Source organism: Lutjanus erythropterus, chromosome 18, assembly GCF_056507025.1.
Source record: "Lutjanus erythropterus isolate fLutEry1 chromosome 18, fLutEry1.hap2, whole genome shotgun sequence".
NCBI lineage: Eukaryota > Metazoa > Chordata > Actinopteri > Lutjaniformes > Lutjanidae > Lutjanus > Lutjanus erythropterus.
Window position 1 is genome coordinate 17,962,271 of NC_139334.1, and position 144,179 is coordinate 18,106,449.

The 144,179-nt window shown below is 39.7% G+C and overlaps 4 protein-coding genes across 5 annotated transcripts; all 4 read left to right on the forward strand.

The window, feature by feature from the left end:
• The first annotated feature begins 4,211 nt into the window (after positions 1–4,211).
• On the forward strand, positions 4,212–10,791 carry LOC146310893 (uncharacterized). Its single transcript, XM_084742439.1, has 2 exons — positions 4,212–4,352; positions 5,742–10,791. Exon 2 carries the CDS (start codon positions 5,791–5,793, stop codon positions 10,747–10,749), a length of 4,959 nt encoding a protein of 1,652 aa, XP_084598565.1. The 5' UTR covers positions 4,212–4,352; positions 5,742–5,790; the 3' UTR covers positions 10,750–10,791.
• A 796-nt stretch (positions 10,792–11,587) lies between these two features.
• aqr (aquarius intron-binding spliceosomal factor) lies at positions 11,588–80,747 on the forward strand. Of its 2 annotated transcripts, none has more exons than XM_084742435.1 (37): positions 11,588–11,681; positions 12,160–12,264; positions 12,657–12,713; positions 12,993–13,033; positions 13,144–13,179; positions 13,284–13,404; positions 13,567–13,707; positions 14,947–15,015; positions 15,180–15,280; positions 15,401–15,477; positions 16,443–16,507; positions 19,809–19,925; positions 20,380–20,493; positions 20,641–20,744; positions 24,752–24,854; positions 28,158–28,278; positions 29,554–29,695; positions 30,466–30,644; positions 31,920–32,087; positions 34,963–35,132; positions 36,995–37,236; positions 37,685–37,831; positions 38,540–38,609; positions 40,965–41,075; positions 41,670–41,779; positions 45,735–45,870; positions 48,687–48,896; positions 51,735–51,872; positions 51,975–52,046; positions 52,953–53,140; positions 53,597–53,768; positions 58,623–58,793; positions 66,343–66,428; positions 71,604–71,778; positions 73,753–73,863; positions 74,488–76,364; positions 80,128–80,747. In XM_084742435.1, the coding sequence occupies exons 2-36, from the start codon at positions 12,181–12,183 to the stop codon at positions 74,743–74,745; spliced, it is 4,407 nt and encodes a 1,468-aa protein (XP_084598561.1). In that variant the 5' UTR covers positions 11,588–11,681; positions 12,160–12,180; the 3' UTR covers positions 74,746–76,364; positions 80,128–80,747. The 2 variants fall into 2 exon arrangements, with proteins under 2 accessions (XP_084598561.1, XP_084598562.1); XM_084742436.1 differs by having other exon boundaries at positions 80,133–80,747.
• Positions 80,748–93,423: 12,676 nt separating this feature from the next.
• LOC146310895 (actin, alpha cardiac muscle 1) lies at positions 93,424–98,070 on the forward strand. The gene is made up of 7 exons (XM_084743196.1): positions 93,424–93,539; positions 94,227–94,365; positions 94,546–94,870; positions 94,953–95,114; positions 95,362–95,553; positions 96,935–97,116; positions 97,765–98,070. Exons 2-7 carry the CDS (start codon positions 94,237–94,239, stop codon positions 97,906–97,908), a joined length of 1,134 nt encoding a protein of 377 aa, XP_084599322.1. The 5' UTR covers positions 93,424–93,539; positions 94,227–94,236; the 3' UTR covers positions 97,909–98,070.
• Positions 98,071–100,138: 2,068 nt separating this feature from the next.
• LOC146310896 (gap junction delta-2 protein) lies at positions 100,139–103,513 on the forward strand. Its single transcript, XM_084742901.1, has 2 exons — positions 100,139–100,743; positions 101,467–103,513. The coding sequence occupies exons 1-2, from the start codon at positions 100,673–100,675 to the stop codon at positions 102,308–102,310; spliced, it is 915 nt and encodes a 304-aa protein (XP_084599027.1). The 5' UTR covers positions 100,139–100,672; the 3' UTR covers positions 102,311–103,513.
• The last annotated feature ends 40,666 nt before the right edge of the window (positions 103,514–144,179 follow it).

The window sequence follows — 144,179 nt, forward strand, 5'->3', positions numbered from 1 at the left end:
CAATTAGCCATGCCGTGGTAGGAGATGGATTTGAACTTTTCCACTGTAACAGAATGCATCTGCAGGCTATGAGTGAGGCAAACACAACAACATCAGAATCTTGGAGTTAACTTTATTTTTAAAATTCCACAATTGCAAGACATTTCTTTGTTGAGCTGTGATGTTTCCCTTTGTGGAACAACAGTTAAATCACAAGGAATTGATAAGTAACAAAACATTCAAACACAAGAGTCAGCATTTCAGTTAACAGAGAGGAGCCCTGCAAAAACTCAGTGCACGGCAAACACTTGTCGATCACCACTGTAAACATAACATTGTGTCTTTCAGCTGACATGTTTTCATACAGACACAGGCAAAGCCACGAGTATATCATCACACCCTCATCACCGCCGATGTGATGGCCTATGGCAGACACATTTCTTTGTGTCTTTACCGCTGCGTTTCCTCACAAAATGAATAAAGACAGGGTGACATTTAGTTTTCTCATGTGTTTTGTCAAATGTACATTTTCTACCGAGCTGACCTGCAACCACTCTGAAAACAAACTGTCTGCTGTGGCTAACATTGTCCTTTGTGCGCAGTCTACCAGCCCGCGGCCCTTGTCATTGTGGCCTTGCACATGGACTTTAACTGTGTGTTTCTTCCTCCAGGCTAACCAGGCTGATGTGTGTGTGCCTCTCTTTCCCCATAGCAGAGGGCTACAGTAGGGGAGCCCGGCTCAGGAGCGGCCTCGCTTGCACGAGACGCATCCTGACATTGTGGTGTGCTTGCCTCAGTGAATGACTGCGGTTTTGTTTGTTTTCATGTTTGAATCCTTTTTGTTTCATAATGTATTGTTTTCTTCCCCTGACGTATTGTGAAAGCATGTCTTTATGGTCACAGCACTGACTTAATGGAACTTGTTCTATTTGCTGAACTGGCAAACTATCTCATGCTATTGAGTGGTGTCTGCTGCCCTCTTGTGGTCAATGTAAACAATGCAATTTAAAAACAAGAAGAGCTTTCAGTTCAATTTGTACGGTTATTATTTCCACTAAAATACTGAGTGCTATGTTTATAAATTGAGCCAAGAAACACTGGATCTAGAAATGTTGTACATTTAACTCTTTCCTATAATAAATCACTGAAATATTTCTATCAGAGCTTAATGGTCTGACAGACACTAAAAAAAGTGTGTTATTTTCCAAACATTTCTTAATATTGACATTTTCATCATTTTAATTTTTTTCTGTATTTTTAATGAATGGATTCTTTTGCAATTTATTTTAATTTATTTATTTTTTTTTTATCTTTGTTTAACAAGAAGTAAAAGACTTGCAACATTATGATAATAATAATAATCATAATAACTTTATTTATATGCACCTTTCAAAACATAGTTGCAAAGTACTTTACAACAGGGCAAATGTTTAAAAACGTTAAAAGAAGACAGAGTTACAGTGCATTTATATAGCAATATAATAACTGTTAAAAGCAAAGACTCATGGAACAGTGCAATAAGATAAAAATTACAAATAGAAACAGTGAAATAAATCAAACTATAGGACTATTTAAAATAGTTTTCAGATAAGATTTAAAACATTGAAGTTTCGAGCCTGATATCCTCTAGAAGGAAATTCCATAAAACATAAAACAATCTACTTTAAAATTAAAACGAACAAATTACAGAATTCTAAAATATCAAAACATTCTTCAAGATTCAAAACGTCTATATCCAGATGTACCGTTTTCCAAATCATTCAGAATCAGCTGTTCCAATGAGAACAGCTCCCAAAGATTTGGGGGATGTTGCAACTGATTCCAAGTCGAGGGAGCAGCATACTTAAACATCCCTTTTCCCAGTTCAGTGTGGACATTTGGGAGGGGTAATAGAGATGGATGTGGAGCTATAGATAAGAAGAACCATCCAACCCATCCACACAGCTTATGTCAGTTTTTTTTTTTTACATTTGCTTCTGATGGTCAAACAATTCAGCTTATTCCTACCCTAGTGTAACAAATCTTTAATTTTGAAGAAACTGGGGAAACCCATAAACATGATTTGAAATTTTGTAATGCACATTACATCTTTCCTCCACTTTCTGTGTAATGCAATGACTTGTTTATAGTACACTGACAGAGGTCCTCTCCACAGAAAACGTTTTGACATGACACAATATAAGAAAAACTATGTAATGTAATGATGACTTTGGCGTACTGTCACACTAGCTTAATGGGACAAAGTAAAAGAACACAGCCAGTGTATTGTTAATGTTATTGGTTGAAAAGTAAGCAGATTATATGAATCAGTTTTTGATGCTCCAGCTCAGTCTGATTTTCAGGTGAGACTAAAATGTTTTGACTTGTCACGGCAGGAAAAGCAGAGGTGTATCTAATAGCATTACGAGTGGCTATGTTTCATGTACGTGATTCAGATTAAATTACATTTTTTAATATTCAAAAGGATTATGTTACTATTTACAAAAATGCGGTGCAATTTATATTCAGTAACTGACTATATTTTAAATTATCTGACTCAACCATTAATGTAATTAAGTTACTTGTAACTATTAATGTTAAATGCTACTCTGTTTGACAGGGTTATCTTGGATTGCATGTGCCTTGAAAGAAGGGGGCAGCCAAAGTAAAAAGCCCACCCACACATATTGATACCTTTGATTCCACATTCCCAGAAAATATATATCAACAAACACTGAGGCTGAAACCATAGAAAAAGAAGTACATCCAACATGGTTTGAAAATCTGTGGTTACCCTGCCTGGGTCTCGCTAGACTAAACTAAGTTCACAGACCAAACATGAGATGAAAAATGTAAATCTAGACACAACATAAAATGGAATTACATTGCCATCTCTCTGTAATTCGTGAAAAGCACTGAAGAAAACATAACATTATATTTTTTAAACCTGAGGCAGTGTTTCAGAGGCAAAGATGTGTACATTGGCAAACCAAAAGAACACAAAGACTTGGCGCAACATGGAAGAGCAATCCCCTCTGCCTCAGATCCTTTTAATCCATTTACAGAATAAGAAATGAAGTTTTGGGGGCAGAAATGAACACATCGGAGTGAACAGATGGTTTACAGTAAATGATGAGTGAACAGGGCCATACATGTCAAACTAGAGAAGCCTTCAGTTAACAAGGGAAGGGGCCTGTTAACCCGTCTGTCTGCTGCTTACAACACTTGGAGATTTTACATTCACAAGGCATATTACATTTCTCAACAGGTAAGTGTTATATGTATAATTAGTCTGCATTTTGTATGCATGAAGGTGATAATAGACTTGATGTTGTTTACTCATTAATAAAAGGGATTGGGTTGGGAATATCAACATCAACACTGAAGTCTTATATGATTTAATTATATTGTTATGTAATGAATACTATCTTATCACTGTGGCTGTGTGAGAGGCACAACTTGTTCAGTGTTTAAGTATGTAGTTGGTCCCTTGTATGATTACAATAAAGGTGAGCAGGTGGAGCTTGGTTTGATTTATGTGACTCTTGTGTGAGAACAAGTTTTGACAAAGCTCCGTTGCAAAATATTTTGGACACCATGATGCACATACAGTAAAAAGAAAACAAGCTTTTCTTTTGTTTAAGTCTTCAACTTTTAAGTTGAGTCTATTATGACCAACAAACAGTGGTGGAATGAAACTTAGTGCATTTAGTCAAGCACTGTACTTGAGTAAAAACTTGAGGTACTTTCCTAAGTCTTTTCATGCCAATTTCTACTTTTACACCACTACAGCTTAGAGGGAAATATTGTAGTTTTATTTCATTCATTCATTACATTAATGCATGAGTAATAGTAATCTAATGTTCTAATGAAAGTCGCAGGGGACATTTTTTTTTTTTTGCATTGAGTACTTTTAATACTATGTACATTTTGCTGATAATATATATGTTTACTTACGTAACATTTTTAATGCAGGACTTTTATTGGCAAACAAAGTATTTTCACCGTGTGGTATTAGTGGTCTACTTTTACTTATCTCAATACTTCCTCCACCACTGCCAGCAAATGATAATGAAAATAGCTGTTTTAGTTTAGTTTAGTTTAGTTGATTAGTCGCAAATGTATTCATAGTGTGGGTAGGCTGACATTATAGTGGTTTAATTGTGAATCATGAAAATAACGTCGGTGGTTTTAAGCCTCCTCATTTGCTGGTCTGCCACGGTCATATCGGAACCGAACATCTTTGTTTCCCCCGGTACATATTAAGCGACGCACATGCTTGTTGCCAGGGGGACATTAGATAATGTTGCATTGTTAGCAAGAAAGCTAACAACAAGGCACAGATATAAACAACTTATAATGAAGACAAGAGTTGTAATACGATTTAAAGCGCAGTAAGTACTTTTGACTCATATTACAGCAAAGTGACGGTTGTTAGTAAGGTCCGACGTTTTTTGCTAATTTGACGATGTTGTAAACGCCCTTATCAAACTCCTGTGTTCTTCGCGTCTAATGTCACTTAAGTTATATGTGTGGAAATGCTTACTGTATTTGCATTAACGTGTTTATGTTGTATACATTATACATATTATACGCTAGCAAACATAATAACACATTATGCACTGTTTGAATGTTGATTATATTGAATACTGTACATAAGTACAATAATGACAATGACTGCACTATTAAAGTGCACCGACTGCAATATAAACATTCACTCAGGTTTAATTTCGCCTTATGTTTTGCAATATCAATATTTTCCCTTGTGCATTGATGTAAATTTGTTGAGTTTGCTCATTGTTTACATTGTGTATATTGTTCTTTAATGTTTTTATATTTTATGTTTACATTGTTCTTATTTTTTATATCTCCTATTGATATTTATTGGTTACTTATTACTGTTGTTTTTCTTGTTGATGCTTATTCTAATCTTGCTATCTGCTTGATGCTGTTACACAGCAAATTTACTCGTGGGACTGATAAAGGAATATCTTATTTTGTCTTATCTTTACCTTATAAATATAAATGCAAGGTACTTGTGCTTTATTAAAGTATCTCCACTGTATGCCTCTTTAAATGTCTACTCCACTATATCTCAGAGGCAAATATTTTACTTTTTACTTAACTGCACTTGTCTGATAGCTTTAGTTACTTTTCAAATTACAATTTCCCATACCCTTCTTGCCAAGTGAAAACCATGTATCTCTCCAGATTAGAGCTGAATGCTTGTGATAAAATCTAGGATTAAGTGTTCCTTAAGGCATTGAGAAAATTATCTGTCCTCTTAAACTAAATAAACTGTTTATCATTGATAAGCTGGAAAATGCAGTTTCACAAAACAGAAAATAGGCTGTTTTTCTGAGCTCATGAAACGTTGACTTCTTAGATATATCTGGTCCTCACAGTACAGTGACACTTCAAACATATGGTGATCTTATCAAAAAAGATACATTGCTGTAGATAAAACTACCTAACAGTATATAAAGTTGTTAAAATTAACTCACCCTTAAACATGTACAGCAATAAAATGCAAAATAAAAATTAATGCAGCAGCAATATGTATCCAAAAATATGATATATAATAGTAAACCACTGACAGGAACCATTTTACAGTATATATTACTCTCTCTGTTTTGAATACTTCTTGCACCACTAATTTCAGCGAGGTTAGTTGCATTAACGTTATGGTAGCTAATGAAATCTCTTGTTACCTGTTGTCACTTACAATGATTGGAATTCCTCCATGCTTGCTCTAAGTTTTAATGTTATGTGCTTTGCCCTAGGAGGACCACCAACTGAGGAGAAAAAAATCATCAAGGTGGCAAACTGAAAATGTATCAGTGCCCTGTTTGTCCAAAATCTTTCCCTTCGCCATCTAAACTCAAGAGACATTATGTCACCCATACTGGCCAGAGGCCCTTCAACTGCAACATCTGTGGAAAAGCCTTCACACAGGCTGAGCATTTAAAGATACACTCGGAGAAAGTACACCATCCAAGGCCTGCAACAGATCATCAACAGGGTGGCATTTTAACTCATAACCAACAACCACGTTTTGATAAACCAGCTGCAGGGGTTAACAGACACTGCAGTAATAATTACACATCCCTGGCACTGATTGGGTCATCCTCTGTGGTCTCGCAGCCAGAGAGGAAATGGGATATAATGACTCTCAGAAATGTTCTTCCTTCCTGTAACAATGAAAATCCTCCAGAAAATAATCCACTTGTAAATCATGGCTCAGTGACTATATCAAATGTTATAGAGCCATTACCTCAGGAGCGAGTTGATTCTGCAAATGTAGGCACATCTGCTCAGAATGGATACACCTGCAAAGTCTGCTTGAAGTCATTTACTTCATCCCTTCAGCTTCAGATTCACTCACCAACTCATAACAAACCAAAACAACTTCAGAGGGGCAGAGAGTCAGGTCAGACATCCCCTGAAACGGCCAATTTGAAGATGCACCTGCAGTCACAAGAAGTGAGCTCCAGCACAAGCAAAATGACTTCGCAACATCAGTGTCTTAAATGTCTCAAAACTTTTGTTTCACCGTCCAAATTACAACGGCATTTTCTAATTCACACAGGGCAGAAACCCTACTCGTGTACAATCTGCTGCAGAACCTTCAGACAAAAGATACACTTGAAAAACCACTTAAGATCTGCAAAGAAATGTTCAATTTCTGCAGGCACTCAAAGTAAAAAACAAAGGTGTTTTGACGGCAGACAAACCTCTGGTCTGAAGCCGCAGTTGTCACTTCAGCATTGCACCAGCCATCACCTTTCTGTGAATTCATCAGTGGAACTGGAGCTTGAGTGTAAAATAAGTGTAAATGCTGTGCAGGACCTGAGCCAGACAGAAATCAAGTCGGATGAAGTGGTAAAACCAGAGCAACCATTAAATACATGCAGTCATAAATCAGATGAACAAGAGCAGCAAAACTTAACAAATATAGACTTGAAACCCTTCCAATGTACGATCTGCAACAGATCATTTCGGTTGGAGGTTAATCTAATACGTCATCAGGAAATTCATAGGAAAAAAAAAGAATGGGAAAGTCTTACCACAATGCAACACAATGAAAATGTGGAAATGTCTGATTCTGAAGCAATAAAACATTCACCTGAACCCAGTCAGGCAGATAGCATTAACCTGAACATCATTGTTAAACCGGAAACATGGAGTGAAAAGTGCAGTGATCACAGTGACTCTCTTCCTCAGGATCCTGAGTTAATTACACCAGCAGAACAGAAGAGGGAAACCTGCCATGCCACCAGCAAGCAGCAGAAAATTAACATTCTGCATGATTGCCACACATGTTCAAAAGGTTTTCCTTCGCTATCAAAACTTCAGCGGCACATGATGACTCACACTGGACAAAGGCCCTTTGGCTGTGAGGTGTGTGGAAAGAGATTTCGTCAGAAAACACACCTGAGGGTGCATTATCGCACTCACCTGTGGTCCAAATATCACAAACAGCGATCACTGTACATCAATCGGCCGCCTTCTCGCACAGGTGTCTCCAACACAAGGACTGCAGCAGACGTCCCAGTGCAGGAAATGTTAATACATCAGAAGAGCCACAGTGATAGTGATGTAGTCTCTGTGAAACACCTGGATCGGACCTCTTCTGTTAGGAATGACAACAGAGAATCAAATAGAAAATTGTTGCCACATATCTCCAAGAAAAATGAGGTTGTCCACTGGAGAAAGCTCTCTAAAGTGACTGTGAAAAGGACACAGACTGCTAAATCAAAGCGAAATCCAGGCAAGATACAACACAAGTGCTTCCAGTGTTCAAAGTGTTTTCCGAGTGCCTCTAAATTACGAAGGCATGAGATGGTACACACGGGCCTGAAACCATTTCAGTGTCTTGTGTGTGGGAAAGCATTCAGGCAAGCTATACACCTGAAAAACCATGAAAGGACTCACCGTGAGAAGAAACAATTCAAGCCAGTCGATCAACAAGGCAACATCAGAAAACTGAAAGCAAAGAGTCAACAACAGCTTCGCCCAAGGACTAGTGTTTGTATCCCATCACAGAGAAGATCTGTGACTGTAGACACACCTGAAAGCAATGCCCACAATGACTACAGTTGCAAAGTCTGCTTGAAGTCATTTACTTCATTTCTTCACCTTTTGATTCACTCACCAATTCATAGCAAAACCAAACAGGTTGACAGGTGCAGAGACTCAGACCAGACTTCGTCTAAAGAGGAGCACCTGCAGTCACAAGAATTGAGCTCCAGCACAAGCAAAGTGACTTTGCACCACCAATGTCCTAAATGTCCCAAAACCTTCTGTTCGCCTTCCAAATTACAACGGCATTTTCTCATTCATACAGGGCAGAAACCCTACTCATGTAAGATCTGCTGCAAAACCTTCAGACAAAAGGTACACCTGAAAAACCACTTAAGTTCTGCAAAGAAATGTTCACCTTCTGCGGGCACTGAAAAGAAAAAACAGAGGTTTTGTGACAGCCGACAAACCTCAGGTCTGCAGCCTCGGTCGCCACTTCAACGACCCACCACCCATCACACTCCTGTGAATTCCTCAGAGGAATTGGAACTTGAGTGTAAAAGAAGTGTAAATACTGTGCAGGACCTCAACCAGACAGAAAACAAGTCAGATGAAGTTGTAAAACCAGTCCAACCATTAAATACTTGCAGTCATAGGTCAGATACACAAGATCAGAAAAACTTAACACATAAAGACCTGAAACCATTCCAGTGTACGATCTGCCACAGATCGTATCGGTTGGAAGTTAGTTTGATACGGCATCAGGAAATTCATAAGATCCAAACAGAATTGGGAAGTCCTACCACAGTGAAAATGTCTGATTCTGAAGCACACAGTCAGTGTCAGAGTATTTGTCATGACTCAAATGAACAAAAGCATCTTAAAGGCTTGAAACCATTCCAGTGTGTGATCTGCAACAGATCGTTTTGTCTGGAGGTGAATTTAGTACGTCATCAGGAAATTCATAGGAACCAAACAGAACTGGGACGTCCTACCACTGTACAACACAGTGAAAATGTGGAAATGTTTGATTCTGAACCAATAAAACATTCACCTGAACCCAGTTATGCAGATCCCATTGATTTGAACATTGTTGTTAAACCAGAAACACCGATTGAAAACGTCAGTGATCACAGTGACTCTCTTCCTCAGGATCCTAAGTTAATTGCACCAGCAGAACAGCAGAGGGAACCCTGCCATTCTGCTGGCAACCAGAAGAGAATTAACATTTTGCATGATTGCCACACATGTTCAAAAGGTTTTCCATCGCTATCAAAACTTCAGCGGCACATGATGACTCACACTGGACAAAGGCCCTTCAGCTGTGAGGTGTGTGGAAAGAGATTTCGTCAGAAAACACATCTGAGGGTCCATTTTCGCACTCACCTGTGGTCCAAATATCACAAACAGCGATCACTGTATATTAATCGGCCGCCTTCTCGCACAGGTGTCTCCAACACAAGGACTGCAGCAGATGTCCCAGTGCAGGAAATGTCAGTAAATAAGAAAAACACTGGCAGTCATGTAGTCTCTGTGAAACACCTGGATCAGACCTCTTCTATGGTAGTGATTCAGAATGACACCAGAGAATCAGGGAATAGATCATTGCAGCATATCTCTAAGAGGAACTTAAGAAAGGTTTCTAAAGTCACTGTGAAAAGGACACAGACTGCTAAATCAAAGCAAAATGCAGGCAAGGTACAACACAAGTGCTTCCAGTGTTCAAAGTGTTTTCCGAGTGCTTCTAAATTACAAAGGCATGAGATGGTACACACGGGCCTGAAACCATTTCAGTGTCTTGTGTGTGGGAAAGCATTCAGGCAAGCTATACACCTGAAAAACCACGAAAGAACTCACTGTGAGCGGAAACAATCCAAGACAGTCCATCAACAACCGAACATCAGAAAAGTGAAAGCGAAGGAGGGTGAAGGAATGCGTTTTCACCTAAAAGTTCATGAGCAGAGATGGAGAGAGAGTAACAGGATCTCACAGAATATTCAAGGTGAAATGAGAAATACCAACCCTCTCCAGGATAAATGCACTGAAAACCTTATTGATGGTACAGATTTTACTATGGATGCAACAGGAGAGCAGCCCGAGTCACATTATACCAGTGTTGGTCATTACTCTTTTACTGATGCAGATTTATCTTACTGCTCAGAGCCAATAGACACTGAATGGCTGGCACTGCCAGAAGTAATAAGTTTACAAGAAGAGAATGATGAATCAGAGAACAAGGAGAGAGAAAATTGTAATCAGGCTTCAGACAATTATAGTTCTTCATTTCCCTCTGAGCTTGCCTTTGAAATAAATAAGCTTGTCCAGAGTCAAAACATGGCAGCACCACCTTTGTCACATGAGTTTGAGGACAATGCGCGTTATGTAGAAGTACCATGTCAGTCTACGGCTATTTCAGATAGCGATGACCTGCTCTGTGATGAACTTGTGAGTTCTGTGGTTGAGAATCAAACGCATCCAGATAATTACTTGTGTGAACCACTAACTGTGTTTCAATGTGACAAATGTACTGCAAGTTTCAAGAGTGAAAACGATCTTAAGCAACACATTTGTTCAAGTAACGTTCAACCTGTAATGACAGCATCAGCCCAGAAGAACTGTTGTGACATTTGTTTCAAATGTTTTGTGTCTCCCTCTAAACTTCAAAGGCATTATGTTGTCCACACAGGTCAGAGGCCGTACAGGTGTGATATTTGTGGCAAAACGTTCACACAGGCAGGACATGTAAGAACACACCGACTGACTCACTAATAATTTAAATGTTAGTGTATTGTTTTTTTTGTGTGTGTGTGTTAAATTGTGTCTATAATGATCATGATTTGACATTAATATGATCTTTGCTGTATGCTTGTAAAGCATGTAATAGATGTCTGTTTTATTATGTTATATGAATTGTGCATTTTTAAAAACATTTTCAGTATTTCTTAAATTAAAAGTGCTTCATTTGGAATTTCAAAGTGCCCTGTGCTGAGTTTGTTCAGGCTGCTGTACATTTAATTAATATGAACATTTCTCAAATATATGATATGATTTTCTTACTTTGGATAAGACTTAGTTTAGTTGGTACATTTTAAGTGTTATTTCATTCTTTATAGCAGAATAAAAAAAATAATAAAAAATAAATATAAATATAAAATATAAATCTATATGTATGCACACATATATATAATTATTGAAAGCTACAACTGGTGAATTTCCATATAGAAATACGGATTTCCAAGGTGTAATTGATTTAAATTAATTAAATAAATAGATCTTTCAGGAATGTGGTGAGATGCGGGTGGTTTATGAAAATGTATGTTTGCATCGAAAATCTTTATTAGTATTATCAAATTATAAAAAAAAAATAAATAAATAAATTTTCGATGAAGCCAAATCAAATACTTACAATAAGTCACAGTTGACAAAATCTAAGTATTATTTAATACTCAATTGTCAAAGTCCTCCAAGAATGAATTAGTTACATCACAAGATAACATCAGGCGTCTATATTTGTGTTTTACAAAATACACATTTGTCAGAAATACAAAGACTTTTTTTTCAGTAGGAACGGAAAACATGCGTTTGTGCTTGGGGACGATTTTAGGGACGTACCCATACAGGAAGTCAGTCGCATACAGCGCGTTTTGGTTGTGTACATGCCGTCCAACGGCAGTAACACTCATACTGAAATAAATCTTAAGGTTAGTCAGCCTACTTTATCATATATTGCCGTGCGCCAAGATACTAAAAGCAGCGCCATAATGAAAACATTATTTCTGAATCGTTTTCTAACCGCTAAGTGCTACCTAACAGTTTAGCTCATCACCTGATACTGAGAAACAGCTAACGTTTGTTTGATGTTAACGTCGTATTTTACGGCGCCCTGTCAACAATATCATGTTGTAGGAACTTGTAAGACTGATGTGGCATGTATTTAAGTATCGGACAGGTTGTTAAAGTTATAATATTTGCTCACACTTCACATTTTAACGAATAATTTAACCTGCTGAAGTTTTTCACTTAGCTAGCTAACTTTCTCACCACAGTCTTTGCGTATAGTGTCCGCATGATTTTCAGGCACGAGCTCACTAGAAATAGATAAATTCAAACCCTGTTTGTTTTAATGAGTAGCTGTGGTTTGTTTCATAAAGACTCTTATTTTCATTGTTTTTCTGATAGTCGTCACTGTAGCTGTTCGAGATGGCCACCACGGAGAAAGAAACCCCCGCGAAAAAGGCTGCAGCGCCTTCTGTGTCTCAGATTAATGCAGAATATGTCACACAGGTAATCATTGTACACGTGCGCATGTTGAAATAAGTTGTCCCACGATGTCTTTGGCGAATACAGAGAGATGGTCTCCTTCTTCATATGATATGTCTGTTAAGTGAACAGGAATTGTACCTGCATAAATTATGAATTTGCTGCATCCTGTGTCATCCTACTTCGTATAAATGTGTAATGTGTGTGGTGGGGAGACCGAGGCAAATGGTAGGAGTGTACCTGTAACAGGGGACTTTAGTATTTGTGCTGTTGATCACATAATGTTCTTTATGATTCTTTATTCACACACTACCTTAAAATGCATAATTTATACCAATTTATGTGTTCTTTAATGAATAATTGTACCGTATGTGCATTCTGCCATCTTTATTAATGTTATTATTTTCTTGTTTCAGTTGGCTAATAAATATTGGGCTCCTCATGCAAAGAATAAACTACCCTTTGACCCTAAGGTGAGTTATATACATGGCTGCGTCTTAGAGGTGTCAATATATATAATTTATGTAGTTGAACTGTTTTTACAAGAATGTTGACAAGACACATTCGTAACTGTATTTATCATAGTATTAGTCACGTGTATTGGTTCTAACCAAAATGTCTTTTTAATTATGTAGTTTGATGTAATGAAATAGTAAAGAGGTGTTCAAAGCTGCATTTACCAATCAATGAACTCTAAACACTGTCTAAACACTGTTTGCCTTAAAGTCTAACATTCTTTGCTGTTTGTTTAGGTGATGGAAGATGTTTACGAAAAAGAGATTCTCAAGTCCAAGTAAGTAAATATATGTTATCTTATAATTAAAGTGACATATTTAATCCAATGAACATGTTGCAAACTATTTTTTATCTCACTTTGTTGCCTTCTTTCCTGTATGTTTTCAGATTTGCCATCAGAAAAATTATGCTGCTTGAGTTCAGGTGTGATATTTCACTTCTTCTTGTTCCCTCTTATTATTAAGCATTAATGAATATTAACACAACTTGATTAGTTGAGGTTAACACATTATTTTCTCATCTTTCAGCCAGTATCTTGAGAACTACCTGTGGGTCAATTACACTCCCGAAGTGTCCAGCAATGCCTACCTCATGTCCATTTGTTGCATTGTCAATGAGAAGTTCAGAGAGAATGTCCCTGCTTGGGAGGTAAGAAATGCAGAAACTCTTCGAATTTCAGACTAAATGTCATCACATGGTGACCCCAGCTTCTGAAGAGACCATAAGAGACTGTATATTCCCCATTTCTGCAGCAGACACTGAAATTGATGGTCTTCTACAACACTATTTTATCTTTTTGACTTGTATCAGGTGTTCAAGAAGGAGCCCAGCCATTTCCCATTCTTCTTTAAATGTGTGATGGAAGCTGTATTGGCAGGTGAGGAAGCTAGCCTCACTCTGAAGGAACAAACCGTCCTGCTCGTCTTCCTGGACCACTGTTTCAACAGTCTGGTATGTACCACTACACTGCTATCCATATGTCACCTTGGGAATGTTATGAGTATTGTGCTGCGGCTTGTAGGGTTAGTGATGATTTTTATTTTGTCTATGTCTAGTTTACTGGGCATAATCAGCTTACATGGTATACAATAAGAGTAAAATCAACTTGGTTCACACAGATCTATTTTATTGTTTATTGCAGCACCATGAAAGCAAAGCAATCTTGCTAGCATTACATTAGCTTTCTGGCTGTTAGCTGAGGCAAAGTGTTCTGTGAGCTGAGAGGGCTAGAAATATTTCCTGTTGCCAAATGATATTTAAGCATCGTTCTATTAACGGGACTAGTGAACAGTGTTTACATTGCAGAAGAACCTTATAGGATGGAAATGACCGTTCCAGGCATTAGTCAAAACCTCGAGTGTTACCCAGGCAACAGTCATAGTTTGTGAAAAACTTAAAATTTTGATTGCAGAACACATTTAAGTATAAATTATGGTCTTTTTTTGGTGACCGACCATGGTACAAGCAGGAAGGATTATTGTATACTTACAGTATATCATAAAATCAGGTTTTTTAGACTTGGCAAAAGAGTTCATTAGTGTATGTCTGGGTAACAAGATAATTAAGATGCCAAGCCTGAGATAACAAGTACATACATTTTGAGAACATTGAAATTACTCACTCACTTTCGCTCATGTGCTGTAGTGTATAATATATGTGTTTGCTGTGTCCAAGGACAGATAACCACAATTAGTTGAATATACTCAAAGACAGAAGACAAATTAAGGCGTTGATCATTCTATCTGTATTTGAAATATGATGTAGAGGGAATTTGCATGAGAATTTGAATAATCAGATTTTTGCCATGAGCAGGTTTAAATCACCTTCTCACTCATTAAATGTAAGCAATGCAAAAATGCCTTGCTGCCCAAGAAGTGTGTAGGCATTGAAGCATTTATTTGTGATGTCCACTAGGTGGCAGTAGTAGACCAGGCAGTAGAACTTGGGCCAGCTCCCACCCATCTGTATCCTCTGCAGCCGCATTAAACCACAGGGAAGCACTGCAGATGTCTCACTTTAAAAATCTGCTGTGATGGCCTGCTGCACTTTGATTGTATCCTATAAAGGCCTCTAAATATTTTAGTTGCAGACTTTTATTATGGGCTGATATGTAATAAAATTCTGTCATAGACAGTACATTCTGACAACTCTTTCTCTCTCTTCCTCTCTGTCTGTTCACTGCCCTCCCAGGAGGTAGATCTGATCAGAGAGCAGGTGCAGCAGCTCATCTCTCTGCCTATGTGGATGTGCCTCCTACCAGTAAGATGTCTATTACTCTAATTCAATTTTCCTGCTGGTTATTGGTGCACACAAGTAATGACTCTGTTTGATAATTTTGTAGGCAAAATTGACCTCCTTGCCATGACACTGATACTCAGGTAAAACTGGCTGTTTGCTAATTTTTTTTTCTGTCGTGTTTGCAGTCCAGACTCCAACAGGAGCTGAAGAAAGTTCCAAAGATGCAGAAGTTCTGGAATCTAATCAAGAAGAAATTTGATAAGATGGATGCTGACGCAGCTGAGCAGTAATATTATTTTCCTCACTTGCTTGCGTGTTCAGATCTATACAGACTATGAAATTATGTTTTGTATCCTATGAGTTTCTGAACCTTTCTCTGATTTGCTCTCTTTTTTGTCGTCCTCAGGGCAAAAAAAGAGAGAACCTTCCTCTCAGCTCTTATTAAAAAGTTTCTTGGAGTTCTCATGTCAATTCCAGCATCAGGTAAACAGGAAAAAATACACTTATTTCCCTTGGGATTTCATCGTGTTTGTTTTGTACAAGTTTTGTAAAACATTGCGTTCCATCAGCAAGAAGAATGACCATAAGGTCTTTGTCCTGTATTAACAAAAAAAATAATGTTGCATCCCTAGTGTAGATTTCTACCTCCAAATATTGAGTAAAATTAATGATCCGGATGATTCTCGCTGTGACTTTAGTCCCAAAGCATGTGCACTTTCTACCTTTTTCAGCATGATTAATGTGCTTAAGCTTTTCTAGAGCTTGCACAGTGTCTGAGAGCACATATCCTCAGTCCTGGGCCATAATTCCAGTATGAAACAAAACACTATCCCGTTCTCATGCCTATTTCAGTTGCATTCCTCCCTCCTTCCTTTCTGTGTTGTGCAGCCGCCGAAGGAACATGTGCTCCAGCTGCCATACAGCCACCGGCGCTGACTCCTATGTTGTAATGCAGGCCGACACAGAGGCCCCCCACCTGAATGCTAAAAACAGAACATGTGTATTTGTGTGTTTAGGTAGAATTCAAACCTGACAGAGTAGATTACAATCTAAAGCTCAGCAGGATCCACATCACTCTAATCCTTGCTGCATGCCTCAACTTTAAGTGTACACACACTTACTTAAACACACACACACACACCAACATGCTTAATGAGGGCTGAGGACCCAGCATGCTGCTGTGCTGGCAATGCAGTATCTCATAGCGAGGCTCACACACTCAGCATGGCACCTCAGAGTTGTCCACATGCGTTTGCTGTCCTCATATCCTTGGTGATAACTATATGACGTCCTTTCCACTCCTACATCTTAGCGTCCCCCTTCTTTTATTTTGGTCTTGTATGTTCATATCGTCATGTCTGTCAGATTGAGTTTGTCTTTGACAACTAGAATCCCCTGATCTAAAGTGACATGCTAACCTCTTTGATTGCTTCCTTCTTTTTCCATAGGACCCATATCCATGGACAGAGTACATTACTGCGAGAGATTCATTGAACTCATGATTGATTTGGAGGTAAGAATCCTCCAATTCAAGAGCCTTATTCATTATATATTATAATCTTTTGCCATTTTTACCCTCTGTCTAGAATGCTTTATTTGAAATTTACGGTGCAAGATGATGCCCTCAGTCCTAACGCAGACACTCATTTCCACTGTATATATACACTAGAGGAATGTAGGGCTACAGTATATTTGCTTAATCATGATATCCTGTTGAAGGAAGCAGTGTAGACATCCGTTTCTGCAGGGCTCACTTACCTCTTGTCCTTCACATTTATAGCTAACTCAGGTCAACGGACAGTGGATGAATGTTGTGTCTCAGCTTCACCCAATATGTCTCTGTCGTTGCTGCCTGCAATGCATTGCAATATTTGTAACAGTAGTCTTTGAATGGCGTATGAGAAAGATTGTTTTCAGCCTGATGGCTTTTGACATCTGTTGTAAGGTGTAGAGTGATGTGCAGTGTCTGCTGGACGTAAGGGTTGTGACCTATTTGTGACCAGTTCTCTTCTGGAATAATCCCAGTGGTTGAAAGAACAAATGCAAAAACATGTTTCATTTGTATAATTATCCATTCGGTTTTGAAATTATTTTCAAATGTCTCACCTTCTATGCTTCATTTATCTGCTGTGTACTGTTTGCTGCAAATGTGACCTAAATGTCTTGTTGGTGAAATACACAGTAGCAGAGGGCATATCACAGTGGCTAAAAACGCTAACCAATAATCCAACAATCCAAATGAAAATCAGACTCTATTTGTCTTGTTTACATGTTTTTTACTTCTTGAGATGTGAGAGATGGGTAATGTGCGACTCTTAGAGCTCTTAGCCACTAAGAGGGCAATCCTCTCATGCACTTAGATCAGAAATGCTGGTTAAAGCTGTGTTACTAGCAGGGTTTACTTTAGCTAGTGTATCTGACAGATGAAACAATCATTGGCTCATATGTCTGGTGGAAATCTGCCAAATAGGCAGTATAAAATATGTAAAATCAAATGGCATATTTAAAAAAATCAAAGTGAATTACTTGCAGTTATTTTCTTTTCAACATTGAAATTTGCTACATGCTGCACATAGAGCTGAATTAACCAATATCTTGTAAGAATGACGGTAATTGGCACATCTGGCAAAGTGGTGCTATCATTAGTACTGAAAGAAGCTTTGGGAGAGTTGATTTCCATTTAACCATTTGTTTTGCTCTATATGATCACACACCCTATGGGTCCAGATGAGGGAAGAACAAAGAAATTAACATGTTATTATAGATGTAGTGCTGCCAGAGTGCTCTGGAATGATGCTCCACCACTTTTTTATCTTCAAGTGAGGAAATGCAATATTCACAGTTCGCATAATCAGTTTTTTTAAGCTCTTAAAAATCAAATCACCACTAAAGTGTATGGCCCCGATCAGACAGAGTGCAGTTTTTGCGATGAAAGATGTCTTCTTCCAGTTGATGAGAAAAGTGTAATGCAGAGTTGGTGTCCAAGCAAAGACAGAGATGTCACGTGATGTTCTCTATATAATGAAATAAGATCTTTAAAAAGTTTGTCTAAAATTTGGTTGTGTGCTCAGTTATAGTTGACTAATGTATAATAATAAGAATAAGAATAATGTAACAGTGGTTAAAGGACCTGAAACGAGTGGAGTCTACATTCTATGTGTTTTCAGTCGCCTCGGTTTTAAAGTAAGACTTGGCATTTTTCAGGGTGATAAAATAGCTCATAAAGATGAGGAACCTTTATGAACTATCATCATATAGGTTCATTCAAAATATTTCATTAAGGAAAAAAGCAGTTGGCAGAGTATTTTAGGGAGGAAACCTTACTAATGAGGTTGTCTATGTGGAGTGAAGAAACAATGTCATATAAGACTGTTGCTCCTGCTGCTTGTGCAGATCTCCTGTTACTTACAAGGGAGCTCAATAGATTTCATCTGGCTGCCTGCTGACAGGCCGGCCTTGCTGTTCCTGGCACCGGCTAGTGGCCGGCCAGCTGACGGTCTCTAGAGACATCTTCTGTCCTTCAGTGCTATCCTTTTACAAAGCCTCAGTTGCTTGAAATCCATACTTCCCCTCTCTGATGACGACCTGAAAATTAATGCAGGGGAAAAGATCTCTGTTTTCATGCTCGTTTCATGCTGGCTGTCAGGACTGTGTTGTGATCAAAGATGGCTGTTGTCGGATATGAAGGTATCTGTTCTCCCAATTGTTTGGGTATTACTTCCTGCACCTGCTGCTTTTGAAAAGCAGTTTTCGATAAATAAAATAATACATATTTCGTTTTGTCAGTGTTTTGCAATTCAGTATGCCATTTTATATTTTACTTATTTTACAATGCAAGGGTTTTTTTGGTTTGGTTTTTTTCTTCTGGGCATTTTTCTCTTTCAGCCTTTATAATGTGATAGATTGAGCCCCTTTTTTGTTCTGGGTGTACCAGTCATTCTGTCACTGATCAACATGTTTAGTATTTCTTTGTATTTTCCTACCAGAGCAGCTCTGTTACCTCATTTGACAGGTTTTCTCTGTACTTGCCTTCATGTCATGTTCGTGTGCAACAACAAGCAGATAAATAATGGCTATGGAAGTAGCTGAGCCAGTTATTTCCCCTGTCTTTTCACATCTCACTGTCAGTTGGTGTATTGTTTGCCTCTCTGTCATATATTTCAAAACAAGCTCAAGACAAGAAAAGATCATGGATCAATAAGATGTATGGATAATCACGGTCCAGATGCTGGGAAATGTGGTTGTTGTTGAGTCAATTGATTCTTTTGACCCCTGAGAGATGTCCGTTCATACAATACCTAATTCGTTTTTTCTGTGATGGAGAAGCACCGGACTGTGTATGTAGCATTTTCTTTCCTGCAAATCTAACACATAGAAGAACATGCATATTTTTCTTGAGTTATTATGGTCCTGTCCACTAAAATAGAAATCCTCCCTAAATGTTCATACAGATACAAACAGTTGTTTTAAGAACTTAGAGGGATAGTTGTTGTTGTTGTTTGAGGTACATATTCATAGTTAGTGTATTACCTACAGTAGATAGCGGCTGCAGTGGTATAACAGTGATTGTCTGTTGGAAAGGGCTGTCTGATGGCAAGGAAAATTGGCTAAAATATTCTAAATATAGTGTACACTTAAACTGGTTTTGATTTTTCATTTTCTTTTTACATGGCTGAAATACATTTTCCTCTCCACAGCAATAGGTACACTGACTATGAAAATGTACATGAAGTACCCCTTTAAAGATCAGGTACATTAGCTACAGCTGTAAGCATGGATTCCAGTGCTGTAAACATGGTGTCCTGTGTGTTTAGGCCCTGCTGCCCACCAGGCGTTGGTTCAATACCGTGCTGGATGACTCTCACTTGGTGGTCAGCTGCCACCTGTCCAGCCTCACCAAGAGGGAGAAGGAGGGACACCTCTTCTGTCAGGTACAACACACAACACAGCAATTATAAGGACATTCAGTATATGCATGTAAACTTATGATAAGACAATCCATTATTTATCCCACAACATCGAAATTTGCATTGCTATAACTGTAAGGGAGGATGGCATAAAACTAGAAGCATCAATAAAAAGCAGGATATTTAGTAAACTGAAAATGGTAAGATATTATAAATAAGTAAGCAAGTAAGATATAAACAAGATAAAAAAACAATATAAACAAAAAGCACACTCAGCAGTTGAGTTAACACTATTGCATATAATTTTGAAATGTAGATATTGCAGTTTGTTATGACATAATATTGTACCTAAGTGTAAATATTGCACAGCATGGTATACATATTCCCCTGAGTGGAATATTGATGAACTTGAAATGTTTGCCTGCATGCACACTGATATACAAGCTAACTACTTTGTATTATTGTCTCATCTCTGTAGTTGCTGGATATGCTGAAGTTCTACACAGGTTTTGAGATCAATGACCAGACAGGAAATGCCCTGACAGAGAAAGAGATGACCACTCTGCACTATGACAGAATCACCTCTCTGCAGGTAAATACTATACATGAAGAATGACATACAGGCATGCATATCCCAGCTACGTTCTTTGTCTTGCCTGACTGTTTCGATGACAGTGCAGTTACAGAGTGTATTTGAACATCCGTCTGACTGTTTTGCTCTCTGTTTTCTGTCTTGCAGAGGGCAGCTTTTGCTCATTTCCCAGAGTTGCAAGACTTTGCTCTGTCCAGTGTTGCATCTGTAGACACTCGAGACTCCTTGACCAAACACTTTGGGCATCTCAGGTAAATCATAACATCCAGAATGAATCATGAACAGTGAACAGGTGTGCTTGCAGCTTGTCGGTGCACAGATGGTGGGATGTGCTGGGAGGACATGCATGAATTGACTGAGTACAATTACAGTGAACTGTTAATTCTAAAGTGCAGAAGCACCATATTGTTATTTTAGCTACCAGGACTATTTCTTGATGTGCATCTACCTAGAGGTGGTTCACTCTGTTTGCTTTTTACTATTCTGTCTCATGTATAAGTACTCACTGTACAGGATTTCAGTGGGTCCTTAAGAAGTCTAAGATCCAGTAATCCTAACTTTAGGTCTTAAAGTGTCTGAAATATGATTTTGATGGGTCTTACAAATTGTTTGGATGATTAAGTAAATGTTACATTGTACTTCAGTCTCCATTTAAAAATGTATTGATCATGCTGTAACAACTACAAAACAAAAGCAACATGGAACCAAGAACCACCAAGGCAGACTGCAGCCAAGTGAGAATATATTGGAGCGCATCTAGCTAGTTTGTGTATTCATGTGGTGTGTGAGCTAATGTGGCATCGCTTCTCATCAAAAAATAGCTTGTAGAAATAATAAGTTACTTTCATCTAGTATGGGTGAATGCAAGTTCAGCAAGATCTGCTTGGGTGAAGCCTGTTAAAATAATGCCTGCTGCCTGCTGTACCTTGTTCAAGGAAATGCTCAGGTTAGGAACTTTGGGTATAAGGCATAAGAGGAAGTCAGAAAAACATAATGCTGCCAAAAAAGGCCACCAGCAAACCCTTCCAGCCCCTGCGTGACCTGCTCTGCTCTAACAATGTTGGAGTCCTGCAACTTTAGTCCTGCAAGTCTCACAAACATTCTCCGGACATCGGTTGAATCTACGTTGACATAAATTCATTTACTTTGAACATAATTCTGGACTTAGATTATCCTTCATATCCTTTATGCTTTTTTTCCAGCATTAATTCATTCATATCTGAAGCATAACTAGTTGAAACCTGCAGGAACACTGACTGTATTTACTTTATGTCCTAAGAGAACATCTAAAAAAGTGCTGTCAGTGGCAAAGAGTTGCACAAAAACAAACCCTCCAGCAGATATACAAATCTGACCTTTTAATTGAGGTCCTTTAATGTACAAGTCTCACTTAAAGTACATGCAGCCTACCTATCCTGCTCCTGTGCTGCACTACAGCATCAGCACCACCGTTGCTGCCTGACTTCCCTGCTAAATGGCAGCTAGTGAGCCCTTGAACAGGCAGCTGGTACCAGCCAGAGAGCGCGGCACGCCTCATTAATTTAATCGATTTGCAGTGGCTTGAGAATAAACTCTTTGAACAGCTGTGTTTGTCAGATCATATTAGCTTGCCAAAGAGCCAAAAAGCAGCCTTGCTTTGATGAACTGGTCTGCGTGTGTGTTTTTTAACTTGTACACATGCGTGAAGGGGAGTGAAAAGACATTGATTTATTGGTAATTTGTAATTACTTTATGGTTTCTAACCTTTCTTGGCATTTGATAGCTTAATGAAATTTTTAAATGACCAACTCATGCATTTTGAAGGTCTTTAAATTATGTTTTGACTCCACAACACACTCCCAATGAGTGACTGATTACTTATGTCTTTACTTGTCATTATTGCTCTGAGGTGCCGTGTTGGAGCAACACGAATTTCCTCTTTGCAGTCGGTGTTTGTATATCCATCACCTCTCTTTAACTTCTGTAGTGGATTATAGATGCTTAAAACCCGTACTAAGTTTCTTTGAGTCAGGCAGGGGGTTATGAGCCAGGCTGAGCTGAATCAGGTAAAGACTTAGCTGAACCATTTCATGTATTTCTAGAAGCTCTGCTCCTTTCCCCAGAATTAGGGTTTTGAATATAGCAGGAGCTGCATTGTTCCCTGCTCCACAACTGTCACCAAAGCAGCTCCTGGGTAACTGCAAATATGCCGATCAGATTTAACGAGGCACTTTTCATCCAAACAACTCACGCTAATGCCAGTTTATTCCAGCTGCACTACCCACGGGCTAAGCTCCCAGTCACCCGCCGCTCTGAATTTATCCGCTAAGTCCCCCGAACACACAAACGCAGCATTATTGCATAGCCTGCCCACACATGTACACACCCATTCTCTCATACATACACACACTCACACACACACACACACACACACACAGACTTCTTTCAGTTACATAAAACGTGTTGGGTGTCATTTCAGGCCAAAAATGAATTGCCTAGAAGATCAAAGAGTAATGTATCACTTTGAAATGCAAGCAAAAATTGAAGAGAGTCATCACTACTGGAAATGTCAAAATAATTGGTGTAATTAGTTCTGTGGATTAGTTTTTCACAGTGGGGGCCTGTCACTGGAAAGAGTATTTAGATTTTATCGATTCTCATTGAATCCTGGTTGAATCCATAAAAACAGTTTGTCAGTTTTTGGTTTTTCTTGTTATTTAAGTTTAAAAAAGAGGAAAAAGGAGAGGCTTGTCAGCTTGTGATGTCTCATGTTGTGGTTGTGTGTACACAAGCGTTTAGCAACCTGACTCAAAGTGTCCTCAGCTGGCCAGGTAATCTCTTTGGTAATTTTCTCTTTGCTTAAGTGTTGAAATGTCACATCAGCTCAGTAAAATTGCTGTGTAATGGCTTACCCGAAACCTTAATAAGGGTCAAAACAGCCTTCACGCTATAGGGCAGAGGTATTCAAATTGGGAGGCAGGTCACTCAAAGGGGTGTGGGGGGCTCCAAATGGTTTCAAGAGAAGCTCAGTGAATGGAAGTGAAAAAATATGTTATATCAGTTGTTATATTAGTTTAAAGAAAAAAGTCAGCTTCTTAAATGTGAATATTTTCCTTTGTTGATTCTTAATGACAGTAAACTGAATATCTTTGAGTTGTGGACAAAATAAGACATTTGAGGATAACATCTTCAGCTTTGAGATCAACATTTTTACGATTTTCTGACATTTTATAGAAACTTCTGAAGTTGGGGGGGGGGGGGGGTGTCCATCTTTTTCAATGCCTCATCTGAGAGGAGGCCCACAGTCTTAGACTTTGTAAATCCCTGTGTATAGAGTAAACTTACTGTAGACCAGTTTTTGTTAAGTCCCCATCCTTACCTTTACCCTGCCAGTAACACTGCTGTCAGTCATGACCTGGTCCAGTCATCTCCATTACTCAGAGTGACTTGTTTTGCTGCTGTTATCTTGTTGCTAAGGGAAGGAATGTCCACATGACCTATGCCAGGTCATCCACTGGGCCACCAGACTGCAAACATTGGCAGAATTGCCACCCCGCTGCCCAAGCGCGGCATCACAAGTAGCAGAATGCATGCACATACACGGATACAGTCGCTCAGTGCCACGTGTAGCTGTCAAGAGCTGTCACAATGTGTCCAGGCCCTGTCCTTCGTTGTGTACCAGACCCTGCCTTTGTCACAGTGTGTCAGCCTGATTAAAACAGGTCTGTATGCAGAGAGCCATGCCTCAGCTTTTCGAGATGGAGATGGGCTTTGATTTTCATAATCCTGTCGCATCAGTGTGCCCCGGCCCCTTAACACACACATGCTGACAGGGCAGGAGTGCAGTGTCAAAGCAAACAGAAGTATTGCTTTGTGCTGCAGTGCTAACAAGCAAAGGATTTGATAAGGTTGTGTATCTTCACACATAAAGTGGTGTCACGGTCACAGTTTGAGAAATCTCCCTCTCAGAGGGGATGTGGTGTCCCAAAAAAGGCTGGATCCACATATTATTTCTCTTTATAAATATGATGCACCAAAGTAATATTGTCAGAATGTGTTTTTAAATCATCAAAATATAAACAGACATCAGATTCATCAGATGTTCCTGTCCTAATCTTAATCTTTGCCAAATTACCAAAGCATTGTCTTTGCACAGCAATTATTTATTATCTGATTATTGTCATCCTTGTTCTGGATAAGACTGTCAGCTAAATGTGTCATTTGCAAATGTAAATTTTCTAGCTGACTAACCACTTGTTTATCTCATCTTTCTCCATAGTCCCAACACGCTCCACCAGGTGGCATCGTATCTGTGTCTGCTGCCAGAGCTGCATGAAGGGCATGACACCATCTATGAGAAGGAGGTTCTCCTTGAGCTGCTGGTAAGAGCAGTCTTGGCTTCTATGACACTGTCCATGCAGGCATTTGAGTTTTTAAGTCTCTTTGGCAGAAATCAGATTGTTTTTGAGGGCTGGCATCAGCAATTCAGAACTGTCAGATTATTACCCTGATAAGTGTCTTTTATACCATGCAAGACTGAGGCTTGACAGTTGAAGGTTATACATGATCAAGACGGAACTGTTATATCTGGTACAGAGCAATTTTGGATGGAAATGCGGACAAGTATCAGTGACATATGGCTTGTGAACTTGTAGGAATCCAAATTTGTCGGTTAAAAATTATAAGCGGTAGTGTTTCTACCATAATAACCACAAAATATATAATCAAAAATAAAAGTATCTTAAAAATTCATCCTTTTTACTGGCTAATGCACTACTCACTCTAATTATGCCTGGAAAAATGTAAGCACAGGCCAGTTCATCTGAATTCAAGGAGAGTCCGACCTGGTGGCAGACATGATGAATAACTAGCCGATCTTCTTGCTGATAGTGTTGTTTGCTCATGTAAAACTGGGCTCACACTACAGGAGTTTTGAAATCCTAACCGATTTTGAAATCTGGTTAGATCACACACATCAGGAGACATTCACAGATTCTCTTCTCTCTAAGCTGAACATACACACTACAAGATTTGAAAATAATGGCATGTCACACACTACAGGATATTATCAAGATTGTTGTGCCAGAGGAAAAAGAGCACAACCTCACATGATCTTGTTGGTCAGATGATCTTGCAAAATTTCATGTGGAACATGATCGTGTGTGATTCAATGGTGGAGCAGATGTGGACAATGGAGACAAATGTAGCAGAACAACTTGTAGTAAAGTTAATGCTTTGCAGTGAGAAAAAACAAAAGCGGAAGTTAAACAAGTCTGGCTGAGAAAATGTTTGCAGCGACGCAGTCGGCTTGGGTTAACGGTCAGTTTTATTATCTTTCAACATCATGTTAGTCACTGTAAGCCACAAGGGCTAGAAAGTTTACCGATGCTTGGAAACACCTCTGTTTCACTTTTGTATTGACGTAATCATCCAGATTTTTAACTCGTTTGAAAATTATCGGGGCAGCCACAAGCAGTTCAGGTGGGTTGCGATTGGATCTGAAAAACCCTCACATTGCCAGATTACCTGACCCAAGGTCCAGCCCAATGTTCTCTTTTGATTCTCAGGAGGGATGAAACTGAAGAAAATCGGCCCAAAACTCCTGCAGTGTGAACCCAGCTGTAGTCATATATAACCATCAGTAATAAAATGAGTTTCATAACCAGTTCAAAACTCCTTGTAGCTGTAAAGTATTCATCCTAGAAAATATTTAATGCCTCAGACATTTGAATTTATTAGATGGAAATTGTTTAGTTGTATAAGAGAGCGAAGCAATACCTCAGGCACTATGTGCTTGTCAACTGGCAGCATAACTTGTATTGGTGTGCCTCTACAAACAATGTTGGTGAACAGTTATTTTGCAGAACAATAACTGGCCAGTCAGCGCTACGGCATAATAGGTTTTGTGTTTCTCATTTTGAAGTCATTAATTTAAGCTCTTGACCTTGGAATACATATAGTATCCCCTCCTCACTGCCCATCCCTCTAGAATTTGCCTTCTAATCCAATTACTGCTTTATGTGGGTATTTGTGTGGCACAGGGTGAATTCAAGACTTTGCTGATGAGATAGAGAGATATTTCTTTCCATTTTCTTTCTTTTTTTTGAGGTATCTCTTGAAAGGCTAGAGCTAGTTTGATTGTGCTCTCTGGTTCCCCTTCCCTTGGTCTCCCAATTTTTATTTTTAAAACCCCTCCAGGAAGCCACTGGACTCTTGTCCCGCTAGTCTCCCCCATACACACTTACATGTTTGCAGTAGACCTCTTCATCAAAGTGGGTGTTTCAAGGCTGTCCGGCAGTTATTCATAATTACCCACTCAGACCCTCCCCAGGTCCTCTCCGAGAAGCGATGGAGAAGAGCTGTTTCATAATTATCTGATTAGATTGTGCAGGAGACAATGTCAGGAGACTCATTTGTGTGCGCCTCAGGTTGCCCCCAACAACCGACATCTCTGACCATGTGGGTTTAATAGGAAGGGGCCACAGGACTAGAACTCTGCCACACCACAGCAAAACAATCATACTTGCTGCAGAGAACACACTCATGAATATGCTTAGGGAGGAGGAACCTTTTATTTTGTCTGCTGTTTCTCCAGCACTGGTGTTTGGCTGTTTTACTTCCTCTGGTGGAACAGAAGAGCTGGTTTGTATTCTGAAGCAGATCAGTCCCATTGACATAGTCAATAATGTATGTTTTTTTTCCAGAAGAGTGAAATCACAATAGCAGAATGATATGATGACAAACGCTTGGTTCAAAGAGCAATTCAATAAAATAGAGAGGCAGGTGCACAGGTGAAATTGTAAAGGGTATTTTTCAGTATTTCCTGCAATGTCATATACAACACTGTCAGGTTAATTTGATAAATAAACTAAATATAATTCCTCAGATTAATTGATCATGAAAGCAGTTAAAAGTAATCATTAGTTGAAGGGCTGTAACAAATGTCTTGTTTTTTTTTTCTTGACATGTGAACCTTCTTGAGGATCCTTAATTTTAATTTAGTGAGTCATCACATTATCATTATCACATGAAATTTTAGACCTTTAGAGCTGAAGGCCAGCAAATCTGGATTGAAGCAGAATTTTCTGTTAGATAAAAACATGCTGTGAATTTTTGAATTTATTACATCTATCTTTTTCAAAAAATTCTGACTTTTGGACTTTACGACTGTGCAGAAATACTGGGTTTAAACAGAATGAATAGACATGCAAAATGAAATGAATTACATTTCAAACTCTTTTACAGCCCTAGTTAGTTGCAGTCCTTGTGTATAGATAAGAAAACAAGTGACATCATCATCATCAACTACTCAATAACATGTATGTGTGTTTAATATCGATGTCTTGCATTAAAAGATCCACATTTACCAATATCCTTCTGCATCTGACTCAATGCTAGATATCCTATGACATGTTTGTCAATCCCTTCAGACATAAACATGTGAACAAATGATATCCTGGCAATAACCTTACGTTTGCCGTGGGTGTGATGTAACAGATCTGTAGAGTGACCTGATTTTTGAGGAAATGTTTTTTCTTTGTTTCCCAAGCTTGTCTTCTAGAAAGGGAGAAGATAAGGATCCTAGATATTGAGCCAAAGGGGCAGAGAATCATTTGTTCATTAACCCAATTTCTCTCTCTTTGTCTTTGTCCTCTCTGTCTCATTCTTCACACACACACACACAGGTGTCCCGTCATGAGCGCAGAATCTCTCAGATTGAGCAACTTAACCAGATGCCCCTTTATCCAACAGAGAAGATAATCTGGGATGAGAACATTGTCCCAACGGAGTACTACTCAGGCGAAGGTATGTTGCATGTGTGAGTTGTGGTTGTGTTTGCCTGTGTGTGTGTGTGTGTGTGTGTGTGTGTGTGTGTGTGTGTGTGTTTGTGTTTGTGTGTGTGTGTGTGTGTGTGTGTGTGTGTGTGTGTGTGTGTTTGTGTGTGTGTGTGTGTGTGCGTTAACATGCACTAGAGCAGTCATGCTTCTTTCAGTGTCTTGTCAGTGTCTCATATTCACAAGTATACACCCACACCTTGTGTTATCCCTTATCCTGAGGGCACTCATCTGGCACTGAACTGGCACCTCTCTCTTGGGGAATCCTCTTTAGTTGGCAAGGACACCTTCAACAGCTCGCAAACCACTGACCGTTATGTAACATCCCTTAAGCATGTTACTTAGGCCTGGGCAATAAAATAAATAGTGATATGTATTGGCACTATACAGTATACTTTATAGTAATAAAGATAATTGCAATATTGACATGTGACTCAACAGAAAGAGCGTGGAGTAGGGATGAAACAATTACCTGTTTCACAATAAACCACTCTAAATTTCCTGAGGATTAGTACTACAGATTCAGTTCTGAATTATCATTAAAACTATGATTACAGTGCATTGAAAAAAACTAACAGTAAATGCTGTCCAGCATCAACCAAAGTTAGCAACAGTCTCTAAGGTGCAGAACACAACATGGGTTTGTTTTGCATTTATGAAAACTGACATCTCAGCTTTAGGACATAATGTTTCAAATCATGGAGAGATTTTTGATATAGAATTTTGTTTAAATGATTTCAGTGTGTGTCAGCATATTTTCAGCACATTTTAACAATGCCACAGTAATACTGACAAAACAACGATAGTTTTGGTCACTACAATTGTGAAATGAAATTTTCATACTGTTATATTTCTATTGTGGAGTAAAAGAAATGAGTTCAGACAGTGAGGACAGGTCAGCTTGTGAGTATGGCAGCATTTGGGGTTTTAGTCTATTAATTTTGTGCCTTGATAAATGAAGTGGTTTAATTTTAAAATACAGTGGTTAAATTCATCCTTTTTCCCCTGGTCTTTATTAAATGGTCAGTAATTGTTGATGGACTCAAAATATTTTATTGCAAATATTAATTTTGGCTACAGACATATTGACATTTACTGGTCTCTGTAGTAGCTACAGTGGATACAGTTGATATTACAGAGAGCTACACGTAATTTTGTTTATTAAACCTTTTTTGGTATTGAATACAAACAAATAATACTTATATGACCTTGTATTGACTGTCTGTTCATTTATTTGTATTCTCAGGCTGTCTAGCACTGCCTAAGCTGAATCTGCAGTTCCTGACCCTCCACGACTACCTACTGAGAAACTTTAACCTCTTTCGTCTGGAGTCCACCTATGAGATCAGACAGGACATAGAAGATGTGGTGTGGCGTATGAAACCATGGTGAGATGTCCTCTATTTTATAAAGCTACAGGAAACTTTATCCGGAATCTGTTGTTTTCTTAGTACAAAAATTAAATTTCCCAGATTTAAGGTGCTTGAGTCTGTGTTAATTTGTGTGTCACATAGCCATATCGCCCTTTGAAGCACAGTGTGAAGAAATTATTGTTAATAAAAACTGGAGAAAAATCCCTTCCTGAGCTAAAGGCATCAAGACTCAAAGATTTGTCACACACACATACTTTTGATACATGCAGTAAAATGCTGGGGTGGATATTTATGATGAAGTGGTAAAGCCTCATTTACAATAATAAAAGTTAGAATAAGATTAAAAGTTATCATCATCATTTAGAAGTTACAGGTTCTGAGTTTGAAATAGGATCCTTGCAGACACACTGATAAGCATCTCTGGTTTCTTTGTCTGCCTAAGTAGAACAAATTTCTCCCATTAACTCAGCCACAGCACACTTTGTCTCTTTACTTCAATAAATGAAGATTCTTATCCTCGGTCTACCTCTCACATGGTGGCACGGAACTTTGATAATATTTTATTAAAAGACTATGGCATTTGGTACACCACATTTGGAAACCCATTGCTTAACATAATAAGTGCTCCCATTATGTCAAGTGGTGTAGCAACTTGCTTGTTGTTCCTGCAAAAGTAAATAAGTAAGCAGTGGTGCCATGTGCTGGCCTAAATCCAACTGATTTCAATCTTGACAACAGCCCACAGGGCTTGTCTAACTTCTTGTCGTGTCTATCCCCCTACACAGGCAATCAGAGTACGGTGGTGTCGTTTTTGGAGGCTGGGCCAGGATGGCTCAGACGATCACCTCTTTCTCCATCGTAGAGGTTGCGAAACCCAACATCGGCGAGAGCTGGCCTGCCCGTGTGCGAGCTGATGTCACTGTTAACCTCAATGTGCAAGATCATATCAAGCATGAGTGGGAAGGTAACAGTTAGTGTGTGCCTGTCTGTCCTAGGTAGATCTTTCTTCTCAGTATTTTTAGTTATCTTATCACTTTTTTTATATTTGCCCACCATATATATTACTTATGCTAATCTAGCTATCCTGCATTCTGATATATTACAGGAAAAATGGGTCCTAACATGTGGAGCACATGGATGTACCTCATGGACATACATCCTTGTGCTCCACATGTTGGGACCCAATTTTCAACTGACAAGATTGTTATGGGATTACTGAATTGATTAATGGAGAAAATAAACATCAAATTAATCAACAGTGAAAAAAATCATTTGGTCCAGCTCTATTCTACTGTGCTGCTGAATTAGAGTCTGTCCCAGATCAGTGGTTTTTGCTTGTTCTTTGGAGGCAGACTATTAAATTGGCAAAATATAACACAAATCGCAACTGACGATGGACTCACCAATAGGCTATATATTTGTCTAATGCTACACCTCTTCTTTTCCTCTTTTGTCTCTTATTGTGTCTTCTAACAGTCCTCATAGTAAGCAGTTTATAACCTCCATAAAGTCTTCCCTCACCATAATATTCCGTCCCACTGGGCCTTGACTTATGACCCTTACCTACCTCATGTCTCTGTGAAGACACTTCTGTGTAGCCTCTACCAGTGAGGCTCTTTGTTTTATTTTCTGATCGTTTTTCCTCTCCGTCTCTCTCTGTGACTGATAAAGGCACTGTAGATAATGTTAACAGGAGCTTGTCAGCCTTGAAAGACATTGATTCACTGGGAACATCGAAAGCACAATGGAGCTGACTGCTATTGCTCTCCTGAGAAAGATATAGGATAGGTTCACACACCTGTATGCCAGTGGTGTATTGTACTAATTAATATAGGAAATAAATGGGTTCTTTCAGCGGGCAAAGGCTGCAGAAGTAATTGAGGATCACTGAATTTTTTAAAAAGTAATAATGTATCCCAATTTGATATCTTCACTTTCTTAATCTCCACTTTTATGGTTTTACTTTCTTACTTGTAATTCAGAGGAGGTATGAAGTATTACTTCCTTCCATCCACTCGCCATTTCCCTATCGTATAATTAGAGCTTCATGTTTTAAAGATCAGGCAAATGCTGACAGGGCGGGGTCTCTTGCATCTCTAAACTCCCCCACACGACTACTCTGCCTCACTCCCCCTTCACCTCTCTTTCTCCCTGTCTCTAACTCTTTCTCTGTCTCTAAAACCCTTTCTCTCCCTCTTTCTTTCTCTCTAACCCATCTCTCCATCCGCTTTACCTACAGGGCTGCGGAAGCACGACGTTTGCTTTCTGATCACGGTGCGGCCCAACCTGCCCTACGGCACGCGCTTCGACCGGCGCCAGCCTTTTGTGGAACAGACTGGGCTGGTGTACGTGAGAGGCTGCGAGGTGCAGGGGATGCTGGATGACAAGGGACGCGTCATTGAGGAAGGTATGCTCATATAATGTGCCCCTGCCTGCACACACACACACACACACACCCCCCAGTGACACATGACATCCATCCACCCATCAGACCTCCTGTACACAATCATATTCACCGACAGATCCTCAGGACAGGATCAGACCGGTGTTGTCATGGTGACAGTCACAATGAGACCTGACCTGGTCACATTAACATTCCATTAACCTGAGGTCGACAGCAACACCTGAGAGCTTTGGGCCCTGCCCCCTGCTTTATTTATTGGATTTAACTGAAGAGCTGCATTGGCTTTATCTGGATATATGTGCTTCTATAACAGAACACCAAATGTGCTTGTCCTGCAGAAAACAGTAATGTGCCATATAGGGAACACTCACCTCTATCGCTGAAAAAAAAATTGGTTCTGGGTCTTCAACAGGGGGCCCACAACCCCTACAGGGGACCTCTGAAAATACACATTAACATCATGGCAGTATTAGCAAAGATCCATGTGGATCACTGAGATCACACAACAAGCTGATGATATTCACAGAAAAATCTGAAAACTACTGTATCTAGACCAATCAGATCATGTTACAAGGTTACATCCTTCAGTCAAATCATTCATAGAAACACGCAGTTTAAATTAAACATGATTTCACAGGGAGAAAAAAAGATGTGCAGAAAAAAATTGTACAATTTCATAATGCACAATTATCATTATGAAAAGCAACCATACCAAGAAAATATTTAAAAGATATGATTTGAACTTGTTTGGAGCCTGACAAAATTATCTTTTTTGGTCTGTCCCCAGATAAGACAAAATGTAAAATAAACAACAGAAAAATATGCTTGGAATTTACATCATACATTGATTGTGCAGCTTAAAAAATCCGTCACCATACCATGGATCTACAATATAGATATAAAACAGTATGTAAATATTTCATATGTAGTTCAAAATGCACAGAATTGTCTTAAAGAAAGCCTAGCATACCACAAAGAATATTTAACTTCTGATTTAAATTTGGCCCCTGGACTAAGGTATTGCCAGCAACAATGCTTTCTGGCAATGGATAACCGAATCTGTAAGCTACCATATTTCCACACAGGAGGAATTCCCTCAGACCAAATTCAAATCTCTGGTCTCTCCTGGAAAGTAAAATGTTTATACAGTAACACGATCTCCTCTGTTTACCATGTCATGCTCTTCCCCACAGCCCAAAGCGGTCCCTCAGAGGGGTTGGTTCACCTAACTTAGCCTGCAGCCCTTCTATTCTACGTGTTTCCCCCGTGGGAACATGTGTCCATGCGCTGAAGCACCCTTTTCGCCGTCCTCGCTCATCTGTTTGGATTAAATATGCAGAGGGAAGGGCTTTCTAAATAGACATGCCGCCAGGGAACATGCCCTGCCAATGTCGGCTTGGTTAAACTTTCAGATCCCCAGCAGGGCTAAGTGGTACTCTGGCTAACTGGGTGGGGGGATGATGTCACGTAAATCAGTGGGCACCAGATGGAGGCGTGGCAAGACAGAAGCTGAGAGGTGCACTGTGAGACACAAACAATTGGCTCATATACTGTTTTCCAAAAACTGCATTGCTCAAATATGGGATGTTTGTGTGAAGTTTGATGTTGCAGACATACAAATTTTATGTGAGTGAAATGAACAAATGCATTGCATCCCTGTTTAAATCATGTGTTGATTAAATCCTACCTTTTAATAACTGACAGATTAATACAATCGCACATACTTGCTTTAACTGCTCACACACCTTGGCCCAGCTGTCCACATTGTTATGCCATTGTGTTGAGGGTGTAGCTTCCACTCTTAAGCTATTGGCACTCTCGTTTTAGTAAGGGGGATTTGATGAGCCCACATAGCTGTACACATATGCTTACACACAGACAGACATACACATTTATTGAGCACACACACACACACACACGCCACACACCAGAGCCCAACAGGATTGAGTTTCACTCTCCTGCTCTGTGCCCTGCAGCTCCATACAAGAATCTATTTAGACATCTGTGAAAGCTACGCTTGCTGCACTACTCATGCACCCTATGGGAGTAAGTCTAAAGCCTGTGGCCTGTCAGTCAAGCATCTACATTTAATTCCTGTTCCTGAGGAGTCATAGTACTGTAGCAAGGCAAACCAGGGAGAGCCAGGGTTTTTATTTTTTAATGTTAGGATGGAATGGAAATGATTATGGAAATCATGGTTTTAGAGTGAGCTGATTTAGATTCAGATTTTTAATATCAACCTTTGCGTTTCTCAAGCTTTGCCTCAACATTTTAGGCCAGTTTTCTGTTTTACTGTCCTGTTTAGTTTACTTCAGTTTAGAAAACATTATTGTCAGTTTAGGTTTACACATTTACACATTAAAAAAACATTTCAGTCAACTGAACAACTAACTGAAACAGTCACACTCTTTGTCAGTCTAGACAAATTTGTCAACACAACAAGCATGAGGAAACATTGCTGCATAATGTGTATGTGATGTGTGTGTACATCTGCATGACTTCACAAACTGTTGTATTTGTCTTGTAATACCTACTCTGAACTTCTTAAATCTTGACCTTGACAAATATCCCCCATTATACTAAAAATAAAGTAAAACGAATACTGAAACTAATAAGGCTAAACCAAAATGTAACATTTTTTAACAATAAAAACTAAACTGAAATGAGGAAATCAACTTTGTAATGAAACTGAATTGAAAACAAAAATTAAAAACAAAATAAATATAACTAATGAAAAGTACAAAACTATAATAACTCTGCTACTAAAGGTGACATGAAAAATGGCATACAAATTTTGATTTTTACCCCTATATTTGTCACTAGAAGCTATTATTACTCTGTTGCTGTAACAAGTATTTTCCCTACCACTCTGGTGTAGGACCTGACCCAAAGCCCAAACTGCGAGGAGACTCCAGAACATTCCGCGTATGGCTGGACCCCAACCAGTATCAACAGGACATGACCAGCAGCATTCAGAGTGGCACTGAAGACCCATATGAGACTTTCAACATCATCATGAGACGCAAACCCAAGGAGAACAATTTCAAGGTTTGGACTCAGTGCACAGATCAGCCGTCACTGTTCAAATGTGTTTGAGTGCTTTATCTTCAGACCTTGAGCTCTGGTCCCACCAACACCACCCCAGAGTGATGTATCACACGTATTACACGCTCTTCGGTATTGCAGCTGTAAGGTTGGGGCCAGGGCAAACTCTGAGATTACTGCCCACTCAAGGCCCTCTCAGTGATCCCAGTAACAGGCTCTTCTCACTGAATATTCATTTAATGTGATATGATGTCATGAACTCCCAACTATGTCCCCTACCTCCATCTCACCTTTAAGAATCCACTTGTGGCAGCAAGCCAAGATTGTTATGCTTTCTGTAGGAAACCATGTTATGATGTTAATATAACACACAGATGCCATCAACAGAAGCTCACTCTTAAAAAAAAAAAGCTAATTCTATGTTAAAGGGATAGTTCTGATTATTTGATGTGGAGTTGTATAAGGTCCTTATTAATAGTCAGTGTATTACATAAAGTAGATGACTGTCAGCATACCTCAAGTTTTGAGAAACCAGCAAGGAAGCTAAGAAATTAACCAGTGGACAGGGTCAGCAGCAAAACATGTTTTAGCCATGTAAAAAAAAAAAAAAAGGTGCACCCAAAATCATAGCCATATTTTCACTGCTTACCTTGCTGTCTGACAGCCTTTTCCAACAGAAAACCGCTGTTATATCGGCCAAATATCACTCTCTTAAAACAAACCATTCTCTCTTAAAACCACTCCATGGGCAAAGCACTACTACTACTTCAGAGAGCACAGGAGTTTTGGTCTGTCGCTGCCTTTATTTGTTAGGTTTTTTGTGATATTGTGTAACTTCAATGAATCCAAACTGTCCTTTGAAAACTCCACACGATAATCTAAACTCCTGTGTCCTGCAAGGGAACATTGCTGATTTCGCCCATGGAGTCTGGTCGGTTTGGAGAGAGCAATGTTTGTGTTATATAATGGCGGTTTCCTATCAGCAAAGGCTGTCTAACTGCAAAATAAAGCAGTGAAAATATTCTAAATATAGCATACAGTTAAACTGATAAGAATTTTTTTAGGTGGGCCTTTTTTGGCAAAAATATGTCGTGGTGCCAATCCAGTACACAGCAGTACACTGCTTAGCTTCTGTGCTCATGATCCTCTCTGTGTCTCAAAACTGGCAGCATGCTGACTTTACCTCATACAACCCCACCACAAATAATCCAAACTATTCCTTTAGTATTTCCACAGATATCAAAGTTTTTCTACAAGTCATAGTAAAGTTATTCATGTAAGCGTGTGAAACTTTTATTAAAATCCCATCTGTCTTATGTTGTTTTGCTCCTTTCAGCTCAACAGTTTTTTCATGTTAATCATGCACAAAACCATTTTTCTTTTTATCACACTCTTATTTGAGAGCTTCTAATTACGGCTTTGTCAAGTCTGCTGTTTTTTAATTCCACCCACCCATTTCTGTCTCTCACAGCCGGAGCAATGACAGATGAGTTTGAAGTGTTTCTTTTTTTTTCCTGAATTTGAAAAGCACAGGAACTAATGGGTATTCAAGAAACATTCTTCCCCATCTTTGATGTGTGACACAGATAAACACAGTTTCCCTACCCAGTGTTTGATGCTCAGGGTATTAGACAGGTTGCAGTTCATTAAAATGTAATTGACAGACATACAAATTACCTGCTGTCCCATCAGCCCACCACAAAGCTATTATTATCCATATAATCTCCTCTTGTGGGATGGTTGTCTGTTATCTGATGTACGTCATTCCATTCATGTTTTTCAATTTAAAATTGTTAAAATTGTTATTTTTACCTTGCAATCTATTGGTTTGATAAAAATAATACGTCTCTGTCTCTCTGTTTTAGGCAGTGCTAGAGACCATCAGAAACCTGATGAACACAGAGTGTGTTGTCCCCGACTGGCTTCACGATATTATCCTAGGCTATGGTGACCCAGGCAGTGCCCACTACTCCAAAATGCCTAACCAGATCTCCACGTTGGACTTCAACGACACCTTTCTGTCCCTGGACCATTTGCGCTCATGTTTCCCTGGTTACAACATCAAAGTAACAGAGGAGAACCCTGAACTGCAAGTCTTCCCTTTCAGGTGAAAGCCAAAAATCTATTAATCAAATGATAAAGAGACAAGCTGAAATTGATTTACTTTGATCTAAGTAAATGCATGGAGATTCATATTTTATTTACTTGCTATTGGAAAATACTCTATTGTACTCTATTCTATTCCATTCTATTATATCATATTCCTGTTCCATTCTGTTATATTATATCCAGTTTCTCATTCTTATCATATCAGATCAGATTTAAGGGATAATGAACAGTGAGCAGTCAGTTTTGGGAAAAAAAACTGCCATGATGACATGCTCACTGTACATTATCCTGCTTATTAAGCAGGAGTATTTAATAAAGGCATATTACATTATATTATATTATGTTATATTATATTACATAAATAATATAATATGTTACATTACACTATTTTGTATTGTATTGTGGCTATAATAATCCTCATTTCATTCTTCCTTCTGCTTTACCAGAATCACATTTCCCACCTCAGACAAAGACAAAGGGAAGAAGAGAAAGGCTGATGAAGAGGAGGGACACAAAGAGGAAGACATGACCTTGATTGTTGAGCCCTATGTCACCCCCAACCGTGGGCCATATCCCTACAACCAGCCGAAACGGTGAGAGGTCAAGGCCATTATTCAGGCCTTCCCATTCACAACTTAACAAGGTCAAAAGGTTCTTCAGTGTTAGTTTAAACCCTGACTTCTGTCTGAGGTCTGTGCACTGACCTTTTTAAACACCTTAACTAACCTCTACCCACAGCAAGTAGTACAATAACATTCTGGGTCAAAGTGTGAAGTCCTTAACCTCTACATCTTTTCAGTATAAACCAGCACTGAGACACAGTCAAATGCTTATTATAGGTACCCTACTCTTGGCCTGACTATTTTGATTTGTTTGTTTGAGCCTGTCTCCATGGTATCGCATCTGACTTGTTCACCATGTAATGTGGTGGTGCTATTTTGGTTGCTGTTATGCCTACACTTGAAAATTTTTATGCAATTAAAGGTGAACAGAAAAGGCTTGACTAGGCTGTACTAATTATAATGCCACAAAATAATTGCCCTTCATGAAAATTAAAGATTCATATGGTGGTGTTTTAGCATTTCCAGTTTGCACTTTGATATTTAAATCTTGATAGAAACAACATGTCCACGGGGAAGCTCAGGCTTAACAATCTTTAAAGATGTTCTCAAAAAACATCATAACAAAACTTGCGGCATTAAGCATCTCTTGAAAAAAAAAATGTTTATACCATCAAGGTTATTTAGTATCTCCAGCTAATTACTTGATTTATTAATATCAGCAATGTACATTTCTTACAGGAATACAATTCAGTTCACTCCAACTCAGATTGAAGCCATTCGAGCCGGGATGCAGCCAGGACTTACCATGGTAAGGACTTTGTATTTTGTGTTTTTATTTTATAATTCAATTCAGTTTGATTCAGTTTTATTTATACAGTGCCAAATCATAACAAAGTTATCTCAGGACACTTTTCAAATAGAGCAGGTCTAGATAATACTCTTTATAATCCCAGTTGTTCTCACCAAGAGCAACCACTGAGGTGACTGCAGTAATGAAAAACTTCCTTTTAACAGGAGTGAAAGGTGGAGCAGAAGGAAAGAGAACATACAGTGGCACAATCTAACTTTTACTTGAAGATTTAAAGTAATGGTAACAGTAATGGAGATAATACTGACAATTGTCACGTAAGTTTTAAAATCAAAATAGATGCCCCAACAAAAACCACAATATAATATTTGACATAAAATTGCTAAATGTTTAACAAACAAATACTACTGTTACCCTGTGCCTACTCATTTGTCCTCGGATGAATGTAGAAGTTCATAGCAGTGGGCGACACTACCTCCGTTCTTTTCTAGGCTTTTCAAATGGAAATTAGTAAACAGTGGTGCTGATGCCCTCCTCTTCCTCAGCCTAGCAGGTTTAAAAGTTGCAGCATTCTCATGCAGAAAGCTACAGAGGTAGAGATCATATGGGAAAATGTCTTTAGACGCATTTTGATGCTAAAACATACATATAGACACCTAAAATTGTTTGGTTTTGAATACATAAGTAACATAACTAGGAAGCTACATAATGATAGAAAAACTTACAAAAAACAAAAACTGAACCTGCCCTTTAATGCCACACACAACATAATGTTTCATTTTGTTTATCATTTCTAACTTTCTTTTATTAACAGAAAAAAGTGAAAGTTACAAACCAAGCAGACTTAATTAGAAGGACAGGCTACGTTTTATACCCATATAAAGTCATCATATGTATCCTTGGATGTGATGTGGTCTGGGCAAAGCTTCTAGTTGGTCCAGTGAGTGCTGATACTGCAGGTGCATACTGTTCCAGCTCACTGTTTATGAAGCCAAAGATTTGCAACCATTAATCTTAGTGATGCACACCAAGGGAATTCCCTCCCCAGTAAATATGCTGCTGTTTGGTGTCCCTAGCTCCATCACTCATGTAGGGGGATGACAAATTTACCTGAAACCTTCTCTGTAATTTTGGCATTGTCAATGAAACAGTCATTCATACATAAAATGACATAGTATTACAGCTATGGACATGCTTGGTTCATACGCACATCCACAGCGATGTCATTCCAGTGTGCTGTTGTTATCGCACTGTTTTGACAAAAGTGCCATTCTGATGTGGTGATTGGAAGCTGGCGGTGGGCTCTGAGTTATTTATTGTGCAACTAGCTGAGGCAAATATGGCAAGTGGGCTATCAGCAGAGTCGTAAAACAACTCTGCATGCATGCCTTTCTCTGCTCCTCTCTTCACCCCCTCTAACCTTCCTTCTTGGCATATGTCACAGTCGTTAGCAGCCATAACAAACACACACACACACACACACACACACACGCACGCACACACACTACCTCCCAGACTGCCTGCCTTAGCTTTCATGTAGGGAAACCAAGGAGCTGATTATGTATTTATTTATGCAGGAATATCTTAATTGTGCTTACTAGTTTAGCAGAAATTACTCACCTGAGATACCCATACTAAGACCAACCTATTTCATGAATATTTATATCATAAATTAGATGCGCTGTTCACCCTGGCTAAGTAAATATAACGCTTATTATCAGTGTAACTTTTATACGGAGATGATGTTCTACTAGCATTCAGATGGCGAGTACAAAAGGTAGGCTTGAAAAATGCCTCATGATGTGCAATACATATCTTAATGTACACATTTTCTCTAAAATAACATGTGATGAATTCTCTGATAGTGACAACATATGATGGTCCAAAATATTGTGATATTTAATATGTACTGTTGGGTAGTTTAATCTGTAACAATGCATCATATTCTTTGAGATAACATTTGAGAATTAAGGTTATGTTACTATAGAGCAAGTCTGTATATGGAGATATTTTTATATATTGTAGCATAGTTCAGCCCTACTTATGCCTTCTATAGTTTTTCTCCATTTTTCAGTAGCTCTCTGTGTCTTTGCCCCTCTGTGCAGTCACTCGGTATGTCTGGCAACACCACAGCCTTGTTTCACTGGCTATATGTGAGCACTGCTAACGATGAAGCACCAGCCTAGCTCGTTCTGACATGCCCATGGCCTAGCTGTCACAACCACTAGGGTGTCTCCAGGGCCAGCGCCTTTGTACTATGACCTCACTTCTGATTGTGCTTCTCTTCTCATCTGCTTCTTTTTGTTAAAATTTCTTTCTCCACACCCTCCTCCTTACTTCCTTCTGTGTCTGTAGGTAGTTGGACCGCCAGGTACTGGAAAGACAGATGTTGCTGTCCAGATCATCTCAAACCTCTATCACAACTTTCCTGAGCAGAGGACCCTCATAGTCACGCACTCGAATCAGGTGAACACACACACAGCACATCCACACATGAACCAGCTCAGCACACATATCTGAACTCTGAAAAGTTTCCAAAACACCCTACTTAAAAAACAGTGAGGCTGTCTGGAGAATTTAGAGCTTGTGCTCAGAACTGCCTATTAATCAGGCGATATTCAAACCATGGAGGAAAAATTAAAATCTAAGCTCCCTTGTGCCCTGGTCTTCCCCCTCAGTATTTAATCATAAAGTAATCTGCTGTTGTTTTACACCAGTGGAAGCTTGCCAAAAAAGAACCTTGGCCACAAATGGCATAGCTGAATATAATGATGAAAAACCTTATAGTTGATTAATAGTTCACCCTTGCATTTATAGTCAATATTAAATGTGCAGGAATGGACATTTCCTTTATAGCATGGTAAATGTCTTAGATATTACACGTCAAGAGCACTGTCTCAAGAATTGGAATGAATTCATGGACACTGAAAGAGAGACAGGTTTATATGCAGAAGCACTGTTGATAGATGACAAATTACACACACACACACACACATCAAAGAAAGGATTTTCCTCATCTGATCATGTTTACTTTGTGGCCCCTGGTTCATTCTACACCAGGCTCTGAACCAGCTGTTTGAAAAGATCATGGCTCTAGACATCGACGAGCGCCACCTCCTGCGTCTTGGCCACGGAGAAGAGGAGCTGGAGACTGAGAAGGACTTCAGCAGGTGAGGACAGCAGGGGGACAGGTGGACAGAGAACACCCACGTACAGAAGGAAGCACCTAAACAAACAGGAATGCACACGTGAAAATTGAGACAGCTTAAGTTCACGCATGCATGTGTTGGAGTGCACTCAACAAATGGTTACAGAGTTACAGAGCATACGCACTGCAGGTTGATCAAAGCAGACAACACATACACACACGCACACACAAGTACACAAAAGCTGCTCAGCTGTCCACATACATAGTTAGTATGAGCCAACACAGTGACAGGGCCACTCGATACTCCCATATGCCAGGCTATGGACCTGGTTTATCTTCATGAGGCATCGTTGGCCTCTCAGGCCTCTCCTCCAGTGAAAGAGATCTCTCCTTGCCGCCTTGCACTGCCTGATTAACCCTCTCATTACTGCTCTGCACCACAAGAACTGACTGCATACCCATTTGTAGCTGCTACTTTGGGAATCATTTCCAAAAAGTGAAGGGTGGCAACATGTCGTGTTTATAGTGATGGGTGGATTTCTTCTCATCTCTGTTGAGATGTGCAGTACCACTCAGGCGGTGCGTAAAGACAATGTTTGAGCTGAAGTGCAAGCGAGCATTCAGTTGCCCTGAAAGCAGTTCAGTTCGGTGGCACCGGAGAATGTGGGTGAAACTACCACTATGTTTTGCATAGTTTGCCACAATTTTGAGAGCCAGATGGAAAAATTGTTTTTTCAAAGGCACTCTGGATTTCCAAAAAATGTTACTGGAGTGCCATAACGTGAGCTGACATTTTTTGGTTTGCATGGCAGCTAAGAGATCTGTGACAGCACCTTCTCCGGGGTCTTGTTGGTTCTTGTACTAAAACGGAATACTGAGGCAAATCAAACTGATTACCAATTAATTTCCTGATGGGATAAATGTACATTATTCATGGTTTTAATACCATTAGAATACAGGTCAAGTCAGGAAGGAGCCCTCTTAAATCTGTGGTGGGCAACATGACCTGAGTGTTTAATAAAACCAACATAAAGTTTTAGCACTAGTTGTTTTATAACTTTCTTTGTCTCCACCCTAATGGACACATAAAACACACAGTGCTGCTTTTTTTCATGTAGCACTGGTGGCAGGGCACAGAACAAATGGCCTCAGACAAGAACCACTAGAGTCCTGTTAAGGAAGCCCCAGTAGCTCCCAGATCTCTCACCCACGTCTTTTTGTAAACTCCTCTGTGTGTCTGTGTGTGTGTGTGTGTTTGTGAGAGATGCCTTGAAGGGAAGTGACTCAGTCCTAACTACTGAGACATAGTAAAATGGGAAAAGAGAAGAGCACACTTTGAACACTCATGACAGACTTGTGAAGGAGATTATCTCAAGATACCCAAAACATTTACAGTTCTACATGACTGCTGCTAAATTTAACACCATTATTAGATGAATCAGCCAGAAGCGTCTTTTCTTTTTTGCTAGCAAAGCTTTTCAGTCAGCTCCTGAATATAAATAGCTCAGCGTTATTGAATATTAAGTTTTCATGCTGTTACTATTTATAGATTCTGTATAGCCTACATTGTTAATTACCACCTTATCCATCTGTGGCACTGAGCAAATTGCACCCTATAGCTCTTAGCCACACTTCTAGAGGAGGAGGGGAGGGGTGATGCATGTCGCTCATTTGCTACACCCTGTGTGACTACTGCACAGTGCATGGCTGTAGTATGAATAGAAGCTGGGGTCTGCACATGGAAGCAAGTCTGTTACATTCTTAAATTATGCAGCAACACAGACATAAAAGAAAGAGCTTTAGCTAGCAGCATTTAATATGTTCCCGCCTGCCTCATAACAACATGCAGACTCCACACTCCTTCCACCCCACTGACACCAGCGAGAGGAGAGAGCTAGAGAGTTTTAATTAACACTGTATACGAGATGACAAAGTGAAAGGCAGTGCTCCTCCAAATGCCTAACAAAGGGAACGCTACAGTACCATCAGTTAGCAATGCCTGCCTGCATTTCATGATGGATTTTCTGCTGTTTTAACAAGACTGTGAGAGTGCAAGTTAGTAGCAGTATAGGGGAAATCGTCTAGAAGTACCAAGTTGTATGTTAAAGGAACGGCTCTGATTATTTGAGATGAGGTTGTATGGGGTACTGTACTTATTGATAGTTAGAGTATTACCTTCAGTAGATGCCAGTTGGCTCAATAAGTAATTTACTGCTTTGGGCAGGGTCAGCAACAAAACATTTTAGTTGCCTAAAAGAATGAATATCAGTTAAAGTCTACACTGTATTTTCACTGCTTTACCTTGCCATCAAACAGCCTCTTCCATTGGAAAGCTGCCTTTATAAGAGCCAAATATCATGTTTTCTTAACCAACCAAACTCCAGTAATTTTTAGCCAATACATAGCCCTTTACCTTATACAACTCCACTTGAAATAATCCAAACTGTCCCTTTAAGTTGTGGACATGTGACATGTGCTCCCTAGGTTCAACACAGAAAGTCATCTTTGTCAAAGATATGTCACTTTTACTCTTGGTGGAAATTAAATGCAGCATCCTCACTCAGGTTCAAGCACAGTTGCTTCTGTTGTGTATTGTGTTTTATATTTATTAGATTTTATATAAAAATAAATACAGTGCTCTCTATAATGCTGCCATTCACACCACTGTATCTATTCTGGGTTTTCTGTCTCAGCAGCTGAGTGCTTTAAAGGTCCGTCATCCTGGGAAGCAAGGTCACTCCCCATTTTTATTTAATTTTATTCAGGCCAAACAGGCAGAGAGAGAGCAGTGTGATTGTCTTTGAGTCATCTGCTGACTGAGAACCTTTGCAGAGGGTCTAAAAATAGAGTTCACCTCTAGTGTTACCCTGTGACCCCTCCCACTTCCTGTCTGCCTGTATGTGCTGCTTGCCTCATTGCAACCTGATAATTGCTTTTAAGCAGCATTGTTTAGCTGTACAATAGGATGTATGATAGAACTTAAACAAACCTTGTGTACAGTCAAGGGCAGCCATTTCTCTCTTTTAACCTCCACTGGATCATATTTACAATATACATCAATCTGTTACTGTATTGTATGGCACTTTCTCTCAGCCAAGGGCGCAAACACAATATTGGTAATTAAAACAAAAATTCCAAGCCATCAATTCAACAATCACATAACAACCATTAGATCAAGTCTGTTCTTTTAACTTCATTCATGGTTATTCAAAAACCTGATGCCACAGTGTGATTCAAATGAGGCTGAATGCACAATATGAAGAAACATTATCTCACCTGTTCGTTACATGCCACAGTTCATCTGAGCTCTCTGTCTGGGGTGCCACACCAGCGTGTAGGTCAATGAACCAGGGTCCTGACACCAGTTGTTTCACACTGGAGTTGATACTGGAGCACAGGAACAGACGGAAGTCTGTCTGATCACTCAGTGCATCAGGAGTTTAATAATACATTACAGTAACAGCATTAACAGAGTCGGTATCTTTTTGAATTAATGAGGCCATGATCTGTATCTGCATCTGTATTAACTTGTCTGAAAGAAGTTGGTAAAAATCTTTTTTATGACAAATATTGCAAATGCAGTATGATTCACAATTTTTACAGAAATAAAAAAAATATTAAAGTCATGATGGTGTGACATTCATTTGGGTCTGTACCAAACAAACACATTTCTTGCATCTGGAGAACAAGATTTGTAGGCCAAGACATCTCTGCAGTACCACAGTGCTTCATTATAATTCTGCTTTGTCACACATTTTACCTTCATCAAAAACTGAAGCCTCTGCAATTTGGATGTTGAACTTGGCTAATGTAATTTCAACACAGCCTCAATTAATTGTGCAGCCCTAGCTCAAATCAACATATCCTAACAATTATATCATCATACTTGACAATTGCTTGACAAACTGTTTATCCCTGTAGAAAAAAGTTAAAATTGCTAAGATTGTCAACTAACTATTCTGTGCTTCTGTGTCCAGATATGGCAGGGTAAACTATGTTCTAGCCAGAAGACTGGAGCTCCTCAGGGAGGTGGGGAGGTTACAGGAGAGCTTGGATGTCCCAGGAGATGTTTCTTACACCTGTGAGACTGCTGGACACTTCTACCTTTACCAGGTAAAACAATAACCATGTGTGTATAGGTTATGTGCAGGAAAAGAAAAAAAAATCAAATCTCCTCACTTTGAGGGAGAAAAAAAATGTCTGATCGTTGTTTTGGTGCACTTTGGCAGTACTACACCTTTGTGTCAAGTTTATTTCTTTGTCCTTCCCTCATCCAACCACATGAGGAATGTCATTGGTTCCTATTGAGCATAACATGTCTTCAAGCTTAAGCCGAGTACCATCTAGTCCCATTTTATTTGAGAGAAGGCATCTCTACAGCTGATATCCCTGTAACATACATCTAGATAGATACGTAACACTACAGGCCAGGGAAAATGTGTATTTTTGACTTTAGGGTGAACTGTCCCATTAAATTTCTAAACATATTTGAAATTTGTGTTTGTATAGGTGTACACAGAGAAAGAGACAGGTAGGCATATCCAGGAAGATTTTCTAAAACTAATTACAATAGATGTCTGTATTGTATGTCCTGTTCCTCAAACATATTCATGCCAGTCAAATCCAGATATTATTTAAGATTCCATTCCCAAGACTCACTACTCTTTTTGCAAAGACTGCAAATACCTAGAAACAGTCTCAACCCTCGCTGTTTATTCCTATCACCTAATTATCACTGTCCTCTCAGGCTGCAGGAGAAAAACTACTGCAGACAGTTACTTACTTTCACTCTCATGCTTCATTAAAAGGGCTCCAAAATAGACGTTTGTAACATTAAGAAGGGCAGGGTGTAGCTGTCTGTCTTCAGCTAATGTCCAACCTTTTCCTCTTCTGTCACTGCAGTATCACATCACATCACAACAGTAATGTGAGACATACACAAACAGTGTAAAGATGCCAGTGACATAGTTTTCAGTGGTGGTCACGGCTCAGACTAGGCTATACCCTATAGTTGTCTGGTGAGTCAACGCCACAGCAAATACTTGTATGCTGTGGCTGTTACCTGAGCTCTAGTGTTAGATGATGTTCATACTGCCATTTTTGCACCTTGCCAGAAGTCTGTCAGTTGTCTGTCTGTCACAAACACACCATATTACACACCTTATTAACTTGATGTTGTGCAGAGACTGGATTTTCAGCCCACGCTTCATTTTAGCTGAGTTCTTGGGTTTATTTTAGCCCTGAAAACTTGCCAACAGTGTAGTTCTGTGACATTTGAAGATGTAAATGTCAAGAAGTTGTTATCGTGGTGAGTCTGTGACCAAGAGCAGACTCCTCTGTCAGTGATCAATGATAACAGTGCACATGTAAACATACTTAAGGTTTCGATTGCAATCTTAATAGTCCTTACAGACAGATACTTAACACATAATTAAGCAGAGTCCTCTAGCAGACTCATTAATGTTATCCTTAAAGTTGTTTTTCACAGGGGTACAGTATTTATAGAACTAGGCTGCCCTGCTGTTTGGTTGAAGCTGGTTTATTAGGTGCTCAGTGGGGGCACCTTTATACCACTGAGGCTTTCTGTTCTCATTTGTTTACTTGTGTATAATGTGTCTTTTGCTATGGTCAAATAATTATAGAGAAAATATAGCAGACAACATTTAGGCTGTGCAAAGCAATGCAGAACACCCACTGTGTGCTCATACAGCATTTTGGAAAACCTCAGACAGGCATCAGAACACAAATCCATAAAAGCCACATGGATGTGTGGGATTTTCCAGCATACACTAAAGACAGACTGTCACTACTGCCTCCTCCTCAACTCAGCAGGGATGTCCTCGTTCCCAGCCGCCATTACTCTCTTTCAGAGGCTGTACCTGGCTCAGTTTTAAAGCTAGAGTGGTGATGCCAGTATCATACAAAACTAAAAGACCCAAGGCATGCTAGCTTGTTGAGTGGTTGGCTAAATAACACTCCAAAAAATGTTTTTCATTCCCTTGACATCTTACGTCAAGACATCTGAATAAAATGAGAGAAATGGGTACCCAAGAGTCTCCCCTTTACAGACATGCCCATTCTATGCTCTCTGCAGATGGGTCAGACTGTTATTTGTGCGCAGTATAAATGTGTCATCTTCCCTGTTCTATTAAAATATTGATGTATAGTGCATATCCTAAACACTACTGAAAATTCCATAAATTGGGTATGACTGTAAAGCTGAGACTCTTGTGGATTCAATGAGTCCAGTTGTATTCATGTGTGATGATGTTTGTCCCAGTTGTAGTCACTTCACCGTTATGAACCATTTTTGGAAACTTCTGAAACCTTACTGTATGAAATCACCTTTTGTGACAGCCTTATCGAACTTCTTCTCGCTTGCCATCTGAATGCCAAAAAATGTAATTTCTTGCAGAAAACTCCAACCTGTCAAAGATTTTTGATACCAAATCGCAGAATGAACATTTCTGTGGTTTTTTCTGTGGTCTTAGTATCTTAATATGGTATTTTTGAGGGATTTTTGACCTTTTTTTTTCAATTCTCCAGTGGTCAAAATGGTTAAATTGTGCACCAAATCTGTGTAATAAATGGTATCAACTCAAAAACTGCTGCAACAACCTATGAGACATAATTAATTATACTTCTGTCACAATGTTCTGAGCCTCTATACATTCTAAACTTTAAAAATGTGAATAGGCTGCTAACAGAAAACTTTTCACAGATTTATGACGAGGCTAGTTACAAGGTGCATGTCAAATGAATCTTAAGGTCACAGATGACGTATACCACTTCTATGTGGCATAAATTGTTAACCACCTGTCGACCCCTAAAAAAAAAAAAAAAAATAAGTGCATGGTAGGGAGGAGTGAAATGGAAAAGGTTGTCATTCAGAGTGTACTGAATGTCTGCTCTCTTTCCCCTCACCACAGGTGATCTCTCGCTGGGAGGAGTACATGAGTAAAGTCCGGCCGAAACAGGGCAAGAAAGTGGAGGTACAAGCTGTGGCTGACCACTTTCCTTTCCACAAGTACTTCTCCAACGCTCCCCAGCCTGTGTTCAAGGGACGCTCATATGAAGAGGACATGGACATCGCAGAGGGCTGCTACCGCCACATCAAGAAAATATTTACCCAGCTGGAGGTAAGACGCGCACGCGCACACAGAGTGTACCAGTTTCCTCACTGCTGAGCAACAACCAGTGAGAGTAAGGAGGTAACTTGAATGAAATAAGGCAAGGCAAATTTATTTATAGAGCAAATGTCATGACAGTTAAATTCCATGTGTTTTATATTAAAATGCATACAACAACAAATAACATGTACAGAAGACACATCACACACACTGTCTCCACTCAAACATGCACAAAGAGGCTGTGTCAGCTGTATTTGATGGTACTTGAGACCTGCTTTGTGTCCAGGTGTTGCACAATATCCCATCCACAAGTAACTGTGTCTTCCTGGACACCACAGAAACAGGTTGTTGTAGATTGACAGTGATTGGTCAGACACCGTCTGTGTCATTGCGGACGTGTCTGCTTATAAGCAGCTCTTCTGCCACTTTTGCACCTCTCAGAGTTTTAGTCATCACCTGTCTCTTTGTTTCGTTTAGTAGAGTGAATCATTATATAAAGTACTTAACAGTACTCGTACTGTTTATTTGTAGATGATTTCTGACCCACTTGAAAAGATGAGCAGTACAACAATGTGATGAAGGCTGTTGCTGCTTATCTTTTTTACTCTCTGTCACTCTTTTTCACACTCTTTCGCACCCCCAAACACACACTTGAATGTGTTATCGTTCCTCCTCCTATTTCTATAGGGATAACAATAACATTTCAGATTTATGGGAACATCAAGAAGGTCTCAGAAAAGCAATAAAGAAGTTATTGGCTGGAGGTAATATCCCAACATGTGTGGTGACCTTGATTTATCTGGCTGGCCTCTGTATCACTGCATCACAGCACCTCTCCTCCCTCCTCCCTCAGCCTCACCCATGCTGCAGTGAAATCTGTACACCCATTAAGAAGGTATTGCTGTCTGTGGTGCAGGGTAGACAAAGCAACATTCTGCTGAATTTGCTTATCTGTCTGCCTTTTCAAATGTAAAAGCAGTTTGGAATAAGCTGTCATAGGAATAGCCGCAGAATTTATTGCTAGACAGACAGATACACAACGTGCCTCCTGGGTTCCTCCTGTATCGACATCTCCTGTTTCCTTCTCTGCAGTCCCACCACATCTTCACTGCGTTTTACTTCTTTTTGTTTTTTCCTCCCTTCGCTCTCTTCTCAGTGTCTCTGAATCCTTACCATCTTGATTTCACCCTTCAACCACTCTGGAGCCATGGGGGTTAAAAATAGATCTCATCAATATTGCATGTTTTGATCGGTTTAATATTAATGCTAAAATAGTAACACATCAAATATTAATACCCCACCACTGTCCAGTCCTCTTCTCCCTCTCTCCCTTCCTTAACCCTCTACACAGCAAGTGTGGCAACCTGAAAATAGCACACCTGTTTACCTATGTATCTCCTCTGTGTCCCCCCTACAGCATGGCTATCATAATACCATGACACCAACACTGAAGTGAACTGATTCTTATTTTGACACTGGCCCCTAAATTTTATGTTCTTCTATAAGTCATGTAAGAAATCTGTGCTAAAGCTGTAGTTATTGAGCAGCAAACTACATTGAGTGCACTCTCTACAGCAGAGCAGCCCTGTGGCTGGCTGGATTCTGTGTCAGTACATCGTGGGAAAAGAGGAGACTTGTGTTTCCTAATGAGAACAGAACGAAGACGGATTATATTAATAACATGTTAAATCTAAGTTGGGTTGGTTGTTGATTACTTAATTATCTTTTGTGACTTTTAGGGTGAATATCATTTGAATTTTACTAATATTAGTGATAATATGATACTTGAAAAATGGTACCAGTGCGATAGTTGTTTAAACGTTTTTAAACATTTGTTGTGCACCCCAATGTTGTAATCCTTTAGAGTAAAATACACTCAAACTGTAGACCATTTAGTTTTAGGGATTTTAGCTGTGTTCAGGACTCAAAAATAAGGATTGCCTGGGACTGGTACAATGCCATGTTGGGCTACCAAATGTAGCAACTAACCCAACCAGCCCAACCAGGCAAGTGATAAAAAAAAGAATTGAATGACTGATCAATTATCAAAATAGTTTAATAATTTAAGTAGTTTTTCATGCAAAAATATGTAGTAAATGCTGTTTCCAGCCTCTCAAATATGGAGATTTTCTGCTTTTCTTTGTTTATTGTCATAATCAAGTGAATATCTCTGGGTTTTGGACTGACATGTAAACAAGTAAACAAGTCACTGAAAGACCTCACTTTGGACTTTCAGAAACTGCCCTAGATTAAACATGACAGTCAACTTTGGTCTTTGGTGTTATTTGATAACGCTAATAAATAAAACAACTTGTACAGGGACACATAAACATTTACATCAGGCAAGTCAATTTCTGACTGGGCAACCCTAATGACTGTCTTGTATTCTGGGGTTATGTGGCATTCAAAAGTAGCAGTTGCAGCAATTGGAGGGTTAAGCCAGTTTTTTAAACATTACACTATATTTTTTTGAAGTGTGGGTAGACACAAAGATGTATTGGTTGTCTAATTATTGAACTTTGCCTCTTGTCTTTTAGAGGTGTGATTATTTCACTCTTGGTAATCATCTTATCCATCATGTTTGGCAGTAATCATCCATCATTTTGTCAGTATCCCATTTAAGTTTCCCCTCACAACACCACTCTGTAAATCATGACAGCAAAACTTAAATTTATTCACAAATAGATGAATACATATACAACTTCTTTCCAGAGGTTGTTTTAGAATAATCTTTGATTGCCTATTGGCAACTTGTTTGACTGATTTTTGGTATGTGTGTTCTCAGTCTTTATCTGTTCATGAAACATTTCTCCTGACCGTCACTTCCCTTCTTGTCTACCATGGAAGGAGTTTAGGGCCTTTGAGCTGCTGAGGAGTGGATTGGACCGCTCCAAATATCTGTTAGTGAAGGAGGCCAAAATCATTGCCATGACCTGTACACACGCCGCACTCAAACGGCACGACCTGGTGGAGCTGGGATTTAAGGTAGACTCTTCTCAGATGACATAAAGACAACAACCTGGTTAAGACTGTATTTACTGCAGTAACTTAAAGTTGAGAGTTTCAATTTCCCATTGTCTTTATTAGTATGACAACATCCTGATGGAAGAAGCTGCTCAGATTCTGGAGATCGAGACCTTCATCCCCCTCCTGTTACAGGTAACCCATAACATTTTAACTTGTGTATGTATATGTAAGATCTATGACTAAAAGTTTTAGCTGTTAATATTGACTACTGAAAAATTACCACCATGCCTTTGCTGAAAAATCTGTCAAAACTTCTGACATCAAGCCTAGTTGAATCTTTAACTCAGGACTCTGACTCTCTCTGTTAAGGTCTGACTGATGGGCTCCAAACACTGTAATGGTGCTTGTCTTTGGTAGTTGTGCCTAATTGTCCGAGATAGTGCTAATGTCTGTTTACAGATGAGATCATTAAGCACATCAGCCCATCGAACAACATCTCCAGAGCTCCTCTCTTTATCTCTCTTCTCTAGTGAGCCTCAGTCAGAGCCTTCTGCCAGGTATATATCACAGCGTAATGGTTCATCCCTCCCCCATCCCTTTTTATTAGCCCCTTATCAGTAATTTCACTGATTAAATCAGATTTCGACTTACAATGGTTGGTATATCAGATTTTTCTGAGGTCAAGCTCCAGATAAACCACATCTAATTAAGCAGATCTGCCAGCATGACGTAGACAGAGTAAAACTGAACCAGACTAACTGGAACCTCAAATGTTATTTTCTGCTGAAGACCTGGCTTTATGTACACCATGTAATATTGTCAAGTCTTCAGACAAAACATTGAATAAAGCTGGACAACATGGAGTAGTTATTGTGCAGTAGGATTACACTTGTGGTCATAGGTTGGACTTTACAAGTTATTACAGTTATCACAGTTCAAATGAAAACCTAATAAACTGTTGAACTAATACTGTCCAAAACGGATAATGTTATCTTTAATATAATAAAGATAATATTTTACATAGTCTAGTGAGGATCGCACTGTCTTCTCTATAACAGGTGTTCTTAACTTCTTTTCTCTGTCTTCCCGTCTCCACAGAACCCAGAGGATGGATACAGTAGGCTGAAGCGCTGGATCATGATTGGAGACCACCATCAGCTGCCCCCTGTAATCAAGAACATGGCCTTCCAGAAGTACTCCAACATGGAGCAGTCTCTCTTCACCCGATTTGTGCGCCTGGGAGTGCCCACCATAGATCTGGATGCACAGGGCCGAGCACGTGCAAGGTGGGTCGCCCTGGAAGAATATAAAGATAGAGTACAACTTAATTTCACTAAGGAAGCAGTGTCTTAGTGACCAGTACTGTCTCCTCACTGAAAGGTAGGGATGGGTATGGAAATCTGGTCTTAAACAAGCCCTGGGACTAAAACTGTTAAAGATCGGAGTATTTATAAGCTCTTCTTTTTTCTGTACTTTTCAACATTTTGTTGTAATTTATTAGCGCACTGCAGCCTCTCTCCTGCTTTTTGCTAATACAATAAAGCACACACACATAAGTACAAACACATTATTAAAATAATATATATATTTAAAAATATATATTATTTAGTAACAAAAAAGAACAGACAAGAATACCGTTAAAATCGGTAAGAGTAATAGAAATGATAAATTCGATGATGCCCATCCCTGCAAGGACATAACAACAGTGTGAATGAATGTGCGTCTACTTTTCTGTCCCACAGCCTGTGTAATTTGTACAACTGGCGCTACAAACACTTGGGTAACCTGCCTCATGTCCAGCAACTGCCTGAGTTCCAGGTCCCCAACCCTGGCCTGACCTTTGACTTCCAGCTAATTAACGTGGAGGACTTCAACGGGGTGGGAGAATCTGAGCCTAACCCTTACTTCTACCAGGTCAGTTAGCATTACACATCACAGTACACATATAAACACACACAGCCCAACTGTTATCTGTATTAAGCCAGATGTCTACAAAACTTACTGTGTGTCTGCCTACTACTTATAGCACACTTTCAATCTTCTCTTTCTACTTTAAAAAGCAAATTTAAAAAATCCCATTCAGTTTGGTGGATTAGGACTGTGAACACCCAGCATATATGAGCAGTATTCTCAGACACAGGTACATGCACAATGTTTGAAGAGCAGAAGTGGTTTGTTTTACACAATGTGTAGAAGTTTCTGAGCACAATTTATACACTCCTTTACACAAATACACACTCATGCACACTTAGTTCCAGCAGAGCAGAGAACTACATTCCTCCCCAGCCTACATTTCCTCCGAAATGGTTGTTGTACAGGACTTCATTCATTTTTAAATTTTAATGGTTTAGCTACCAGTCCATATGATATATTCATAACTCTGCTTAGTCTGCAGCTGAGACTGGCTGCCCAGCACAGACCAGTGGGTTTGTCCTTCACAGCAGGAGCCAGATTGTGTTTCATCATGACATTGCTGAGACACTCAAGACTGTGTGTGGGTGGTGGGGGCAGGGTTGATAGGTTGAAAAAAGTGTTTACTTTGGCACCACACCAGGACTGGAGCCCAAATGTTACTGTCAAAGATAAAAGCAAAAACATTCAGGACAAAAGCAGCATTTTAAGTAATGAATATATGGGAAATCTAACATCAATCTTACTTTAACTGGATTGTTTAGTGGTTCTGAAAACTGTCTTCTTTTTAATAAATGAAGGGAGCAAAAATCTGAGTAGTTTTCAGAGATATAGAGCCTTTTTTGGCCACTGTATGTCATGTTTGGATCACAATGTTAGCTGAAGGAAAAACTTAAGGCAAACACAGAGTAGTAGACCACATAATCAAGCCAAAACCCCGGATGACCAGGGGCCAAAGATGGAGTGATACAAAGTTGAATGACTGTGATTTATATCAAGAAATAAGCAAAAAAGATTTTACTGATGCTATCATGCTGACCTGTATTTCACTGAAATTCAATTTAATCCTTTTTTTTAACAGTTGCTTCCCCAGTTATGGTTAACCATTGACAAAAATTGGCATGAACTTTCTGGCATTCCAGAAAACAAATTGGGACCCACTGGGTTAATGTGAACTTTTTCAAGTATCACTCACCTGTGAGAAGAAACAACCATATCTATTCAGTAAAACTCTTATTGTCTTCAGCCATTGTTAAAAAACAAATCAACAAAACATGCGAGCTGTTGTTTGCTAACATGTTTAGGGAATTATTCTTCTTCCATCTAAGCTCCACCCAGAAAAAGACATCATAATGTTTACCAACAGAAAAAGGTCTGTAAGATAAATTTTAGAATAAACACAACAATTGTCAGGAAACAGCAAGAGCTTGTAGTTGTCAAAAAAGCAGCAGCTCTTGATTGACAAAAGTCAATTTCTCTTATGTCTTTAAATAGGTAAAAGGACTGCCCATTATTTTCATCATCAATTAATCTCTTGATCGTTTTCTCGATTAATCAATTAGTTTTTTGGTCTATAACATGTCAGAAAATAGTGAAAAATATCCATCACTGTTTCCCAAGCCCAAAATTAATTCCTCAAATGTCTTGTTTTGTCTGCAACCTAAAGATGTTCAGTTTACTGTCATAGAGGAATAAAGAAACCAGAAAATATTCACATTTGAGAAGCTGAAATCAGAGAATTTGGATATTCTTTCCGAAGAAAATTACTCAAAATGATTGATTATCAAAATAGCTGCCAATTAATTTAATAGTGACAATGATTAATTGACTAATTGTTGGAGCTCTAATAGGTACTAATTAGTAAAAACATTAATTGAGACACTGATTTGCTTATATGCTGCATGGCCAACGGACTTACTGCAGCGTTTGTTCAACACTGTGCATGCTCAGTGTCCCTGAAGCTCCGTATTGTTCTTAAATCCAGACCATGTGAACTTCTCGAGGCACCAGGTCACATGAACCTCAACTCCATTTGCCTGTTGCCATTTTCAGGCTTCTCAAGGGAATTACCAGTATCACTCACCATGCCTCACGTTCACACACACACACACACACACACACACACACACATACGCACGCATACGCATGCACTTTCCTTGGAACCAGAAGGGATAAATTGGACACTAGAGAAGCAATTGTATCCAGTGCACACTGAATGTCTGTCACAGCTGAACAAACACTGCCACAGCTCTGCTTTGCACTTACACAGGGACTGAACACCCATCGTATACACAAACACAAGTACGTTTACTCAGACACTCCGCAGTCCAAAGGTCTGTTCCTGCTTCTTCGCCTCATTTGTTAAAGCACTTTACCTATCAAGTCTCGGTCCGTTGATAGTACTCCCCAAGTTGTCAAATGGCTCATAAAGGGTAAGATGCTTATCTAAATCCACATCTTCTGTTGTCAGAAAATGGCTTTCCTCAGCCACTCGGCTTGTTAGTCTGTGCTTTTCTGCTTCACAAGCTACATTTTAAATTACATAAGAGCAAAAAGCGTTTAAGGCTTCACTTACAGGTAGTCCAGATTTATACCTTATATTACCTCTTTCTATCACAATGCATGAGACACTCTCTCACCCTCTGTCTCTGTCCCTGTTTCTATCCTCTCCAGTCCTCATGTTGCCTCAGGCCATTGGCTCAAGCACCAGTGGGATTTCTGGGGTGTTTGGCATTAGATCACATTTATGTTAAATATGCACATGAGGTAGGCTGTAAAGGCCAACAACATGCCTACTTCGATATTACTCCTCGTGTGTGGGCGTGTGTGAGACACGCTTGCATATGTTTATGGTTTTGGAGAGCTTTTCTCTCTGCAGCCAAACTGTAAAGTGACCTCATTAAAAAATTTTGATGTTTGACATTTACAGAACAATTTTGATCCTATATATCAGTGAAGTGGGATTTTTTTTTACTGATGACATGATGTGGTCTAGTTCCTTATGAAACATGATAGGACTGGCAGTAACAGGGTTGCAAATTTTGTTTTTTGCTTACCCAGTAGTTGAAGTCATTAATAATTTATAAGATAAAAAATGCATGTTTTTTTTTAACATCCCTACATTTAACTAATGTTGACACTCCATGTCATTGTGATTTTCAACATTTTGTAGATAATGCTGAATATTCTGCCTTTAAAAATGCCAGCTCATACCCAGTGTTGCACAAGTTGTGTTAAAAAACTTGTACATCACATATTACTAGCCATTACAAAATGGGCAAGGGTAATGTTTCATAGCACTGAAATAAATGTGAATATTTTCTGTTTTTTCACTCCTTTATGACAGTAAACTGAATATATATGGCTTTGGGAAACATTAATTGACATTTTTCACCATTCTCAGACATTTTGAAGACCAAACAACTAATCAATTATTCAAGGAAATAATCTGTGGATAAATGAACAATGAAAATAATCCTTAGTTTCAGACCTAGTTTTTAATGTGTCTTTTCAGTACATGGTGGTTTATGGTGAAAAAAATGTATGTGCTGGTTTTTGTTTGTGGCTGTTACCCCAGCTGTTTTCACAAGTGTTTTAACATCCCTACTGAAGTGAATGTTTACTTGAAATAGTAAAAGTAATGCATTATATTACTTTGTCACCATTAAAAGTAATATATTACTGTTACCCCCAGAACTGCTTATACCTAATATTCACTGCCAAACTTAAGTATTACACTTCAATCTGTAAAAACCTGGTGTTGTCATTGAAGTTATGAATTTGTGCCATTTGGAGACAGGTAATAAGGAAAGAAGAACAAAGGCTGTCACTGTTTTTGATGTGTTGACTCTAGTGCAGCTGGAACAGGAACTGTTGATGAAGCTGCATAAATTATTATCAAAGATGTGAGGCTGCAGTCCGGGCCTAATTGAAACCGGATGAATAATGCATACTGTTGGCTTTTTTTTTCTTTTTTCTTTTTTTTTTGGGTCACATTTGAAGGGCAGAGTGTAGCCTTGGAGCCAGGATGCACATGCTCAGGAATTTGTTTATTGTAAAAATGGGTGAATAGTGTATGCAATGCTGGCCTTTACATTTGGTCACATTTGGAGCACAGGCTCTTGTGATGCTGTGCTTGGGGGCCTGGACATTTGGAATTGGAGATGAAAGATCAATAATTATAGCAACAGTTCTCTCTGTAATTGTAACAGTGATCTTTGTATAGAATTTAAAAGCAGCTATCCTATGAAAAATCTTGCCTTTACCAGTCAAAATGCAAATGATGGTGGTATAATTCTATGATAACATTCTGCCATCAGATTAAGTAATGAAACTTTTGATGGGCAGCCTTTTGTCACACGTCAGCCATTCCCCAATTAATGAATATCACAACCACAGTAAAAAATATGCCATTCACCCTCCTCGCTTCTGTGTGTGTGTGTGGGGGTCCTAGATTGGGACATTTTGTCCCGGCCTGGCTAGTGGTGGTGTTGGGCTCCGTCTGAGGCAATTAATTCCAACCCAAATCAGATGGCTACTCATGCGTGAATGAGTGGGCTTTTATCTGGCTGAAAAGTTATACACTTGACAGGCGAGAAAGGGCTTAAGCAAGATGTTACAAGTACAAGAGAATGAGAACAGCAAGGTGTCAAACACAGCAGACAGCCATGGGTGTGCAGACAGGATGAGACACCTGTATGTTTGGGTGCTTTCATTCACTACTAAATTCCCATATTCAGTTTATTGAGGTCAGTTTCCCAAACCTGTTTTTTCTCTCATTACTTGTGTGCAATATTGTGTATTTAAAATATAATAATATTAATCTTTCCCCCTACTTTTCTCTCTCATCCTGTGAAGAACCTGGCAGAGGCGGAGTATTCGGTGGCTTTGTACATGTACATGCGTCTGTTGGGCTACCCTGCTGACCGCATCAGCATCCTCACTACCTACAACGGACAGAAACACCTCATCAGAGACGTTATCAACCAGCGCTGTGCTGGCAACCCCTTCTTTGGTCAGCCTAACAAGGTAAGGGCACACATGCACCAGCCTTGAAACATATAGAAATGAACAACATAACAGCTCCCCAAAAGTGAAGCCAGAGTATCTTGATTGCCCCCTTGTGGCTGGCTACAGTTTAGATCATGCCCCCTCCTTATTAGAAAAATAAATTTTTCCCAGAGATAGTTTCTGACATTGTAGGTAGTTCTTATCACACTGATGAATGTTCAAGTGTTAATTTTTCTAATAAGTTTGGTTTTAGTTATTTGATGCTATGAAAAAGTGTTTTCGTGTAATGACTGACAGCTGAGCCCTGCTGACACCTCAATACCTCATCTCCAACCCTGATCACTACTGCGCACACTCTGGCTCCAAATGATGTCACCAGGGCAAGATGGCAGTGCTTGTTGGCTTCATTTTTTAACAGTGGGAGGAAGTGGAGATGAGTTGTCCATCTGTGTTTATAGTCAGTGGCACCAGCTGACACTTAACACAGTGAATAGTACACAGTTGCATCCGGTGATTGTATCATTGTTTTTTATAAAGTATTACTATCATAATGCAAAATCAGAGAAAACTTACAGAAAGTGTAGCTTTGAGTCTGCAAGCTGAAATGTGCTTATTTATCATCTTGTAATATAACAGGCTAATATGCTAAAAATCTAAATCAAAGTTGTATTTTAATGTAAAACCAAGCAATTGTCACAAAACACATCATTTTTAAACAGTATTACTGCACTTTATTAGTCAGTGTTTGCTTGGCAGTCCTTTCTTGACTTTTTTTTTTACAAGGTAATTACTTCAAAGCACCTGAAAATTACTTGATGCAGATTCTGAATCACTAACCACATCTCCAGTTTGTTAAGCAATTCAATTCAAATAGAATGAAACAAAATGCTAATTCAGTCTAAAAAAGCTAGTTGAAGTGTATTCATGAAGTGTTGACAGTTACACATTTCTCGTAGCATTCTAACACTGAAACACACTCGATTCCACATGCATGAACTGTACACACTCCTAGCATCACTTGAGGGTGACACATTTCTTCTCTCCCTGTCAGGAAAGGATCCACGGTCCCAACAGACGTGTTTTCACCTCCTATATATGTGTAGAACTCAGACTAGTTTCAGCAGGAACATATGTAACACACGACATGCACACTAACACAGATTCTTCACACCTTCAGATGTCGGCTGCAGTCAATGCACCAGCCTTCTTTCCTCTGCTGCACTTAACAGAGAAATTCACAGCTCTGAAGTCTCGCAAGGCTTTTGCTGTTTTTGCCTCCCATTACCACAAACACACAGTCTCCTCTCTCATTTCTCACCCTGCACCATTTAAGTGTGTTTGTACTTTTTAACTACAAGTTTTCCCAGCTGTCCTCATTCTTGCAGTGTGACATAGAGCATCTGCTTAAAATTAGTGGATCTCTGTGATTCTTGCAGAGTGGAAATTTAATGAGCAGCTCAGGGAGGTTCTTTTTACTTTTTACTGCTGTAGGCAAACCAAAAGAGTTTTTTTTTTTTTTTTCGCCCTGGCCTTCATTGTCCTGCTCTATCAAATCATGAGACCATTGACTCTGCTGCAGGTCACAAGACCCAAATAGAGCAGGACACTGTGCACTCTTTCCCTGGCAGTTTACATACCAGTCAACTGCATACCTCTGTAAATCAAACTCAGTGAAGTGTGTGTAACAGTGTGTACGTGCATTCGAGAAAAGGATTTAAACGTGCATACTTGGAGAGTGGGTGTAAACTTTGTGCCATGTTCATCCCTGAAGGATACTGTTGGATTGTCTTCATCCAGCCCACGGTATCTCACCCCCAACTCCTCTTGTCTCTTTCCTCTCCTTCCTTCCTTTACATGGTGTTAAGTCAGCAGCCCGTTGGCACAGTCTCTCATCCGTTTTCTGTTTGTACTGCTAAATGCTTTTACCCGCTAGCCTCAGGTTATGCTTTCCTCTCCAAATTCTTTCTCCCTACCCACATTCTCTCACCTTTCTTTGGTCTCTGTTCTTTCGGCCTTTCACACACTTTAAAGTGTCACAGGCTATTTAGACATGCCAGAGAAAGAGATTGGAGTTAAAAGACAAGACAGCTGGAGTGTCACTGTGCCATAGTATCAGAGGGTTGGTATAACTCCAGTAGTCTTTATTAACACCGGCTATATTGATATGGAATAGGAGGGTAAACACGGGTGTTACCATTTATACTAGTTAAGGTCCTGTGCCATTTAGTACAGGAGAGCTTTTCTAGTGATGCACAATATGCACAATAGCAGCACCCTGACAGAGTCGGACCTGAATGGAACGGTACCTTAATTAGTATCATTGGTCACACCTGTCTTTAACGTGCTATTTAATGTCAAATGTCTGCCATGAAAAAGGTATTTTATGTTGTGTTGTTCAAACACGTTGCATATTTTTGTTGTTGTTTGTGTAGTTTGATTGCGAGGTGGTTTTCCCCACTTGTCAGTCTATGTCAATATGGTAGAGGAGAGTGAACACAAGCAATACAACAGCAGTGTGTCTATGGTTAGCCCTACTATATATATAACCCTAAATTCAGCTTCTTCATCTTTTCAGGGTTTTGGGGGAAAGATAATGCTGGTGTCCTACATTTTTTGTATTGTCAACAAATATGAAAACACTAAAACCAGCAATGTGTTAGACCTAAGGGCCATTGTAGACTATTTTCAGTCAGGGGTAAATACACATTTACATTTACCAGTGAGTACTTATGGAAGTACAATGGTTTATGTGGGTAGTTTTAATGATGAAACATGTCACTTAGTACAACAGTGAGCCTCACTGATGTTTTTTTTTAAATATTTTTGGAGACAAAATGGCGATACATGGAATGAATAAACAAGCTGTGTTTCATCACTATTTGCCAAACTTATTCTTAAACATATGAAGGCACAGACACAGATTCCAGTTTGTTGCTGTTTAATTGTCTAACAAGCAGGCAGGAAGTAAGTCCTTTTTTATGTCTTTGTGTGCATGGTTCATTCTACAACCTGCAGGCTTGGAGTGTTTAATGATCCCCTGTTGTTGTGTCTGTATTTTGTGCTGTGCAAGGCTGCATTGTTGCTTTGTCGTCAAGTAAATGTCGTGTTCTGACAGCTTGCCAGAAATTGTGCTTGGTCATGTTAAATGTCTTGCAATTTGAAGACATAAAGTGTCATTCATTGGACTGGGGGCCTTAGTCAGTATTCACGTCCAGTAATAAAGTGACTGGTGTCAGGCTGTTAGATTTGCTGAGAAGAAAGAAAGCCAGAGAGGGGGAGAGATGAAAAAGAAAGAGGGGCTCTTGTGGGAAAATGCTGAGCAGCTGAAAGGTCATGGTGCTGAGCATTGGGTCCACAGTGTGTCTGACAATATGTCACAATGGCTAAAAAACAAGCAGATGTGAACAGCCAGCCCATTTTACTGTGATTACTTTAATTAGACTGAAAAGGGGAGGAAGGGCAGTTAGCACCAGTCACAGTCCAAATAAACATATTGCACATAAACACATCGACTTAACATGTCTACTGAATGTCAAAAACATTGGCTGGCATGTTTGCAGTTATGCATTCTTATTCTGTGAATTTTAGTCCATTTGAGTTCTCATTCTGTTTTTGCTGTATTTTAAATCCCAGGGTAATATTTATACATCCAGGTAACTAAGTAGAACTCTGTCGCATTAATGGCAACTGCATTAATAAATAAATCATTATATCTGATCATCTCACCCTAATCTTACTCCAACAACAACAGTGATGAAATTATGACTGATTTTCCCCACCCCTCCATTGGATTTCCTTAATTTTTTTGAGAGCAGGAGACTCTTTATCAACCAAAAAGCAAGTCTTGCTGTGTGATCAGAATCAGGATATCTCACAGCCAGATAGGCCTACAGAGATGAGGTTCTCAACATGTCACTGCTTTTTCAGACAGAGATTAAATCCTGAGATACATGTGGATATGAAGGCATAGGAAATTAGATATATAACTGTTAAAATGGTCCTCCCCAAGAGTCTCTTGCAAAAAATTGAATAATCTGGCAGCCTGACTTCTGCACATTCCAGCACTTAATTGGCATGAATAACACATAGCAGGATGGACAGAGTGAGTAACAAAGAAAGACAGAGAGGAGAGATCCATGCTTGACCATCAGCTGAGAAACTGTGTGTCTCTGGTTGTGGTCACATAATCTTTTTTGCTTGGGAAGGTTCCTAACTAAATGAAATCACCTGAAATCAATCATGTGGCAGCCATGACAAGAACTGGTTGAATTCTCTAAATGCAAAAGAAAGGCGCTTCTTTTTTCTGTCTTATCTCCTTTAGCATAGTTCTCCTATTTCATAGACATGCTGGCCTGATTTGACTTGGCACATCAGCCCAGCACGGCAAGGATTTGCAGGTGTGTCTTGTAAATGAAGACAGGCTTGACAAAGCTCAATTCAAGTGGCTGTAAAACAGTGGATAAACAGTTAACTTCTGATAAATTCTCCACAATTAAAGACCCACAATATAACTTTGAAGAAGCCAATTCAGGAAATGTTGGGTTTTCATCAACAGTAACTTAACACTACTCTGATCAGCTGAAAGCGAACATGAAACAGTAAAATAAAGCAGATACCTGAAAGTACAAACAGTTACACAGGAGAGAAACTAAACCTCAAACTAGAGAGATTCAGTTAGAAGTCACAAAAGTACTAAATAACTGAACACACTTCTAAAAGCCTTTTAAAAACACCTTTCTCTCTGCTCTCCTGCACACACAAGTTGTTTGAGGGGAAGAAGAGGTGTTTGCCACCACAGCATGCTTGGAGGCAGAGCGGGCACTTTGGCTCCACTGCAGAGATGGTCCATTTTGGACGTGACTTGGCAAAAAGTGCCAATGGCAAATCCCAAATGGTCCCACATATGTTCAGTACTGCATGAACATTAAGAGGCTGAGCCCCAGTGGTGATAATCTGCGTTTAGTGTACGCTAGAGAACCTAACCCATTTGATGTCTACCAAAATGCTGTATGAGCATACAGACACTTTTAAAAAAAAACCTCTCTTTCTCTCTGCTCTTCTGCACTCACAAGAGTTCAGTGTTAGCCTTCCAGTACAGATCAGAAAAAAGCAGAAAGGCAAGCTTGTCTGCTAGCAATGGGAAAAGGGTCAGTTCTGTTGAAAAAATCCCTGTATATACACGCTAATTTTGGTGTAAAAACTGAACAGGTGGCAGGCATGATACAAGGTGGTTGAATTCTCTAAATGCTAATTAAAGGTGCATCAGTGCTTCCTTTTCTATCTACTTTAGCTGAGGATACACTGGAACATCGTTTACAAAAGGAATGGAGATAATGCTGTCCCACAATTCCCTGAGGCAGTCACATTTAAAGGGACGTACCATTCAGCTGTTCACAAAAAAAAATCAATCAACATAAAGTCCATTTTTTGACATTATAGTCACCACAGTAAACCACAGCAGCTGTGCAAAATCACATAGCCTGGTGTAAGTGCAGTTGGATGCTCTTAGCACTGTGGTTGTCTTTTCCTCTATCCTTATGAGTTGTCCTTCACATCTTTCCTTGACCTATTGATGTTTTCCATCGAGGTCAAGAAAAAGTGTTTGGGAAAGGACATAGGATGTGTTTTTTTTATTTTTTTGGGGTGGGGGGGATTGTTTTCTTTTGGACCAATGTCTTTATGACAATGAGGAGAAAGAGGGAAAGGCTGATGCTAATGATTCCCAGTCAAATAGCTTCTATTTTCAACAAAACATGCACACAGATACAGGGCTCATACTATATTCTGTGTGTGTGTTGTGTGCGTCTTTGTATCCACAGACATGCATGTGCCACAATGACATGACCTCTGTAATTCACTCCCTGGAAGATTTCTCATAAATAACTAAACACCATGCAAAATGCTACGCCTTGGGGAGATTCTCTATCTGGGCTTCGTTGTCACTGTCTGTGGGCTAAGAATAACTGCCTCCTTTAAGCACCCCTTCTCTGCTAAACAAGTTGCAGTGTTTGGGTTTAAACCAAGCAGTCATACCCCTTATCCAGTCCACAGTTATAGCCTACTTTAACAAAGGGTTAGTGAGTACATCTCTGTTTGCTACATTTGTGTGAACATGTGCGTGCATGCAAACCACCCCGGCTGTTTGACTTGATCATAAAACATTTGACTTGAACATACAGCCCGTGACGCCTCATGCTACTGTAAAACCGACATATTGTTGCCTCTGGTGCTGCACCTGTTCTACATAGCAACAGGGAGACACAAATAAATATTGGGCTACTACATCATTTGCCCCATCTCTCTCTCTCTTTTCTGTGTTCACACACACTCTCCCCACACTTAACTCCAAAAAGGGTAACAGGAACGTTTTGGCCAAGGGAGTTCCAGGATCACTGAAAGTTGCATTAGCTAATAGGAGGTAATTGTGACCACAAGATGATTTATTTAGCATGGCTGGTTCACAGGTTGGTTGTTGTAGTCTTGGGCTTGTGTGGCTTCTTAGTGGTAGCTGACGTCCTATTGATCCACTGAGGAGGAGTGGATCTAAAGAGGAAAGGCCAACTTCTTTCTGCTCGGCTTTTTGTTTATATAGCCTCTATTTATGTGCTGTCTTAATTAATATAGGTTTTGGCTAACAGTAATCCTTCTGACTTGGTTGCCATTTGCCATTACCATGACAAAGTAGGGGGCAATGCTTTTAAGCAGTGTTCTCAATGTTACTTCACATAGAAAGACTCCCAGTGATGATGAGACGATCCTATATGTTTCTGAGAAACCATGTTTTTTTTTTTCTCCAACACTGTGATTGGTTGTGCAGAGATGTTGATAACATGTAGACTGTAGGAGCAGCCTGTTAGACAAATACAAGTACAGCTAGTACTGTTTCATTTTTACAGTGTTAAATTTAATCAAATTCCTCACTTTGTAGCAAGTTTCAAGTGTAAATGTAGTGTGTTGTCTTTATTATGTAAGGTTAACTGCTCTAACAAAGTCAAAACACAGCTCTGTTCTTCATGTACGGGAAGGAATACGCTTCTCAGTGAGACAGGATTACCAGGGTATAAAAGCAAATTGGCTGACATGAGTTTCCTTTTGCTTTGAAAAAAAATCCCACTGAGAGCCACTTCCCCTCCGTTCTCCGTCTCCCTGAAATAATCTTTCATCCAGTCAAGCAGCGTGGCCCCCAGTACCTTGGCCCCCGGGTCTCAGGGGCCCAGGTAAGAGGCTAGTGGCAGCAAATGCCCTCTAAGCCGTATTAGCCCTGTTGGCTGCCCATGTGGCCCGCAGCGATAACAGCAATAACAAGAAAACACAGGCACCATCGTTCATCTTACTCCCCTCCCAAAAATAAAGAAAAAAGAAAGAAAAAGAATTTAAGACGGAGAGCAGTCACGCTCATGTTTCTGAACATTTCAGCTAAATCCCTCCACCTACTGAAAATGCACACACTCATTTACTTTGCAGAATACATCAGCTGCCATAGCTTACTTAGCATGTCTTTGATGCTTCTGTGTATATTTGTTGGGTTCCCTTGTTCAATGATGAATATGTTTGTGTGTCTGTGCAGGTGACAACAGTGGACAGGTTCCAGGGTCAGCAGAATGACTACATCATCCTCTCACTGGTCCGCACCAAAGCCGTGGGTCACTTGAGGTAATTACTTCAATGCATGCAAAGCAGAAAACCTTGCCTAACACAAAAACGGACAAAAATACTTGTGTAGTAGGATCCACAATTTAGATGCACATCTCCAGACAAACAACACAGCAGAAATGTAGACACTCTTCTCTCTTTAAACAGCTGCTCTCAGGAGGTTTTGCCCTTTTGTCATGTGTAACTGCTGGAAGTTTGCTAAAGGAGGAAACGACAATAACACTGTGGCTGCCTTGAAGTATGCATGAGCTTAATTTGACACAAGGAGGATAAAGGGTGCTTCAGGACAGGAGTACTTTTTGTCCTGGTTAAGAGAAGCCATTGTGCTCTGATGATTGGGTTGAGACTGTTAAACAAAAAGCTCTGTTCTGATCAAAGACATATCATATAACAGTCATTAAGAGGCATGATGGTTAACCAAACTGCAGCAGCAGGTTTTATGTCTTTTCATTCCATGTCCCACTGCTGTATGCTCAACTATACCTCTCTTAGTCCTCGGCTCCATCTCCTTATCTCTCTGCTTCCTCTTCAACTCACTCCCGCCTCCTTCCTCATTTCACTGAATTGATTTGTAGTGAAATGGCCTCTCACTCCTCAGCTGCCATGAGATCCTGATGAGCTCTTCACACTTTATATTCTGCATGTTTTAATATCAGACAATTGAAGCCCAACTCTTCCACAGCACTTAAGCTTGCTGTGCTGACTGGCTGTGATGTACAGTAACTACTGTTTGAATTTGCACAATTCACATGTTCATCACAGCTGTGCTACCAGTATGCACCCATCTTAACATTGGACAGTCTGCAAATTGGAACCCCAGTGCTAATAATAAATCATTCCATTTGTAGCTAAATACATGCCCCCCTCCCTACGCCTCACCCTTGAACATGGTCGTATTTAGCTGCCAGATAAAACACTTAAAAACTCAATTTTATTCTTTCCTCATCTCCCAGATAAAGCAGTGAATGAATGTAGCTAAGGATGAGAAGTGCAGCGGCCGACAGAAAGTGGTACTTTATCTTGCTGGCAGTGCCTGCTCTCCTCTCGTTATCATTCATTTGATCTTGTCTTACACTGGTTATTTCACTCTGCCTTCAACACCAGCCCACTTAGAGGGGGAAGGTTGTCGAAGTTTTGGCAGAGGTTGTCTTTGTAACAGTGTTCTACAACTCCAGTTATCCTGTGAAGGGTGTACAATAGCACTAGATGTATTATTCTACTGGATAAAAGATTTTATCGTACACTGAACTTAAAAGCCCTAAAACCCTCATTCTTCAAAAAGCTTCTTACTCTGAGTTTACCAAAATCAGTGCAGCTGAACCAGAGATTTTTCTATGTATGACTTATAACATGACACCCACATTAACCAAAATTCAACTCACCCACCAATGATTTGGGTGTGTTAGGTCACGGTCACATATGTGTGAGTGCAGGTGAGTGACCATCACCTGTCAAAGTGAAATGTGGGTAGTGCAGGATGTGCTGCACAATGAAATCAGTTTGCTGGCTTCTTGTCTGTTTTAGGGGTCAACCACGCACACTTATTTGCTATTGGTTGAGGCTGTGATCTCTGATGATGAGCTCCACGCGAAGCAGAGATGCAAATCTGCCTTGCTGCCCAAAATGAAGGTTTTATTCAGCCCTTTGCTCGTATAGAATTGAAGTGAGTAGGAGGTGAATATGCACCAATGATAATTTTGTGTATGTGTAACCGTGCTCTTATGCTACTAGCAGCTAATGTAGGTATGGCTGACTAGCCTCAAACAGAGAGACTAGACCAGTTTTTTTTTTTTTTTTTTTTTTTTCCCCGTTTTAAAACTTGCCATCTTCGGTCCCATTGGACATTGACTCAAGCTATGTCATTTGAGACAGCTTATCAGGCTTTGTGTGGCTCTCTCAGGAACCACAAAAAGTTGTATCGTGGATGTATAATGGAGGATCTGGACACAGCATTGCCACTCATGGTATTTACACAAAATGTCTTATCAATCCTGTTTTTTCATAGTTTTGCTTTGCCTTTATACTCATTCATACCTTGGTGTCCCTGACACTTCTGAATGGTCAGCTTAGTGGTTGAAAGAGCAGTGGTTCATGGGAAATTCTTGTGCTGTCCATTGTGTTTTTCCCATACTGGGATTACTGAGGTATACCACTGAGTGCTACCTCACCATCCTCCTCTGCCTCCCCCTGCACTCTCCCCTCTTCCTGCATCTCTCCTCGTGGCAATCTGCTGCCGTGACAACCACAGGGGACGCAGCTGACCACACGACGAGCTGACCCTTGCTTTGACAGGAGGAGCATTCCTGCTGATACACACAGGCACGGTCACATGCAGGAGCACACTCCTTGACAGGGAAGCACAGATCCAGACACACTCTGACATGTACACACACACGTGTGGAAACACACACACAAACGTATTTGTCCACTTTGCCCTGTCATGTCACAGCACAGCCCAGGTGGGCGTCTCTCAGTAGTGTCATGTCCACGGGCTATCATGCTCCACAATTGGTGCATCTTTTCTAGAGCTCTATGCTCATTGGTTGTAAGATGTTGTAGTTTGTCGCTGTGGAAATGTTGTCCTTTCAAGTTTTGTACTGTGCCTCAAATTTGCAGTAATTTTACATAAACCTAATGTATAAACCCTGCAAAATGGTTTCCATAAGCCGTTATTCCCCCCTGTACATATTCATGGAACTCATCATGCATATTGCAAGAATTAATCCTCTTAATCTCATGAAGTGCTCAGGTGGACATATTCCACATTTTTTGGCTGCATCTCAGCATGTGTATGTGTTGGTGTGTGTTGAGAAGTGAATGCATACGAACATGGTAGTGTGCCAAATTCTTGTACATCAAACCAAAGACTGTTTTCAGTATTCATCAGAGCTGCTTGAGTAAGCCAAACACTTCTTCCCCCTCATATGCTCTTCTTCCTTCTGTGCTCTGCAGATTTCTATAAATCAGAGATTTATAGATTTACTGGTCAGCTTAAATGGTCAGATTTTGCACAGCTCCTTGAAGTTGCCCATGCAAACACCTAAAAACACAATACAAAGATTTATTGCATACCAAAATAGGTTGAAGCCCCCCCCTTACTCTTTTTTTATTGGTTCACTTTGTGAAAGAACACATTTTTCTGGCTTATAGAAGATGACTAAGAATTTTTTCCTCTATTTTATCATGTGTAATGTATACAACTGAAACAAAAATCATTTACAACAGGTGAATTTATACAATGAGAGTAGCCTTAGGTATTTTGCAATCAGGACCCCATTTTCCCATGTTTTTATGTCTAAATGAATAAAGTGGGTAACAATTTTTGAAAATTGGTATAGTACTTAAGGAGAGAGCTACAGCCTTTGCAAAACTGTATTTCTTTTTTCTCTGTTTCAACAATCACCAATTCTGGTTTTGCCAAAATAAACAATTTACTTCACTTAGTTAAATGGAAAAATATTGGAGAGGGGTGAGACAAAGGTCTGACATCAGAGAATCAGCGGGGAGAAATGGCATGTAAATCCAGAATGTGTTCACATCTGCCTCAGTGAATAAAGGGTTTATTTTGACCAAAAAGAGTTAGTTGTTATTGGTGGGATGACAAGCCAAGACAGAGTTAGAATGAAGATGACAATGTTAAAATGACAGTTTTGCAAAGGGAGTCTGAACAGCTGTTTCTGATTAAGCAAAAAGTAGTCTGACTCACTGGACGCAGGGTATAAACCTGCCATGCAGCCACTTGTTTCAGTCCCTGTTAAGTAATAACAACCACAGCACAGCAGTCTACATGCTGAAAACGGCAAATTAACGCCTGGGATGCTAATAATACAGCGGTTGTGGATATTTTGCCATGTTATTGCCACTGTTTTGCACTGGCATTGTGCCTGCGTCCTGCACTTAGTGCCGTCCAAGATGATTGTGATTGGTTTAAAAAATGCAAAACAGGCAGGGCATATTTTTCCTCTATAGCAGAATGTGTATGTGTGGAGCCAGACCTGTCTCCAGTGCTCAGCACTGTGGAGAGAGGTCTGACTATGCGAGACCAACTATAAGATAATCCCTCTGCACACTGTCAAAGTACGCTCACTAAAAGTGCTTGTTTTTGCCACTGACCACTGCCACGGATTGTTAGTATCTGACAACATAATAGCAAAGGAATGCTACAAAAATAGACCCTTTTTTTAAGTAGATATGTTTTGTGTAACCAGAAACAGCATTTTTATTTCTCTTACCAAACTAACCAGACTATAATTTCACCACTGTCATCTTCATTGAATATTTCAAAGAGAGTCTGGTGACTTTGAAGTGAGCAAGAAAACAGCTGTTTTTGACTAAACAAAACATATCTTACTCTTAAAAAGGGTCTATGTCTGCAGCAGTCCTTTCCATAATGTTGTCAGACACATAGAATAACAATCTGAACCTGTCAGTGGCAAAAACAAGAACTTTCAGAGGGTGTACCTCTGTTTCTGCTGGCTGCAGTTCTCTCCCTCAATATTGGACCAATTTCAAAAATTGTCCCCATTTGTCTCTTACTCATTAAAACACTGGACAATAGGGTCCATGTTGAAAAATGCTAAAGTTACCCTTTAAGTTTGGGCTTACTGTGTTCAGATGTGGTGTTAAGCATGTCTTCTAGCTATTCAACTTGGGTATAAAAACATTGAGTGGTATTCCTCTAAAATAGGGCAGGTAAACAACCACTTTGGCCATTACAGCAAGCCAAGCAGGTTTCCTCCTTTCTCTGGGAAATGACTCCTCTGCCTCTAATCTCTTAATTCTACTTGATGGCAAGAAAAAGTAACTTGTCTGCCCTCTTGTACTCTTCCACCTCTCCCTCTTTTTTGTCTGCCCTGTTTATCGCTGCCCTTTGCCTTTCATTCCTTTATTTCTCTCTCAGCTTCTATATTTCCCCCCTCACCTATTGCCGCTTCTCTAAATCCTTCACTAAACCTCTCTCCTCCTACACAACACTGCCTTTTCCCTTCCTTTACAATCTTTTCTTGATCCTTCCACTTTGATCCCTTTACTTCAGTTTTTGTTTTTGCCCCTACACATGATTTCTTCTTCTCTTAAAATTTCACACTTTCCGCCCTCACCCCCGCCACATCTCTTTGATTTTTGTACCCTTGTGTCAAACCAATTTTCAACTTTTTTTTTCCTTTTGCTCCACAGGGATGTGAGGCGTCTGGTGGTAGCCATGTCGAGAGCCAGACTGGGTCTGTACATCTTCGCCCGAGTGTCACTGTTCCAAAACTGCTTCGAACTGACTCCTGCCTTCAACCAGCTCACTGCTAGACCTCTGCAGCTGCACATCAGACCACACGAGTACTACAGCCAGGAACAGCCTGTATGTACTATACACACATGCACACACACATATGCCAGTTTCTTAAAGGGACAAATCACCCCAATATAAAAAAACATGCTTTTCTTCTTATCTGTAGTGCTGTTTATCCATCTGGGTTATTTTGGTGTGAGTTGCCAAGTTTTGGGAAAACACTGGCTATAGAGATGACTACCTTCGCTTAAATATAACGTAATAATATATGACAAATATAAACTAGTCAGCTTGTGCTGCCTAAAGCTCCAAAAATACATTTGAAAAACTCAACAGCAGTGTCTCTTTCCAGAAGTCAGGACTCTGTTACTCAAGATAATTCACAGACCCTGTTGTGAGCAGTTTCATGTAGGAAGTATTGTCTTTCTGCTGAACTACATCTGCTACAGCTACACTACAGCTCTCATCCATGGATGAGAGGTTAGATGCCCTAACTGTTTACATCTCGTGCTGTCACAAGCAAGAGCCTCTCGTCCATGAGTACAAGCACACTTCTTTCTTCGTAGTGATATGTTTGGTAGAATTAAAATAGTTCCTACCTGAAACTCCTCACAACAGCATCTGTGGATTAAACAGTTCATGATTTTCTTTTTCAAACATTTATTTGGGCCACATTGAGCACCACTGTATCCATCATATTGGAGAGAAGGCAGACATCTCTACAGCTGATATCTCCTAAAATCTGCAACTCACACCAAAGCTATATAGATGAATAAGTAGTGCTACAGGTATGAGAAAAAAAAATATTTTGGGGTGAACTGTCCCTTTAATTCTCAATAATAGTCAACTCCATTAAATTCGGCTGATAATGAAAGATTCAAGTTCCAGATCTGCTGATAAGAACCAAGCTTACTTCTCCACAGCAGTTCTAATCTCCATATAACTGTTGCACCTCCATCCTCCCTCCACGTCACTGCCGCATCAGACCCCTGAACTCGCTCTAATCCTGCCTCTATATTCTGAATGGCATCTCCATTCCCCTTGGTCCTGACTGGTCCCTAGTCTTACTGCAGCTTTACCCGTAGGCCCCGGTCTGTTAACAGCATTCTGCCAGGGCCATCTGCAAGCATGGGAATCACGGGCCTGGCTATAATTAACCCCCAAAGGTCAGAAGGCAAAACCACTCTCCCAAATCCCGCCAGGCCAGCATGAGACGGCTGTTGTCTGGTCACTGTGTCTCACTGACTGGCGTGTGTGGCAACAGGGGTGTCTAAAATACCCCATAGCCTCTGACACTTCCTCCGACTCTAGAGTGTTCATCCCCATGGGGGACAGCTCTTTTGGGCACACACATGCGGCCCCTGCTTAGCCCGTCTATCTGGAGTCAGTAAACCCCTGCTGCTTCCATGCAGAGGCAGATTAAAAGTCAGATTTTTGTCTGGCAACACTCGACCAGAACTTTCACAGGCTGCTTAACAGAGCTGATTTAGAAGCTGTTGTAAAGATAAAGGATAAGACTGCTGGACAGACTGTAAAGCTTGATGTCTAATCACACTCAGTCACATTAACACCCTGATGTTTTTACAGCAATAAAACCACACACAGTTAAGTTTTAAGGTACTGAGGCTGCCAGTGCATTTACTTTGACATGATGCTCAAAGGGCCCCTGTGAGCATCACCCCAGTGTTTAGGAGGTAACAGCCCAGCAGATTGAATATTCAGCTTGTCTCACTCTTCAGTTTAGGCTGCAACACTCTGTCTGCATACTAATATTGTCAAATTACAAACTCTGCATCCTTAACTGCTTTTGATGGTGCGTGAGCAGCAGTTGCCAGAGACAGCAAATGAGAAATTTGCTTTCGAATAACAAGCAGGTAGCAGGCAGGTGAACTGTAATTTCCCTGCACATTTGCATCAGATTAATAGTTTACTATGAGTGCTAACAAGACAAGTGTAATTCTTCATTGTCATTCCTTTCACATCACATCCTGGATTCAAAACAATCTTTCTCTTACTGTTATTTTTTTTGCTTCTATGCCTCAGAGAGATGCTTCTGGACAACCAGACCAAATCATCAAAAACATGCCAGAGATGGCTAATCTGGTGTACAATATGTACATGCACATGATGCAGACCTCCCAGAAGTACAGACAGGTAAGAAAATTTGATTAACATAATAAAGAAAAGTGTGAAAGAAGGGATTTAGGATAGTGGAAAAATGATAATGTGCATCAAAAAGATTGGGACAGAATCACTCCTATACAAATGCTGTTTGAATAATTTTCTGATTGCGATCACGTAGTCCGCTTACAGTGTTCATTTTAGGTCTTTTGATACATTTCAACATATGGAAAACACTTAAAATTACAGTAGGCTAATTCTGTTTTTTTAAACTTGCATCTGATTCCAGCTGGCTGCCTGAGGCTGGTTCTGTGTGCATATTGAAATCCTAACAGAAAAAGCTTCATTCTCATTATTGATGCTTATGACCAACTGCCAAAAACAAGCCAGCATGATGCAGCAGCAAAACTTGGTGTTCCTCAGGCTACCTTGTGTAGTCTACTCAAACAGCAAGAAACAGGTGGTTAGTAAGTGCTAAAACCTATCAGTCTTGTAGCTAGTATGGTATTTTCAACCTTTAAACTTTATTACAGTGTAGTAAATAGGTCAGATGTAAGAAAATCATTCTAGTTGTGTGTTTGGAATTAACAGGCTACAAGCCTAAAATAAATGTGGAAATATTCTTCTTTCACATTTTGAATCTTCTTTTCTTCATAGCAACAACAGCAGAAACTGGCTCAGCCGCCTCAACAAACCGAGACAGATGCTGTGGCCGAGAAAGCGCCTGCTAGCTCCGGAGAGCTGCAGGAAGAAACGCCCATGGAGCAGGACACCCCAGCAGCAGAGGCAAACTCCGAGCCAAGCTCTGAGGACACCAGTGAGAAAAAAGAAGAAACGGCAGACCACTCTAAGATGCCAGAGCATCCCGGCAGAGACAGCGACAGTGACGACAGTGAAGGGGAGCAAGAGCAGTAGAGCGTCCACATGTGGGACTACTGTCTAATTAAAGGCCTCAGTTGTTGAGGGGACCAAGTAGACTGTCCCTTAAAAAAAAAGATTAGTGGGGAAGCAGTGATTCTGAATTTGTTCTCCTCTGAAAAGAGATCCCAGCGATAATGTTTTACTTATTTTTCTAGAACATTTGATTTTGTAACCATCAGTTCTTTTGTATTAAAAGAATGGAAATCCTTCATTGTCTCTGACATATTTTACTGTGTGCTGCACCCACTACAGCTTATAATACTCTTTAAGAGACTCTAATCTACTGTATATCCCTCTCACACGCACACATTGACAGACAAATACAGTGTATAGTCAACATGTTTAAGCCTTGTATCTCTCTGTCATGATACTTCCATCCATTCATCTGCTTCCCTTCTCTGCTTTAAGCACAACTAAAATCTGATTGGCTCGGCCTATACCAGCTACACAAGCTGCGACTAAGCTGCATTTGTAGGTCACTCACTTCACCCAAGGGCCAGTGTGCATGCTAGGGGATTTTAACTTGCCCTGTAGATGTACACAGTCACTCAACCAGCAAGCCTTAAAATCCTCTGCCATTCATAACTTTGTGTGGAGCTCAAACAGGCTCTGCAGAAGAGTTCATATGAGCAAGATCAGGATCGAGGTTTGAGGACCAAATTCAAGCAAATAATTTGAGGCTTAAACTTTCCATCCTTTCAAAAGCGAATTTCAAAGCCAAGTCTTGGTGATTTAAACATAATGCACTTAAAAATGAAAAGGTTAGCACAGTCCACAGCCCTGCAGGCAAAAACACAGACCGGAAATTCATTCATTATCATGCACCAGAGGTTGGTTGTTGTTACATCATACCTCAGGCAGGCTGAGAGAGAACAGGTCAGCTGCACAGCTGCTCTTGCCTGGGCCAGTCTAAAAGACCTGATGGAGAACCATGTGTTGATAGATGTGGAGAGACATATTTTTTTGCATTCAGTCGAGTGTGGAGCCATGTAATGTCTGTTTTTCCATCTCCTGAGAGCAGGGCACTCTGGGACGGAGTGAGTATTTTGGAGTAGTAGGCTACGCCACTCTGTCAGCTGAGGAGAGGATTAGAACGGGAGGTTAGATAAGGGAGATAATCTCTGTCGGCTGAGGCTGCACCTACGAATTACACAGTTTTGGCACAGAGCCCAAAAGACTACGACCAGTATACTGTATCACATGAGGCTTAAATACTTCATGATTTGTACTGTATGAACGCACATCACCACAATATGATTTCATGTACAGACGTAATGACACAAACACATGGTGTCCTATCACATATTCTACTAACTCATGACAGCCAGCATACTTCTCGAGTCACATGAATGTCTGCATTGTGTAATATCCTCCCTCCCCTTCAAACCTCCAGTTACTAAATTTCTGTTTTCTCTCAGCTTCCCTCTTGTCATTCAGTCATCTATGAACCCTGTTGTGGTAAATTAGAGCTAACTAGTGGGAAGTGGCTACTGCCTGTACACAACATCTCTGCAAAGTCTTGAGCAGGATCTGGGAGAACTGGAAGAACAAATAGCTGCAAGCAAAGGACGGAATCAGGAGCTCACGTCCTCCAGAACGTTTCTCTGCTGAAGGTGAACATGTCTTTTATACTCACAAGACAGGTATTCATTAGGTTAATAGCTACTTTGCAAAGCTCTCATTTCTAACCTTTGCTATGGGCTGATGTGTCACACAGACTAACAGCATGCAGTAAAACTTAATGTGGTCATTCATAAGATCAGATGTTATTGTTCTCTGTGTACTGACTTGTAATTTGCCACATAAAAAATGTCTTGCACTGCAGAGTTTTCAAGACAGTCTTACTTATATAGTACCAAATTATAACAGGGTTGTCTCATGGCGCTTTTCATTAGAGGTGAAACGATTAATCTTTTATTAAATGATGGATTCCAGCCTCTTAAATGTGAACATATTCTGGTTTCTTCACCTTTATGACAGTAAACTGAATATCTTAAAGAAGACATTTGAGGGCGTCATCTTGGGCTCTGAAAAACACTGAGCTGCATTTTTCACTATTTTCAGACTTTTTATATCCCAAACAACTAACCAATTTATCGAGAAAGTAATCAACAGATTAATTGACATGGAAAATAATTATTAGTTGCAGCCCCACTTTTTCTATAGAGCAGATATAAACCATACTCTTTAAAACATATTATAAACCCAATACTTCCCACCAAGAGCAAGCACTGAGGCAACTGTTGCGAGGAGAAACTAAATTCAAATCTGAGAAGAAGGTGTTTTTATAAAACAAATTTAGTTATTCAGTCATTTAAATGAGAAATCTGTAATATATTTACTGTAATAAATTATACAATGACCATGATAACTCATGAAAAATTAAGGAAGCATGCTGATTTGAAATACTTGCTTGTCTGATACAATACTACAGCCAGTTTTTGGATATCATGTTAAATGTTAAATGGAGTTCAAATTCATGTCAAATGTTCATAGAATGAGTATGTTTATGAGTTGTATGAAATTATTATTAATCTTTTAGAAGGAGTAGATGTTTATGAAGGTTAAATTGAGCTAAATGTTAATGGAGTCTGACAGGCAGTCACTGAACTCAAACTCCAGATTGTGTATTTTCAAAGCAGTGGGCTTTCAAAGTGTTTTCAGGATAACAGGCTTAGCTTTACATTGACAGACAATTACAAATAGCTGATCAGCTTACAGTGTAGGACTGTTCCTTGCTTGTTATTGTCAGATTACAGTGTTGCATGTGTCTTGCACTCCTGCAGTGTTCCTGCAGCCTGCCTGAGCTTCCTCGAGTCTGGGAAGAAAGGGGCGGGGGCAAACAACTTGCTTCATCCATAGACTGTATATCAAATGGGGATTTAACTAATTTAATATACCTTTTATGGCTCCAACTCACTGTTTGGACTGCAGTGCACATTTTTGGACACACAATTGTTACAGATTGCTCCTTTAATGGAGCAATCACTTAAATTTAAAAATGCAAAACAAGAAGTACAAGTTGTAAGTGGAAAGATTTGTAGGAAGTAGAGAAGCAGAGAGAGCTGAAGTGTTTCATTTGAGGTTTGAGGCGGAGACAGAGGTCAGAGTCCAGTTGTCCCAGTTGTGCACACGTATTCTGTCCTTAGAATAATGTTAGTGGCTAATCTGTTTTTTTTTCTTCTCTTTTAAATGTGAAGGCATTTCCTAAAAGCACGAGATCCACCATGAGACACACTCGTGCTGAATGTGTAATTTATTGCCCAACCCTACGTGACAGTAGTGTCACAACAGGAAATTACACATTACAGAGAGTCAAGACAGCGGTGCCTGGAGGGGGGGAGGATCTGACCATTGTGTCTTAAAGCTAAAACAGTCTTAGGGAATCTGTCTGACAGCACACAACACTTTCACACTTGTAAAACCATCGGTTCTACAATCTCAACTTCAAGGCTGGGCCTCAGGGCAGATTTTTCTGGTGGATTCCAACACAAAAAAGAAGCTCCTTTTGCTTAATATTGCATTTCTTGGAAAAATTCAATTTCAGTCTCCACATACAGTATGTTTGCCACTATACTTTGCAAAAACCATCAGGTGGGGAGGATTCACACATTGCACATTTCAATTAGCAGTTTTTCATCGCAGATAAAACAACAGGCATTTTTATAGCTCAAAATAGCAGCACGTCATCGTCCTGGCCGCTGTTTGTTATCAGCGCTGACAGATAAAGTAATGCTCATTACCAAAGTTATGCATGATCTCTGCTGATCTGCTATTAGTGGGTGACTAATGTGCCAGCGCCGGTCTTCAACACCGTGTAAGTGTGCGGCCTGGTGACCTCGATGGGCAGACAGGCCTGTTGGTTATTGCTTGAGGTTGCCAGCTTATCTTGCTTTGTCAAGGCCACTGCCTAATCCTGACAAGTACATCCAGATCATCAACAGGGCACGTTTCAATCTGATAATCTCCTATCATCACTGAAGAGGCACGGTCGCTCACAGCAACACACTGATGCCATTGTAGTGACAAACAAACTGTCAGTTACGATCCTATAGCGCTTCTCTGCCAGATTTCCAATGATCAGTTATAGCTGTATGTCTGCTTAAAGGGACAGTAGGAAGGTCAGATATTTTTAGGAGGGTGTGCATGAGGTACTTATCGATAGTCAGTAGATGGTGGTCGGCACGCCCCCAGTTTGGAGAAGCAGGAGTACCAGTGTAGGACGCCGTGGACAGGGTCAGCAGCAAAATGTACTTTAGCCACCTAAAAGACATAAGACACACAATTGTCATTGTAGTCATGCAACAAAACTGTTTGGTAAGTCTCAGAGAGCAGCAACAATGGAAAACAAGATACAAAAGATAAAAAATAACAAGTGAAAGATAAAAAAGCAAGAAGAAGTTAAAACAAAATGAACAAACAAGATAAATAAAGATGAGGAAGCATCCTCTATCTACTGAATGATTTATAAATAAAGCACTTGATAGAGGCAGTACACCAAAAGTGCAAACAGTGCAGTGTAAAAAAAAGGTATTGCACAATAATTAAGTAGTTAAAAGAGAGTACACAATAAAAGTCCCACCTAAAAAAAATATCAGTATCCGTTGAAGTGTATGCTATATTTAGATTATTTTCACTGCTTTACCTTGCCACAGACAGACTTTTACAACCACCGTTATGTGAGCCAAATATTGCTCTCTCCCAAGCAGCCAGACTCCTTTGGAAAAAGCAATAATTTTACTTCACTGGATTCACTGGAGTTGCTGGTTTACTGCTTTTGAAACACCTTGGTCACACAATAACACAAACCATTAAGACCAGCAAATCCTGTATTCTGTTCTCTGTAAAATTACTGTTTTGCCAGTGGAGTTTGGTGGTTTTGGAGAGAGTGATATTTGACTTATATAACTGCAGTTCCTTGTCGTAAAAGTCTGTCTGATGGAAAGGTAAATTATTCTTAATATGACTGCTGCTTCTCCAAACGGGGGGCGTGTCAACCAGCATTTACTGTAGGTAATACACTGACTGTTGGGGGTGGAAATTTCACAGCACCTCATGATTCAATTTATTTCCGGTTCAGAAGGCTACGATGCCATCATAAAACAATTACACACAACTTGAATACAGTCTGCCTGTTGTCTAGGTGTCTCTTCCCTCACTACACTGTCCTTTAGGCCAGTCAGATTGTATCCATCTTTGAAGAGTGTATCATGATGCATATTTTTTTTCCTACCTCTACTGACTATTGATAAGCACCTCATACAACCTCACACCAAAAAAATCCCTTCAACTCAAGTTAAAGCATTTGGCTTTGCATAGCATGCTGACGTCCACTTTGATTAGCCACTCTAATCTTTCTTCCTGTCTTCCATTCAGTCTAGGATGGCCAGTTGCGGGTCATGTTTCTGGTGCATCATCTGGCTGGTGGTCCTGCTATGCTTCGGCTGGCCCCTCGGCATCACCTTAGGGGGTCTGTACGGCCTCATCAGCCCGCTCACCACCTGCCTCGGCCTGGACCGACTCTCAGATTTACTCCTGGAGGGGGCTAACCTGGGCCGAACCTGCGCCAACAACATGAGGCACGGCAAGCCTTTGTGCTGAGATCTATCCTGATTGGTCAGGAGCAGAGATCGAGGGCTACAGAGTGAAGCCTTCACTTTGACAAGAACTGTTCATGTCTGTTTTATGTGGAGATGATTGGCACTCAGTACAGTCATAAACTTCTTGGCAACTTACGTAACGAAAAGGTCCAGAAGGTCTGGAAAATGGATTCCACTCGTTCTGTTAACATGTAATTAACCATGGATTTCAAATTTGTATGGGTTTGTCAGGAAGGAAATAGGCTTTGTGTTCATGGTCTGTGTTTGCTGTTTAATTCATGATGACACTGCATGGAGAAGATAAGAATGAAAATGGCAATTTAACAATGGAAATGCTTAGACTTGTAAATGACTGTATGGAAACTTTTAATGCGATTAAAACTGCTTTGAACTTGCCCTCTGTGTTTGTTGACTGACTTATTGTATACAGCCTTTGGTGGAAAATCCATGTTGTGACATTTTAAGGTGAAGGTAAGTAGGGAGATGGAGAAAGCTGGAGATATGAACAGATTAATTTCTAGTTGCCTTCAATAATTTTGTTTATCTGTTTTTTGTCCTATTTAGAGTCACAGAGGTTTGGAGCTTATCCCAACATGAATTAAATGCAAATCAATTTGCTTTTTTGCAAAATACTACACAATCAGTCACATGAATATATGACCATATAAATTCATATGTTATCAAACATTTGCCCTTTCCAACCAACACTGAGCAACATTATCATTCATTTTGAGTCGTGCTTTTGACCCCTGGACTAGAAAAATGTAAGTACAATATTCACTCCTCTATTTTCTCTTTTAAAGTCTCCACCAGCTCCCGAGGGAAATCTAGAGCAGACTGGAAACTTTGAATGGGTGGGATAAGTGTCAATCATTTTTTACTTTGGCCAATCAGAGGCTTATAATCCTCCATCAAAAACGATACGCAGTTTTCATGCACTTTATAATTCAACTGATCATCTTCCTCAGAGGAGAAGGGGGAGGTTTTGATATGAAGAACTATTGACAGGGAGAGAAGGAGCCGATGAACTGATCTCTGTAGTGCTTTGGTGGCTTTAATGAATCCATAGTATTTTGATATATGATATATTTCTTTGTGGAAAATAAATGTTGGGTCTCACAGATTAATAAAACTTACTACAGTTGTGGATCAACAGGCCTAGAACAAAAATTACAACAGCATTTAGCCTGGCAGTAGCTCTTTGTGATCACTCGCTGAATTAGAAAGTGATAGTTCTCACAGCGTATCAGTGAAATTCACTTTTGATTGACAGAGGATTGTAAACATCTGATTGGCCAAATTTTAAATTTGACAGCTACAACGCCCATTCAAAGTAGTTACCCCACCCCCTCAAAGTCTCTGATCTGCAGAGACACACACCATGAGAAAAATCTCTTTAGCTGCTAAATGCTAAATGTTGACCAGCTAGCTGCTATAGCTTTGCTGTTCTGTTATTTGGTGCAGCATAGAGAATATACAGTGGGTTTATCAGAGCTTTTTTGCTGCTTTTCACTTTATTTTACTGCTGTTGGAAACAAGGTTTATAAAAGCAGCCGAGCGGCTGAGCCAAACAGTAATGCTGCAAGGTCGTAAAATAAAAAAACAATAAACTGTAAAATGGTAAAGCATTCTGTACAGTTAAGTAAATCTGCAGAGTTGGGTGGTAATTTTCTCTTTATCACCACGAGAGTCCCCTTTCACATAACACATAATCATTTGATTCATTGTTCACATAAAAATACTGAATAGTGCAGCTTTAAGGGCATGCTATGCAGGATTTGACAGTTTGCTAGATATCAATAACATGATACATCAGGTTATGACACACCCACTTTTCAATGTTCAAATCAAATTCCTCCCTATGCTATGTCCAGTCTGCCTGTTCCACCTGGAAATCTGTGATGATACAGAAGCTGCTCTCAAAATGCTGTTTCATCTGGACTGTAAATGAAGCATCACGACATTGAAGCTACAAATTATTCATTATTACTGTGCTAGTGGCAATCATCTGATGCAGTGGTAAGTACGAACTGCACACTAAACTTTATGTATAACAGAAAAAGTCACAAGATTTGTAAATACATGTATGGTAGATATAAAGGATAATAATTACTTTGTCAAAAGTCAACTAATTCAAAGTTTAAATCACTGGTATGAATGTACAAATATCAAAAATATTTTTTCAGATGAGTAGTGTTAGAGTATAAATCAGAAGCTAAGAGGCAAAGTTTGACTGTAACGTTGAAAATGTTGGTCACAGTCTCATAGTATATCAAGACGATTTCTTTTCATTGATCGAAAATGTCCGAAGACAACAAGCTAAGACTAAGATAAATAGTAATAGAAAAAGTTGGTAAGTGCTTCTGTCAGCAGGTGGCTAAAGATTGAAAAGCACTCAGAAAATAAGTGTGAAAGTGATGTGGTGGTAAAGTGTGAGACAGCTGCTAACTCTGGGAGACAGACTGCAAATAAAATATGTAATCTCTGGCAAAAACTGCAAAACTCTGAGATGGTGTCTGAATTGGTGTGACCCAGTGGCTCAAAGACTTTCAAAGTTACTTGTTTTTCAGTCATTGTTTCTAATAATGAGGGTCTTATGAGGGTGTTTGAGATTGCAGCTGTGCAGCTTTAAGGTCGTGGATTTAAGGTTTAGGCCTCTTTTTCCACTTCTAGACTGAACTTTTGAAAGCAAACATCTTAAGTAAAGATTGAAAAGTTTTGACAAAAAAAAATGCTCTGAAGAAGTATGATCAGGGGCTCAAAGTGCTGGGTGGCTGCACTGAAGTTCTGACATTATGGGTTTCGTGCCTGAGTAAGTTATTGAGTTTTGAAAGCCAGCACCCAGAGGAAAGGGTGAAAAGTTCGAAGAGCTTTGGATGTTTAACTGTTAAGCAGCAGTTTTGTAAATGTATGAAGACAAGAGCCAGTTTACTGCACAGTGGTCGATCAGAATTTACACGAGGCAATTTACATTTATAGTACAAGATGAACTATCTCACATAAATCATACTGAACAGAACTGTTGTGTAAGAGGCAAACAAGTTCACCCGATGTTTCACCAATATGCTGTTCAATATTAATCGTTGTCCAGTAAAAACCATGTGTCTCCAAGTTTGGTTATTGCATGAAATCTTTTTGAATAAAATGAGGGATGTCCCTTTTTTGGTTTACATATGTCCCCCCACTCAGGTTAAACGATCTGTTTAAAAACCCAATAGATTATCTAAACAATTTGATGTTAAAAAGCTGAAAACAAGGCTGTTTTCTCAGCTCATTAAAATTTAACAAACTGGAGATACAAGGTACACTGACGGCTTTAAAGTTTTCTCTGCTAATAATGAGCCACTTTTTATTGCCTGTTATTTCATACTGTTCATTTTCTGATTACTTCTTATTTCTGCACATTTGTGTTTTGCAAAACTGTCCCCTAATTTCTGTCTTACAAGGAAATGTTTGACATTTTGGGAAATACAATTCCTTGATTTCTCGCAGAGAGTTAGAAGAGAAGCTAGCTTAGCTTAGCATAAAGAATAAAAGCAGGGAAGCAGCTATTGTGGCTAAGTTAAAGTTTCAGTGCATTAGAATGCAAAGATGGCACTCATTCAGTCCGATGAGAGTTGCTTACCTGGAGCTGAAAAACATTTCTAGCAACTGGTTTTACTTCCTGGTTATACGGCCCACTCATGAGTTGCTCGATGGAGTCATAATTGATCTTGTTTGCAGTTCAAGCTGCCCTGTCAATATTTTATAGATGTTTCTTTTATCATGGTGGACCACGGCAAAAAGTGCTTTTTGGGCCAAAGATATTTTCTTCAGGGTAAACCAGCAGCAAAGCCCATTAGAGGGCTACACACACACTCATACAACTAGAGTTACATCCAGGTAACTGCTATTTTCTAAAGTAGCCCAGAACAGACAGACCAAACATGGGCACTAGATAGTCTGAGATGCCACCAAATCTAAGACAGTAGCACTTTAAGTTATATCTCATTTAATCCATACGAAGGTATAAAAATGAACATTTGTGGTCCAAAAAAGGAGATATAACGTGTTAATGAGTGAGCTTTAGAGATTAGCTGTTTCCCCTTGTTTCCAGTCTTTTTGATAAGTAAGGTTGACCATCTCCCAGCTGTAGCTTTGGCATACGGACGTGAGTGGCATCGATGTCCAAATAAATGTATTTCCCAAAATGTCAAAGTGTTTCTTTTAACCATGAGTTTATTCCTGCTATTCCTGAATTACAGTGATGCATATTCTTATGTCCTCAATGCACTCTGTCCCATTTTTTTCTCTCGTCTTTGTTAGATCAACTGCCATGAAACTTTAACTTTGACCTTAAGTCAAGTTAGGTCCCTGCTGTTAAACCATGCAAACTCTCAGAGGGAGATCAGGCTATGTTTAATTCCATTTCTTTAAGGCTAGTTGTTAGTTTCAACCCCTGTGACTCAACCCAGTGTGCTCTGAGCTATCATGACAAATAGGGGAGGGAGCGCTTGTGCTTGACCAAACATTTTAGAAGAATATCATGGTAAATTACCATTTTCATCTGGCGCATACTAATTTAGTGACCTTAAGTCACCTTTGGCTGCATTGCTGCTGTTATGGTCAGTTTGATTTGCTTCAGCAGAGCTTTGTTGAGCTTGTGTGGGGGGGGGGGGGGGGGGGGGGGGCACTTGGCCTAATGTTGCTCACAGGAGTTGATCCTTTGATAAACAAAAAGTTGTCATGAAAGGTTTTTTTTTCCTGCTGTTTTTTTGTCTGCTCTGTTTTTTTCTTCAGTAACCTGTGTGTTGAAATAACTAGTCAAGGTACATGTTGTCAGAGGTCAAGGGGAACAGTCCACTTTAACCTCATTGAATAAGGGGAGCTGCCATGAAGCAACACTGAAATAAGTATTCATTCACAGTTTTGAGGTACTTGCACTTTTCTTGAGTATTTCCATTTTCTGCTACTTTGTACTTCTCCATTGTTACATTTCAGAAAAAAATATTGTACATTATTGTACATTATTCCTGTGCTAGCCAACAAATACTGGCTGCCTGTTACATTCCATACTGATTTTAAAATTCCACTAATCACTTTTAAAGCATTTAGTGGCTTTGCTCCAAATTATATGGAGGATTTACTGACTCCCAATGTGCTGGGCTCTTCCCTTAGATCTGTTGTTTGTTCCTGGCTTGTGACCTGTGGTGCCCAGATTTTGCTATTAAAGCCTCCAGACTGCGGAGCAATCCCTTCTTAAATCTTTCTTTTATAGGAAAGCACTTATGAATATTTAATTTGTTGGTGGGTCTGGACATTTTATATTTTCTTCAACTTTATTTTATTCCCTGGTGTTTTATGGTCCCTGTGTTGTTTTCATTTGTTTTGTTTTATCTGCTGTTTTCTTTCCTCTGTGAAGCACTTGTTATCATGTTGCATGTTATCTGATATTCGTGTACATGTATTTAATATGTTGGCCTTTGCGTCTTTGTTTGTTTCTCAGGCTGTGTAATGCTGTCAGAGAATATGATATATGTTGCTGTAGAAATAAAGCTTTGATTAAAGGGGAAATCACATTTGGTATTGTTTTATTTGGTATAAGCAATATTTTTTAATAAGACTTTTTTTTATAACAATTAATTAAAAAAATTGATTAACTGGCCATTAATGTTACCTATGATCAATCAGGGAAAGTGTTCACAATTTGCAACCACTCGTTTATATTTTACTCCACTACATTTTTCTGTCAGCTGTAGAAACTGGTTATTTTGCAGATAATTTTTTCTTATAAACATTTAAAGCAACTTTCCAAAAGAGATTCACTTCCTATCAAGTCATTTTGATCTGAAATTTAAGTTTAATTTTCTTATTAAATAGCTGCAGATACTCGTTGAAACAGTTAAATTAAAAACAGGTTGACTTAAAGCTGCAAGCAGCATTGGACGTGTCCTTGCACCCCAGCGCCTGTCGGGGTGCGCTGCGGCCGTGACCGGCCTGGGGCCCTAAATATTCAGACTGCACTATTTGGATGGTTTTGCAGATTAAACTGCACATAACTCAGTAAAATATTTAAACTCAGCTCAGCTTGCAAACTGCAGCCACGCTACCGCAACCTCCCTGTCTTTGCATGTAGGATGTCTATAGATTATGGCCCATTCTAAGGTACCAAAAATTCTTATTTTAAGGTGATAAGACACTAATGAAATCGTACTTGTAAATATTAGATTCCATTTTTTTACCTCATTCTGTCATTAAATCCCTCGAAGTTTTACACACTGGAATTTTAAATGTGAAATTAGCCAGTGAACTTTAAGATTACTTTTGAATCAAAGCAACCTTCACAGTCCAACTGAGGCACCTTTGATACTTTCATCTTGTACACACTTTTGAAGCTGGTGAGACGTAAATCATGAAACAGAATCACGGAGGAGCAGACAGGGCCATAAGGACACGCAACACAGCAGCAGCCAAATGCCACATTTGTATACAAACTGAACTATTTTACTTTATGTGCGGGGGCAAAATGTGCAAAACTTCAAGTAACACTTTATTGATCCCAAAGGGAGAACTCTCTTTTGAGGCTAGAGCAGATTTAGTTTCATAACAGCACCCCTGAAGCAGATAGAGGGGGTGCATACAGCAATAAAAGCAATATATTGGAATTACAAACATCTTATTGCCGTGGAAGCTCAATTAAACAGTCTGAATATATGCAAGACTATCAGAGAGCAAAAGCCTATTTAGCTGAACTTCTTCCAGGCGAGGTGTTTGGGTACTTTGCCTAAAAACTCACAGGCTTTCCTATCAGTTTTGACTGGATCCGCGTGTTCTCAGCCACCACCAAAATAGCTCAGGATTCAATACTTAGGCAGCCCTATAAAGACGTACCAAAATACTCTTGCTGAGCAGCCTACCTACAAATCTGGGTAGCTGTCTATTTTGTAGCTTATTCAAATTTGATTCATGAATATTTCATTTTCTATCCAAAGCGCTTTTTAACCTCATTTTCTACCCCTCACTGTTCAACTGATGCACACAGTGACAAAACTCATTCAAACTCACTCATTCTTTTAAATGCGGGTTATAATCTGAGACAAATTCATTTTTAAAGAAAAAAATGAGGTGGCCAATGCCCGAATGTGCACTGCAATATTTATGTGTCATATGAGACCTAGTTAGATTGCTTTTTTGTCTGCCCAGTTCTGCTCCCAAACACCCCGAGGGTAGAAGCCACTTGCCAAAAAAAATCGCCCAATTTTAATTCAACTTTCTCTGTTTTTGCTCTCAGAAGTCTTGGCAGAGGGTACGGCAGGCGACAGGCCTTGAAGCCAAGCTGACAGTGCCTCACTGAGAGGCTACGAGAGGCAAGCTGGTGAATTTTTCATTGGGGTCTGAGACTGGCTGTGGAAAAAGCCTGCTCTGCTCCTACTGGCTGCAAGGAGAGCTGGGAGGCAGAGAGGGAAGAGAGGGGATAAGTATAGGCCTCCCCATTCAATTAACCACATACTGCTCTGTAATTTCACCCTCACATACACACACAAATACACAAGGTGGAGTGGGAACACTGTTAAATGTGAGGAAATATAAGTGGGCCGCGTCTCCAGTCCACAAGAGGAAGAGCTTTTTCCTGGTTTCTAGTTAGAATTTCAGGGAGTTTTTTTCTTGTTTTCCTTGAGGGTTGGAAGTAATTTAGCAGTTTCAGTTACTGTTTAATGCAGCAGGACTGTAGCTACCAGTGAGGCCACCTGAGAGGAGTTTACATTCTGCAGTTAAGATCTGGAGGACATTTTACAGGCTGGTTTCAGGATCTTTAGACTCAAAATACTTATTATTGACATTGAATAAGCTCAAATATCAGTACTGCACTGACTAATAAGATGATGCATGTCAGCATTTCTTTTAAAGCTAAAACGATTAGCCAATTAATTGATAAGTCAATAAAATGAATGATCAAACAATTTAAATAATCGATTATAATCATTTGTTTCAAATATGAGACTAATTTTATTTTAATATAAAAGCAACATCTCTGGGTCTCAGATGGTAAGTGGACAAAAAGGTGATTTGAGGACACCATTTTTCTCTACTTGCAGATATTTTATATCCTAAACAACACAATAAAAATGACCAACAATCAGTAATTATCATTAGTTGCAGCCCTAATTTGTTTGAGAAACATCCTGTATTTAACTTATTATAATGTGATGTATTTCCTGTCCAACTCTGATAATTTGGTACACTTTAACACATCCACAGTTGCATTTTGTTTGAATGAATTTCATCATGTTGCAGTTAGATTCTAACCAAACTTTTATTTTGACCTGTTTTGACCCATGTAAATCTGTAACTCTCTTTTCCAAAAATCAGAAGTTATTTTCAGAGTGGCTTTCCAGTGTCGGCCTAACACGTGTCGCCCATGAGCCTATTACGCAACAGATGTTCATAAGGTCTAAAAAAAAAATTCAAACTGTGCATTTTTAGGAAAGTGAGACTTGCTGTCCAAAGTATGAGTGGTAATAAGTGAGCAAATGTTTGCTGCCATACTGACAGTGATCCAAGCTCTGTGCTCCTTTGAGGTACCCGGCGGAAGACTTTGACATAAGCCAGCGGCTTGTCACTCAGTATTCAGTGCATGGGCCAGAGAGAGGACACCCAATTTTCACTGAGCAATATGTCTTCTTTCTGCTGCTGTGACCTTTAAATGGCCCTGGACGCTCAGCGCAGATAAATGCGCCATGTTGGAAAGAACAAAGTGCTTTCAGACCATTTGTATTGAACGAGTTTGTGATGAACAGCTCAAATGCTACAATCCAGCGTGGGGACATTCCTATATATGTGCACGTTATTGATCTAGGTACAAAACCTTGCCTGCATCAGGCAAATGACTTCCCCTCAGGGTTCTTTAAAAGGCTTTGTGCTCTGTTTATGATGTGAAATTCCCATAGAAAATCAATATGTTTTTTGTTCTGCACAGTTTTGTCCTTATTATCTCGTCTCTACTGCTGTGTAATGAGTGCAATCTCCTGAGGGGTCGTAGGTAGGAGGAGAATTATCATACCACAATGATTTAATCTCAGTAGCAACAGCTTAAGTGATCGTCACACTACAGACAGGGTTGGTAGGGCAACATTACAAATTCAAATTTACCTGTTAAAAATTGTAGCCAGTTACCTAATACAAGTATTAGAATACTGAACTAATATAACTTGATTACTTTCCATCATTTTAAAATTGTTTAAACATTTCAGAACAGGGGATTTGGGGGTGAGCTGTCATACAAAATATCCAGAATAATTTAGAGAAACATCAGACAATATTATGAAAATCAGTTACAGATTCTGAAGATGATATGAAGCACAGTGTCCTGGCACAGGTGACAGGTACAGTCATTTTAAACACCTTTTCAGAAGATAAGATTGTCATCAGCTGTGGGAGCTCACAAACATATCTTTTAGATATTTTTATCATTAATTCCTCCCGCAGTGGTGGCTGAACTCGCCATCACCTGGTATAAAACAGGTCTAATGACATCAACAATCCATTATTTGTGACAGTCTAATCAGTGCAAAGAAAACATATCATTACATTTTTTTGATAACTAAAAGGAGGAATCATAGGCTACATCAGTAATTTGATCAAATATTTTCAATTATTATATGTTGGTCATATTATATATCACTATAACTGTTAATTTCCAGGACAAAGGACAGAATTTGGGACAACTGCTTGTAATTCAGGACTTGCCTGAATTTGCCGGGACTTCTGGTCTCCCTACATCCCACTGAAACTTTAGGCAAACATATTTTGCAGCAGTTGCAGCAATAGTAGTAGTATTAGTTGTTGTAGTGGATACTGGAAGGTTAGCTAGCTGACTGTGTAGCTAACGTTACCAGTTATTCTGTGTAGCTAACATTAGCGGTTAGTCTGTCCGTAAATGTTTCTTTAAATTAGACAAAATAACAGTGAAATTTCTACCCAGTGATATGATAATGAATTGATCCTATCCTCAAATTTACTAAATATATTTGTAATTTAATTACGTTTTTTTTTCTGTACCTGTATACAGGAATACAGTTACCTTTCTTGTATCCTAATAAGGAAATCCTGTTACATGTAAGTAAACAGCCTCTAAGATGTGTCTCTGTATAATCCAGACACTACCATGAGCCTTAAACACTGATGGGTGCATTGGAAAAAGGATAGCGGCAAACACTGAGCTACCATTTTATAAGAGTTTAATATTTTGGCATAAGGGCAAACTCATGTTGAAAGTAGTCGCCCACCTTTCCCTCTTGATCTTTACAGTCCCGCTCTCCGCAGACAGACTTCACTAAGCTCCGGTCATAAAATGTTAGCATTATTTGAATACTGGGGCAAAAGGATGCTTAAAGCAGACCACAGCCTACCATTCATTACATAAGACCAAAACAAAGAGTCACACAGTGAAGGGTTATGGCTCGGGGTCGGGTGACAGCAGCATATGATTCATGGCTCGCTGTGCCCTTTTGTCTTGTCCTCCTTGTGGTGGGACCATCCACTGCTCTTAGCCAATGTTATTTCACAGCCTTCAGAGCTCGCTCGCCGTTTGTTTCAAGCAAACCGGCAATGTCATTTCCTATGTCTTGTTCTTTCCTCAGTGCAGGAGTAAAGAAAGAATGTGGCATGTGTCACAACAAGAGATGTTCCTTTTTCTTCATTGTTTTGATATCGGAAAAAACAAATAGGATCAACATTGCTTTTGATTTATCTGAACACGAACAAGTACATTACCTCGACTTTTATTACATAAAAAGGTAATTACTGGACTAGAGGCTGGTGTTTGAGGTGGCAGTATATGTACAGACAGAGGAAGAGAAATATGCCACAGAGAATAATTTCAATGAACTGCAATAACCTTTGATATTATACTTAGGCCAAAGTATTTCCTCCTGTTACATTTTTGACTGCATATCGTGTTTTCTGCTTTCAATTTTTTGACATTGAACATGTTTTAGTATCTGGTTTGCATGAGGATTTCTCTCTAACAAGTCAATAAAAGTAGAAAATGCAAATGCAAAACCAAGAGAGCATGACTAAAACATGAATTTTAATACTTTCAAATATTCCCATGGCCACCACATCAATAAAGTCCATGCAACTCATTAAAATCGTGGAAACTCATTGATTTTGTGCAAATGAAATCTAGGAATGTATCTGCAAATGCATCTTTTCATTTGCCATATGGTGGTGCAGCCTGCTGCTTATGCATATATGTGCCAGCTTATCATGAAATTTAATCAAACAGTTTTGAGTAGGGGGACACACTCATGCTGTACTGAAGCAGGAGTGTTTGGTCTGCAGCAGCGGCTTCCCTCTCTGATCTGAAATGTGGGATTTGGAGCTTCAAACAGCTGCTGATACCAGCTGTGTGGCACAAGTGGTCTCTCCATTTGGTACTGCAGGGCTACATGTGTCCTGTTAGTCTCTCATATGTGTTCAGGAGACCCTGCCAGAAAAATGTGCACAAAACAAATAGAATGACTTATTATTTAGAATATCTAAAAAGCTGTGAGATTTTATGAGTCAATAGAGTCTCATTTGGGTATTCAGACACAGTAGATGTAGCTTGGGTATATAAAGATTAAAGCCTAACCGACATTATCAGTTTTTATTTTTTTGTTTTATAGACATATTTAATATTACATTTGTCCTATTTGTATTTTTTTTACTGCTGAGGAAACTACTCAGTGTCAACAACACCCGTCACCCTCTGCATACCACTATCTGAGCACCGTCAGCCGTAGACTGAGACCACCGAGAAGCACCACAGAAGACCACCAAACTGCACAACTCCTCTCCCTTCTGCAGGAATGACAGCTGAAACATCAGACACTTGGAACAATAATATAAATATTTTGTGCAGTGTATTGCATGTTACTTCTTTCACATTGTGCAATACTACCTTTCATTATTATTTTAATGTATGATATACAATATTACATTTAATATTGTGCAATATTACTTTTAATTGTCAGTATTATTATCATGCGCAATATTACATTTAACATCATATATTACCTCCATTATAATGTAGAATATTACATTTAATATTGTGCAATATTGTGTTCACTGTCATGTGTAATATTATTTTTTTTTATTACTTTTCAGTATCATTGCCAATTTTACTTTCAGTGTCATTGCCAATACCAATGATTTGGAAGCACATTTGCTGCTTTAATCATGCACACACTTTTGAAGCTCGTGAGACAAACGGTAAATCATGAAACAGAATCACAGAGGAGCAGATGGGGTCATAAGGACATGCAACAAAGCAGCAACCAAATGGCACATTAGAGTACAACTAAACTATTTTGTTTATTCATTTATGCATTCGCTTATTTATTTATTCATAATTATTAATAAATATTCTAAAAAGTTTACTGTTTCAGTGCCCTTGTTTAATTTTGGGCTATAAAATTTACAGTTAAACTGCAAAATATCCTTTCTCCATTACTTATCTTTGTAGCAAATATTTGATGTATGTTGTATGTATGTATGTTTATTTATTTATTCTTTGTATAATATTCTGTATAAAGAATATCGGCAAACATATCAATGTCAGAATATTTTAACTCCCTATATTGGTATCACCCCCAAAAATCCATGAGTTGGGATCTAATAAAGATAGTGAGTGTTGTGACCTCTTTCTATTTTAGATCCATTGATTCTACTGATGATGACCTTTGTCCTTTAGTGGGATGTGGTATTTAGCTTGTTAATGTTATTTAAAAAAAAAAAAAAAAAAAAAAAAAAAACTCTGATATCATAGGAATATAAAATGGCATTAGACAGAATTGTGTCATATTGTCGCTATGATCCACTAGAGTAGACCTACCACAGACCCAGAGGGTTTTTTTCCAGTTATATTATCGTGATTTATAGACGAAGAAAAGATCAAAAGGAGGCCTGTCATTGTCTGTCTGCCCTCACCGCTGTCCTCCATACATGGCGGTGGGCACAGATGTCCGCACGGGAGTTCCCTCTGCTTGTCCTGCCATTCATGGAGCGGCTGTTGTCAATGGGGCAGCGGGCGACCAAATATGGAGAAGGGGTCGCACCGCTCGGCCCCTTCTCACAGACACTTGTCAGGGTATAAATTGGCCCGACGTGACATTTCGGCACCCCTGGTTTACACACACTCAAGATCGGGCGCCTGGTGCTGATCTGGTGAGTACCTGCATGGCTGACTGAAGGAGGACTGAAACGGGCCAACCCGTGGATTTATAACAAGAGGATGGACACAGGATTTTAACACGAGTGGCTTCAACCAAACTAAATATCATCATCTAACTGACACGGATCATCTCCATCAGCTTCTCCTTTGTGGATTATAGCTGTTGTGTAATATTAAAATTATTAATTCTCATAGAAAATCTTATACTAACCCAAACCTAAAACGTAATATACCTCGATAGCATATAATACGAGTTAAAGCTGCAACTAACGTTTTCATTACTGATTAATCTGTCTTTTTCTCGATTATTGATTAGTTGTTTGGCCCATAAAATATCAGATAATGAAAAATGTCACGTCACCATGTGTCTCACTTTGTCCAAAACCCACATTTGATAAACTGAAACCAGAGACTTTTAACTTTAAAAAAAAAAAAAGAAAACTCAAAACTATAAATCATTATCAAAATACTATTTTAATTCAAAAGTTGAGAGTTAAATCGACTAATCGTTGCAGCTCTAATATCAGTGCAATAAATTAACCGCCATTCCCTGATTTGTTTGTCCGTACAGAGCAACCTCATGTGTTGTGTCTGTGTTGTGTCTGTGTTGTGAGAAACCCAGTGCAAACAAACTGGGAATTCCATTACTGGATCTAACAATGCTGCTACGTGTGTTCCAGAGCTGCCACCATGTGCGACGACGAAGAAACTACCGCCCTGGTGTGTGATAACGGCTCTGGCCTGGTGAAGGCTGGCTTCGCCGGAGATGACGCACCTCGCGCTGTGTTTCCCTCCATCGTTGGTCGCCCCCGTCACCAGGTAAAGTCAGATATCCATAAATTTCACAGAAAATGGGTCTTAAGTTGTTTACATTATGTAACGTATGGCGTAATTGTGCACCAAAATTACGCATCTATAGTTTGAGCCTGCATATACCGGTAATTATGATGCTCTGTGGTGATTATACATCACTAATTCCCTGGTATTTGCTGTTATCAGGGCGTCATGGTCGGTATGGGTCAGAAGGACTCCTATGTCGGTGACGAGGCCCAGAGCAAAAGAGGCATCCTGACCCTGAAGTACCCCATCGAGCACGGCATCATCACCAACTGGGACGACATGGAGAAGATCTGGCACCACACCTTCTACAACGAGCTGCGTGTGGCCCCAGAGGAGCACCCCACCCTGCTGACAGAGGCACCCCTCAACCCTAAGGCCAACAGAGAGAAGATGACCCAGATCATGTTCGAGACGTTCAATGTGCCCGCCATGTACGTGGCCATCCAGGCCGTGCTGTCCCTGTACGCTTCTGGACGTACCACAGGTCGGACAGGTTCCTCGTGTGTGTCAGGGACTTTGTTCGTTGATTTATTAAGTGAATTAAACGTTCATGTATTCATCATCAGGTATTGTCCTGGACTCCGGAGACGGTGTGACCCACAACGTGCCCATCTATGAGGGTTACGCTCTTCCTCACGCCATTATGCGTCTGGATTTGGCCGGTCGTGACCTCACAGATTACCTCATGAAGATCCTGACTGAGCGTGGATACTCTTTCGTCACAACCGGTGAGCATAAGTTGACTATAATGCACAAAACCGAATTTGTTTGATGTTCCAATCATCCATCTGCAAGATGAAATTGATATAAAAAGTGGAACTAATGTACTTTGTTTTGGAGAAAGTGAAGTTCCCCTTGTAACAAGTCGTTTAAACACTTCCAAATACCTTTAGACATAAATTTATCTTAATGCGTTTTTACGTGTTTAATGATGCACATCTGACATTTCCATCATACACATTTGACCCCCTCCAGCTGAGCGTGAGATCGTGCGTGACATCAAGGAGAAGTTGTGCTACGTGGCTCTGGACTTTGAGAATGAGATGGCCACCGCCGCCTCCTCTTCCTCCTTGGAGAAGAGCTACGAGTTGCCCGACGGTCAAGTGATCACCATCGGCAACGAGCGTTTCCGCTGCCCAGAGACCCTCTTCCAGCCCTCCTTTATTGGTGCGTAAATACGAGCGCAGCGCACACACCAAAGAGTTAATTTAGTTGTAGTGACACTTTCCCATGAGCTAGTTTTGAAAGTTTCATACAGTAACTTGACTCTAAGTCTTTACTACATAGACGTATTCAGCGCCAAAAAGAAACATCCAAGATTATGTGAAACTTGAGTGAAACAGGCAGTATTGGGGAAAAATCAATTTTACTAAGCTGCTATTTAAAAATGAAAAGTAGTTAAAATACATTTTAACTAAAACTATTTTCAAAAGGTAGCTCAACTACATCCCAACTAAATCACACAAAATCTGAGTGTGGAATCTCAGGCAGACCTGAACTGACATTGAGTTAAGTGCAAGTGTGTTTGATTTATGAACTAGGGCAGGCCAATTTTCACAGGACAGGGAACAATTGTTGTGGTGGACTCTGGAAAATGCTCAGTTTCAAGGAGAATTCGTAGTATAGTGTTACAGAAATCTCAAACCACAGATAATAATTTGATCAAATAGTAGGTGATGTAGGTGTCATGAAATGAAACCCATGGCCAGTAAGCTGTGCCATTGTGCCATATCAAGGTGATATTCAAAGTTTGGTCCGGGGTCATATTTTGGGGATCCTTAATATGCTGAGAAAGTCTGAGAACTCCTGCCACGTTGTATGGCAAAAACGTAATGAGAACACTCTGAATATGTAGTTTGTGAACTATCTAAACCACATGACAAAAGGAGTTAACTACGATGAGAAAATAGGGAGTGCTGTAAAGGCTAAAAAAAGTAGCATTGGCGAAAGAAAAAATCAGCTGGTCGTCTTTCCTTTCATGACTGTTAATCAATGCCTTGAACGCAACATCAGGGCTACCAGTCAGCTGATCAGCCATTGTTTGATCTGTCTACTGCAAAAGCTACTTAAATGCAGTCAAACTACCACCCAACTACAACAAACTGTAGTTAACTACAAACCAACACTGGAAACTGGATTGTGAAAGACAGTGCACAAGTTTCAGACGAACATGATTTAAGTCTTGTTAGACCAGAATAAACACCGGATAAATGGCATCTGTTCCGACAATAGGCGTGTTTATTGCTCATATTAGTGCTTGGCTGCCTCACCAACTGGAGGTCACATTTTATTAATCTCCTGCTTTACCACTTCATGGCCGATAAATAGACACGAGTAATTTAAAGCAGGGGCTTACTGTTTGCATTTGCGCCACAGAGCGCACAGCTGTCGGCGGAGCTGTCCACTTCAGCACCTGTTCCCTCCTCCAGACAGCTGACGGCGGTGTCAGATGTGCTCTCTCTCTCTGCTGCCTGCAGTGTGTGTCTGTGTGTGTCTGTGTGTGGGGGGGTAAAACTCGCTCACTAACTTGTGCGCTGTATTTGCACAGGCATGGAATCTGCTGGCATTCACGAAACCACGTACAACAGCATCATGAAGTGTGACATTGACATCCGTAAAGACCTGTACGCCAACAACGTGATGTCCGGCGGCACCACCATGTACCCGGGTATCGCTGACCGCATGCAGAAGGAGATCACCGCTCTGGCCCCCAGCACCATGAAGATCAAGGTATAATCTTTGTTGAATGTGACTGCAACATTTCTCTGAGCTGAGTCCAAGATACCCCAGTGAAAAATAAATATGCTAAATATATTACATTTTAGCATACTTGAGTGTACTTGCAGTCAAACTAAGCATTAGCACACTTCAAGTTTAGTTATGAAACATATGTATATTTAGTGGACTTGTATGAGCTAAAGTGGAGCTACTTTGAGTATACTTATCGGAGTGCACTGAATTAGAACTTTAAATAAATTTCTACTGAAGTGCACTTTTTGTAAGCATAATTAAGTGCACTTGTAATGAAGTGACATTTTAGTACACTTCAATAAATCATACTAATAGTGTATTACAAAGGACATGAAAATAATTACACGTTACTAAAGTAAACTAACTTATCACTATAAGCAGTTGGAATTTAGTAAACTTTTTTAAAAGTACACCAATGCATAATTTAGAATATAATGTAAAAACAAATAAGTTGAGAAAATGCTAAATTTCAAGGCAATTTACTGTAATTGATATTTTTTTTAAGTCAACTTCAAATATACTTCAAAATAAGCGAAAAAGTACAACTGTAAATGTGATAGCATTTCTTAAATTACATTTATAATACACGTAAGTATACTACTTTTAAACACGTGTGTTTGTGTTTAGATCATTGCTCCCCCTGAGAGGAAGTACTCCGTGTGGATCGGCGGCTCCATCCTCGCCTCCCTCTCCACCTTCCAGCAGATGTGGATCAGCAAGCAGGAATATGACGAGGCGGGACCCTCCATCGTCCACAGGAAGTGCTTCTAAAGCGCCAGACTGCCCCTCCACCCCACCCTCCTTCTTCGGTGCAACCCCACTTATGGCTCAAAAGCAGAAACTCGTGTCTTGTCAAATTCTTTGTTTACACTCAAGTGCAATTTCTATGTGGATATGTATAGCTTTATAAATAAATGAAAACTGGAACTTGCAGCAGATCGTTCTTTCTTTTTAGTTGGACAAAAAAGTGCTTTTAGTATCCGGTTCATGATCTACAAAAAAATTCTCTCTTTCTTTCTGTCAAAAGCAGCAGCGAGGCGCTGTCCTTCGGTCACGTGACTGATGAGTAAAGGTTATTAAAGATTTGAATTAGAAAAGATTACAGTGAGCGGAGAGGATAAGCCACCTCATGAGAAATTAACCGCACAAAGTTTCAGCGAAAACACCGCTGGGTCACGTGATCGCTAATCCCCGTTTTCCCAGGTGAAACAAATCTCACACTACCTACAAGTAAACCTGCTGGATACGTTTAGATTATACTAACAACAACAACAACAACAACAACAACAACAATTCCATTTTACAATAACACCACCTTTATAAATGGTTTTAAATTAGATTACCAATTGATTGTAATCACCTTATAAATCATTAATAAACAGTTACAAACACGTGTACGAGTTTACATCAATGTGGGCTCACTATTTGGCAAGATCCAGATATTGCTTACTATTAATTGTCCTGGGTTAGTAACATTTATAACTGACAAAAAGGAACCTTATTGTAAAGTTTAAACGGTGCATGCTGAGAATGTCAAGCTGAACAATATTTGCCAAAGCCTTAGTGCATGAATCAGACAATGTGATAGATCAATTTAATGCTAAATAAAACTTTTTGATGATAAAGATATACTGACGGTGAATGAAACTTATTAGCAAATATCTGATGAAGCTGACAGGTATAAACAAAGTAGGCTAAACAGTACAGTTAGGCTCACTATTTGGCAAGCAACAAGTCACTGTTGCCCTTTTATCTAATGTAGTTTAACAGCTTATTGATGATTTATAAAGTGTTTACAATCTAATTAATAACCTAATTATAAACATTTATAAGGGCAGTCTTATTGTAAAGTGATACCACAATACTACTAATGATGATAATAATAATAATAATAATAATAATAATAATAATAATAATAATAAATTAGTAAAGTTAAGTTACACAAATTCTTAAATAGTTCTTAAGTAGTTAACATATACCTGCCTGACATATAAATGAGATTCAAATTCAACAACATAACAAACAATTGAACAGGTACAGACAGAGGGCAGGGAGTCATGCAAATACAGCCACCACCACACACTTGTCGTGGGTCATGAGTGCTGAGTGAAAAGGATTATGTTTATATTTATCTAAGCATAGTGTTTTATTAGGGTACCTGTACTGTAAATCCACAGTGAAGCCACTGTGTTAGTTCAAAAGGACAGTCGCATTAATACCGTGATATTATCAGTGTCAAATCACACAACGGTCCAACATTAGTGTGCGCACACAACGCAGCGCAATAAGTTGATCAAATCTCAGAGCAATGAACAGGGCGGGGTCACAACATATTCTGTTTCTATTTTTAAACCTCTATACAGACAGAGAGAGAGAGAGAGAGAGAGAGAGAGAGAGAGAGAGAGAGAGAGAGAGAGAGAGAGAGAGACGGGGGGGGGGGGGGGCAGGCAGGTTGCCTTGTAAAGCGATTAGCAACTCGGATGGTACTTTCACTCTGTCACTGTATCCAGAGCATCATCTTTGCCCGAGGTGGAAACAACAGCTCGACCAGCCGGCAGCTTGCGACATGGGGAGGAGGAGGGGAGGGATGCATCTGGGCATGGGAGGCGGCTATCCGCTCCAAGAAAGTCAGATCTATTAAAATCTTTTATTCCATAGATTTCACGTACAGGCTTGAAACAACAGGTTTTGTGAAAATAATGTGATACACACTGCATATATGCTTGTTACTCTCTGAACAGATGTAATAAAAACGCAGAGAAGTCACCTTGACCGTTGTGCCCCAGACACGGTGCGTCCATAAACTCCATCCCGGAGAGATGGATCATGTTACATGTGGTGCACATGTGGATCTGTACTTAGTGAGTTCACTACGATAGCAATACAGACAGGGTTAATGGGTTTCATTCTCATATGGAGACATCCATGTCAAACATGTATAAAGTCAAAGTATTAAAGGCTATAACACAACCGTCCACAGCAGTGTCCACTGAATGGCGCACGCTATATACCAAACTGAAATATTGGAAATGAGAAGCTCTGGTACTCCTGGCTGCGCTCCACCGACCTGTCTGCGCGTACGTGACGCATGGGAGGGGGGAGACTACTTAAAGGCGGATTAACGCTGGCAAGACATTAAATCCAACCTCCCTCCATCCAGACGCAGCGCGCAGCCCATCAACCTGATCTGAAGATCGAAAATAGGAGGGCTTACAGTAATCAGCCCTTCAGACTCCCATGACAAGGAAAAGTGTGGCAACGTCGTGGGAGCGCTCGGCACACACAGCAGGACGCAGCTCGCTGGCGCTGCGCGCTCAGCACATAACCAACCAGATAGCGCGCAGAGAGACACGAAGAGAGACGGGGACGGCGACAGGCAGCATCCCGTGACGGATGCATTTTTTAGCTAAACTCGGACGTTTTGGAGACTGACAACAACGAGAGTCAGAGAGAAGCAGGACGGGAAATAACGCGCTTTTTTGGAGGGATTTGAACAGAGTGCCGTTGTACTCTCGTCTTCTCCGGATGCTCAGAAATGGGGGAATGGACTATACTAGAGAGGCTCCTGGAGGCTGCTGTCCAGCAGCACTCTACTATGATAGGAAGGTAAGATCAACAAAAAAGAACCACAGAAGAATCGCAGCAGCCTCCAGGATCGTCTTTAGCATGGCTCCCAGTCCCCCGTTTCTGTGTTGTGCCTCAAGGATCGTCTGTAGCATGGTGCCCAGTCCTTCGTGTCTGTGTTGTGGATTTTTGCTGTCTTCTTGTTTCACAGATTTCCTTTTCTCCCTCCTCCTTCTAAACGAGGCAGCTAAGTAAAAACCAGTTGACAGCTGTCTTCTCAGAACCTGGGATGGTGCTGCAAACAACCTAAACTAAACTAAAATTCACAGTCATTTCATATATTCATCCATCCACTTATATCCATTTGATGTCTGTTGGTGAGTTTGAGAGGTGGTGTGTGCTCTCAGCGGTATTTTCATTAACAAATCTCACACACATGTACAATCAAAGCAACGCCGATTGCTTACATGTCATTTCAGCCATTAAATCAGATAACACAAACCACGCAGACGCACACAGACACGTAGAATAAGAAGAAAACAGTAAGAAACACACATTATCCTGAAGAGCGTCCTCTTTCAGCACTGGACAGCTCCCTAAATCCAATACACATACATGACAATTGGACTCAATTTCAGCACTGGACATCTCCCCAAATTCAACACGCATCTCCAGCGCTCAACTAAACCACACTTCAATCAGTAAACACACATATATTTACACTTATTTTCACATTGTTTGTTTGTTTGTTTGCTTGCTTTTTAGGATCCTACTAACAGTGGTGGTCATCTTCCGGATTCTAATCGTAGCAATAGTTGGAGAGACTGTCTATGATGACGAGCAGACCATGTTTGTTTGTAACACCTTACAGCCGGGCTGCAACCAGGCATGCTACGACAAGGCATTCCCCATTTCACACATTAGATATTGGGTGTTTCAGATCATCATGGTGTGCACCCCGAGCCTTTGTTTCATCACGTACTCGGTGCACCAGTCGGCCAAGCAGAAGGAGCGGCGCTACTCCACGGTTTATCTGACGCTAGACAAGGATCAAGATTCACTGAAGCGAGACGAGAGCAAAAAGATAAAGAACACCATTGTTAACGGAGTACTTCAGAACACGGAGAACTCCACCAAAGAAGCCGAGCCGGACTGCTTGGAAGTGAAAGAGATCCCTAATTCGGCCATGAGAACTACAAAGTCCAAAATGAGGCGGCAGGAGGGCATCTCCAGGTTTTACATCATCCAGGTGGTGTTCAGAAACGCGCTGGAGATAGGCTTTTTGGTGGGGCAATACTTCTTGTACGGATTCAACGTGCCGTCTGTGTACGAGTGTGACCGCTACCCGTGCATCAAAGATGTCGAGTGCTACGTCTCCAGACCCACGGAGAAGACCGTGTTCCTGGTGTTCATGTTCGCGGTCAGTGGGTTTTGTGTGGTGTTGAATCTGGCGGAACTCAATCACTTGGGCTGGAGGAAAATCAAAACGGCCGTGCGAGGCGTGCAGGCGAGGCGAAAGTCCATTTATGAGATCAGAAATAAGGACTTGCCGAGGATGAGTGTGCCCAATTTCGGGCGCACTCAGTCCAGTGACTCTGCTTATGTGTGAAAACGTGTAAAAAAAAATTAAATAAAAGAAAATAAAAAGAAAGAAAATTTAAGGACATGATGGACAGCTCCGCACGCCTAATTCGTGTCATGACTTCAAGAGTGGGCAGATTTTTTTTTTTTGATTTGTTGGTCTTTTAAGGACTCTCATGGGCAAGCGTGGAATTAACACGTTTGTTTACTTATTTATTATTGCACTGATGCAACTTTTTAGTAACGTTTATACTCTATGTAAGATGCTATAAATGGAGATGTTAAAGGATGTGTTCACATATTTACTCTTCGTGGGCTGTTCTGTTGTACTTGAAGAAGAGAGTAAATGCAAAAATTGCACTAAGAGGTGAACACTGGAGGGCCTGACCTTATCCAAAATGTGCTACTGACCTGACGGTGTTTTTAATACATTCTTTCTTTCCATCTCTTTTTGGCACCAACCTAATTAAATGGCACCATACACAGAAAAAAACTCTATCATCCAAGATTTATATATGCATAGATATAAATCCTTACTGACTATGGTTCAAATACATCAGCGTAATTCATGTTTTTTGTTGCCTGTGTTGCACCACTTGACCTTAACATATGTAACCATTCCATTGCTTTATAGCTGACTTGCAAAACAGTATCTGGTGAATTTGCTGCAAACGCTAACGTCTGTGACTTCCTTAATTTTATGACACACCAAAGCGCCCACTTGCTTTTATTTGTGAAGTGTTTTTTCTTGCTTTTGTGTAATCAAGTGCCATACTTGTATATAAACATGATATATATGTATACATATAAATATATAAATATATAATAATCATCATGAAAAGCTGATTCCCTGCTTGGATTATGCTAAATGCCGCCCAATTCTTTTTTTTATTTGCTTTAAATGTATTTGTTGTGATTTAAATGAAAAAGAAAAGAAAAAGATATACAGTTTTCTCTGTTTTTATTTTGCAAAATGACTGGAAAAAGAAATGAAGTGCTAGTCTTTTTTATATACAAGAAGTAAATGTTTCCCCCTTCAATCAAAGCTGATCAAAAAACTGAAAAATAGCACAAATTGACATTTTTATCAAAGAATGGGCAATAGAAATCTGCTCTGGTGCTACAGTTTTTCATAGAATGGTTTTAAATGTAACCGATACAGACCAGAAGAAAAGACTAAACACCATTTTTTTCTGTGGAAAATAAAAGTGGGATTCATGTACACCAGAAATGTGTGAGGTGCAGTACTTTGCTTGTGTTGACTGACCTATCACACAGATCTAGTTTTTGCCTTGGTGCAGTGAAGATGTTTAGCCACACCCACTCTAAACCCACTGCAGGACACACCTTGAACAGGATCTCATCACTCTGCAATGTGTTGCAATACTGATGCTGCTTCCATGAGACACATCAATACTTATGCTTCATAACAGTACAGCCTGAGGGAACTTTTAGACTATATGCCATGCATCAAATCTCTTATGGCGAACTATACATTCAGTGTAAACATAGTTTGTGACTTTTCCTCGCACTCTGCAGGAAAGCTGATCATGATTCTGAATACTGAGGGAGCTGCCCTTTCTGCCGCTCTGTAAGAAAGCAGCCTGAACTGACATGAAGGTTGTGTGTTCCTGGTGAAGGTCAAAATGAAAACAAAAGATGAGGAGAGAAAAAAGAGAAAGTGGTGAAGAATATGCCCGCACACAAGGGAGAGAAAGAGTGAGACAGAAATAAGATGAGATGACATATTTGCAGCTGACCAGATTTTGCAGGTGATCTGGGGAAGGGCTGGTCTCTCCATGATTTCCCCGGCTGCCAGGATGACTCTGCAAAGCCAGGAGAAATCGAAGAGCGGCAGCATCGGTGCATCCATCTCCAACTCAGCGGGGACCCCGAGATTTCTCCCTCAGTCATGAACTTGAAAAAAGAAAAAAACAGGAGAATCAAGAGCAGTTTGTCAACTTCGCTCTGATGCAATGCAGCGCACGCCTGTGCGCATCTTTGACTCGTGGTCTTTTTTCTCCTGCTCCTTTTTTTAGGCATTCAATTACTACTACAAAACCTTTAAAACATCAGGGGTCACTTAAGAGCACAACAGACATGAAGGAGAATTATAAATCGACCTTTACAAAGAAAAAAAGGATGCTAAAGGTACAGTACTGTACATTTACAGTACAGTGTTTAAATCCAATTGTCATCATTTTTGATGCTTTGGTAGTTTTATGTCCCTCCAACATTCAACCTACTTTCAAACTCCAGCAAAAATGGCAAAATTATTGGGGTATGTTCCAATGCAATTATGCATGCTGTCATGCATTTACATCATGTGAGTGTTGCAGGGCTCAGCAGACATTACACTGTACCTGTGTGTTTGCATTTTGTGTAGTCATGACAGCCAGGTTACAGGCCACACAGAGAGCATTTTCAGGTCAGACGGTGCACAGAGAGTGTGTCCACTTGGTTCAGATTTAGACATCTAAGACAATGCAAATGTACTGTATAGAGAGACCTATGCATTTATCTACTGGTCTTATCTAGCCTGACAACTGCAGTAGAACACATCAAGGCTGCACGCAATCTATTTTAAGACTACAAGGCAAAACACTGCAGGAACACCTCCAATTTCAAGTGATTGCAGGTGCTCAGGAGGAAAGCAGAAATTTTTAGAGGCACGTATCTCCCCTTAATGTGAGTCATAGACAAAGAGACAACCTAATATTAAAGGAGAGGTCTTCTCTCTTCCTCTGGGGGTACACTGTGGGAGTGGAGGGCACTTTGATCATAAACAAACAGATTTTTTATGAGCAGTGTGGGCAAACTCATCATTACTCTGTCCACCTTCATTCAGGATAAATGAAAGATCATACACTGCACACATTAATTTGTAAATTTGTAGGGATGTGTGGTTTGCAGATGCCAAGATTATTTAGTTTTTCGTTTAACTGTCCACTCTCACATGAAAGTGCACATACTCACACACCACTTTTTCTATAGCATGAAATAATTCATCCTGGAAATAGTTACAACTTTAAATGTATTCATATTTCATGCAAATGTATCTGAACTCGCACAGAAAGCACAGAAGGCACAAAGGCAAAGACATTCACATAATTAAATGCAAACGCCAGGGAGAACATATAATATAACAACATAAATATTCAGTATTTACATGAAGGCACTAAGAAGAAAGGTTAGGAAGTTTGATTTTAAATATAATGAGCGTAATGTGATATAATATTCTTAGGTCAGCAGGCAGGCTGTTCTAGTTGAGTATAAAACAAACCCTGTATGAGTTAATTTCTTCTTTTAAAGTTGCTGAATAAAATGTTGAAGTCATCACTACCATCTACAGAAAATTTTGCTACTTTAAATTCTGTTGAGTGTTCAGCTCTACACAGAACATCAGACAGGCATCAATACATCACTAAACAATACAGCATTGAAAAAATACAACAGAAGCAGTTGTCAGGGATAGTAAAGACACATACACACTATCATCCTTACTATCAACAGTTCAGTCTCTTGTTGGTTTCATGTAAATGATGCATTTTTCTCCGTTCTTACTGAAGATATCACCTTTCATTTTTAGTTGGTATGTCATCCTCATTTAAGGAACCTTTATCATGAGTCAAAATCGGACTGGTGCAGGTCTCAAAGACGCAAAAATGTCACTTTACATCAAACTGATTTGGCAGCTAATCAAATAGGAATTTCATTGTTTTTCACAGTAAAAGGTTCATTCTGTAGGGCAGTGGTTCCCACCCTTTTTCTGCTAGATGACCATGTTTCTGCCACTGAGTAAACTGACAACCCCTAACTACAGGACATATTTTATGGCTGTTTAAAGTTATATTCAGTGCACAACAATAACAATAACAGCACAGACCAAGCGATAAACTGTAAAATTAGCCCAAACAGTCAACACAATAACTGCAGGATGTCTGCGTAAAAATTAGTTCATTTGGATGAATTTTGAGCAGATTATATCCTGTGAATATTGCATCAGACATGAGTTTATGTTGTTATGAATTTTTTATATAATTCTCTGTCTGTGTTATGTGTTTTCTTTTTTCAACAATCATACATACTTAAAAGGGTTCTTTTTATATAAATAAATTCTGTTTTCTTCTTGCTGGTGCTTGGCCATTGCTCTATCAGCTCTATGGTTGTTTTAACCGCATACTTTTCATGCAGGAAAAGGCCTTTCAGCATCATGACCTTTGTTGATGTTGATGAGATTTGTTTATACCTGAATAATCTAAACTTAAAAAATAAAATTCAATTTCTATTTCTTCACATAAAAGAATGAAATGCTGTGATATAGATCAACTGAAATGAATGAAATGAAATCAGTCAAAATGCTGATTATGCAGTAATACATATGGGTCTATGTCAAGTAAAGTCAAAAACATTTTCAACTTGTTCACTGATATGTAGGAAGTGTGTGCAAAAATAAGTGCAGCAGTCAAAATAGCAAGTTGAAGCCACATATGTTATATTAAATAGGTTGAAATCTTATTTAATATATGATCTATGTTGAAGAGAATTTTCCCCCTTGCTCCCTGACTCGAGGAAGCTCAGGGAGGCTGCAGGAACACTGCAGGAGTGCAAGACAAGCTCATCATTGTAATTTGACAATAACAAGCGGCGATGAGTTCTCCACTGTAAATTGATGAGCTGGTTATGAGTGTAAATTGTCTGTCAACGTAAAGTTAAGCCGGTTCTCCTGAAAACAAAAGCCCACTACTCTGAAAATACACTTCCAACTCTCGAGTTTGACTTCAGTGACTGCCCGTCTCACTGCCTGCCAGACTCTATTAACATATTACTCAATTTAACCGTTATTAACATCTACTCCTTCTAGAAGATTATTAATGATTTCTTGCGACTCATAAAAGATATTAACTCATTCAGCAAACATTCAGCATTAACCGTGGCTGTAGAGAGCAACTGTTCAGGTATTTCAACTGTCAACTTTCCTTGATCTCTGACGACATATTGTGGTCATTTTATAATTTATTAAAGTAAATATATTACAGATTTCTCCTTTAAACATTTAGATTTTGTGATAAACATTACATAAGAGTTACAGTAGAAAGTATAGCATTGCATCTTTTGTTACATAGTGGTTTAGCTCCGGGCCGGAGTCTGTTCAGAAGAGCCAGGGGAGGCTGGGTGGGTAGTTTGGGTTTTGATAAGCAGATGTACTTGTTTCGTGGTTGTTTCCTCTTGAGAAGGACAAAGGAAGTTTACTTAGGGGTTTGGAATTGCAGATGTGATAAATACCATGAGCAGACTGTGTGTTTTTATTTGAGGGACAAGGCCAGACTGGAGGGTGGTGAGTGATGGAGCTGGAGCACTGACACCTTTATTAACAGTCATGGCAGCCACCTTACATCATACTGACAACTCCCCTAGAATAAGGTGTCAGACTAGGACAGTTGAACAGGTTCCAAAAAACAATCAAATCAATCATAACAGGACACAGAAAAATTGAAACTCTTCAGATTATCGGGTGTGTGTCTATTTATCTGTGTATTTGTGTTTGCAGACTACCACCCAAATCCCAAAAAGTCGGGACACTGTATAAAATATAAATTAAAAACAAAATGCAATGATTTGCAAAAACCTGTCAATATATATTGAATTGAATACAGTACAAAGACAAGCTGTTTTAATGTTCAAACTGATTAACTTTATTGTTTTTTGTAAATATACACTATTATTCTAAATTTTATTCCTGCAACATGTTCAAAAAGTTGTTTATAACAACACTCAGTCAGCATTTGGGAACTGAGGACACAAATTTTGAAGTTTTGAAAGTGAAATTGTTTCTCATTTTTGCTCAACAGTCCAGGGTCTCTGTTGTCAGATTTTTCGCTTCATAATGCACCACATATTTTGAATGGGAGACAAGTCTGGAGCAAACTCTTATACCACAAAGCCATGCTGCTATAACGGTTGCAGAATGTGTCTTGTCATTGTCTTGCTGAAAGAAGCATGGACGTCTCTGGAAAAGATGCAGTTTGGATGGCACCATGTGTTGCTCCAACACCAGTATTTTTGAGCATTCCACAGCTTTCCCAGTCTTTTGTTATCCCTATTCCAACTTTTCTGAAATGTGTTGCAGGCATCAAATTTAGAATGAGTGGATATTTTGAAAAAAACAATCACGTTGATCAGTTTGGACATTAAATATCTTGTCTCTGTGCTGTATTCAACTAAATACAAGTTGAAAAAGATTTGCAAATCATTGCATTCTGTTTTTGTTTGCTTTTTACACAGTAACACAACTTTTTTGGAATCCGGATTATATAGGACTTTCCTTAAAAAACACTGTTTTTCAGATGATTGTTCAATCATCACTTATGACACACTAGAAGTGAATGGACATGTCTGTATATTCAGAAACCCTGCCCTCTGCCTGTATTTTCTTATTTTGTTATTGATTTGTTCATTGATTTGTTCAATTTGCCAAGCTAAAGCTTGAACAATCAACTATCTTTCTGGTTTGTTTACAAACAGCAACTGACAAATCCTACGTATTCTACTTTTAATCTTAACTACCAAGCTGAGTGAAATGATAGAAGTATCATTTTTAAGAGAGGAAATACCTGCAGCAGCAGCCTCTACTCTGTGAGGCCTTTCAGAAAAATGTGAGATTAAACCAGAACTTTCACCTGAGAGTGAATCCCACAATCCCTCTGCCCTCAAAACAAGCATGTCCTCCCAATTTCTCCTCTTTCACCAATCTGAAAAGGGAAGGCTGGCTCCGGGGGAGCGCTGCTTTAATTCTGCCTTTTGCGCAGATTACTGCATGAAAGGGGGAGAGCAAACAGAAGAGAAACAGTGAATGTGGGTCTTTTTGATCCACTCAGCCAGAAGCAATGAAATTAGCCTGGTTACTGCAGCACATATGCACAGCATAGCATGGCATAGGCAGATATGGCAGACATTGAAACAAAACACACTTGATGTTTGCATCCATGTGGGGGAGGAAGCCATAACGCATTTGCACAGTGTGACCAAGTTTCTAACTTTCTGTCTGCCAGGGGAGCAAAAGCATCCCTTCAATTCTGGCTGTAAAGTAGTTTTCGCTGTCTCCAGCCACAATAGTTCCTCTCCCTCCCTCCTCATCACTCTGCCTCATAGCGCTTCAATAAAGCAGAGCACCAAACTTTCGTTATGTGATCTGTGCTTTGGGTGTTTTGTTTTTAAACTTCCCCACTTTAATGAAATCTTCACAGTACAAGGACAAAAGGACGGAGAACATTCGACAAAGTCTGTACACAGAGGGATTTGGCTGGCTGGTTTGGTTGATGGTTGAGCCGTATTGGCCCATACAGACGGATTTGGTTGAAAATAAGCACTGGCACTGACAAAATATACCTGACAGACCTGACAGCAGATTAATTTCTCATCCATTTTTTAATGTGACCCCAGGATTAAGAACATTAGGGGATTATACACAGATTTGTCAACCAGAGGATCACGGTGGGACAGCCAGCACCTGGGCGAGGACACAATCCATCCAAAACCAAAAACCTGACGTAGCCCTCCTCTTTCTAGCCAGGTAGGTCAGGTTACCATAGCGTTAGTTTGGGTGAAGTTACACTTTTTCAAATAAGGGTTCCAAAAGGGTTCTCCCTGAAGGGCTGAGGTTGTTCTACTCAGGGGCACTTGCTTGTAAAGAAGAAAGGGTTCATCAGGGCTTCTTTGTAAGTGTTCCATTAAGAACCATTTTCATCCAAAGAACCCTTTCTGGAAGGAAGAGTTCTTCAAGAATTGTTGAAATCTTTGAAGAACTCTTTCATCAAGGGTTCTTCGTGCCGTAACATAAAAGGGTTCTCTGTAAAATCCCCTGAGTGGGTTCTAGATTAACTCTCATTTGAAACCCATAGGTGGGTTCTTGATAAAACCCTTGGAATATAAAAGGGTTCTTGGTAGAATCCCCTTGGTTGGTTCTAGATAAAACTCCTCAAAGATAAAAGGATTTTTGATGGAATCCCCTGGGTAGGATCTTGATAAAAATCCTTGGAACACAAAAGAGTTCTTGTAAGCACCCATAGAGGGTGGAGAGGTTCTGGACAGAAACCCCGGACAGGGTTCTGGGTGGAACCATTACACCATAGAGTGGTTCTTCGCAGAACCTCTCATAGGGGGTTCTGGGTGAAAACTCTCCCAGATGGTTCAAGGTATATCTCTTAATGCTGGGTTCTAAGTAGAGCTCTCTGAAAGGGTTCCAAGTAGAAGATTCAAGTTAGTACCTTTATTTCTAAGAGTGCAGAACTTTGAGAAAGAGACCAGATAACTTTCTCTGTATTTTACTAATTAGTTTCACTACATTCAGCATTTTTCTGCTTCTGAATACCACAGGGTCTTTGCCATAGTGCACCAACTTTCTCTGGTAAAGTAGTTTGTCATTAATGCAAAGCAGACAGTGCCAGGCCACACTGCAGCAAAAACAAACCCTAAACAATTTCCTTCTTGTGACATCTTTAATTTGTCTCCAGAGGTGACAGTTCATTCTGACGCCTACTGCTTGTTCTAACTTTCCATGCCCACTTGCTTCCTCTGCAGTCCCTAATAGCTTGTACTACACACAGCCCATCGACCCTGATAAATGTTTAGGTTCTGCACCATTACACAGCCAATAAAAATCAGCGCCTGGCAAGTCTTAATCGGACACAGAAGCGTTCGCCGGCCAATTGGACTTGTACCGATATAGGAGGAAGAGAATAGCAGAGTGCTTATAGAAAGATGGAATAGACACAGAGGCTGAAGTAGAGAGATATTAATTTACAGCTACCCGCACTGAAATGCAATCACACACGGAGAGGAATATGAATCACTTCTGTGTATTATAGAGGCACACAGGGATAGAAGATAATACCAGTCTTGCAAGACTGGTGGCTGCAGAATAAAAGGACCACCTTTTAACTTGTCTGCTTTGCAGCCAGACGAGCGAGGAAGCTTCTGCTATGAGAAATAATAATGAAATGCAAACAAAAAGAAGAGGAACAAAGAAATTATACAAATATTGCTACTTTGATGGTGAATTCAGTTGCTTCTTAATCCCAGGGGAAGTGTAAGATTACACAATGTGGGTTGTACTCAGTGACTCTGCCGCTGCTGCTTGGCTTGTTCATCATCTCTACCTCTCTGTGGTTTACCTTTGGACTCTGTGTGAACCAGCCTGCTGTCTGCTTCTTCCTCAGTTGATTTTCTGCAAGTATCTCAGTTTCTCCTTCCTTCCCTTTCTTATTTCCTAGCCCCTCTGCTAAAGAATCGCCTCCCTTCTTCTCCAGCTCAGTTTTTTCTTCAGTCCTCTTTCATCTCTTTCATTCTCCCTCCTTATTGTGTCTTTCGGTTCTCTCCCTCTCTATACCTCTCCCTTTCCTTCACCCATCCCCCCACTACCATTCTAATGTGATGCTACTTTGCCGTGAATCACGTGGCTGTCGTTTCACTAAGCCCCAAAGAAAGGTATGAGATCACACTTAATATCACGTCTTTCAGTCTTTTATTGATGCAGCACTATTCAAAAACATCACTGCTTGGATTTTGAACCAAAGCTTAGAAATAGCAAAGGTGGAGGACTGAAAAAGGAGCTACGATTAATAAAACTGTATTCTGCAACATAGACCTACGAAATGTAAAACAGAAATAATAGAAGTGATGGTGTATCATAAACGCACTTTTTAATATTTTGTTTACATGCTGCCAGTTCTGTAGTAGGCTATGATTTGATGCCGATATTTTGTTAACCTCATTTCCGTAATGTAGGCAAGAACGTAGAAAAAAGAACTACCACAGAACTGAATCTATGTCACCTGTACAGTAAGGAACCAATGAGAGAATGATACATTGTTTTAATTTTCAAACTGCTCTGGTGTGTGTTCAGAAAGGCAAAAACAAAAAACATAAACTGACCCATGCATGACGTGTCTTGAGTCAAACAGCTGTAATTGATGGATGTTTGTTCTTCACAATAAAAGTCTCTGGTTGTTTCGTTCTAATAATGAAGCAGTGAAAAGTAGAAATACTGTTTTCATCAACAGTAACTCAACAGGACTCCAATCAGCTAAAAGCGTCCAAGAAATGCTCAAACAAAGCAGATACCTGAGAGTACAAACAGCAACGCAGGAAAGAAACTAACTTTCCGACTGCAGAGATTCAGTTATAAGCTACAAAAGCTTGAAAGTTTAACAGAGACTTTTATAAATGAGTTGCTGTCAACTTGAATAACTGTTCCGCTCCGTTCACTGGTGAATTACACAGAGAAGGAGCAATAGCAACGTGACCAACCCTCTCACACTGAGCTGAAATACAATGAGTGCACATAAATGAGGTAAATTTTGAAATGTGCTTCTTTCAAGGGGGGCACAATGGTAGGCGAGACACCGAATGTCTCATTAGTTCAGGTTTGTTACCCAGTAATGCTTTGGTAGCAAATGCACTGCTAGTTCAGTCACCAAAGTAGAAGAGAAAATGTTTTTAACCAATAAAATGACATACAATGGTACGCTTCCTGTGGCTGTTTTGAATGAACACCAGAAATGAACTGCTCCAGGGTTCACTACCAAACTGTTAGCTAGTGAACTAAAATGTCAAGCTAACCTGAACCAAAGTATCACCTAAGAGGTCAGCTGATAACCTAAAATTGTGAGCTAACCTCAACCTAATTCTTTGCTAATAATCTAAAACCTAACAATTTAAAACTATGTGGTAACCTGAACCAAACTGTAAGTTAATAATCTACAACTGTAAGCCAACCAGACCAAACTGTTGACTCAGTTGTTCTAAACCCATTTTGGGCCTTTGTTTTTCTCTTACTGCCCCTCATTACATAAAATGTAGGCTCACTGTCTTCTCTGAATATTTATATTGATTATTATTCTGTGTTTATATCATTAAAACATGTCACTGAATTCCAAATAACAGATTCAATTTAACTGGACAGCTGGAATATCATTATCATTAGTTTCCCAGGAAGCAAAAACACATGTGAATGGAAACTGTATTTATGTTAAACAAAGTGAAAAGTTAGAAATTTGACATTTAAAATGTATTTTGTCTCATTATTGATCACAAACAGCAACAAATCAATAATGAAAAACAAGAAACCATCTTATTAAGTGATTCAAGTCTACTGAAAAAAACAGAAGAATATGTAGCTTATTGTGCTGAATATTATAGACCTATTTATCATAATTTCTTGAGGCAAAAAGACTAAATTGCTCTGAAATTCTGTGTGAGCCCTGTGTTTGGTGGTTCTCTGCCAGTCTCTTCACTGTGGGTTGCAGAGAACAAAATTTCAGCCTTTGTGCACTTGAGGCCAACAAAACCACATGACTGCATTACTTAGGTGTCATGTGGAGGACCTGCGTGAATGGGGTGTTGTTGGGAAAGACAGAAGAGGCAGCCTGGTTTCCTCCGAGAGAAAAGAAACCAAAAACTCACAATTAGACAAAAACATTTTGAATGCTGGAGAGAAAAGTTGCAGAGGTGTAAACTCCCCCGTCTCAGCTGGATTGGGTGATGGTGTTGCTGTGACTCAGCTTGTCAGGTGGCAGGTGTCTGGTTTTACAATAGTGTTATAGTGTGTGTCTGGATGCTAGACACAAAGTTGCTTTCACGGAAAATCCGACAGCAGAATATCCCTCTTGTAAATTTGTAATCACAGCAATAACACAGTGTTCATGGTGTGAAAAATGAATGCTTTCCAGAGGAAGAAACTCTTAATTTCCTCTATGGGGAATATCAAGGAAGAGAGAATCCATTTTCCTGAGTCGACACAATAAACAAAACTATCCAGCCACCAAATCTCTCACATTGGTGCAAACTGGCAGGTTTTTGAATGTTGCAAAACACATTCTTGCTGAAGAAGTTGCAAGTTTCAACTCATCTTGTTGTGAATCTTTGGTGTAAACTTGCCTCAAACGAACAAGAACTCTCAATGGCCCCCTCCCAAAAATACTGCCTCCAGCGTCCCTAACAATCTCTGAACGCCCCCTGAGGGGTTGTACCACTCCTGTTGAGACACTCAATATTAACTAATAAAAAAGTGAGCTAACCTGAGCCAAGCTGGTAGCTAGCTAATAATCTAAAACTAAGAGCTAACCTGAACCAACCTGTGACTAGGGCTGTGACAATATCCTCATTAATGTGGTCATGTGATGCCTATTGCAGGGTTGAGATCATTTCTGTCAGCACTGCATATCTTACAGAAGACATTGGGTGTTGGATTTATCATTAAGGATTTGTTTTACCACATCTCAAAAAAAGATGCCACAGTTCATGGCTGGATTATAATGGATAATAATATAATATATATTAATAATATAATTTTTCAGCATTTGTTAAACAACAAGGCTTTTCTTGCTCTTGAGAAACTGCAGTGTTTATTAACTGACACACTGCCCTATTCCTTGAAGCAGCTACACCGTGCTTATCATAATAACACATATTTATTAAGGCAGTTGCTGTAAACCATCATCACATGGGGATATGTTACTTTGTTAAAAGCAGTAAGAAAAAATCCATACTGTCACAGCCCTAACCGTTCAGATCTAAACTAAAGTAAAACTGTCAGGGAATCCGTGTCTTTTTTTCACAAAGGTAGATAAACGACTGGATTGCAGTACTTTTGAAATTGCACCTTTTAAATTCATGCTGCTGGGAATCCTTTTGTGTTCTGCAAGATGATTCCAATACTAAATGCAAAACAACTATCTTGTAGACAAGCTGTTTGAGAGCACTCAGCAAGTTAGTGTAACACACAGAAAAAATGTCTCCTCTTGTATAGTTTCTGAATGTATTGCTGATTTAACACTCACTCAGGGTGGTGCAGTACATTATCTGTAGACGTATCATTGTCAGACTTTTCTTTTTTTTCCCAAAATGCTGGAACCACATATCTCACTCTCTCATCTCAGAACAAACAGCAATATAATTCAAAATGCATCCCACAGTGGGGAGGGTTTGTGTGTTTACTTATACTGCCTGTGCATGTGAGCTCTTGAGACGGTTGAAAAATGACTCAAAAGTTTAAACCCGTCACATATCCATCATGAAAACACAGAGATACCAGCATCCTGTCTGTCTACCATAAAACTTTTGATTGAAATCTCTGATCTTTGTGCATCTTGCCAATACGATGCAGATGGTAGCACTAACCCCAAGCCTCCTGTCAACTATGGGCCACAAAAACTCCCACTAGTGTGCCTCAATAGAGGACTTGCCCAAGATGACCTGTGATTGGACACACAAATGCACGCGCACACACACACATTTCCCATAAGCCTCCAAGCACACATGCTGCACTGCTCCCTTCTCAGTGTTTCAAACGAAAACAGGGCTGCTGGGAAATTTATGTAGAAACGTATGCTGCCGTTGTTGTTGCTGAGGCGTTAATTAGACAGAAATCTTGTCTTAGACCCTCCTTCCAAGCCGTCCAGTTACACACATACACACACGTGCCTGCACACACACACACACACCAGCTCTGTGTGCCAGAATATGTCTTAGCTGTAAGCCATTTGAAATGTGTGCATGAAATTCCAGTTGATCAGGAGAGATCAATTGTAATCTGAATGTCATTAATGGTGTAAATTTGCGAGTTGGACGATATCATAACAGCCAAGATTTGGCAGGTATCAAGTGTTGATGGTGCTAATGATTCTCTGCTTACTCATGCCAGCTTCTTTTTACAGCCAAAAGGTAACGCCGCCATGATTTTATATCATAATGAACAGGCTGTGTTTGGATGCTGCAAGAACAAAACAGTGTAGATAAGATTCAAACTGAAAATTAGAAATAAAACTCATATAATAAAAGCATAACAATTATTAGAGATAAAGAGAGATATGAGATAAATAGATCAATATATGATATTTTCAAGCAACCAATGTCAAGAAACCAGGACATTCAGGCCAAGATTTTATCTTCCATGTGCCTTTCATTGTTGACAGTCAGATTACCAACTTGAGATGCAAGACTGGAGTTGGAGCAGGTCCAGATGACATTTCAGCTAATCTCTGTGAACAGATATCTGCATATAAATTAGGGTTGGGCACTGTCTATCAAACTGTTATATGACGATGTCCATAGTGAAAAATCACAGAAGGCCTCATGCGATGTCATGGTCGGTGACATCATTTTTGTGGGAGGGGGTGGGGTATGGAGGGGTCGGGAGGGGGGTCCCATAGCAGAAAAGCGGTTCACCAGCCGTAGCCACTGCTGCCTCCCAATGTGGCTCTGACAGCAAAATCCAACTGTCTCACTCGGGTGAGAAAACTCAGATCTGCCTCCCATCAAGTCAAGTCAAGTCAAGTTACAGTAAGTCAATTCAAGTCAAGTAAAGTCAAAATTCATTTCACTCATTCTTGAGAACTGGGACAAAACCACAAGCTTTTTTTTTGCGGTGTGTGTGATTTTTTTCTCTTCAATTAACAACAGCACTGCCTCTCATGTGATGTTGCTTAATTAAATGTGAGAGAGACCCCTAGTGGTAGAACTAATATATTATGCATTTAAAGGTAGGCAAATTTTAATTACTTTACATAATGATGGTTGGTTTCATCAATAATCATACACCCGGATATTGTATTAATAATCTGAATCTGCAAAGTCATCAAATAAATGTAGTGGAGTAAAAATATTTACCTGAGAAATGTAGTGGAGTAGAAATATGAACTATACATAAAATGGAAATAGACAATTAAAGCGCAAGTATCTAAATATTGTACTCAAGCACAGTACATGAGTAACTGTTCATATGTAGCTAAGTTTCTTCACCGAAGATGCAGGTCAAAAATCAATGTATGGGTACTGGGGCCACTGTGAACCTGCATGAGGCTAACGAGGACAGGGAGGAAGGTACTGTCTCTTCAGGGTGCTGATGCAGTGGAATCCTTAAAGAAATAGCTTAATGGTATTCTGAGATCAATATACCAGCAGCAAACAGATGTGCTCTACCTGCTGAAGGTCTGATTCTCCTGACTTCAGCTGTTTTAGGTATGTTCTCATACTGCAAAAAAATGACTGTCTTTACAAGTCATTTAGTCTTTGAGACCTAATTTTCTGCCAGTGAGGCGAGATGATTCCATCTCTGTCCACCACAGCTTCAGTTGTTATCGAGGACACTGTAATCTCGAAGAATGGCAACTTTGCACAGGTTAGTCCAGTGTCATGAAGAATCTTGCAGACTCTTTGATCTCGTTGAATTTGTGCTTGGGTGTCTGCCCAAACAGACACTAAAAGTCTATTCCTTCGACTGGCCGACCAGGCTCGAGTCTCAAGAGTGATTTAGTTTGGCAAATGTCCAGCTGTGTGCTGGTTCACTTGCTAACAACAGAGCACTGTTTCATCCATTGTAGCAATTACGCATTATTGATAACAACATCACTGTACAAGTGCAGAGTGGGTTTAATCTATTAGACTGATGCTGCCTGTCATTTTAAAAATACACAACATGACATGTAGTGGCTGTCCCCCCCCCCCCCCCCCCCCAAAGGACCAGTGTGTAGGATTTTAGTGCACCTAACAGTGATCTTGCAGACTGAAAGAGACCTTGTCTCACTCTCCCCTTCCATGCATGTAGGAGAACCTGTGGTGGCCCTATCTAGAGCCAGTGCTTGAGTTGTCTCTGTATAAATGGTAGACAAATTTTAAAAAACTCAAAAAAACACAAGCATCTGGATGAATAATCAAGAGCTCATTTGTTTAATTTCCCCCTTTTTTGTCTCAGGAAACATTATCTGATCTACGCTTCTCTCAGGAGGACCTATTTTACTGTAACCTGCGATGATTAGTGTTCTCTTATGTCAGGAAACAATCTTCCAATCAAGAGTTCAAGAGGTTAGAACAAACTGTAATGTACATTTCTATCGTAATCCTAAATTAGCATGCATGATGTAAGCCTCTATGATGTATGTAAGGATAATCTTGCAATTAAGGGTGATCAACACACAGTTGATGAGATGAATTCAGCCTGGACATCTGGTTTATCACCCTCCTTATATAGACAGAAAAAGCATGTTTGGTCCATACAGCACAAAAGTTAAATTTAAACGTATGCCTTTTGTAGATGTCAACCAAATGTACAATAATTGTTTTTTAATTTAAACTGATTTAACTGTAATTCAATCACAAAATGATGATCATCCGCTAAGCATTAGTTGTTGTCCATTTGTCCCAATGTTTTGGCTTGATAAATGATTTGCCTTGTTAATATCACATAAAAGTCAGCTGGAGAGATTAGTGCAACATTCTGTCTAACTGAATATCATTAATTTCCCACTTTTATTGCTTTCATTTTCCACATGTCTTTGAGCGTTCATGGCACAGAATAGAAGGTACTCGGTACTAGAGACGGTATGTCTATACTACATGTAAGATTTGCATCTGATCTTAGCAAGAAGAAGGTTTAGGCCTAGATGGCGCAGCTGCTGTAGCTATTAGGTCAGACTTAGAAAGCCAAGTTACGACCCACTGAGCTTAAGAGCAGACATAAGCCCTGTGGGTGCAACCCATCCCTGGTGATCATATGAACTAATAACAACCTTATTTATCATTTATCAGTATTGATGTTCCCTCTTTATCATGTATTTGCACATACATTATAGATCATGATGAGTAATGCATTAGTCATTTGCATACATTACTTACAAATGGATTTATTTAGGTTCGTACTGCATTTTTAAACAGCAGGACAATAAATTAACTTACTACAGCAGTAACACACTATTTGGCATGGCAGCCACACAAAAACATTTAATCACATTTTGAGTATTTTGTATTTAGCCTTCAGGAATCCAAAAATGGAAAATTACCAAAAATCTATTTCCACTTTCACTGAAGTGTGCTCTCTTTCTATCATGTGCTTCTGTTCTTTCCACTGGCATTTAAAAGGGGTTTGGTGCCGTGTCTCTCCAGTGCGAGCTGCTCAGGCTCAGGCTGGTCTGGAAGCTCTCTTATGGCCTTAGGAGGCACAACTGGAGACAAGCTGGTCTCCCTCCAAACAGAGATTTGGGTTCACATGACCTGAGCGAGCAGCTGTCCCCCACAGTCCTCCCCTGCAGCACCACACACTGCAGAATGGGAATGTCCTCTGCTCTGCTCATGTGCAAGCCATGATTCAAACAAAGCAGTGCCCTCACTCCCTCACACACACACAAAAATATAGACACACACACGATAAAACTGTGCCCAGCCACAATGGACAGAAGAACACTGTGTACTCCCCACGTTGATGTACAAGACTATAGGAACGCTTCATGAATATTAAGTACTGGTTTGTAGCTTGCCAAGTCCTCATTGAGATTACAGAGGAAGCTTTTTATACAGCCAGAAGGCATGTGAACTAAAACCATCCGTATTAAATAATATATTAAATAATATTTTATATAGTAATCAAATATATACTTTAATTTTAAACAGGTATAAGTAATTTCCTACGAGAGCTGGGCCCAAAGTGGAATGAATTTCAGTTGAAGACGTTGTGTATGGAGGACTGACTCAAAATAAACTACAGTGCCTATGTCTGTTGTAATGAGTAACATCACTCTGTGTAACAGAGCAGCTCAATAATGTGTTTTTAACCGCTTTGGCTACACAGCCAACCCTCACCGCTGATTTTGGTGTTTTCATGTATTTTGTTGAAGACAAGAAACACGTAGAATATCAGCAGATTTATCCATTAAAGTTCAAAGTAAAAAACATTAGTTACACTTCAGGGCACTTAAATGGCTTCGTCAGTACTGTGTGTGGGTGTGATCACATTAGATTGACAGGGGTGTCTCCCTGGCACAAACATATTGAATTCTGATTGGTACTGTAAAATTGGTCATGTAAAATTATCAGTAGTCTTTTAATGGGTCAACTTGGACCCCATTTTCCCATATTTTTATGTCTTAGTGACTAATGTTGACAATACTGTCTGAAATCGGTTCAGGACTGAACAAGAGCACTGCAGCTGGCAGCCGCAAAACGAGCTGCAGTGTAATCTATATGGTGCATAAAGTGCCACATTTTCCCTTTAAAGAGTAAGGTCCATTTTCTTTAACCAAAAACAGCCATTTTAATCTCTCTCTCTCTCTCTCCAAAGCCACAAAACTCCATAACCACTCCAAAACCATCTTAGACCATCATTTTTCCACTGTTCCAACAAACATCAACTCTGGTTTGAAATAAATCCTTGATTCACCATGTTAGATTTGAAAATATCAAGTTTATATAACAATGATAAAATACAGTTTCTGTAAATGTAGTCTGGTAGCCTTGGTGAGAGCAATTAATTGGATGTTTTTGATTAAACAAAAGGTTTCTTACTCTAACAAAAAATCTATCTCTGGGTTACTTTCTATAATGTTGTCAGACACTTAGAAGAACAATCGGAGCCTGTCAGTGGCAAAAAAAAAAGTGGCCCATAAAGATTGCATTGCATTGCAGAGTTTTCATGGCTGCTGGCTTCAGCGCTCTCCAACAATGCTGGACCAACTTCATAAATGTTGTCCGGATTTGTCACTTAGACACAAAGAAAAATGTCAAGATTCCCCTTGTCCCTCCTGTTTTGTTAGTTTGCTCATGTAGGGCCCCACTGCTAAGAGAAAGAAGCTGATTATGATCATTCACAGGCCCTTAAAGGCTTTTAAAACCTGTTTTGAGCTAGACATTTTTCAAATCTGGTGCAGTGGAGCAACTGAGACCATGATGAAGTTGCCACAGATGACCAATTCTAGTCCTGCAGCTGCAGTTATCATTCATTGTGTTCCTTTATTGTTCTCCTTGCCCTCCTGTTCTCCCTTTTCCCTACACTGAGGCAAGACTTTTTAACCTCTTGCACACATAAAGGATATTAACCACACAATATATCCAAGCATGCTCCTTGATTATATGCAAACATTGAATAAGCATGCCACAATACTGAGTCATGGGAGACCTCTAACAGACCAATAGCCCGTGGACGCTGTACGTCTAGAAGACAATATCACTGCCTTCATGAATCCCACTGCCCAGCTGATTCATGCGACAATCAAAACTTCAGCTGCCATCCCGCCTTGTGGACGCAGTAATGCCACACAGGGAAAATTGACACCGTCTGCATTTGAGAGACAGGAGCCATCAATTGTGCTCTCTGTGCTTATGTACAGTATGTCATCTCAGCTGAAGGCATGTCGTGCATGTGAACGTGTGTATGTGTGTGTGTGTGGTGTGTACGGGGCTGGGGGCTGGAATTGGTTATCCATCAAAGTTGTCTCTCGCTCTACTCCCTCCCTCCTTCTCTCTCTGTTTGATTGCATGGGCATGAGGGAAGGTTTTAATTATGTTTTCTTTTATTCAAACGATTAATCCTGAAGCACAGTGCACCAGGGTTCCCCCTCGGGAGACGTCACACATCTGGCAAAGACTGTGCTATTATCATCACTCTCTCTCTGGGTTACTGGAGCTCCGTTCTTTCTCTCTTTTTTTTTTACAGAGGTGAACAAAAACACATAGACGTTCATACATGCAATCGAAAACACAGTATTTATTTAATTTTCCTGAGCCTGTCTGCTCAATAACCTACTCATTTCCTTTCTGCTACTCATTCTCTTTTTTCATTTACATCTTTAGGCAGCATTTGGCAATTAAGAGTAGGTGGTCTGGCCAAAATATAATATTATGATCTATTTAATCACACTGACAATCTTTTTTCTTGATTTTGAATTGTTCAAATTAAATTTTTCTGAATAAAAACAGATTTGCTAACTAATTATTTCATCACTAAACACATTATAGTAGTTAAGATATGGAAATTTATACAAATGTTTGCGCAACATACATGCATGATAAAGAAAAACTTTATAAATAATATATATATTATATATATATATATAATCTTTAAAAGATTTATAGCTGCCTCCATATGTTTAATGTCTTCCAAATGCAGTAATCACTGTGTAATTAGAATTTATGCAAATATGTTCATCTTGTTTTGTTTAAAATGTAGTTTTACTTTGTACTAAATGTACTTTGTACCAAATAACTTTCTCATATCCACAACTTTTAAGATATTTCTTTTCGTCTCTGCATTGGCAGCACAGGACAAGACCACATGCACGCATGGCTTTACACACAAACACACTCTAACTCAAGTCAATCCCAGCTTCGCACTGGCCTCACATGACTGAAATAGAGTGTGAAATTTCTTCTCAAACATTCATGAGAGCAGACCTGCATTACATCATCTCTGTGCCTCATCAAGGGTGTCTCGACTCAGAAAAAGACCATAACAAAGGAAATGTAAAGGAAGGGTGAATGGGGTAAAATTACACTTCAATGGGGGAGAGAAGCACAAGAGAGAGAAAGCACAAGAGATACAGAGAAATAGAGAAAATAGGAAGTCAAGGGTGTAGTAAGGGAGGCCGCACGCGTGTTTCTCTCAGACTGCTGTCTCTTCCAGCTAGCCAGACATGACTTCACCGCAGCTTCCCTGTTTGCAGATATGACCTCACTCATGCAGACGGAGCCTATGCCATCCAGCATTAGCCAGAAGCAGCCAAATACTTTTATGCAAGTTGTTCCCCTTCTCTGCGGGAAACTGCAGCAGTCATACAAGCTGTTTCTAGCCTTTGATAAATCATGCAGTGTTTACTACTACACCCGGTACAGAGGAAAAACCCAAATCCCAAAAAACGTTTGGGATGATCCTGGACTGCATAATTCATCAGAGCTGAGGTGCAACCGTGCTCCAGCATGAAGATATCCAGCTGGAGAGATCTTTGCTCCTTCAAAGCCGTGTATTCGTTTATGGCACTGAGGTATATAAGCTGTGTTTTACATAGTTTATAAATGTTGTGCAAAGAAACATCATCATTAAATTCTGTCATGCCCCAAACTTAAAGCTAGAGTCAGTAGTATTTGTTAGTTGCTGTTTGTAAACACACCAGGAAACCAGTTGATTGCTGAGTCGGATTCCCAGGTTGTCAAATAAAGACGTATTAGGTTGGTGAAACATTCATTATTTCTGGTGGGTCATAGGTGATGATTGAGTGGGATTATTTCTGTATAAGCCTAAGCACTGGGAAATTCCCGCATAATATTCCTTTAAAGGAATTTATTTCAATTTGGATCCTATTTTGATATTTTTGGACATTTTTTCTCTTAGTCACAATAGCACTGTACTCAACAAACTACATGCTGAGATCTGGAAGAACAGTAGCATTGCTATAGCCAAGTCTAATGGGGCAAAAACACAAACCAACATTTTATTTGGAGGTGAATTCATTAATGCTGTGACAAACATTTTGAGGAGAGCAAGTATGAGCTGAAAGTCAAGCCAGCCTGGGCAGACAAAGCTAGCTCTGATCACCAAAAACTGGACAGCTCTCACAAACAAAAGCTACATCACAGCTACCTGCCATTTTTTCACTGCTGACTGGGAAATGCAGTGTAGTGTGCTCCTCACTTAAAGCTTCTCCATCCACTGTCTCCGACGAGGCCTGAATAATCTCACAAACAGACATACACAGACAGCTGCTGACACCACAGACACGTGAACTCAAGTTCAGCTTCTTCAGCCGTCTCGAGATTGTCTGACAACCTCGTCAAGAAGCTGGTTAATGAGTGTCAGGCTACTGAAAGCAAAAAATAAACAACAATGACCCTTGTCTGTACAAAACTATGACAAGTATGATAGGTTGAAGCTGAACCAGGACCTTGATCTGGATTGATGTTTGCAATTAACATTTTTCTGTTCTGGATAACCTGAATATTTGTTTGAAACTGGCATAATCACATGCTTGTTTTTCTATACCCTTCTGTCATTGTTTGTGACTTTGCTTTGTTCATGGATCTCAGTGATTAACTTGGTGAGTACAATATGCTGAGAAAATTAGATCAAACCTGTGATAAACCAGACCCACACCAAGGATTTTGACTTTTTCAACCTACAACTAGATTTCGTGTACTCTTATATACAATAAAACGTTTCTGTGTATCTAAACATAAAGGTTTTAGATCCCCATTTTTCATATGGCCGTATCCCTCTTATATAACTGCATGTTGCATCACCTCAAAAGCCCTTTTGCCCCTTCATAGTTTTGATGGTGACACAGTTTGCATGACCTTGTTTGTTGTCCCCATTCTGGCTCGTCTTTTGCCATTCTGGCCCTCTCCACTCACCCACCTCTGGGTGCCCATGTCTGCCATCTGAGCAAACACTCACTGTCAGTCATTTTTTCCGTCAAAAGGCTGGGAGTGTCCCCTCAGGACCGAAGTCTCCAATCAGCCCAACCAGTTTCCCCTCACTGCTGCCTGATGTCCCAGTGTACATGTCCCACTTCGGCCTCTCCAGTGACATTAAACAATGGAGGGGACAGCGAGTTTGTGATAAAAACTGAAGTTGTTTGCCGTGATGACAGACAGCTGGTGACGCAGGATGTCCTGATGTCCATCTCCAGAGAGATGGACTCAGGAAGGACTGAATGATGAGAATTATATAATACAAAAACAAACACACACTAACACAGAAACTTCAGCTTGGCCCCATAAGTGATGATTCATGGATGTCTTCAATCAGGGACTCATGGGAGCCACTCCTGAGTCATTCTTTTGCTTACCTGACAGTCCGCACCGCCACACATTCAGCTAGTGACATACTTTCTATTCATTGCTTTTCTATCTCATATTGTAGCCTACGGGAAAGTAATTTAGAAAAATAGACACTTTTTTGTAGTATTTCCTGGCCGAAGGAAATACTAATACTACTTTTTTTAATTTGAATATTCTTCACTTGACTGCAGCGCCCCTGATAAGGAGGATTTAATGTGTCTATCTGAAGTGCCAAAGGCTATAACATGGATTATACCTGTGACTTTCCAGTAACAAAAAGTTTTCTCCTGCTGACATAGTGTCTATCTGGTGAAATTTTAATTTAATATGTGAAGAGGTGGTATGGGATAAAGAATACTGATGCTGGGTGCATGAAAATAGACCTAGTCATTAATTTCAGTATAACTTTAAATCACTCAGTCAGTAGATACTTAACATAAAGCCTCCCTATGAGTAACTTAGATAGCCTGTTTTGCAATGCATTGTGGGTGAACTAAGACAGTTCACAGAGGAGAAATGGATGCAATAGTGATGGTTGCAGCAGAAGACTGACATGCACTATGCTATATGCTATATATACACAGATAAAAACATGGCACAAGATGCAAAGAAAGAAATGTTCAAAAGAAGAAATCCTAAACCCGGATGACAACCACAGGACAACTAGAGAAATGGTGCTGTAGATATACTGTGGGCAGTCACCTCACCTCTTTTTGGGAGATAAATGGTGGATGTAAAAGTGGAGTATATGGATAAACAGCAGTGTGACTATCCCACCTGCCCAGTGCTGCTTACAGCAGCTGAGTGAGTCATAGAGAGACAGAGGCTGATGACAGCTAAGAGCAGGACACAGATAACATTAGGCCAATAATGTCTATGATGGATGTTTTGGTGATGGCAGTCCATGCTTTACTTTTTTTGATGGTGTGTTGAGCCAGTACCTACAGTAGATAGCTAAATATTGCAGCCCACAGATAAGCTACCAGCAAATTACATGTCAACAAATGCTCTAATGTGAAAGTAGTGCTGTGATGTTTATTTATGTTCACAATACCAGCAACAAAGCATCAAGAGATATCAGCATGAGGCATTACAATTAAAAGTTGAGGTGTCCTCAACTTTTTTCACTCAAATAATGAGGTGACACTTCAACCAGTCTATATATCAAATGTCATGTTTTGCCCACAACCCAAAGATATTCAGTTTTCTGTCATAAAGGAGTGAAATAAACAGAAAATATTCACATTTAAGAAGTTGGAATCAGAGAATATTCTGATTCTGATTCATTTATTAATCGATTATTAAACAATTAATTGTTGCAGCTCTAGTTTATGGAACTGGCTAAAGTTCAATGGCAAGGTCTCATTGTATTTTTCACTTAAACTGCATAGCCACTGTAAGTAACATGCACCGCTAGCGTTCTATTTTTGTGCCTGTTAATATCACATAGGTGACAGCGTAACACACTCAGACCCCCGAAATGCCAACACGATTTTTTTACCTGACAGTCTGAAATGCACAGCGTGTATTGGCCACACCTCTGTGTGTGTACCTATAGACATCAACAGCAGCTACACCAGAGGTATGTGCAGCTCCTTAGCTCATCCCAAAGGCTTTTAACACCTCCTGCATCATTCAGTACCCAACACATCTGAGTGAGAGCGAGTCACACATGTCACACTTGCATGATGCACTCCAAAGCGCACCAGCTCAGCTTGTCGTTGTGTGAGGAGGGTACAGTGCCATATACAGTGACCAGGCTGCCAGTTTACAGGAGGGAAACGAGAGCTGCTGGCCTGCTTTCTCACACTCAATTAGCTGACTCAAGATGAAGAGTCTGAGATCTTATTTGCTCTATTTTACCACCACGGTAACATAGGAAGTGCAGGAGCACAAACGCACGCTCACATCGAAGCTGTCTATTAAAACACCACGCCTGTCAGCCGACCTCAGTCGGCATCATAAGTGGGATAGACCAACCAATGTAGTGCTGTGTAAACACCACAGACTACCCTCCTTCCATCCTTCGTTAGTTTGTTCCTATCACAAATCTGGAGCGTCTCCTTTCCTCCGTGTCTCTTTGATTACTTGTTTTCTCATCAGTGCCAGAGCTCAGCTGTGGCCAATGTGCCGTCCTCATCTCTCGTCCTGGACTCGTTTCTGAGAGATGCCAGAGGCTATTCAGACTGAAAACATACGACACTACACACACATGCAACCATTCACAGGCCACACACAGAGATACAAATGTTGTTATGGGCGCTTATGGGTGAAAAAGAGCAGGCAGACAACACAGTGGTATGCACTGAATGAACACAACTGAATACAAACAATTAACACAACAATCTGTGTTCTAATCAGTAACGAGACTTGATTATCAAAATTGAACTAGCCATGATGGCTCAGCAGAGAAACTCTACTTTCTCCTCCTTTGAGAAGAACTTGTTGGCCAAATTAATGGACCAATATGGCCAAATAATAGAAGATTTAAAAACAGATAACAACACAGTACAGAAAGAATAGGCCACCTGGCAGCAACGTTAACGGATCAACTAGTGAAAGAAAGAAAACTCAGTTGGGTTGAGTTTGTCCCTTAACATATAATAAATAATATAATAAAAGAGATTGGGCTTGCTTGTCAAAATGACAAGCGGCCCAGTGACTGTCAGGTAAGAAAAAAATGAAAATCCACAATGACTAATGACAGAGTTATTGTAAATGGCTCTGTTGAATTACACTGATAAAACTAAACTGCTGCTCATTAGTGGAACTGTGTGTGACTGAGTGGTTGCCAATTGAGTTGTATTACTTAATAGGCAGTCACTACAGTTAGTTGCTATGGTTTCCATTTTGTAAAGTGCTTTTTTCCACTTAACCTCTGTATCCCCTCTTCCTCACGTCTATTTTCTCTTTGTGCACCTGCTGAAGATTAAAGCGCAGTCGACGGTCCAGGGCTCTTTTGAATGCGGCAAGGCCGAGAAGCAGCCCGTTTCCATTAGCAAACATGGATTTGTGTGCTCAGGACTCTGTGTTCTCTGCCTCTTTCAGTTTTCCTTCCCCTTTTTACCCCCGACCCCTCCTCTGCTCTGCAGGGCCAACAATAAGCAATGTGTGTACACAAAAACCACAAGATTTTCCCATGTACAAATCACTATGTTTTATGTTGTTTGTTTCCCGAGGCAATTTTCCTCACTAAAATTTCAATGAGGAACATCTCGTTTTGATCTCTGTTCTGACACATTCTGCAGAGTCCGACTTTGTCCTTTTCTGCCCTCACATCCTAATGCAGTAGTTGGTATTCCACACGGCACGGCTTATATTCGATGTAATACAGAAATGTCATTCGGCTTCACGCCTCTTTCTCAAACATTACCATACAAATAAAGGCAGGAGAACAAAAGGATCAGAATTTATGTTCTGCATAATTCTAAATAACGGATGGAGTGAGCTTCATGCTTCACAACCCCGCTAATGACAATAATAAAAGTAATAAAAAGCTGTCCATTACCAACATGCAAGATATGTATTGGGCTAAATTGACCTAATAAATAATTCTCTCTCATTGGTAAGCACATTCAATGAGGGAATTAAATATACATACTGCATCGCTGCATAATGGATTTTTTTTTTTTTTCAGGCATGTTTACATTCCAGGTTCAAGAGTTCAGTTCAGGAGTTTATTACTGGATAAAACTATTATATGTTTTACATACACACGTAACGGTCTATATGCTCTTGTAATGTATTATTTGAATACCACACAACATAGTCTGTATGGTTATATGACAATAACAGGCAGCTGTTCAGACACATCCATTACTTTCTCTTGTGCACTCAATGCATACATAAATTGAATCTCAGTGTTGCTGCTGCTACTCTTTAGATGAGTCAGTTCAACATATTTTTTTGTTCAAGAAGTCGATTTCACAGGAACTTACAATTTTAGAACATACAACACTCTATCCATACATTTTGGTTTGTGTAGATAAACGGAGAAGTTCCTTTGGAATCATAATTTTGGACACTGTTCTAATATGGAACCAGTTCTCCATGCCAAACCACACTCATCAGTAGATGCCACTAAATCCTAAACACTGGTCCTTTAAGGCTAAGAACCTTAATGTGCTTCAAAGAGAGTGTGCATGTTTATCATCTAACAGCATCTAAGGTGCGTCCACCCACGCACCTTTTTGACAGCAGAACCCAGGGGTTGCATCCAACAATTTAGTAACTTTCTGAAACAAATAATTCATCAATTACGCCCACTTTATACAGAGATTAAGCAATTGAGTGGGGAGACTGTTTATTGTTCCAACGGCCCATTATTCTGAGACCCCAACAGTCCAAAAAGTGTCCCATTAGAGAGAAAGCCCATTTGTGCCACAGCTCATTATCCTGAAAATAAATGCACATGCTCAGAAGAGCTACCACTTGGAAAATACACACTCTCCCTGAAACTGTTAGTTCAGAGACTGGCGGCCCTGTCCATGGTTCTGAATTGGTGGGGGTTATCTTTTTGGCTGCACACCAAATGCCTTTCAAATGATTTTACTGTTGTAGACAAACTGCCAATGTTGGAATAAAACGATGAGTGTTTAACCTCAGTTGCTGCATGCCTCCGTCATCGGAGTTGTTAGATTTTGTCTGATTGAAAACTCAGTCTGAGCTGTCTTAATAGCCTACACTCTTTTTGTCATTTTGGCTGTTCCAACAAAGTCAAACATGTTTGATATTAGTTATTTAATATTACGGTTTAGAAGAATCTGTACTTTCAGAGCATTTATTTTTGGGACAACAGGCTGTGGGCTTCTGGTCCAATTGGAGATTTTTTGGATAGTTGGGGTTTTTTAGAATAATGAGCTGTCAGAACAATGGCATGGTATCATGTGAGGAGCTCTCTTTTTAAATTTCTCACACAGCTACTGTTTTTGTACATACAAAAACTAATAATGCCTTAAAGAAATCTGTTATCATAAATAATTATGATAATTATGGTAAAAGAAATGTGTAGCTTTATTGTGTTTACTCATAGGCTATAGGATAACACCACTGAAACTCATTCAGTTGCTGTAGAATCACCCATTGTTCTTTATACTTGTCAGTTTTCTGTATTTTCATAGCAGAGACTACCAATGTGCAGATTAAGCTAAAATACAGCACCCAGCTGTTAAAAAAAGGAGCTTGGATTCTTTTCCCATTGATGTTTGAGATCAGTACTTCATGAGGATTATTTTTGTCCAAAATGCTAAATTCCATCATCTCCAAAAGAAGTCAGCACAATAGATGGAGAATTTGCAGCTGTTGTGACTTTAAAGAGCTGTAACATTTTGGGATTCAACACAAAAACGTTTGATCCACACTATCTCCCTCTCCTCATTTGGAGCATGGCTTAACCGAGCCGAATGAAAAGCAACACTATCTCATTGTTTCAAAAGCAGATTATCTGTGACTTCAAAACCCCCACTTTAGGCAATGCAACACATTGCTGCGCTGTATCCGAGCCACTACTCCGGTTTCACGCCATAAAAGATTCTGAAAAAGGAGGAGTGTTAATCTCTTTCCCAATGCAAACCCACTGGAGGAAGGTGGAATCTGCCTGTTTTGTGTTGGAGAATGATCTGCAGCAATACAGTCTCTCCGTATCTGTCTCCATCCCTGCAAACACTGAGTGCTATCCGTAGGTGAGTCACACGTGTTTGAGCGTGTCTGAGAGAGTCTGCCAAAGATTTCACACACGGGCTGACTGTTACCTTGTCATTCACACGGAGGCTGGGGATGAGTGGGTGAAGCGTATTGTCACAGGGGTGTGAATGTATGTTTGTATGCGAGTGTGCATGGACACGTTTGTTCCCTGTGTCTCCTGTCAGGCCTCTGTGGAGTTGCTTCTTACTTTGAGCCCTTTCATCTTCATCTAAAGTCGCCCTCATATCGCCTGCTCTGCTCCCATTTTCCCTGTCCTCCTACATGAGATTGAGGATTTGCTGCCCTTGTTGCAAAAGTTGCTCTCTCCTTTAGAGACTCATGAAAAACTTTTCTGCCAAATGGAACAAAACTTAAATAACACATATAATAAATTCCACAGAAAATGAGGTACCCCTTGTATATGGTTTTGCTAATCAACATATTTATATTTATCCTCAATGTATAACTCCTACTTGTTAGGACCCCACCTCCTACTTCTATTTTTTGTTTGTAATTTCACTTTTTGCTGTGTCTGCGTGACCGTGTTGTATTTGTGTGTTAGCTCCTTGGGACGTGAAGAACGACATTTCGTTCCTATATACTCCATATGTAGAAGGGACAAACGAACTTGCAACACACACTCCTTAGACATAGATTCTACAAGACTCTACTGCATAAATAAAACGCCATTCTTCCAAAACATATTCTCAGCACAGCATGATTCACATACTGTAGGTTTTAGATGAAATAAAAAATCCAGCCTTTGTACCCTGTATGCATCTAAAATATTTTTTTCTCCACTTTTTCTTTTGGTCACCCATCTGTAAATACTACAGATTTAATACACATTTAATCTCAATGCCATTACCCCAGTCACCATTCAATCTCACAACATTAGCATCTAGATCATATTTTTTCTATTCTGCCACCAGCAGTTGGTTGGTTTTAGTTGTTTTTGCTAGTAGCAACCACTACCAGCAGACTTCCATACACTTCCATTCCATCCACTGTTTTTTGGTTCTTGATTTATATCTTATTAAATTAGCTTTTCTGTGATCAGTTTACTGCTAACCAAGCTAGATATTATACTTGTTGTCTGATGCTAATGTCTACTTTTATCTCGTTGATACTGACATTGTACATTTATGGATAATGTTTTGTTTTTTTTAATCACTACTGTTTGTTGCTCAACATGTCTACTTTCTACACTTTTACATTTGCTTCATGTTAGGACTTCAAAAGCCAACTTGCACCTTCAAGTGTGTTAAACTCGTGCTGTCCACGCATGTCCAAATCTAAGACATGGTTTGCATTAAGAGTTTGGCATGGATAGCTTACTTTAGCTATTCATGTCTGTCGAGTGCACGCAACATCACAACCCCCAAAAGGTCTTCAACTACAAAGCAGCTAGTTTTATTAAAGGCCACGAATATTGTAACACCAACAACAAATCCTCCAGATTAAACAACAAAATGCATTGTTTGTGACTGCCCTTTGGAATGATGCACACAGACATTTTCTAATCTGACATCCCTAACAGCAGAAAAATATCAGATTATAATAATCAGATTTATGATGAGACAACATTATGGTTAAGGTTAGGTTCAGATAAAAAATAATAAAAAATCAGAGAAAGGTCATCATTTGGGTCAAAGTCAGGAAAATGCATTGTGTTTTGGGTTAAAATAAGTAGTTCTTTAAGGTTATGTGACCTTTGTCACTATACCGATACATGGTAAGGGTTTGGGAATGTCATGGTTAAAAAAAACAATTGTTGGTAGGAAACAGAAAACAAACAGCAGTTTCCTGTGTTAAAGGAGCAATATGTATAATATGTGTCTCAGAAAAGAGTACTGCAGTCCAAGTAGTGAGTTGGAGCCATAGACGGTATATTAAATAGGTTGAATCCCTATTTAATATACCGTCTATGGTTGAAGCGAGCTGTTCCTCCCCACCCCGTCCTCCCCAGACACGAAGAAGCTCAGACTGCAGAGGCACTGCAGGAGCACAAGACGAGAGCAACATTTTAATTTGACAATAACAAGCAACTGCTGTTTATAACTATTGTCTATCAATGTAAAGTTAGCTGAAAAAGCTTAAAGAACACACTCTGGAGCTGCCTTACTGTCTGCCTCTTCATCTACACATAACATCACATGTTATCAATGATCAATAATTAACTTACGATGTTATCCTGTTAACATAACATCTAAGAGTTCTTATTATTTGCATCACTTAGCATTGCTGCTTCATCTTACAGAACTTGTAATAGTGACAGAAACATTCCCACAGACCCACATTTCTGATAAATACATTTAATACATTTCATACAATGAAATGCACCTTGTCTTGCATGATTTATCCACCATTTATTCATCTTCTCCGAGTCGTATTCAAAACTATCAGCATCTTCCTTGTTCCCATAATAAAATGTTATCTTTTCTGCATTCCATCATACATTATCTGATAAAATGCTGCAGAGTTCTGCTGTGTCACTCTGTCTTACCGCCTCAGGGCCGCAGCCTCCTCCCTGCCTTAGTAACAGATATATCTTTATTCAGAACTGGCCCTGTTCAGGGGCAGGACATCAATCCGCTTTGTGTCTGCAGCCTCCGTGCCTCCGTGCTTCACCGTGCCTCGCCGCTCTGCTTCTTGCCTCTCTGGGTGGGGCCTGGTTATTGAATTGTCTGTGGCTTTGTTTTGGCTGGCAATCTCTCCTCTTTTTTCCTCTCTGCTCCAAAATCATGGCCCATTTATTCTAACCCAATTATTATTGAAGCCTGGCTGAGCGGAGTGATAGATGGTACTTTGTTAGAGCCTGGCTATTGCTGACACACATCATGCTTCAGTTGCAGAGGCACCGATTAGGCTTACACACACACATCCACACACACACACACACACACACACACACACATCCACACACACACACACACACACACACAGAGTGCAGAAATTATCCTAATTTATGAGGGATGACAATTTTATTAATTAACATGGTGGTGTGAGGCAATAAAAAAAGATGTGAACATGAATGGCTTGACTAATTGGGCTATAAGTGTGAGGGAGGGTTTATGTTTTATTGTGTGTGCTTTGTTTTGACACGGCTCATAAGTCACAACACAACAGAGTCAAAACACATGGTTTAACTAAAGAGAAAGTATGCGTGAAAGTAAAAGTAGGGCTGCACAATTAATCAAAATATTGCAATCTGGCCATGTACAATATCCAACTTGCAGAAGCTGCAATTTTTGATAAATGAAAAATGTGTGACAAAACAGCATTATGATGAAGTCCTGATGCGTTGTTTGGTACAGACCCAAACAAATGTCACATCATCGTGATTTTTTAGCTAAATTTATCAATACAAGAATGATAATGCTTTCAATACTCATTTTCCACAGTAACATTACACCAGTACCAGCTGCAGCACAGCTTCAGTTGAAAGGAAAGTACTTCAGCTATGGTCAGAAGTAAATGCTTAACACAGGTGGAACCATGACACCAAGCAAGTGTTCTCTGTAGAACCTCTCATAGGGGGTTTGGGGTGAAACACTTAACAGGTGGTTCTAGGTATAACCCCTTTAGGTAGAACTCCCTCAAAGGGTTTATAAAAGGTTCTAACTGAAAAGGGTTCTTCTGTAGGGACAAGCTCAAGAAACCTTTATAGGAAACCTTTAGTTAGGTTTCTTACTGTCCTGTTATAAACTTGTTATATTTATCTTTTAATGAAAATCTTAAAATGTATGCCCTCAATGTTTTGTCAATTTTCCCCGTGGTTTTTTAAAAAGTTAGAAATTCCAGTATCATGACAACACTAATTTACCACTAATCACAAATCATAATATCCCAGTCTCTATCTCTATCACCACAATAGGATTTTTTTCACTATATCATGCAGACCCAAGTGAAAGTGAAGAAAACACCAAATTTCTGTCTCCAGTCAGGTGTATTTATAAGGTAAAACCTCCTACAGTACATTCCCAGTCAGACTGCTGATAGGTACCTTTAATCAGCCCATTTCTCTGAAGAGCTCATGATCGCACTGCACACGTTGACGAGATTGCCGGGCTGTACTAATCCCACTGGATGATCCTGTCTGCTTGTTAGACTCAAACAGACTGGAATCACACCACAATGACCTTCTCTTTACCTGGTGTTACCTGCACAATAACTAGCTCGCTGTTCTGCTGTTGCCTCATAATGAGGACATCACCTACTTTCATATTTGCAGCTGTCGCTTTGTGGTATTTTTGAGATCCTGTGCTGTGAGTCCTACAATTAATCTTGATATGGTTTGACGAGAACAAATTTATACATATTATACTTGGTGATGTAAACCACAAGACAGTTTTATTGCTTCGTAATAAATTGCACAGAAAGACCCAAACTAAGAATGAATTTATTCTACTATTCATTTCTGTCTGTTTATACTGTTGCATATCGCAGCTTAAATCTGCACTCAATCCTGTCCAAGAATATAAAAAACTTTTAACCTCATATTTTGGCAAATTATTTCTTCATTACAATGAACATCGACTGTGCAATCAATTCTGAAATAAATCTGGGACTTAATTTTTAATTGTTCTCACTTAGTCAAAAGCCCCAGAACAAGACTAAGCAGACCTTGATTGTTTTTTTCAACAACTGTTTTCAAGGCCAAGATTGAACTGTCAAGCTCTACATCTTTCAATCACTGAAAGGTACAAGGTAGATTTATTTATCATTTTACTACACAGATTTTAATTCAGGGGTCGAAGTCACTAATTACAACAGATCAAATTACTATAATTCAGCCATTTTTTGGGCAGTTTTGAGTATTTTCTCAAGACTAATTTTACTACTACTTAGTATGCATTGCACTATGCCATCCATTTAGTCACCTTTAAAATCATGATTATGTAGAGAATAACCCTACAATATGAATTAATATAATATTAATGATGTTTTTCATAATTTATGAATGACAAAGAAAGTTTACAGCATCAAGGCATATGCTTCATACTGTCTACCAAATACTTTATAGTAACTGCATTGGTCTTTTTCGGAAATGATAATGTGATTCTTGATCTAATTTTGATTTCATAGCGTCATGCTTGTGTATAATTGCTGTGTGGATGCCTGAATGGACACATGGAAGAAGTTTGGAATGGATGGCTGGACATGTTCAGTGAGTGAAGCAGTGGGGAGCAGGGTGAATACATAATAGAACAGAATAATTGGTTGGAAAACTAAATTAAATTTGCTGCTCTCTGCCTCAGCACAAATATCTAAATTATGAATCAGCTAAAATGAAGCCTCATTTTCCTTAGATATCATATGCAAAGCCTGATAGCACTGGCTTTGTTTCCTCTCTATCTCACATCTCTACTCAACTACTAGAAGGTGCGTTACACTCGATCATTGTAGGTATGTTAACTGTATGCCTAATATTATCCTCTCCAAGGGCAGTGAGGGGTGATAGGAAGTCAAAGTGTAATGAACATATGGCCATCCTAGCTTGTGAGCTAAATGTCTCCCAGCTCGCTCCACAGCGAGGCTTCCTCTCCTGGACTGGAAGAGAAGCGCTGCCTGCATGTCAATGAGCCTGGTTCCCTGTTAACCAACTGAGCGCACAGGGTCTCTTGTCTCACACACACTAGCTGCCATCTGCACCCTGAATGGGCTGTGCTCTGAGGGTGTATGTGTGTATGTGTGTGTGTGTGTGTGTGTGAGGGTGGAGGAGGAGAAAGAGAGACCTCTTCAGAGGATGGGCTGTAGTTAACCCCGTGCACACGCCTGTCTTACAGCCTGCTACTTTGAGAGGCAGAGAGATCATTGAGAAAAAGATCTATTTTTAGACATGAAATAGGGAGGGGATAAGCATGAGCGGTGTGCACATGGACGCGTGTGTATATGTGTGCCTGTGTGTTTGATTCTATAGCTGAGCATAATGCGTAGTGATAGTCTTTTCCAAAACAACGCAGCAGAAGAGGCACAAGCTATCTTAAACTTCACACGCGATCATATAAGCCACACATGAGTCCTGGAGAAAAACACACACACACACACAAATCTGGATATCGTCCTATTGTGCCTGCAGCTAGCCCTGACAGCGGTGTTGGACTTACATCACACACACATACACAGATACACACACAACCTCCCTAGCAACGGGACACGTGATGCTGGTATTGTATGCCCAACCTTTTCACGTTCTCTCTCTCTGTCTCTAATCCATGTCTTTCATCCTGACAGGTGCCAGCGGCTGGTGAACCAGGCTGCAGATTGATGATTAGAGTGGGCAGAATGGACACATGGACTGGTACCAATCTGAGGTCATATAAAAGTCTGTTTGTCTGTTGGGGAGGAAGAGTTCAGTAATTGCAACTCAGGCTAAAAGTTCATCTTTTGCTCAGAGGCTAGTAGGTAATCATCGCAGGACACATAAGGCTTATCATATAATCCTATACAGAACCAAGGAGGTTTGTTGTGGAGAGAGGATCTTTTATGCATTGGCAAGACAAGTATTTCCTAATCTGAGGGGCGCAGGAGAGGTGTTGCAAGATAAACATAAAATAATTAACAAAACAGAAAAGCTGTAAAAATAAACTCTGATCTTTGTTTTTATCCCTCACGAATTGACTGTTGGCTAAACCCTGCCCTCACAAAGTGATTATCCAGTCGTAACTTAGCAACCGTAAGGAGGCATGGCAGGCCTCTCAAGAGTTTAGAGGGTCCTGTCTTTCCCAAACCAAATATACAAGAGCAAAATAGTAAGAAATGAGTAAAACATTGGGTTTGTCAGCTCTAATGTAAGCTGCAAATGCTAAGATCAGTGCTTGAAATTAAGCATGTCCCGTTGTCCCTGGGACAATAAAAATAGCACCTGGAACACAAAGATATAAACCATTACAAATGACATTATTACATGTGTCATGGAATACACATCATTTTGTTGGATTTTCAAATTGAAACGGGTACAAGTTCAACGCTATGTTACATGTACGCATACACACTGTCACACGCTGTTATTTAAAATAAAATTTGTTGGGCCGATGGATGATGCCATTATCCACTGCGATGCAAACAGTCATCAACCACTGAGCCTTCTACCATCTTAATATCATGATTTAAAAAGTGCCTTCAAAATGATGAATATGTATTTTAAGGAGTGTCAAGTTAGAATTCAGGACAGTTGCAGAACACTGAGGAAAAAAGTTCATTTTGAGTCTTGGCTAGCATGCTCAGCTAACTTGCTTACTAGATAGCAGCAGTAACCCAAGCTAAGGATTATTGATGCTATTATATTTGATATTTATTGAAGTTGATTGGCTGGCAGTTAGTTTGGATTGCAGTGATATGTAAAATTGGCATATCTGTTTATTTCAACTGTGATAACACTGATAGCATTTGGTAACACTTGTAAAGCTCAAACACTGTTGAAAAAAAATAATATTAAAGCAGGAACGTAAACTCAGTATTATTTGTATTTTTCAATAGGAAGCAGCAAAACAGAGTGGAACATGTAGCTTAAGCCCCAGTTTTTCAGCAATATATCATGTATCATATGCAGCCATAAAGTGCATATCCAATTCCCTTGCACAGGGTACATGTTTGAAGAACAAGTCAGCACAAAATTCAGCTGAAGACAGACTTTTCAACAAATGCATGGAGCTAACATTAATTAGCTAGCTGGTTACTGCAAATAAAATGTGCCACAGGCAGTTGTTGTTTCAGCCGATGGATATCAGCTAGAAATGAGAAGCCTGCTTTTGTTCGATTCTATGCAAGAGTGATGACCTATTTTATAAATTTAGAGTGATAAATCCGTCACTGTTAAACTGTATATGTGACCCTCTGAACCTGACAGGTACAGTAACAGTTACTAATGGGGGAGAGGGTTAGGATAAATTACTGGATAGTTTTACTTTTGCAGGTCTCTAAAAAGATGATTGAAATAACACACTGGGGGAAAAAAATCAGTGGTCTCTGCACACGTACTGGGGTACATAAATCACTGCAACCTGTGACTACTGTGTCAATCTTCTACTGACACAGCCTAACAGGCATCAAAGCTGATACATTTTAATCTCGCACAACACACTGGTTGCTGCATACTAGCTGAAGTGACAGCATATGAAGCGCAAGCCATCGTACATGTATATGCACACAGACCCAGTCAGTCACATTACCATATTTTCATTAGCATGCATGCAAGTGCTCACACACGCTAATACCCCTCCCCACAGTCTTTACAGTTTCTGTCATGTAAAGAGGCATGTAAACATTAAAGCATTCACATGGAAAGACGTCTTTGAGTCTATAATCTAACTGAGTCTGACACACAGCATATCTTCTCCAAGACAGAACCCAGTGGTAATACTACATCAGAAACCCACAGGCTTTTCAACCACCCTCACAGCCACGATCGATTTCTCAGTGAAACCAAGATATCAATCCTTTTTTTTGTAATACCTCCAAAGATCCGTCCACCCTCTCTTTCTCCATTTCAACTCATTCTCAAACCTCAAACAATGTTGCAACCCTGTCTCCTCCTCCGTCACCCAATCTCAACACCACACCTCTCTTTCATCTGCGGCACCAGCTTGTTTTCAGTCCCCGCCCCCTTCAAAACAGTGTCCCTGGTCTCGACCTTTCCTACTGATTGTGCGCTGACCCTGCAAAAAAGCAAAGGCGTTCTTTCGGTTTTAATTATTCATGTGCGATGAGAGGCTCCGGGCCGGCTCCTCTCCACTGCAAGCCAAGAAAAAAGGGCTTCTACAGTAAATGAATGTGTGTTTGTGTGTGCACGTGTGGGTGTGTGTATGTCTGCCCATGTAACTCCTGTACCATTTTGTGTCAGTATGCCTTTTTAGAGCAAAAAAATTTAACTTGGGCATTATTTCCATAGAATTGGTCTTCATTCCTTTTCATAATTCTAACAGTGTAGTCACCAAGCTTATTAGCGAGATCTGGGAGCCTGTGACATTGAAAACAACAAAAGTTAAGAGTAAACTTGGGGAAAGAAACACTGACACAATTACAGTACTATCCACAATGTATGCTGTAAACGTCCATCATAGATATCGATTGAAATAATCCAGTACCAATTAGTATTTAAACGTCTCTAGTCAAATTATAGCTGTAAAAATTTGTATGGTGTGTATGATGTGGTTGCATCTGTGGTGGTGAAGTCATGTATGATGTATTTTACATTTAGTGTGCTGAGATGCCACCAAAATGTTCCCAAACTAGACTACATGCTTGTGGCATCTCATCAAAATAAATGCATAAAATGCTGAAAGATTTTTCAGGAAAAACTGGTAATATGAGTAAGATGATGAAGCACCTCATGTAGCATGAAGAAAACTTCAGGATGGACTTGTAATTTTCAGAGATGATACGCAGCCCTAACCATAACATTCTGTAAACAGTGGCTCTGTGCATGCACTGCATGTTCCAGCTTTGTTGGCAGCTTAGGAAAGTGGATGACCTGTTGCTGCTCTATGTTGCACAGAGAAACTGAAGAAATTCTTGAAAGACAAGAGGAGCTAGGAGATTCTAACACTCTGTTATAGGAGTTGCCACAAAGTTTATTCATATACTTTTGTATGAGTCAACATCAGTTTGATGGTAGCGTGGCGATTGTGAAGGAGGATGTCGGTAAGGACCAAACAAACTTCAGAGACCCCAATGGCACCACAGACCACTTATGAAAGTGATCCCAACGATATAATTTGTTACTGTTGTTGTCAATATAGTCGTGGTGGACACACCATCCACTTCAGTTAAAATTATTTTTAAAAGGATATATTTAGAGTTATTGTTATAGTTGTTATAGTCTAGTATAGAGTAGTTGTTATAGTTATTGTTAGATGCAGTGTTGGGCAGTAATGCATTACTTAGAAATCTATTACTGTAATATTAATATTTTACCCAGTCACAAGTAGTAAAAGGGATTACAATTTCCAAAACAGTAATTATACAGTTACTAATCTAAATAACCCTGAGTTAGTGAGTACATTTTGACCTTGGTAGGCTATCTTATGATGGCATGCACATATGGCAAGTCAGGTCATGTCAACTATTAGCCCAAAAGCTAAACGGAGGATGTTGGATGAGGCAGAAATGTCATACTTCCCACAAGTGGAATAAATGTCATTATTTGGAGTTTGTTTGACTCCTTGAGACAGAGTATTTGTTGATGGAATCTAATTTGTAGGCCACAACCAGAGAAGTAAACATCTGGACAGATAACAGCAAAAGCTCTCTGCCTCAACAAGGCTGCAAACAAAAGTAATTTAGTAATGAAACAGGTAACCTAAGTAATTACTTTGGATACTAAGTAATAGGGAATGTTATTACATTTTTAAGCATTAAAAGTAAAAAAGGAACTTATTAGAATTCCTGAGTAACTTGCCTAACACTACTTAGACATGGATGTTCAAGGGCTCATTGATTATGGCACTGACATTATGACATCCCAAGCAGCTTCACTTTTGGTTTTACCTCCAAATAAAGTGCTTTAGATAATATGGCTGAACTGTTGGCTTGTAAACAACCTGTCAGATTGCGACAGTGTCACTGTGTTCCCACATCTCAGCTATTACTTTGATGAGAACATTGTTCTTAAGTAATAGAAATAATGGCCACTATTACAAATATAGTAAGTTTTAATAATGCAGAACTGCCCTTTTAGAGTATGAACTTTAAGTAACAGGATGATCTAAAATGCTCAATTTAATCCATGCATTCCAGCACACTTGATTTATATCAATTGTATCATTAATATACACAGTATACAAAAACATACATAGCCTCACTGAATGCTATACCTCCATAAAGCTGCTGTAACTAAGTTTAAAGTGATTACTTTTCACACCAAGCAGCAAACTTGCTTCTTTCCCCAGTGACACCACTGACAACTCCACATGACACCTCCAGGAGAAGCATGAATTTAAACTCCTTACAAATTTCACCATTAGGCTGACAAATGAAATGCAGGCTTTAAGTCGGCAGAGCGAGCCTCAAAAGCTGGTATGGAGTGGATGGAAGGAGATTATAGGGGGCCTCATCTCACCGATACAGGGCAGAAATCGCTGACAGTCAAGGCGATGCGAAGCGTCACGCTTCTGATGCATAAAGTCTGGAAGTTCATTACCCCGCATATCATCACTGAGCACACTAAGGACCCCGGAGCTCTTCGCATTCCTCTCGCTTCCTGTCTCTCTCTCTCTCGTTTTTTACACCCTCTCGTTCTCACTGTCTCTCTCTCATTCTGCCCCCTGTTGCTGAAGATGATGAAAGACTGAGGAGCACACAGTCATCATTATACACCTCAAAACCCTAAATGTGTCATGGTTTGGCCTGTTAGGGAAAATAATGGCCACTTACTCAGACTGCTACAGCCATGTTGTGGTACAGTAAAGTGGAAAGGAGCAGAAATATCATGAGCTAATTTGGTTAAAATTGCTGTTTAAGTGCAAACATTAAAAAAAAGTTTGTCATACTTTATTTTACAGGACACTACATAACAAACCATACTTTGTATCAAATTAGACCAAAACTATAAATGTTACTTATTAGACAGGATGAGAGCCTTTATTAGACCCTGAAAAAACTTTATTGTAGGGCAATTAGGGTCACATTACACCAGGACTGCAATGTAGACTAAAGTATATTATTTTCCACAGTTACACCCTTAGTAGACTTTCTTTGGGGGTAATTAGGGTCAAATTACGACAGAACTGTACAATAAACTAAAGAAAAATCACACATCTGATACTTAAGACACACAGTATTTAGCTGGTCCCGCAGAACTGGGAGAGTAGCCAAGACCATTGCCTATTACAACTGTGTCACCACCCTTAGGCAAAGTGTTCCTCTACCTCCATAATTCTGTATCCCAAAATACCCTCTAGGAAAGTCTAATAATGGTATAAGAATGGGAAACAACACACTTTAGTTTACAGTACAGTTCTGTTTTAATGTGTCCCTTATTAGCCTCTAACAAAGACTATTGAGGATCTAACATTGGGGAAATAGTACACTTAAGTTTACAGTATAGTTCTGTTGTAATGTGTCGATAATTGCACCCTTAGAAAGACTCATATGTGTCCCAAAATACTGTGAAAGTTTAACAAGGCTCTAACAGTGTGAAACGATGTATTTTACGGTACAGTTCTGATGTATTGTGTCCTTAATTGCACTCTTATAAGGTCTATAAAGGTCTAACAGTGGGAAATTTTACACTTTAGTTTACAGTACAGTTCTGATGTAATGAATCCCTAATTACCCACTAATAAAGTCTAATAAGAATTTAACAGTGGGAAAAAATATACTTAAGTTTACAGTACAGTTCTGTCATAAAGTTTACCAAATTATCCTCTAATAAAATGTAATAAAGGTCTAATACTGTCTGATAAAGAACATATTATTTCTAGTTTTCACCTAATTTGATACAATGTACATTTCTTTACATCTTATTAGTGTACTGTAAAACAAAGTGCAACCAAAAGGTTTTCTCTAAACAGTTTACCATGCTAATACTGGTGAGGCATTTGTGTGTGTATATATGAACTATTATTTAAATCATTAAGGCATTTTAATCCCCCTCAAAACACACCTGCATGACACCATGACTCAGACCATTCGCCTCTGCATCTCCATGGCGACACCACTCCTCTCGCCAGGCGACAGGGTCACCCACTCAGGCGAGCTCATTAGGGCTGTTGTCACGTCGGCCATGCCGCCCCTGGGTGCCTTTGAAGATGACACTGTGGGTGTGTGTGTCACTGTGTGTATATTTCATGTATGCCTGTGTGTCCTCATGTGTGTAAGCAAGTGTGTGCGCTGCAGAAGGTGGTGTGTGTGTGTGTGTGTGTGCGTGTGTGAAGATAATCAGATATAGTGGGACAGCGCTGTGTTCTTAGCAGTAGCTTGCTGTCACATCCTCATGTTAAATCTCACATCTTTCATAAGCAAGCAGAGATATGGGAGCTGTGGAGAGTGAATTTCATCTCAGTCCCACCCTCCCCACGCGCACACACACACTCACACACCCCTCTCCATAGGGCACACAAAGAGAGGCTCTGAGGAAAGTTAAGTGAGATTGATTGGTTGAGATGATTTCAGAGCAGCTCTCGCCAAAGGGCAGCAGTGATCGCAGTACTGAGATGCTGACGAATGAAACAAACGACAACAAATGAGACAAATGAAAGCCAGAACTCACAAAAAGAAAAGTTTCGGTTTGGAGAGATTTAATTCTGTTTGTAATGAATGTATTTCTTTGTCATTTGCTCAGGGCTCCTCTCAACCTCTGGGGTCTTGTCTTTACTTATTAATCAGCTGTGACTTTGTCAGAGTGTGGCAGAACGCTCAATAATAGATTGGGAGAGAAGTCATGTGACTCACAGACACTTACACACACAGACACAAATTTAAATTGTACATTTAATCACGCCAGCTGTTCATAACAGAGAAGAATAAAGGGAATGGAAACAACCACCCAGTTTGCATTCTCAACATGGGATGAAATTACATAAAGTCTCTTGGGAGCTGCTCTTATTCTAACCTGTCCCCTGGCTCAGTCAGCTGAGGTAATCTAGCAATCTGCAGAGTGAGCGTGAGTAAACAAT

Bases quoted from the DNA above. Each gene is read 5' to 3' on its own strand.
- LOC146310893 (XM_084742439.1), top strand. From the start codon at position 5,791: ATGTATCAGTGCCCTGTTTGTCCAAAATCTTTCCCTTCGCCATCTAAA.
- aqr (XM_084742435.1), top strand. From the start codon at position 12,181: ATGGCCACCACGGAGAAAGAAACCCCCGCGAAAAAGGCTGCAGCGCCT. The intron at 12,714-12,992 runs GTGAGTTATATA...CTGTTTGTTTAG, and splicing joins AACTACCCTTTGACCCTAAG to GTGATGGAAGATGTTTACGA. The intron at 41,780-45,734 runs GTGAGGACAGCA...TTCTGTGTCCAG, and splicing joins ACTGAGAAGGACTTCAGCAG to ATATGGCAGGGTAAACTATG.
- LOC146310895 (XM_084743196.1), top strand. From the start codon at position 94,237: ATGTGCGACGACGAAGAAACTACCGCCCTGGTGTGTGATAACGGCTCT. The intron at 95,554-96,934 runs GTGCGTAAATAC...GTATTTGCACAG, and splicing joins CTTCCAGCCCTCCTTTATTG to GCATGGAATCTGCTGGCATT. The intron at 97,117-97,764 runs GTATAATCTTTG...GTTTGTGTTTAG, and splicing joins CCAGCACCATGAAGATCAAG to ATCATTGCTCCCCCTGAGAG.
- LOC146310896 (XM_084742901.1), top strand. From the start codon at position 100,673: ATGGGGGAATGGACTATACTAGAGAGGCTCCTGGAGGCTGCTGTCCAG. The intron at 100,744-101,466 runs GTAAGATCAACA...CTTGCTTTTTAG, and splicing joins CACTCTACTATGATAGGAAG to GATCCTACTAACAGTGGTGG.